General features: G+C 38.9%; 2 protein-coding genes across 6 annotated transcripts in view; both read left to right on the top strand.

The window, feature by feature from the left end:
* Positions 1-38,430, top strand: part of CNOT2 (CCR4-NOT transcription complex subunit 2) — a gene marked incomplete at its 5' end in the record, with an annotated part of 63,542 nt that extends 25,112 nt beyond the window's left edge. For 2 of the 5 annotated variants that reach the window (XM_080705239.1, XM_080705236.1), the window contains 13 exons: positions 4,013-4,079; positions 14,106-14,253; positions 14,943-15,125; positions 17,399-17,478; positions 19,911-20,036; positions 22,308-22,432; positions 23,363-23,483; positions 23,580-23,736; positions 27,159-27,220; positions 27,310-27,359; positions 29,136-29,236; positions 30,781-30,925; positions 38,290-38,430. In XM_080705239.1, coding sequence (XP_080561365.1) covers positions 4,013-4,079; positions 14,106-14,253; positions 14,943-15,125; positions 17,399-17,478; positions 19,911-20,036; positions 22,308-22,432; positions 23,363-23,483; positions 23,580-23,736; positions 27,159-27,220; positions 27,310-27,359; positions 29,136-29,236; positions 30,781-30,925; positions 38,290-38,376 — 1,452 coding nt within the window. In that variant the 3' untranslated portion in view covers positions 38,377-38,430. The remainder of the gene's footprint in view (positions 1-4,012; positions 4,080-14,105; positions 14,254-14,942; positions 15,126-17,398; positions 17,479-19,910; positions 20,037-22,307; positions 22,433-23,362; positions 23,484-23,579; positions 23,737-27,158; positions 27,221-27,309; positions 27,360-29,135; positions 29,237-30,780; positions 30,926-38,289) is intronic. The other 3 variants (XM_080705238.1, XM_080705237.1, XM_080705240.1) reach the window with 3 other exon arrangements.
* A 16,562-nt stretch (positions 38,431-54,992) lies between these two features.
* KCNMB4 (potassium calcium-activated channel subfamily M regulatory beta subunit 4) lies at positions 54,993-140,679 on the top strand (the record flags this gene model as incomplete). Its single annotated transcript, XM_080705644.1, has 3 exons — positions 54,993-55,328; positions 98,468-98,595; positions 140,511-140,679. 3 exons carry the CDS (start codon positions 54,993-54,995, stop codon positions 140,677-140,679), a joined length of 633 nt encoding a protein of 210 aa, XP_080561770.1.
* Positions 140,680-144,179: the final 3,500 nt, after the last annotated feature.

Raw genomic sequence — 144,179 nt, 5'->3', positions numbered from 1 at the left:
ATGCCATACATAGTTTGTTTTCAAAAACATACTAAGAACTTTCCAAGATTTTCTAATAGTACTTTTTGCTTTATTCTTTACCTTTAGTTTATGTCCTTTAGAAATGTATTTTGGTGTAAGATGTGAATTGTAAGATATCAGATTATTTTTTTCTCCAGTGGTTATCCAGTTGTCCAACATCCTTTTGCTTTATGTCATAAATCAGAAAACTTACTTTCTCTCTCTCTCTTTTTTCTTTTCTTTTTTTTTGGGGGGGGGTACTGGGGATGGTACCTAGGGGCATTCTACCACTAAGCTACATCCCCAGCCCTATTTTTTATTCTTTATTTTGAAACAGCATCTCACTGAGTTACTAAGTAGTAGCTGAGCTGTCTGCGAACCATAATTCTCCTGTCTCAAAATGCTGTCAGCATTCTGTCTCACAATGCTGGGATTACAAGCTTGTGCCACCACACCCTGCTGAAAACTTTCTCTTGTTAGACCAGATTGTAAATAGGCTTTATGGATTATGAAATAAAATTCTGTGAACCACATTCTTCCTGTCTCAGCCTCCCAAATGCTGTGATTACAAGTGTAAGCTACAATGCCTGCATAAATGATCCTTTTTTCAATTTTAAAATCTTCTTGAGATTCTGTCTAGATCTAGAATTTTGTGTGTGTGCACATCTGCTTGCACATGCTTTCTTCTTCGTCTCTTTTTCTTTGTGTACTTAAAATATGGTCAAAATTGTAATTTTTATTTTTTCCCTTTGAGTAGTAATCATAGGTTCTATGTTATCACCATACTTTTGACTTTATTGTATATTGAGATTTTTAAAAGATCAATTTGAAAACCCAAAATTATTTTATTTAAAATTTTTTGTCAGAATTTTTATTTAGCAAAATTTTCTTGTGTTTTCAAGTTCCAATAAAATAGCTTTTTGACCCAACCATTTTTCATATTCATTAAAATAAATTTCACGAGTGGGGATATTTTTATGGGAGTAATTTTGAGCAGTGGTCACTGTTAGGAAGAAAGTAAAAGACTTTAATATTTCTGAGTTGTGTTATGAAGAGCTGGCAGGAGTTAAATTTGCCTTTTACTAAATTTTCAAATACACTTTTTTTTTTTTTGGTGGTGGTGGTACTGGTACTAGGGATGGAACCCTTCTCCGGGCTTCACTCCCAGACCTATTTTATATTTTTTTATTTGGAAACAGGGTCTCTTAAGCCAGCAAGGCTTGCTTCGAACCTGCGCGATCCTCCTGTCTCCACCTCCCAGGTGTGGGGATTACAAGCATGCGCCACCATGCCCGGCCAAATACACATTTTTTAAAACAACATATTAGGTTGTTTCATTGGTCATAAATTTCATATGTACCTGTTAGCAAAAATACTTTTCCAAATAGGTTGAGGTAATTTTCCAAATGTAGTTCGAAGGGGCTCTTTGATAGATCTGGAAAATAACTACAATCATCATACTATTTCTTCTTGTTGCTTCTAGGTTTTTATTTTCTTGTTTGACTATAGTGTATATTGTGTATTTCTTGAGGGTTATGATAGACATAATTATTATAATTTAAATTTGAAACAGGATAATTTGTTGTGTTCATAATCCTGATAATGTGGCCATCTTTTTTCTACATTTTTCCCTTTTGTTTACTTTTTGTACTTTTATTGATGCACTGTAGTCTCACAGTGGAGTTCAAAGTGAGTCACCTTTAATCATTAACATTCAGCATTTAAAAATAAATACAAGTTTTCTGTAGTCTTTTTTTTTTTTTTTTGGTGGTACTGGGGTTCCTGGAAACCCTTCTACCTCCGGGCTATACTCCAAGACACTTATTTTTATACTTTTATTTTTATTTGGAAACAGGGTATCTTAAGCCAGCATGGCTGGCTACAAACCTGCGCGATTTGCGCGATCCTCCTGTCTCCGCCTCCCAAGCGCGGGGATTACAAGCGTGCGCCACCACGCCCGGCGTCTGTAGTCTTTTAATAGCAGTCATTACTCTGTCAGGGTACATTTCCTGTGTATTTTCTTTACTCTCATAAATAGTATTTCTGTCCCTTTCACATTTCTTTATTCCTTCCATTTTAATACTGATTTGTTTCAGGAAATATTTCAGAAATTAAAATTATGTATCATTAGAAAGAGGTTTATGAAAAAGTACATATCTTCACTTTTGATACATTATAAGGCAGTAATTTCAACATGTTTCTATAGGTAACTTAATGTTTATTTTACACGGATACTCTTAAATTTTATTTTGAATTTCATATGTCTGTAATGCACTTTTTACTGGCTTCATTTACTAGCAGAAGAGAAAATGATACTTAATATTGTGCCCTATGGCAAATGGATCACCATCCTACTCCTGGTCTCAAGTACTCCTGGCCCCAAGTATTTGGCCTTGGGAGCCACAGCTTCTCTACCTTCAAAACTATTGTTCCCCTCTCTATATTCTCACACCTTCTATGCTGAGAGGCTGATACCTGGGCACAGTTGTGCACTTAAAATTTTTGTGAGGAAAATAATATAAAATCTATATTTGTAAATTGCCATTGTTTAAATGTTTCTCCTCTAGGTTTTCTTAATTATGGTCAATATCAGCATGATTTTTTTCCCTGGAAACCCAAGATCAGCCTTTAATAGTTTTCTGTTTTATACTTTCTCTACTCACTCTCTCTGCTCTATACCCTAATTAGTTCCTTAAGACAGAAACTAGTTATTTTTATCATCAGTATGCCTTCTGTATAGTCTTCTGTTCCAGTTTGGTAATTCACCATTTCCATTACTATCCATTTCTGCTCTTAGAATTACCATTTCAGTGCATTTTTATTGTCTACTTCCTTGCTTTTATTGTTATCTTTTTTCTTTATTGCCACAGTTGGTAAACATCTTCATGAGACATTCAAGAAGACCCTTCATAGTTTGGCCCCAACATGCTCTTAAATATCTTCTACTAGGAATGAGCTTTATCCCCTTTCATGTAAACCCCATTATCTAGCTACTACTACTATCTTATTTTCTCTCATTCTGTGACTAAGCTTATACTCACCTTATATTCTTGGCCTGGGAGATCCCTCATTTGTACTCTTTTAAATGCCACTGCCCTACAATGTTTTATTGATACTTTACCCTTGTAAATAATTATCTTCCTCCAGTGATACTTTATATTTCCTTTAATATTTGTCACAGTATGTGTTATAATATATCTGTATAATTCATCTCTCTTTCCCCTCTAGATTTTAAGCCTTTGGATGATGCAGACCATGTCTTATTTAAAGTGTTTATTGGTTGCTTTAATATACACCTACACAGCTAGATTTTCAAGTACTCAAATACCTGTTTTGTTTCATAGCACTGTGACATACCTATTCTGAAAAAATGTAAAAATGAACATAGCATGTTCCATGAGTATGGTATACCATCAAAGAAAAAAAAAGACATTAATGCAGTCAATTTAAAGGCATTATACCAATATCATGAAATTCACATAATTCACTAACCATATAAGTAATATCCCATGTCTGTATTTTATATGTATTTTTACATCTTTTGCTCTTGTATCAGCAGCTCTTTCTTTGTATGGCTATGTGTTTTTAAGCTTCTCCCCGTTATTCATTTATATATCTATAAATAAGGAAACATTCTTATAAGTTTCTTACATAAATTTAATGTATCTAGGAATTAAGTATTTTCACTCATGCATTTATAGAGCTATCTGAGATAATATCTTGGTGTTTTTGTTAGCTCAGTTAGCCTATTTTTTAAGTGAAGTAATAGTGCTCATATGTTTTAGTTTAGTGTAACTTTAAAAAACTTTTAGTATTAAAAATGATTTCCATTTGCACAACCTAGTTTCATACAGTTGCTTTAAGAAACATGAGATTTGTTACATATATTTATGTGTATGAAAAATGAGAATATGAGTTAGATTTTTGCTTGTGGCATTTGATATACAAGATTGTAAAATGTAAATGCAGTGCTCGTGTTCTTTATGCTCTAATATAATTAATTTGTTTCTAGATGCTGGCATCACCATCTACATCAGGTCAGCTGTCTCAGTTTGGGGCAAGTTTATACGGGCAACAAAGTAAGAATTTTGTATTTATTCTGGGATATTTATTTAAAAAGAAAAAGAGCTACCACATAAAGAACAACTCATGCTGCCCATGTGGATATTATAGGGTTTAACATAAAAGATACTTAATTTTCAGAATTTATTTTACTTACATAGCAAAACATCATTATTTCAGACCTTACTAATTCTAAATTTTTTATTACTTGGACAATAGTATAGATGGAAATTTATTTTGACATCTTCTTTGTCTATATTTTCTCTGCGGTATTGTTGAACACTTTGCTAAGCAAACTAAAAAGTATTCCCTGTTTTTTCCATTAGGGGAAGTTAAAGGATATTTTTGTTTGGTGGGTTTAGTAGCTTGTTTTATTTGTGCCTTTTGGCCTGTTTATTATTATAAGCCCAATACTTAGCAGTAGTTTGTGAAATGTGTTTTGTTTAGTAAATGTTTCTTTTGCTTTAGTTCTTTCTGGTTATAGATTCTAGATTTTTTGACTCACAGTTTAGTTCATCTTTTCTTTATACAATATTTTGCTTGTTTAAAAGTATAAATACTTTAAAAGCGCTTAGCACAGTGCCTGGCGCATAGTAAGTGCTCAATAAATGTTAGCTATTATCGCATAAAAATTTTTATAAAACAAAATTATAAAATATCTTTGTTTTTTCAAATTAATTTTCCAAAATGTTACATATTAATATGATTTTTAACAATTTTGTTAATGTCAAAGGTCTATTGATTTCTTATTCCTGTTAATATCATCTCTGTAATGAAAGAGGGGAGTTAAAAGTGTTATAACTTCCTATCAAAGTTTATAAGATAATTGGGTAACTGGAAGAGATATCTGTTGACTATCTTAAACTAGCTTCAAATAAAAATTTATTATTTGACTTGAAACTCTCCCTGCATAAAGAGAAGCAAAGTTTTGATGTCAGAATAGCTTGTCATACCACTTTACCCTTCACATTGATTTTAAAGTTTAGTGACAGGATGAAACTTCTTTTGTATACAAATATTATTTCCCTCTAATTTTTCTATCTTTTGGTATTTTTTCTCATTTTTTTTTGCTACAAAACAAAATTTTGCTAATACAGAGTTAGTACACAGAATTTATCAACTCCTTATATTAGTTTTCCTTTAAACAAAAACATTTAAAAAGCATTATCTAAAAATATATTGCTTATTTATCCACAGATGTTTGTCCTCGCTATTGAAGCAATATTAATAGCTAGTAATGTGCTTTATTTATCCTATATTTAGTATGATTTCCAGCCTTCTCATAAGCCTTACCATAGAAAGAGTTAGCTATTTTAAAGCTGTCTTTTACTTCAGTAGAGCAACTACAAAGACCTTACTTTTCTGTCTTCACAAAGCCCACAGATGATCATTGTAAAGAGCAGATATATAATGGAGAAAAATACTTGAGAAACTAAAGCTTATAAAGGGAAATAGCAGTGATTATAATCAGCTATCTAAACTTTAAAAAAAACCTGATCTAAGTTTTTTAACCTGCAAATGTGAAATAGCAGTTGGATTTAAGATACAGAATGGATTTGGTTTGAAATACAGTAATATCTTTAATATGATAAACATCGACTTCAGATTTGTTTAAAGCATTGTGTTTTTTGCTAAGAACATAAAAAGAACAGTAAATGAGCAAATTTATTTTCCTTAGGAGTTATTTTTAAGGTGCTAGTTTTCAGATGAGATTGGGTGCATTCAGGGTGGTATGGCTATAGACAAGTTTCTAACTTTCAAAGAAGCTATATATAACAAGTGTTTCCTACTGGATTTCAATGTACTAAGTAGCAGTATTCCTATAACATTGGTGAAGCAACATTTTAAATATGTAGCTTACTCTTTTAGTATTTTAGGTATTGGTTTATTAGAACCAGAACCTTAAATCAACAGTTACTAAACTGTTTTGGGTCAGGGTGCAGTTATATTCCAGGATACAGATGGATGAGTACAACTTAGTGAAAAAAGACAGCTTAGTTCCAGTTTCTTTTATGAGAGACCTTAGAGAGCCAAGTAGGTCATAGAACTGGTAGGTAGTGTGAACAAACACTTTGTGAGACAGAAACCAAAGTTCCCATGTGGAACTTGAAAGTAAACATTTTCATAGTTTAAGAATGATAAAATTTGAGGGACTCACCTTAATGAAGGATGGAGAGATAAGAAATTAGAAGGTCAGAATAGATTTAATGATGTTAATTCTTATGTCAACTTATTGTTAATTGAACACTGAGATGTATAGAACTTAGAATTTTTTCTTCTTCCAAGTGCATTTAGTACCACCATTAACTATTCATATAGGCATGGTTCAGGTGGAATTTATGCCTTTCAAATATGAGGTCTGCTATCTGTATTCTTGATGGTTAGAAAACTTAGGGGAGGTAGAGAAGAAAGAGTACGCTCTCTAGAACTAAGACTGACTGATTTAACAAGGAAGGGAATTGCTCTTGGAATGGATAAGAATGCTCAAACCTATGTTTTACCACAATCAGGTGGAAGTGATTGTATAGTACATGTAGTACATGAAGTACCCAGAAAATACTGGACTCTGGGAGGTTGCATATCTCAGGTTCAAGTGTAGAATGATTGTATCCAAATGTGTGACTTGCCATTTAAAGGTTCATGTGAATACTCTTCACTAGGTAACTATAGAAACCTGTGAACAAACGGTTAAGTTTGTCTTTGAATGAGTGCATAAGATTGAAGGTATATCTTACAGGTTTAATGATCTGTGGGCTCTCTGGAAGTGTCTCCTAGATTGGAATGAACAAAGGATCAGGAATTAATTTATCCTGGATGTTAAATGCTTTGAAATTAAGTAATAGTATAGTGGGAGACCTTTTTTTTTTATGAATAGAGTTGAGAGCCTTGTCGGATTAGAGAAAAAGAAAACTACCATTTATTGAATCCCTCCTCTGTGAATATTATCTTAAAATCACCTAAGGTAACTAGCTATTTGGATGAGTCCATTATATTCATTTGTATCTGAATTCTCAAAAGAACCCAGGCCTCTCATTGGGAGAAGAAATAAATCATATTTTTCTGGGATATGAACTCCTGGCTTGACAGTGGTGTCATAGTTTCGTGTTTCCAACATGTACTTATATTTTGAAGAACTCCTCTGTGAAAGCTACTTGCATTGTGGAGAACCAGAACAAGATTGGAGTGATTCATAAGTGATGTTATTGGCAATTTGCTTCAGGATATTGTAGGACCATTTAACAGAAATTTATTACTGAACACTCTGGGAAGGTTTCTGTCAAACACAAGGCATTTTTATATGTATTATTATGCCTATGAAATATTTTGTAGAATGATATGGGCAGTATTGATTTGGGGCGAAGAGTGTAATAAACTTCAGTGGTATGCGAAAGCTCCAAAAAAGAAGTGGGATTAAATTTGACAAATACTTATTGTAACTTGCCATGCTAGATGCTGCAGATAGGTATAAAAGAGACCATTTTTTATTCCATCTCTGTATAATTACATAGGACTGTAGCATTACTGTGTTTATTTTTTCATGTCTTTATTGTTTGTATTATATCCTTATACTCTACATGACAAGCACTCTATAAACAGTTGTTGGGTGCTAATAGTATAAGTACACAGATGCTTTTTCTTCAAAGTAAAGTAAGAAACTGAAGAGTTGCTGGGTGTGGTGACACGCGCCTATAATCCCAGTACTTGGGAGGCTGAGACTGGAGGGTCACAGGTTCACAGCCAACCTCAGCAACCTCATGTGGGCCTTGGCAACTTAGTGAGACTCTGTTTTAAAAAAAAAAAAAATAGGTCTGAGGGTATAGCTTAGAGGTAAGATGCCTCTGGATTCAGTCCCCAGCACCACAAAAATAAATGAACTAATAAGCAAACAAACAAAAGACTTAAAAGCAAAAAAACTAAGAAGTTTCCTGGATATTTCAAAGGAAGAAATAATCACCTATCTTTGAGAACATTAGGAAACAAGTCACAGATGAGGTCATGTTTGTGATTGGCTTTGAAGGGACTATGAATAAAGTCATTGTAGGAATGGAAACAACATCCACAGCATGGGATAGATTAGGAATGGTCCACTTTATGAAGGTAAGGGAAACCTATTAGCCCGTTAAACTGATTTCAGCCAAGAAGCACAGTCTTTACTTTGCTATGGGCTATATCTCAGAATCTAAGCTACTTTCCAAATTCAGGACCACAGCTATAGCATAGTCCATACACACCATAAGACATCTATTTTCTGTTGAAAACCATCACTTTACCCAGGTTATTTCACTTTTATCGTTATTAGGACCACATGTTGGACTTCTTTCCATATGTGTTTTGCCAAAAATATTTATTGACTATTTACTGTGTAATACATGCTATTTTAAGTACTTTCTATGAACTAATAGTCACAATTTCCGGAGAGGTTAAGGAACTTGCCCAAGGTTAAATAAATAGTAAGTAGTAGAGCCAGAATTGCATTACTTTGTAATGTAACAACCTAGAAGCTACATACTGCTTATTGAATGTCACCACCCTACAGGGCCATTTGCACATGGTAGAAGTTACCAGTGTTAAATCCACGTGTGTCAAAGAATCTACTGGAATGGCCTCTGAAGACATTGTGAAAGGATTTAGTCCTTCATTATGTATTTTGAGTGCCTACTCTGAGTATGATAGTATTCTAAGAATTAAGGATATTGCAGATGGCTAAGTTCCTGCCTTAATGGGGGGGAGACTGACAATAAACTTGTAGGCAAGTAAGTGAAGTAATAATATTGTTACTAAATACCATTAAAATTAAGTTAGGTTAATGGGGTGAGTGTATGAAATTAATATGCTACATAGAACAGGCGAAGAGACTGTCTCTGAGGAAGTAACACTTGAATGGAAACCTGAATGTTGAGGAGGGGAATTCCCTGGAATAATCCAGAAAACAGCTTTTCAGGTACAGACTACAAGTATTATAGTGCTAAATCACGCGAATTAAAGGAAGAATGAGAGAAGATTAATGAGTAGAATTATTTTTAATCACCACTTTGCTGTGTAGAAAGTGGACAGGAAAGGGGAGGAACAGGAGACGAGGCCACCGCTATGCTGCAACAGGCTGGCTGGTGAGAAGCGGTCAGACTTGAGATATTTTGGAGAGAAAGTTAATGTGACTTCATGATGTGGAATATGGAAAATAGGGATTAAGAATAATTTCTAAAGTTTGAGACCTGCATTACTTTGTGAATGAGTTATAATTTATAATAAAAATCTATGTTGAAAAAGAATATAAAATATACTTGTGAGTTGCATATAGCTATTGTGCTATTCCCGTAGAACTCTGAAGATACTGGCACGTTGTTTAGTACTTAGTTGGTTTAATATAGGAGCAGCCTCTCAGAGTTGGAGATGCAGAAGCCAGTTAGCGCCATCTGTGTTGCTTGTCTCTCATATCCTTAGCATGTAGAAGGCAAGCTTACTCCTCCACATGTATAAATAGCCCTCCCCCTTTGGATGGGGTCTTCCAGCCTGGGTTTGAACTGTTGGGCTCAATTAATCTTGCCTCTGCCTTTTGAATAGCTGGGATTATAGGCAGTATTGCTGCTTTGACTGTCTTCTCATCCTCTCAAGATGAACTGTTAAGCATTTATACTCAACTGACTCCCCAACAACTACCACCACAAAATACATGGGTAAATCTTTTTTGTTACATTTCATACACTGTTTCCTCCACAAAACCTTTTGATCCAGACCTACTCTATTCAGAGTTAGCAGTTCTTCCTACATGTAGATTGAGCACACTACTGAACTGTATGGCACTTATTTATGTAAATAAGTTAATTATAATATGAATATAAATAAGGCTATGAAATGATATGAGTAGTAAAAGTACATGGATAGATTTGAGGAGGGGACTAGGGAAAGAAGGAAGATTATAAATCAGATATTTAGTATGTGAAACAGTAAAATGTTTATTAAGATTGTAAAAAAAATATTGGTCTCAACACAAAGGTTTAATTTTTATTGGATTTAATACTATAGAACAGCTCTCAAATGTGGCTGTACCCCTAGAAACACTTGGATTTAAAAAAATCCTACTGACTATGAATTACCTAGACTCAGGCTAAATCACAATTTCTAGAGAGGAGAACCAGACATTGAAGTTTTCTGAGTAATGCAAAAATTAGCAAGTACCTTAAAAAGTAATCAGTTGATTATAAAAGAGCATTGAAATAGGAGCCAGAAAACTAGATTATTATCTTTATGCCTTTTTGCTTATAACCTTGGGCAAGTAATTTAATGTCTGGTTTTACTTCTTCATCTGCAACTTAGATGGATGAGTTCTGAAGTATTTTCTATTACTAAATTATTTTAATGAAGGAAATTACATAATAAAGTAATTTTACAGGGAAGATTAATCAGCTTAAGTGCAGGACAGGTAGGAGGTATGAAGACATTGAGATAAAGTTCCTTTTATGACTGGTGTCCTTTTCTAAGTGAAGGCTGGATGCTTTGAGAATGGATAGAGGGACCCTTTTGAGTTTTCTTGTCTCAATTAGGGATTCCCCCTATTCCCTTCATAAACATTTCCATGGGCTTCATTTAAGTGAGTATTCAGAGATTTGGTTGCTACAATTGAGTTTCTTCGTGGAACTTATACTATTAATATTATTTATCTCTAGCAAAAGATTGAATTCAGGTGGCACATCTGGTCACAGTACTAAGAACTGTGCTATTAATTGGTTTATGCAACAATTTATGGAAATAATTTCTGGGATCATATTCTTTAGGGTTTCTGAAAAATAATTAATAAAGAATTCACTCTTTAATTCTTTAGCACCCTGCCAAATAAAATAATATATTTAGAATGTGTTTACATAATCTTTCTAAAAGAAAAAATTCATTCAGAATTATAACACATTAAACTTAGTTTTAAATGAATGAAAAAGTTTTTGTTTACTTTCTGTTCCTTGTCATAACAAAGGAGTGGATAAATACCTTCTTTATAAGACTTAAAAATAAGGAGATAAGATATAGTAGTAGCTAACAGTTGATGTTTAAATATTCAATAAACTTGAATTCTGTTCTCCCACTTACTCAGACCTAAGCTCATATATACATAATTGCATTTTTCCCTGTTATAGTTCTTTTATGTCCTTCAAATCTTTTTGTTCTTTTTCATTTTTTGTTTGTATGTCCTATCCTTCGCCTAATATTTTGGAGGTGATTTTGTGTGATTCTTTTATTTTAGCTTTTGTGTATGTGTGTGGCAGGTGGTTCCAGGAATTGAACCCCAAGCCCTAATTTTTATTTTAAACCAGGGATTTACTGAATTGTGGAGGGCCTCACAAAATTGCTGAGGCAGGCTGGCTTCCAACCTGTCATCCTCCTGTTTCACCCTCTCAAATACTAGGATCCAGAGACCTTTTGGCACCACATCCTGCTTGTGTGATTATTTCTAATTTTACTAGTAAATGATTAAATTACTCCATCCTGGAACTATTCAATTCTAACAGTTTAATTCAAGTAGCTCAAATTTGATGACTTAGTGTACTTTATTCCCTAAAAGTTTTCATAGGTTTCTATTTATTGCTATTACTACTTTTTTAGAGAATTACAAGCGCGCACCACCACACCCTGCTCTATCAATTTTTAAAAAGGGGCCAAAAGTACATTTGACTTGGGGGAAGTGTGTTTTTACAGGGTGAATGTGTGGAGAAAGGTGAAAAAAGGAAAATTGGAGGAAAGAAGTTTGACAGATATTAAGATTAGAGAAAGAAAATGAAGGAAAGAGCAAAGATGGAAATGAGGACAAAATTTGAAGAGAAAGAAATATTTGAAAGAGAAAGGCAGATGTAAAAATAGATGAGAGATAATGCAGATCAGTTTCCTTCATGGTGCTTGTACAAGGGCTGTCTTCAGAGCCCGTGGTGCTGCCATTTATAGAGCGGTAGCAGCTAAGAGATCTCCCTTGTAGTCCTGGTTCTCTATGTTACCTTGGGGAATTCAGATAACATTTCTGAGGTTCAGATTCTTGGCCTGTAAAATGCAAATTTTAGACTTTTTTTTGGTGACAAGTAACTGGGAAGTACACTTCTATGGGAAATTTGGGGCCATAGCTGACTTCAGGGCAGCATGTTTGAGGAGTAGGATTGAAACTTTCTGAAATGAGGAACCTTTCTATCTTGTTCACTACCATTTCTCCATCAGCTAGCACTGCTTATCACATAGTAGGCACTCAGAAAATGCTCATTGAATAAGTGATGTGAAAGGTATGATTTTGGTGGTTCATTACTGGATTAGCTGGAGAGTCTAAAAACCGGTGTACTTGAGGGAGGGAAAAAACTAATTTCTTCTGATGAAATCATAAGCAGGCTGACATTTAATCTCATACTTCCTTTTTTGGTCATAACTTCAGAGAAAGTAGTTCCAGCTAGTGGCATTCTCATGGTCACAAAGCTTTGAGTGACCAAACATATTAATAGTGATTAAGCCAACATATAATCTAGTCCAGTTCCCTTTGATTTTCTTGAAGAAATTTTGAGGTTTCCCAATTCTAGACAGCTATAAGCCAAAATCCTTGTGATCACTTTGAAAGTGATGCATTGTTATGTGAAAAAATAATTTTTGCAAAGATGTTTGGAAGAAAATATTCATGGTACAAGTAGTACTTCATTTATTTAAGAGTGATTGTTTCAAAATCATCAGATATTTGAAATTCTTGGAACCCAAGTTAGACAATAAAAGGGGAAAGGGAGTCTTATATACCTAGAACCTAGTCATCTACCTGCTGACTAGATCTCACTCTGTCTTACTACTTTTATTTAACTTTCAGTTCAAATCAGTTTGGTTGACCAGTGTACCATTCTTAAGCAGACTAGAAACTGAAAGCCCAAATAATGTGGATCAGAAAGAGGAAAAGAGACATGCATAGACAGATAGGATGACAATATAAATGAGAGCTATATATCCTTACTTTGAGAGATAAAGGGGAATAAAATATATATAAGACAAACTATCCATGATAGTTATTTCAGATCATTATAACTTTATTTCATATCATCTAAATAAAAGTTCATAAATATGCCATACATTTTAAAAATAAGTTTGTCCAAGGCAGGTGTGGTGGCACACGCTTATAATCCCAGTACTTGGGAGGCTGAGACTGGAGGATTGCAGGTTCATGGCCAGCCTCAGCTACTTAGTGAGGCCCCCTGCAACTTAGTGACTTAGGGGGCAACTTAGTGGCCCCCTGTTTCAAAGTAAAGAATAGAAATTGGGCTGAGGGTGTAGGTTGGAGGTAGAGTGCCCCTGGGTTCAATCCCCAGCACCACAAAAAAGTTTGTCCAAATTGGTTAATTTTTATGTTTTATATATGAAAGGTAAGCTCATAATAGTCTTAAAAATGACACCTGTGGAACATGTACATCCTGCATTTGCCCTCAGGAGTACTAGATTAATAGTCATTATAGTTTGAAATAATCTTAAATGTCTGAATTTTTTGTCTGTGTATCAAGTTGAGTTTTTTAAACAGTTGCTGGCATTTATGTTGGTTTTGTAAAAATTGCAATATTGAAAAAAATAAGAGACTTCCTCTAAATTGCATCTAAAAAAGGATTATTAAAATTAAGTCTGCCTCAGTAAAGAGGGAATGAATGCCGTTCTGTGTACATCAATTGTGAATTAAAAACATATAAGACTATAAAATTACTTAAAGGCATATTTGTAAACAAGTTTTGCGAATATGCCTTTAAAATTTTTGAAATCAATCTCCATCCATTTATTGTAGCATCCTGTCACATCTTGGTCTTTTGACTAAGATCAAGCATAGTATAGTATTGTAACATTTATAGACAAAGTTTACTTAAAATAGAAATATGAAAATGATACTCAAAATATTAAATTTTAGACTTTTTGTTAAAATAAGAGCCCACTTGGAGTGAGTTGAATATATCCATTTAGGTTATTTAAAAATGTTTTAAATTTCTGGCTCCAGAAGATGGATAACAATTTCATTCCTGATGGCAATGAATTTCCTTCTTCTGAATTTTTTTTATTAGGTGCACTAGGCCTTCCAATGAGGGGGATGAGCAACAATACCCCTCAGTTAAATCGCAGCTTATCACAAGGCACTCAATTACCGAGCCACGTCACGCCAACAACAGGGGTACCAACAATGTCACTTCACACGCCTCCATCTCCAAGCAGGTATTTATTGATGGACCAGAATATTTCTCAAATGTATCTTTGTAGAGTAAGAAAGCTTTTACTTTTTTAATGAGGTAATTAATTGATTTTCTGGTTCAGTGCCTTTCACCGAGAAAAAAAAACCTGTGCTTATTTTATTTCATTGCTAATTGATAAGTATAGAGCCAGATGTTTTTCTCCTACAGCTAGCCTACTAGTTGTCAAGTAGGTGGATATTGAGGATTATTCACCTCCTGGGGAGCCTTTTCAAAATCTCTCTTTCTTCCTTAAAGATATATGATTCATACCACTCCTCAAATAATTCTGATCCTTGCTCCCTCACTACACATTTATTGCTTTAGTGAGTAAAACAAATGACACAGTTTGTGCATAATATAGAAAAGTTAGAATAACATGAATTTGGAGTGAAATTATTCTAAACATATGTGTGAAATACATTTGTAATTTATATCAGTTACACCAGTAGTTCTCTCGTCTTAAATACCTACCACCTTAGTTCCACTATAATTTTCCTTTTTTATTTGTTTACTTTGATTTTTCCCCCAAAAGATCTAGAAGGACTAGACAAAAGAACTTAAAAAGTTTAGGAATACAATTTGAAGGTATTCTAGGATTACACCAATTGATTATTTATAATTTTATTGAGTGATTATAGAGAGCTTATTTAGTATAATGGACTTCTTTTTCAGGGGTATTTTGCCTATGAATCCTAGGAATATGATGAACCACTCCCAGGTTGGTCAGGGCATTGGAATTCCTAGCAGGACAAATAGCATGAGCAGTTCAGGGTTAGGTAGCCCCAACAGAAGCTCGCCAAGCATAATATGTATGCCAAAGCAGCAACCTTCTCGACAGCCTTTTACTGTGAACAGGTAAGATGTTTATTGATACTGTGTATAATTGTCTTTTGGGGGTATCCTCAGATTTGCCTTTTCACATTTCAACGCTCTGTTCTTGAGTCTTGGCTTCTGTCTCATAAGTGTGTTTCATCATATTTTTATGAGCGAGGATTCTGTTACACATCTCACCTTTAACCAACTCTCAAAACTAAAGAAGCATTCTTTGAAACAATTTTCATTTTAGAAAGCTCATTGAATCTTTGTATTGTTGTTTTTGTTGCTGTTATTGTTAGGAAAAGGCTTGTTCTTTGGTTGCCATTTGGCAAAATTTTATTGATATATACTTTCTTTATTAACTGAGGTTGGACTCCTGTGTGGTAAGAGTTTCAGGTTCATGAATTGGCACTGGAGACATGTTTGACTATTATTAACTTGCTTTGGTTATACTTTGGTTAAATACATTCTCAACTAAGATTCAGTGTTGTCCTTTGGAGAATTGTTGACCAAAGACTTAAAGATTATGTCTGGTGTATTTAAAAGCAGTATTATGTCTGGGGACTTATAAAGATAAAATGTTGTGCCTTTTAATTCCTTTTCATTCTGTCAATTTGCACATAATATGCAAATAATAAGAATTATATAAGAGTTATATCTAAATCATAAGGCTTTCTTGCAAAAATAGACTCAAGCTTAATTTCATTTATAATATAGGCATATATACATATACATAGGTATATACAACACACACATATAAATATATAAAAAATATATATATATATATTTCAAACAGGGTTCTGGGGATGGAATAGGTTCCTTGAACTAGTTGTTATCATCATGCCCACTTAATTTATTTTCTTCTATCTAGTACTTGCAATACCTGGATTAAAATAGATTATTAGCACATTTCCTGTCTACTCTTCATCCCATAAGCTTCAATTCTTTTATGTAGACTCATGAGTATTTCTTCTGTAATTTCACTACTCTTATTTTTTTAAGTTATTATTTGTAAAGGGTTATCAAATTCTCATCTGATAGTTTCTAACTGTATAATTATTTCCTAGGCTTTATAACATCTTTCTGCATTCTTGTAGTTTGGTTCATTGAATGTATTTTTAAATTTTTGCCTTTCCCTATTTTTTTGTTGTCTTCAAAAAGCACTTTGCTTATAAACTATTCATGTAATGAGTCTCTAAATCTCTGCTTATTTCTACTATTGATAAATTGTATTTATTATAAAATGTTTTCATCTCTGAACATTTACTTTATGTTCAAGGGTATCTGTATCATCAGCAATTCTAACAGGATTAAACAAATAATTCCATTGACTTACTCTTTTCCAGAGGGTTGTTTCAGCAGCCACATCTTATCAAAAAGTTATTTGGCCATAGTTAGCTTTTCAGATTTAGGTAAAAACAAAACCTGTCATCTTTGAACAGGTTAATCCTGCTCAACACTGATATATCCTGTCTTTTATCATATAATTATTTGTTTGATGTTGAAGATACACAGTCTCCTTGTAGAACCTGCATTAACAATTCTTACTGACATTCTTAATTATTTAGCTTCCATTTTTGTTTCTGTTTTCTTTTTCTTGTCTTGATTAGGCTTGTGCAATTAAGAAAATAAAGTAAGGCATTTGCAGTTATTTATAAGTTGTGCATTAATTCAGAATTGGGGTACTGTATTTTTTTGTTGAGTAGATGAAAGGTAAACTATATTTAGGTAAGAATGATTTGTTTCAGAACACCAAATTCGTTTAAAGAAAAGCACCATTTCATTAAGGTCAGCTAAACATTTGTTGAGTGTGTTGTATCTTCATGTGCACTAAGGGCAGAGGATTCAAGAATGAATACGATATGGACTTTGTCCGTGACAAGTTTATATTCTTGTTGGGGAAACTGTTATGAAAAGTAATAGTAAGCTTCACCAATAAAGGAAGAAAAATGAGTATTCAGGAAGAAAAGTCTTTATCTTATCTACATATTTTTGAGATTAAGCCCTTCCAATATTCAGTAAGTTGACACTCCAAAGGACATATTGGTACCCTTAATCTCTTGTTTTTCTCAATTCTCATACATAAATTGTTTTTTTTAATGAATATACTTAAGGTGTTTTAGTTCTTGTTCATGAAAAGACTTTAGAGAAGTTTCTAAATAAAAATAGATAAAAATCAGAAAAACAAATTAGTATTGGTTGAAACATATTGTTGTTTTGTATGAGGAGATCAAAAGTATACACTTTTGTTTTTCTTCATCTCAAAGTTAGTGTTCTTACTGTATATCTAAAATTATTTTCTATGTACCCAGTATGTCTGGATTTGGAATGAACAGGAATCAGGCATTTGGAATGAATAACTCCTTATCAAGTAACATTTTTAATGGAACAGGTAAGCTTATTCTGGAGCTAGTACCCTACAAAATTATAGTAGATTTCTGAAATATAAAGTAATTCAACACACAGGTCTTTGAATATTATAGGATTTTTTTTATAGTGTCTTAAGTGGTAGAATTTAGTAGAGAGAAATTGTCAGGAAACTTAATCCAGTAAAGAGTAAACAGATATTTAACTACTTTTTCCCCCCCTGTAGTGATTTGTTACAACATCAGGATTGTTTTCTTAATACATACAGAGAGCCTAAACATTAACTTAGTCTATATTTATGCCTCATAATCCTTTTTGCGTCAAAACTTTTCCTGTCCTCAGCCCTGTCACATGAACAGTAATCTAGACCAGGTTGAGTGGTATGACGTTCTGATAATAGAGATCCAGATTGAAGAGAACCTTTATAATTATACGGAGAATGTAGACTTTTTTAAAATAGTTTTGATAGTACTAATTTGGTTATTTAATATTTAAGAATTTTTTATTCAGTTGTATATATAAAATTTAAAATAAACATGGAAAAACCAATTTTGATTTTGACAAATGTTCCTACAATCTTTTGGTTTATGTTTTATCAGCCACTCTGGCCGAAAGAAAACGGGGATCAGTCTTGGTATTTTGTTTCAGGTTTCACCCTCTTTACCCTTGCCTCCAGACCCTTTCCTGAGAAAGAAAATAAAGGATGTTATGATTATAGGACCCAAAATTGAGCAGGGTTATTGGGAGAGAAATTCATGTAAAGGAAGAATTAGGTGAAACAACAAGAAATGGAGCATATGTTAGAAACATGAGAAAAAATTTAATAAGGAAATGTCATTTGTAGCTATGGGCTTTTAATTTTATATCTTAATGTAGTCTTAGCAGCATAAGTTGATCAAACAAAAATTAAAACTTTGGAGAAAACTTCCAAATTTCAGGGTTTGCATGTGGTGTATTGTGTTTAAGATGTTAAAATGTACTTTTTCATATTTTAGTTATTTTATGAAATTAGACTGTGAGTTCAGTAAGGTTCCCCCCACCCAAAAAAGGACATAGAGTAACATATGTCTGAGAGTGCCACCTTAAATTCTGAGTTATGATCCTATACACTGCAATAAAATCTTACTCTTTTAAACATTCCGTTAACAGTATATTTTGTACTTGAAAATTTATTTTCAAGTCTTTCCTTAAAAATATAAATGTAGGGGCTTATTAACCAATAAGGTTAAAATATATTCCCAAATAACAAATGGCAAGTTTAAATTACATTTAGTAGGACCTAAAAATGTGTATTTAAAGTTAATATATATATCCAAAGTTCATGATTAACATGTAATCAAATTCAAGAGCGGTTATTGAAATAGTATATACATTTTTAATTCCTATTATTTTGTTCATATGATATTTTAATTGAAAATTTATATACTATTTAAAAATTTACATACTATATAAAAATTATTCAGGTTTACTCATAATTTTAAATTATCACCTGTCTTGACGTGCTAATGGAATCTATTGTTTTTTTTTTATCTTGAGATAATAGTTTAGATTCTTTTAATTATGAAATTTGTAAAAAGTTATAATTGGGAAACAGCAAAAATTGAAAATGGTCTTAAACAAGATGAAGCAGATTAAAGAAAAACTAGAGCATAAGCTGAATTGGAGGTAAAAATTAGTTCTTCAAAACTTAAGATATAAGGTTGTAAGAGCACTAAAAGTTGAAAAAATTAAGAGATTATTAAAATGGGCAAAATGAAGATGGATTAACTTAATTTTAAAGGAAGCAGACTTGTTTAAAATGAATAAAAATAAATTTTATTTATTCAATATATATTTATTGAGCGCCTACTGTGTAATAGGTAATATAAGCTTCTGAGATTGGTATCATTTTCCTGTATTTCCCAACCACTCACCAAACACGGAAGCTCTATTTATACCTTCATCCTTCAGAACACACATACACATATTTGTACATGAAACCAGTAGGTTTTAGGACAGAAGTCCTGGGGGCTTCTCCTATTACCTGTGCCTCAGTCTTTTTGAAGGAGTAATGTTATTGCCACGTCATGTATATCTGAGATTCCAAGCATTCCAGATAAAACCTCCATTGGATATGGTGAAAATTGCAGTTAGATCATAACAATCTCCCTCTTATTAGCTAACAAGCTATAATTTTTAGGTTTCCATCTTCCATGGGGGAAATAATGTAGAATCTTCTTATTCTCTATTCCAAGTCTCCAGGATTTGGAATTTTTAATATTTTGGTCGCATATGCTTTTCTCAATTGCACATGAAATTCTTTGACAGGAAATCATTTTATAAGCACATACATGTACCTACGATAGTGCTCTGCATTATTTAGGAAGAAAGCACTGTAATTTTATATTGTGGTTGGTTTTTATAATCTCATTTTAAATTTTGTGGAATCAATAACTCCTATTCTTTTTTATTATTTAGATGGAAGTGAAAATGTGACGGGATTGGACCTTTCAGATTTTCCAGCATTAGCAGACCGAAACAGAAGGGAAGGAAGTGGTAACCCAACTCCATTAATAAACCCCTTGGCTGGAAGAGCTCCTTATGGTAATTAAGCTTTTTTTTAAAATGATGGCCAATGGAAACTTTCCATTGCATGTACAACACATGTGTACATATGCATGGGAGTGCATACCACATACCTGGTCGTGTTTTCCAATCAGGTTAATTTTATCAGAATTAATATTTGAAGAATTTTTTTTTCCCCCTCAGCATCCCATGATAACACAGTTTAATGGTAAAACTGTACAAACTCCAAAAGGAAATCCTCATTGATATTTAGAAATTATGTTCTTCTGGTATCTCTTCATTAGTTCACCTTGAGAGATTTTTGTGGTTTGCCTTTTTTTAATTCCACATTTTTCAAAAGAAAATATTTCTCATGATTAATAATAACAATACATGGAAGTTTGTGTAAACCCAGGTTTTTTAATCTTCACAGTATTGACATTGGGCTGGATGTATAACTCTTTGTAAAAAAGGAGATATGAGAGCATTGTCCTGTTTATATAGAATGTTTAGCAACAATTCCTAGGTTAGCCTACTAGCTGCCTACCGTCATTGAGACATGAATGTTTCCAGAAATTAACACACGTGCCCTGAGTGAAAAACCTGTTCCCTATTGAGACCAGTTTATGTAGTTGTTTTTTTTTTTTTTTTTTTTTTTTTTTTTTGTTGGTGGTACTGGGGTTCCTGGAAGCCCTTCTACCTCCGGGCTACACTCCCAGACCTATTTTATATTTTTTTATTTGGAAACAAGGTCTCTTCAGCCAGCAAGGCTGGCTCCGAACCAGCGCGATCCTCCTGTCTCCGCCTCCCAAACGCGAGGATTACAAGCATGCGCCACCACGCCTGGCCTAGTTTATGTAGAGTCTTGATCATCATGAATATCCTTTATCACCCTTTTTTTTTACTGTCACTAATAAATAAGAGATTTGGCCAATAAAGGGAGAACATAAGCAACAACATATAAGGTTTATTTTTCTTACCTTTTTGTATGTGGTACTGAAAATTAAACCCAGGATATTCTACTTCAAAGCTATACCCCCACTCTTAACTTTTTACCTTTTGTCTTGAAGCATGGTTTTGCTAGGTTGCTGAGAGTCTCCATATACTGCTGAGATTGGCCTTGAACTTTTGATCCTCCTGTCTCAGTATCACAAGTCATGAGAGTAGAGGCTTGCACCATCATGCCTGGCTATTATTTCCTTTTAGGAGGATTTCTTAAGTGACTATCAGAAGACAGTACACTTAGAGCAAGCAGTTCATCAATTAAAGTAGGACTAATATTTTTTCTGTAATCAAACAAGTAGGATTTCTATGCCTTTTAGAATATGAATATAAAATTTAAGGAAGGCAAAGTCTTATTTAAATCCTAGTTTCTAAAATAATGTTTCAAAAATAACAAAAAGTAATGTTTGGAAGTTGAGTACTCAGCTACTTGATTCTTGGTTCAGATTCTTTTTTCCCCATCCTTTTAATTATTCTTGCCACTTTGCTTGGAGCATCTCTAGTTTCTCCATATTGTTCCTGAATTATAGAGCCCTAAACTGAATATTGTTCTCCAATAAGGAGTAAGGGCCAGTAAGTAAGTAAGGGCCCAAGGCCAAGTCTAGTAGGATGATTTTCCAGTTCTTTCGTGGTTTACATCTTATAACATGGTGTCCAAGAAAATCTGAAATAATATGGAATTGCTTTATAATTGATTGCAATTTGCTCATTCTGTAAGTTGCTTTCAAGTAGAATACTGACTTTTTTTTTATTAATTTATTATTTTTAAGCCGGGTGTAGTGGCGCACACTTATAATCCCAGCGCTTGAGAGGCTGACAGGAGGATCGCACAAGTTCGGAGTCAGCCTCAGCTATTTAGTGAGGCTCTCAGCAACCTAGTGAGACCCTGTTTATAAACAAGATATAAAATAGGTCTGGTAGTGTAGCTCAGAGGTAGAATATTCACCCCTGGGTTTCATCCCCAGGACTGGGGGAAAAAAATGCTTTGTTGTTAGCCCGAATACTAAGTTTTTAAATTATGCTTTCAAAACGTAAAGAATAATAATAATAACAACAACAACTTTGTAATCCCAGTACTTGGAAGGCAGAGATTGGTGGATTCCAGATTCAAAGCTAGTCTCAGTAATTTAGTGATCCTGTTTGAAAATAAAATTGAAAAAGGGCGATAGCTCAGAGGTAGAATGCCTCTGGTTTTATTCCCCAGTGCCAAAATTTTTTTTTCTTAATATTATCATGAGGAAAATTTTAATCTAGAGTAAAATATCATAGATATCAATTGCAATTCTCTGGATTATTTTTATTACATAGTTGGAATGGTAACAAAACCAGCAAATGAGCAATCCCAGGACTTCTCAATACACAACGAAGATTTTCCAGCATTACCTGGTTCCAGCTATAAAGATCCAACATCAAGTAATGATGACAGTAAATCTGTAAGTAACTGAGAATTGTATATGTGAGTGCTGTAGTTTTCTTCCCTTCAGATTCCTCTTGTATTAACAGTTATTTACTAAATATTACAAAACTGTTTACCTTGAATATAATATTCTAACTTCTGAAGAATGTGGAAAAGCTTTATAACTTAGAAGATAGCCTATTTTTTTCCTATTTCATATAGGTTTGCAAATTTCTGTTGAACTTCTCAGAGTTAATTTAGACTTTTATTGTAGTCCCTGTCAGCTGGATCCCATGAAGTTTGATAATATAGCCTCCTAAGGAGCTGTGTTTTTCTTGAGTAAGTTTTCTCCTTGAAGAATCTTTATACACATTTTTTATACCTGTGTTGATTCAGCCAACTCAGCTTCTTTCTGACTTAACAAATGTATTTATTTCTTCCACATTTCACTGAAAACAGCTTTGTGTGTGTGTATGTGTGATGGGAGTTTGTTTATTAAAATAATAAAGAAGATTATTGGGTAAGAATTCAAATAAGTATGAATTTTAAAAATTCATGTTTCTAGCTTATCCTGGAAGTTGTTTTTGCGATATTTCGTTAATGTATTATATTTAATTCCTCTTTTAAATGAAACTACTGAAAAGTACAACTTTAAGTGTATTATAAAGAATAAAGCCCTATGTGCAAAAGAGAGAAATATTTTCTCTTTGACTTAACATCTGACATAAGTAAGAATATTTCCCCTAGATTTCTTGTCTATTAAATAAACAAATGTGGATGGTATTGGACTTATTTGTATACCATGGGACAATTATGGAAACAAAATTTTCATATAGCACTTGAAAAACAGGTAATAATTTACTATCAATTTAAATACATGAAAGAGAGAATAGCAAGGTATTATTATATAAACATGAATTTATGTACTTACACATGTTAATGTTGCATTTAATTTTTTTCATGCTAGAATTTGAATACATCTGGCAAGACAGCTTCAAGTACAGATGGACCCAAATTCCCTGGAGATAAAAGTTCAACAACACAAAATAATAATCAGCAGAAAAAAGGGATCCAGGTGTTACCTGATGGTGGGACTCTAAATATATAAAAAATATTATAAAATGCATTTTCTCTACTTTTTCTCAAAAATAAAAGTGACCATTTTTTTTTTTTTTTTAATTCAGGTCGGGTTACTAACATTCCTCAAGGAATGGTGACGGACCAATTTGGAATGATTGGCCTGTTAACATTTATCAGGGCAGCAGAAACAGACCCAGGAATGGTACATCTTGCTTTAGGAAGTGACTTAACAACATTAGGCCTCAATCTGAACTCTCCTGAGTAAGTTTTTGTCTTTTCTTCCATATTGATATATAGAACTAATAATATTTCATCTCAGACTTCTAGTTTTTAATCTCATGTCACCAAATTGTATTACCTGCTGACACTCATTGTTGCTTTTACCCATCTCATACTAGCCCCTGGATTGCTATTGTGCTGCAATATTGTAACTCTTACAAGTGGACTTTTTTTTTTTTTTTGGTACTGGGAATTGAATCCAGGGCATTCTACCTTTGAGCTACATTCCTAGCCCTATTTTATTTTATTTATTTATTTATTTTTGGAATGGTCTCGCTAGGTTGATGAATCGTGTCATTACTTGCTAAGGCTGTCCTCAAAACTACAGTCCTCCTTTCTAGGCCTCCCAGGTACTGGGATTACAGACATGCATCACTCTACCCCGCTGCCAATTTTAACATACACATATATCATCCTTTCAAAGTCTTAAAGTCTTGGCCTCTTGAATTTCTTCCCCCCACCCCAAATTTTTTCTTTTGTCATACTTCAACCACACCTGTAGTCATACTCTTGACCTTGGCATTTCTACTAACTGTAGTCTTTCCATATTTGAAGGCCATGTTTGCCATGCTTTCTGACCACTACTTTCTATTTTCTGTCTTTCTTAGACTAGGACTGCTGTGACTCCTTCAGTTATTTGACTCCATTGTGATCTTTAACTACTAATTCTTCTACCTGTCCACTGTTTCTCTTTCTTCTCCTTTGATAACTCCTTTGATAAATTTACTTCCTTCTCACCCATTAGATTCTATGATCGTCTTAATTGCTCATTTATATTTACTCTTGACTGTTTTGCTCCTCTCACTTTTTCTTACTTTCATGGTAAAAACTAAAAACCTTGGTTATATTTCATTCTGTTTCATTCCTGACCTTTGCTACTGCACTTGGCTAAAGAAAAATCTACACCGTCATTACCTGATCTTTTCTTTATATTCATGGCCAGAAACTTCAAAACTAGGTCCTTCATTTTGTCAGGAATTATCATACCTGGCATGACTAATTCATTCACTGTTTTGCTGTTATTTATTTATTTATTTATTTATTTATTTATTTATTTATTTTGGTGATATGGGGGATAGAACCCATGGTCATCTTGGGCAGTCTACCTCCAAGCAGCACCTCCAGCCCTATTTTTCATTCTTTAATTTGAAACAGGGTCTCACTGAATTCGAAAGGGCCTTACTAAGTAGTTAAGGCTGTCCACGAACCGTGATTCTCCTGTCTCAGCCTCCCAAATGCTGGGATTACAAGTGTGCACCACCATCCCTGGCTTTTTGTTTTCCAGTTCTAAATCTTCTACTCATCATTAATCTTTACTAAGAAAGATGGAAACATTCAGAAGAGAATATCAGCACAGTCCTACCACCAAATCTACTTACCTGTTACCATCTGCATCTACCTTATTCTTTTTCTTCTATCCTGTTGATCCATACTTTCTACTTAAAAGCTCTCTTAAAAGACACGTGTATGACTAACAATTATCGCTCTTTGTTGAATCATTTCCATCAGCCTAGAAATATGCTATTCTTCCTTTATCTTAAATCTCTTGATCCAACCTCCTCTGAGTTATTGCTTTATTTCCTTATTCACTTCTCAAAATAATCACCTGTTTCTCCAATTTATCTTCTCCAAATCTCTGCTGAACGTAATTTTAGTCAACATTTTGTCCCCACCAGTTCACTAAAATTATACTTATCTAGGTCACCAAATGACTTCCATCTTAGTACACTCAGTGGTCATTTCTAGGATTGCTTCCTCCTTGAATTTGAGGCACCTGATTTCACAAGTGATCCTTCTTGGTTTCCTTTGTCAGTACCTCCTCATCTTGACTTCTCTAATTAGTTCTCTGGCCTTGACCAATCTCCCAGATCCTAGACATATATTTTTATGTCAGACTTCTCTCCAGAACTTGAGATTTCTAGATAAAATTTTCATTTATATATCTCTCGAATGATCTTGCCCAAACCTACTGTATGTATGTATGTATGTATGTATATATATATATATATATATATATATATATAGCATCCCAATCTGTTTAACATCATCTTTAATTCTCTTTTATACCTCATATCTAGTCTTTTTCCAAAATAAAGAATTTTACCACCTTTTCACTACTATAAATTGCCACCACTTTGGTTTGAATGCTTGAATATACTTTACTTCATTAAACAGCAGGTATCCCTGGTTCTCCCTTTGCTCTCTCCAATATAGTTTTCTTCATGTAACAGCTAAGACAGAATCATCCTTTTTCTTTCCTCTCTTCCCTCCTTTCCCTTAATTTCCCTTCCCTTTCTTCCTTTTTTTCCCTTTTCTTTTATATGGTGTTGGGAGCTGAACCTAGGTACATTATACCTCCAAGCTGCATGCACCCGTCCTCTTTTTTTTTTTCTTTTTTTTTTTTTTTTAACAAGGTCTCTCTCTTAGGATGTTGAGGCTAGTTTCAAACCTGTGATCCTCCTTTCTCAGCCTCTCAAATACTGGGATTACAGGCATGTGCTACCACACCTTGCTAGAACAGTTCTTTTAGCTCTATGGGTCTTATGTGGTCATTGTGTCTCCCTAAACTCCACCTCAAACGTTTGTTCTTTTTTTTTTTTACTGTGTTCCAGCATCACTGTCCCTGCTGCACCTCACCTGTCAGTCATGTTTTTGCCTTAGTCAGTCTAGCCATTCCTTCTAACTAGAAGTCTTTTTACCAAATAATATGGTTATCTTCATATTCTTTCATCTTTATTAATTCTGACTTCCTCACTGAGATTTAAACTGACCACTGTATTTAATTATGCAACCAGTCTCCCCTCCTAGATCTTCTCTAAGATGGATTATGTAATTATATATTATGCTTAGTCACTTCTAATCCTCCATGCTCAACCAAAAATTAAGTTTCATTTTGTCAGCCATTTTTGTTTTATTTACTATGTATTCTGAGCACCTAGAACAGTGCCAGACATATAATAGACACTCAGTAAATATTTGCTGAATTTGAAATTTTGCTCCTAATAATTATTGATTTTTGGTGGGGGGGGATACATAAATAGGAATTTAACTTGGCCTTGTATTGATGAATTTAAAACATTCTTAGTTGAAGTCAAATAAAAATAAAAAGTTTCAGTTGTACACTTTGATATAATACTGTGTTATTTATATTGTATTGCAGGAATATTGAGGAAAGCAGTCTTATTGTGTTTTTAATATATACACACATACGTATGTGTGTTTGTATATCTGTGTATATAAAGTTTCATTTTTCTTTTGTGTAAATCATAGTAAACCCAAGAAAGGGAATTAGAAGTAAAGATGCTCATTTTACATTTGAAGTCTAAAGTTTGTTTCCTGGAATTAATTTAGAAATATATTTTCCTAGTTTGGACTTCAAAGTGTTTTTTTCCCCCCTTATTTAGAAATCTCTACCCCAAATTTGCATCACCCTGGGCATCTTCACCTTGTCGACCTCAAGACATAGGTAGGAGAATCTGTTTGTGTTCAGAACTTTTAAAAAGATATTTATAACTGAGAATCAGTTAATAAGGCTTTTTTCATTTTATTATCCAGACTTCCATGTTCCATCTGAGTACTTAACGAACATTCACATTAGGGATAAGGTGAGTGTAGTTTATTATTTTATTTAGTCAGCATGAATTTTATCTATTTTTCAGGTGCAAACTTTCAGGTTAGACAACATATATTTTTGAAATAATTAGCAGTGGTCTCAGGAAGGGTTGTGCTTTTTGTATGTCCATTCAGTTATATATAACGATTTTATTTCTGTTTTTGTTTATAATATTGATGATGTCCTGAGTTGTATGTAAAGTAAAACAACGTCAGGTAAAATATTACTTACAATAGAGAAAGGTACAACTGTGGCTACAATTGATGGGAATCGAATACTTGGAAAATTTTAAAGGTTCTTCTGATATTCTCATTTGATGCCATTACCTATGAGAAAGACTTTCCTTTATAAATACTATAGACACTGTGTTTTCAGGAGAGCAAGATATATCTTTTAAAACTGTTTATGACTTTGGCTATTTTTGCTATTTTTTCTTTTCTATCGTTTTAATTGCCAACAATTCTAGTTATCATGATTATAACTTTCATCTTTTTTAATCTAAAAAAAGAAATTGATAAACATTTTCTTAAAGTGAAAGAACTAAAATAGTTTATTTCCATTGGGAAAAATGCATAATAGTATCTAAATTTTGGTCTTGTGAAAAGATAGAATTTACGGGAAAACAGTTGTGCAGGCACACTCATACTCTTACATGACATCATTGTCATTTGTGTCCTACAGTTGTGTGGTCAGTGGATGTTGATATTACAGACAGGCAGATATAAAGGCATAATCATCTCATATGTGTCTTAATAACTGAGTGGATGGAAGGAAACAATTATTATTCAGAGTGCTGGTATTTTCCATTTGTGGATTGTGTGATTGTTAACATTACTGTTGAAGAGCTCCTTTGCTCCAGTTATCAAAATGTTTCAGAACCTTTTTTTTATGCCAGTTCAAGAAATACTGGAGAATTACTTACTTTGGCAACTGCCACCTGAATGAGGATAACATGAATGGGGAGTAAATTTGTGTCTAATACTAATAACCAGATAAACATTTAGATGATCAAATAAAAGAGACATATTTCTGTTTGGTTGCTTTTAAGGTTTATTTTAATGTGAGAGTTTAAGACTGTTAAACTCAGTTTATAGTTTGGTGGGTGGTTATTTTTTACCTATTGGAGGAAAATGTAAATTATCATCTTTCAGTCATCCATTTAAAACAGAGAGCCATCCTTATAATTTTGTTCTCATCATCTGTTATTTGCTAAAAACATAGCTGACTTGTGACTCCACTGTTGGGTATAGATTTGTTTAATACTTCTCATCAGCCTTCCATGTATCTGGCACTATACATGGTACTTTTATATGTCCTTACTCGTTTAATTTCATTTACTTTTTAAGTAAATCTCATAAGTGCCACAGTCCAGATTTTACAACTAATCTCATAAATAAATAAATAACTTGGGTATGGTTATATTAATAAGCAGTAAAACTAGGGATTGAATATAAGTACTAAATCTCTGTGTGCAGTGTTCTAGTGTTTCCACGCTGGATATTAATAAATCCTTGGATTTAGTTGATCACCATTTGGTTTTGCCTGGGAGTCTTACCTTTTACCCCCAATTAGTTTATAGAAATAGCAGAAATCATTGAATAGTGTCAAATAAGTAAACCATTTTAGAATTATAACTATCTGAGTAATGTAATAACAGTTGTCTGCTATAAAGTGAAAAGTTGGTGTTTATCTTTCCCTATTTCACTTTAGGGTTAGCAATTATATATTAGGGCTTTACATTTCAGAATAATTTGTTTTTCGTTTCTAGCTCGCTGCAATAAAACTTGGCCGATATGGAGAAGACCTTCTCTTTTATCTCTATTATATGAATGGAGGAGACGTATTACAACTTTTAGCTGCAGTAGAGCTGTATGTTGAAAGTATTTTAATCACTTTTTTATGATTGTCAACCTTGATTATGAAAACTGCTTTTAATGATTCCAAAGCTTTTTTAAGTGAAAAATTTTCTTCATCAAGAAATTTAAGTTATTTTTGCACTTAATAAAATTACTTTAGAGTGAAGCTCTATATTACATAGCTTCATAGCATAAAAAATTCATACCTAATAATGCCAAATTTGTAAAAAGACAAAATCAACTTAACCTATAGATTTGAATCAAATTTTTTAAATGTATGAATTATATGATTGTAGTTCTTCTTACTCCTTGTGGAACCACATATGTTAATGATTAGACACTGGATTTCATCATTTAAGAAACATTACTATATAGGCAGGGTACTACATACTTTTTATGTTTTTGAAGTGCTAATAAAATAAGGATTATATTTATTATTATAGTATTCCTAATAATGTTTTCACAAATGTACTTGGATTAGATACTTTAAAAATGTAAATTTACTCTGCTGCTTATGAATCATGTAACTTATTTCATTTGAGAGGACTTATTTCCTCTCATTTTTATAAAATGGGAATTGTCACTTGTTACTTTTAATTTATTCATAGGTAACTAAATTCGTTCATTTATTTGTAATTGTCAGTTGTCTTATATCTTATTTATGTCTAAAAACATTGTTTTGTTAGGAAAGCATTTATTTATGTGGAAATTTATATTTTGGAACATTTACCTTCTTTGGATATTACTCCCCCAGTTTATAAGTGGCATAAATCCTCCTTGGTTTATGCATGAATTCTAATACTATCCTCTTAGCTTTTGAGGGTTTAAGATCAAGAAAATTTTAGTAAAAAATAAAGCGATACATTCATTAAAAGTTTCAACATAGTTTTAAAATTATGTGAATGAAAAATAGGCAATTGAAATGTACTTTATATTTACTTTCTTTATCAAATAATACAAATAGTTGGGTGTTTTCATTAATAAACATCCCAATTTCTATTGAGTATCCAGAAGAAACACGAAAGTAATGAAGTTCTAGAGCATATTGAGTCTCTTTGTTCTGCCCAGGTTTTTAGCCTATTACTCATAAAACTTTTGAAATCTTATTTTTGTTTGGATAAAAAGATTTTTTAGAACTGGGCGTGGTGGTGCATGCTTGTAATCCCAGCATTCAGGAGGCTGAGACTGGAGGATTGCGGGTCATGGAAAGCCTTAATTACTTAGCAAGGCCCTTTGCAACTTAGTCAGACCGTATTTAAAAAATAAAAGGACTAAAAAATAGGGCTGGGGGTGTAGCCCCTGAGTTCTGTCCCCAGTACCAGGAAAAAAAAAAAAAAAAAAAACTTTCTTTAGTTAAATGAAGGTGTATGTATTATTGCTTTTTGGACAAATTAAAAATATTTTTCTATATTTTCATAGGGTTGGTTTTAATAGCAATAGTCAAGATTTTAAGAATCATCTATTTTATGTATAAATTTTTCTGAGAAAGTTTTGCAGAATGTATAAAATGAGCCACAGGAAAAAAAAATAATTATCTTTTTCTTCTAAAAATTGAAGTTTTAACCGTGATTGGAGATATCACAAAGAAGAACGAGTATGGATTACCAGGGCACCAGGCATGGAGCCAACAATGAAAACCAACACGTATGAGAGGGGAACGTATTACTTCTTTGACTGTCTTAACTGGAGGAAAGTAGCTAAGGTATTTTTTTTTTTTTACATATGCCAATGTATAAATCTAGACTTTTAAAAGAAATGTATTCTTTAACTTTATCGATATCAATACATCTATTTCAGTAATGTTCTAGACATTTGTCAAGCCTTTGTCTCTATTTCCTTGGCTTGATTTTACCTCTAAGAGAGTGTCCAAAAAGAGTTAATTTTGCTAATAGGAAATTAGTAAACTTAGAGATTTGTATACTGGATTGTAAAATAAAGATAACCTATTGTAGCCTCAGTCATATATTTTTATGTTATTGTTACTATAAACCAATGATGAGATTTTCCTAAAAGGAGTATATAAAAGGGTTTTTACTCTTATACTTATTTCAGGGAAGATATCTGAATTTTTATTTACGAGTCATTTAAGAAAATGACAAGCATTAGCTGTTATTATGTTAAATACTGAGGAAAATGGGCTTTGGGCAAAAGTTGATTTTTTTGTTTTATATTGGTTTTGCAATTTAGCCTCACAAAAACAATTCTCTAACTGTCCCATATCCAGTGTCCATTTTTCAGTGTGTATTTCACATGTGCAGTTAGTACATTGTGTGTCAATAGTCTATCTAGTAGAGAATATAGCCCATATTATCTGATTTCATGCAGATTATGTAGTTCTCAATACATTTCTCATTGATTCTTAGGATTGTAAACTCAGAAATTAGTTTTATTTAAATAAATTTAGACAAAAAGTATCTCTGACAATTAGTTATTTTGGTAGTATTTTAGTTACTGATTGGGGCATTGTTTGAATCAGATTTACTAAAATGGTAAAAAGGTTACATTTTAAGAAGACAATGTAAAAGGCTTATCAGATATATCACAAAAATGTTTCACACCACACATACACACACACACACACACACACACACACACACACACACACACACACTAGAAGAGATACTGTATATTTTACCTACTTTTTAAAAAGTATTTAGCAAAAAGTCATAGCCTTTGTGTCAGGGATTTGAATTTAACTCCCAGTTATGATTTGATTTTGTGCAGGTTTCTTTTCCATGCCTTTCCCCGTCTTTTTTAGGTAGATGATATTTTCCTCTAAGTTATGAAGATTAAATGATACTATAATCACCTGGACATGCATGCACACATATCTTGGGTATAGTGCTTGGCACATTTTGGGTATTTGATATATGTTGGTAGTTTGGGTGCTACTGTTTTGGGTTTTTTTTTTTAATGGTACTGGGGATGACCCTTCTACCTTCAGGCTACACTCCTAGACCTATTTTATATTTTAATTTGGAAATAGGGTCTCTAAAGCCAGTGCATCTGGCTTCGAACCTGCGCGATCCTTCTGTCTCCGCCTCCCAAGTGCGGGGATTACAAGCGTGCACCACCATGCCCAGTGTGCTACTGTTATTACCATCATTTTTTAGTTTACTATTCCAAATGTGGGGAAATTTGTTGGTAAGTCATTGGTTCTCAGACTTAAGCTTATATCAGAATTACTTGGAGGACTTGTATGGCCTAGCAAGAACTTGTAAGTCCTAGTAAGGACTTGCTAGGCCATACCTTCACTGTTCTAATCTGGTAAATCTATGGGTTGTGCTAGAGAATTTGCATTTCAAACTAACATCCAAGTTAGGCCAGAAATGATGCAGATTCTATACAGAGCCATACTTAAATGTCTTTGGAAGGGGAAAAAATTCTGTTGATAAATAACAAGTTTTCTTTATTCAGTTTGAAGCTTTTTGCTTAATATCATTGTAAACTCCCAATTTTTTTTTCTCCCCCCCCCCCCCCCGCCCCCGTGGTACTGGGGTTCCTGGAAGCCCTTCTACCTCCGGGCTACACTCCCAGACCTATTCTATACTTTTTAATCTTTGGAAACAGGTTCTCTTAAGCCAGCGCAGCTGGCTTCGAGCCTGCATGATCCTCCTGTCTCTGCCTCCCAAGCGCATTCACCACACACAGCATAAAACTCCTATATATACAAAACAGGAATGAACACTTGCAGTAAACAGCTATATAATTGTAGTTAAATTGTGATTAGACATATGTATGAGGAAATCAACTTATATGAGAAAATCAGTTTTCTATAATTAAGTTCTCCCCATAAATTAAATATTCAGGAACAACTTAAACATTAGTATAAGACCTTCTTACTTTCCCACAAAAGCAGTTTCTCATTCAGATAAATGTTATTTTAAATAAAATTATCTAACATATATATTAATATATTAAGTTAATATATGGTACTTATCTGTGCAATAGTTCTGTCCAATTTTATCTGATTTTATATAGTTAAGCTTTTGTACTTTTTAAAGTTTTAGCCATGAAATGGGAAAATAAAATTTGAGAAATAATATAATTAACTTACTAACAATTGCTAGCCACTTAGATTGATACTCTTAAATTATTTTTATAGTGATAGAATTAACGAGCAACTCACTTATTGAACTTATTTATTGAAGTAAGACTTTATGAGCCAGGCATGGTGACACACACTTGTAATTCCCATGCTTAGGATGCTGAGACAGAAGGATCACACAGGTTCGAAGCCAGCCTCAGCTACTTAGTGAGGTTCTCAGCAACTTAGTGAGACCCTGTTTCCAAATAAAGTATAAAATAGGTCTGGGAGTGTAGCCTGGAGTTAGAAAGGGCCGTGGGTTCTACCCTTACCACAAAAAAGAATAAGTAAAACTTTATGAACTTCAAACTTTAAATGGTATTATATTTTTCACAAAGTTTAATTTTTTTAAGGATGTATTCTACTCAGTACATTTATTAACCGACTATAAAACTGTACAGAATTCATTAGTATGTCTCAAGTTAACTTCAGTGTCACTCATCTGCATAGTGGGTGGAGTTTAATGTTCACTGGTAAAGAAACATTAAATAGCTTTACTCAATTGTAAGAAGCCTGCTGTTTGAATTTGTATTATAACTAATAGCTTGATCTCATACTATCATTGTGAGGTATTGAACAAATCTATAGCATAATTTTTAGTCTTTGTTCACAATACCTTGTATGAGCTACCCCCCCCCTTTTCAAATCACTTAACTCTTTTCAGACAATCATACATAATATTAAGTAAGGGATTAAATTGTTTAAAACAGAAATATTTATTTTCTAAGACTTTTATAACTCCCAAGTTCTAGGGTCTACTCCATTATTTACAGAATTACGTGTAAATCATCTTATGTATATAAAAGTTTTGACATTGCATTTGCTTATTCATTTTATTCATTTTAGATAACCTTAACTTTTTTTTTTTTTTTTTTTTTTTTTTTTTTTTTGGTGGTACTGGGGTTCCTGGAAGCCCTTCTACCTCCGGGCTACACTCCTAGACCTATTTTATATTTTTGAAACAGGGTCTCTTACGCCAGCGCGGCTGGCTTCGAACCTGCTCAATCCTCCTGTCTCCGCCTCCCAAGCGCGGGGATTACAAGCGTGCGCCACCACGCCCGGCGTTAACCTTAACTTTTTAGTATGCCATGTTGTTGTATGTAATTTTGCTAGAGATACTCCTATTTATTAATTTAGAATTTGTGATAATCCATATAGCAAATGTAATTTTGAGGAGTAAAATTGTTAAAATAATTTCTTCCACAGTGAATTTTGAGATGATGGAGGCTTCCCCATTATCAATAGTTTATTCAAATTAAAGACTTGTTTGTGTGTGGGGGTGGGTGTGTGTGTGTGTGTGTGTGGTATTGGGGTTCCTGGAAGCCCTTCTACCTCCGGGCTACACTCCCAAACCTATTTTATATTTTTATTTGGAAACAGGGTCTCTTAAGCCAGCACAGCTGGCTTCAAACCTGCTTGATCCTCCTGTCTCCGCCTCCCAAGCATGGGGATTACAAGCATGCATGTGGCCACCACACCCGGCCAAATTAAATACTTTAAAAATGCGAATTTTTTAGTCTCAGTTCACTTTGTAGATCTAATACAATTTGTAATGCTTAGGATTTTCTTTTTTAATGCGGTACTAGGGATTGAGCCCAGGGGCATTCTACCTCCCGAGTTGCACCCCCATCACTCTTTTATTCTTTATTTTGAAACAGGGTCTCACTAAGTTGCAGAAGGCCTCACCAAGTAGCTGAGGGTGGCTGCAAACCTTCGATCCTCCTGTGTCAGCCTCCCAAGATTACAAGTGTGCCCCACCAGGCCAGGCTATGCTAGTAGTTTTTATGTCACCACTTTACATATGATTTTTTGGTTAATTTTGCGTGTATATATTAGTACATCTTTATATTTTAGTAATATATGCTTTTCTTCAAAAATGTAGTTCCTAGACAGGAGGATCATGGTTCACAAACAGACTCAGCTACTACTTAGGCCCTTTGCAACTCAGTGACACCATGTTTCAAAATAAAGAATAAAATATTGGGCTGAGGGTGTAGCTTGGAGGTAGAATGCCCCTAGGTTTCATTCCCAGTACCACCAATATATATATATATATAATTTATTTATTTATTTATTTATATTTATAAAATTTAAATTAATATGGGTTTATTGTACTTAAGAGAAAGCTATTTTTTAGAAATTCCAAAAAGCATTTCTGCAATTTTTTTTATATTATTAGATCAGTGATGGTATTACTTTTGTAATAATAATTTATTTTTTCATATGAATCCAGTGATTTCAGTTTGGCTTGAATTAAACAAGTAACCTTTTGTGAATACATAACCTAATTTTATTAATAGAAAAACTGAGTCACTAAAAGTTGTTTAAAAAGTATTCTGTTCCTGAGCTGGGTGTGGTGGCACATGTTTGTAATCCCAGCATTCGGGAGGCTGAGACCAGAGGATCACAGTTCGCGGACAGCCTCAGCTACTTAGTGAGTCCCTTTGCAACTTAGTGAGACCCTGTTTCAAAATAAAGAATAAAGCTGGGTGTGATGGCACATGCTTGTAATCCCAGTGCTTGGGAGGCGGAGACAGGAGGATTGCGCAGGTTCTAAGCCAGACACGCGTCTTAAAGAGGCCCTGTTTCCAAAAATTAAAAAAAAAAGTATAAAATAGGTCTGGGAATGTAGCCCAAAGGTAGAAGGGTTTCCAGGAACCCCAGTACCACCAAAAAGAAAAAAAGAGAAGGAAGGAAGGAAGGAAGGAAGGAAGGAAGGGAGGGAGGGAGGGAGGGAGGGGGGGGAGGGCAGGGGCTGTAGCTCAGATGTTGAATGCCCTGCCTGGGTTTCATCCCCATACCTGCAAAAAAAAAAAAAAAAAAAAGTATTCTGTTCCTAAAATAAAGGAAGAAAGCTTGTTTTTATTAGCTTGTTAGATGTTAATTAAATTTCTGCTAGTAATCTAGCACAATCCCAAATATTAGATAGTGGTATACAAAACAGACACTTTTTGCTCCTGTATAACTTTCAAGGATGTGCATGTACATGATTATATGTGCATATAAAACATAAACTTTATTTGTAAAATAGATCTTATCAGTAATCAAGTTACATAAAGGTAGGGAACCAAGATGGACCAGTGTATTGTAGTGTATTTTAAGAGAGATAAAAATACAGACACTGGGCATGGTGGTACATAACTATAATCCCAGTACTTGGGAGGCTGAGACAGGAGGATCTCAGGTTGGAAACCAGCCTCAGCAACTTAGTGAGACATCTTTCAAAATTAAAATAAAAAAGGACTCTAGGTATAGGATAGAGGAAAAATGCACTCTAGGTTTAAATTGATCTTTTTTAGTATTTAGAGAAAAATCTATACATTGATAAATACTGACTTATAAGATACTTACTTTTCCAATTTGGATATTCAGCTCCAGCCAAAAAATAAAGTTGGTTTTAATTCCTAGACAAGGGTTGGGAAGGGCAAGAAGCAGCTACACGATTCATTTGGGGAGATACCCTGGTTGTTGAGCTGATTCTGGTATTAGTTTTTACTGGTAAGGTTAAAACCCTTTTTAAATGTTAGTCATTGTAATGTACCTTTTTTATAAACATTTCATGGGACTTAAATTTTCACTATTGTTAAAAACAATATGTTACATTAGAAAGATACATGCTTTTGTATCACATGGGTCTGGATCTTCATCCAGATTGTGGAACATGGATAAGTTACTTGTGAGCCTCATTTCCTCTGGTGCAAGATGAAAATAATACCACTCACAGTTAATCTCTCGTTTGGGCACACTTTTAGTAAATTATACCTGATATGTCTGTCATTGTTAATGTAATATTCTTTAGTTTTAAGTACTTTATTTGTATCTGAAAGTTTGATCATTGTGACCTAGGTTTTCATTTTAATTTATAATGGAAATTTTCATTTATTTTAATAATGAATACATCTATTATAAAATCAGTTCAAAGCCAAATATAGGTAAAGTATGTTGACCCATGGTTGCTAATGTTTTTTGGTTTAATCATCAATACATAATGCGTATTGAAGTAGATAATTCTTTAAGTGAAATCATTCGGTGACAGTTTGTGCTAATTCAGTTTATACAGTTTGTAATTTAGAATATCTAATTTTTGTGATTATAGAAGTACTTTGGGTTTTTTATTCTGGAGATTGAACCTCGGGTGCTTTACCCCACTGTTCTACTTCCCCAGTCCTTTTTATTTTTTATTTTAAGATGGTCTAAGTTGCCCAGGCTGGACTAGGACTTTGTGATCCTTCTGCCTGAGTCTCCCAAGTAGCTGGTATATAGATGTGTAACACAGATCTCAGCCTCTACATCTCTTTTTTTAAACTTGGGAGGAAAGTATTATGGAAAAATTACCATCTTTAGATATTAAACACATGGAGTTTATATAGTATTTGGAAAGTTTTATTTAAATAAATAGCCTTGTTAATCTTCATATATACCTGTAGCAAAAATACTATTAATTTTTAGGGGCAGTTGAATTATCTTTAAATCAGGGTTTTGAGTTTGCAAAATGGGAATTTCTGGAAGTGTGTCTTATTGTTTTCCTTAGATTTTAATGATGTTAGAATAAGTGGTTTTTAAGGAAAAATAAATGTGATAAGGACAAATTTGAAAATTCCTAATATAAACTTTTTCATGAACCAAAAGTTAAATTTTAGTTTTCCATACTTTGTTGGGGGTTTTATTTTAAATGCCTTATAATTTTGGTGTTGTATGTTAGCTATATAGTAGTTTTCCCTTTTATTTTTAAGTTAAAAAGGGGAAATATTTCGCTAAATAAATGTTCATAAGTCTCTTGATTTGCAAACAAAGTCTGCATTTTTTTCAAGCTGTGTTGTACTTAGAGGGAGAAATTTTATCAGTTACTGTGTTCATTTTTATATGCATTTTAATTGTTCATATAGCAAAATATATTTTGACAAAATTGAAATAAAAAAGAGATGAAATCATGTAAGTTCCTGATTTTTTATTTCCTTTTTTTTTTTTTTTTTTGGTAGGAGTTCCATCTGGAATATGACAAATTAGAAGAACGGCCTCACCTGCCATCCACCTTCAACTACAACCCTGCTCAGCAAGCCTTCTAAAAAGACTTCCCTTTTCTTGGGGTATGGCTGTCTCAGCACAATACTCAACATAACTGCAGAACTGATGTGGCTCAGGCACCCTGGTTTTAATTCCTTGAGGATCTGGCAATTGGCTTACGCAAAGGGTCACCATTTGAGGTCCTGCCTTACTAATTATGTGCTGCCCAACAACTAAATTTGTAATTTGTTTTTCTCTAGTTTGAGCAGGGTCTGAATTTCTCATTTATTTTCTTTTTTGCCAGCAGACAGACTTGGGTCTGTAAAGACAAGCAAGTACACTGACAGAAGTTTACCATTTAGTTTCTTAAATGTAAAAAACAACAACAACAAAAAAAAACCCACAAACAATTCAACCAAATTAGACCACAAAATTTGCATTGTTCATTGTAGCACTATTGGTAATAAAATAACAAATGTTTGTGCATTTTTATGTGAAGATCCTTCTCGTATTTCATTTGGAAAGATGAGCAAGGTCTGCTTCCTTCATTTTACTTCCCCTTCTGTTTTTGAAAGGCAGTTTCGCCAAGCTTAATGCAAGAATATCTGACTGTTTAGAAGAACGATATTGCCACAATCTCTGGATATTCTCCAGGGTTGTGTTATTACTGAGCTTCATCTTTCCAGAATGAGCAAAACACTGTCCAGTCTTTGTTACGATTTTGTAATAAATGTGTACATTTTTTTTAAATTTTTGGACATCACATGAATAAAGGTATGTATGTACGAATGTGTATATATTATATATATGACATCTATTTTGGAAAATGTTTGCCCTGCTGTACCTCATTTTTAGGAGGTGTGCATGGACGCAATATATGAAAATGGGACATTCTGGAACTGCTGGTCAGGGGACTTTGTCGCCCTGTGCACTAAGGGCCAGATTTTCAGCAGCCAAGGACATCCATACCCAAGTGAATGTGATGGGACTTGAAGAAGTGAACTGAGACAATTCACTCTGGCTGTTTGAACAGCAGCGTTTCATAGGAAGAGAATAAAGATCAATCTTGTATTTTCTGACCACATAAAGGCTTCTTCTCTTTGTAATAAAGTAGAAAAGCTCTCCTCACTGTAGTGTTGACTTTGATTTGAAATTGTGAAATTATTTCTTCAACATGAAAAATGGAAGGAAAATTTTACAGATCTGAATGGTGTGACTAAAATTAAAGTGTCTTTTTTTCAGGACAAATAATTTAGTGGAACCTTCATGAACCATTTTGCTTGTAGGTTAAAAATGTAGACATTCTAAATATTAACCAAAGAAAGCTTTTTAAAAATAACTTGTGGCAGCATTAAGAATAAAACACTTGGAACATCCTTGGGGCCCAATCAGAATATTTCTCTTCTGTGGGAAATTCATGAGGAATTCCTTGATAAACCTCTGAAATTTGTCTCTATGAAGTAATACACAAATTAAGGTAAGCCAAAAAGTGAAATGGGGTAGACTTTACCTTCAGTTTGGTGGCCTGAATATTTTATATTTACAGGTTGATGGATTCTTTTCTCATTTAAATACAAATATTATATATAAAAATGTCTGAAGACTGAAGCTACCAAAGCAGAACTAGATGTAGTAGAAAAAAGGCAGTTTTGATTTTTAAAATTTTAGTTTTTAACATATTTTTCTATAAGAGTGGAAGTTTGTTGACATTTACCAAATCATGTTTAAAAATTAAACATGACATAGCTGTGTTTGTGAATCAGGAATATAAAATTACTTAGAATTTATTTTTTTCTGTGTATTTTGAGTTATTAAAAACTGACAAAAATATGAAGTTTTTTTTAACCTTTTAAGAATTAAACCAAAGCATCTCAGCAGGAAAGATGACACGTAATTATAGTTCAAACCATTTTGCAAAAAAATCAGAACACTACCATATTTTACTTAAGCCAGAGTCAAATCCTCTAAATCAATTTCTTAAAAATTACGTCTTTTTACAGTAATTTGCTTTCTAAAATGAATGTAATTTCCCTACAAAAGAAAAAAGGGGATCTTTATTCTGAATGCAAACAATATAAAGTGTCAGCTAAAACATTATGATTGGTACTATATAAGTGACTCAGAAAAACAAGATGATATATCAGGTAATTTCTTGTGTTCTAATTTTTTTTTTCTTTTTAACTGCCATGGACATAAATTTCAGTTGCACACTTTCCAATATTCTGAGTTCTTTTTATCCTAAATCATAAAATTAGGAAACCTATATATTACCAACTTTTATAACTTTTTGATATCTGAAATTACCTCTTCAAGTAGAAATTTTAAAATTCTATTTGAGATTTTTAAAATGCTACATTAAACTGTTTAATAAAACACTTAAATTTCTTGATTTTATAACATGTTTATGTACAAAGGTTGTACATTTACATCATGTAAGGATGTTGGCCTAAAGTAGTTATTTTTACATTTTCTTAGTAAAATATATGTAAATACTGTTAAATAAATTTTGAGGTCACACTATAATTGGCTTTGTGGAAACTAAAGCTATTTAGTTGCAAAAGGAAGTCCTTTAATCCGTTTGGTTGTGAACATCTGTGCTTGAGGCGATATTATAACTTATATGATAAAATTTCATTTCCAGAGGCTTTTTACTACATAAAAGTTTTTCTTGTATATAATAAATTTTAAATAAGAACTGAAAGTTTAAGTTTTTACAGCATATACAAAGCTGATCATTTAGCTGGTCTTTTTTTTGCCACTGAAATTGGGATATAGCAGGTGCTTGATAAATACTTGTTGATTGGTATAATTTGATACTCAATTTGAAAATAAAACATACAAACTAAAGTATTGGACTTTGAAATAAGTTACTACTTTTGCTATAATCTCATTTCCCCAGTCATTTTAAACACTTTCAAAAATTTAAAATTTTGCCCTTCATCCTAAAATTGATCCTCCCTCTAAATTCTCTTTGATTCACAATCCATAGGCTTTTCCTTCTGTTAATATTCATTACTCATAAAGTATGTGGCATTAGCACGGCACTGGAGGATTCACTAATTTCATTAGCATTAGCTAAAAACATAAATGAATGTGTGAAAACAGAGGATGTCTGTATTAAATGTTCTCTTAAACTTGGTTTGTTTGTAGAGAAGACTTAGACATCTGTATCTGCTCAATTCCGTTAAGATGGTGGGGAGGGGTGGAACTGTAGCTCAGGTGTAAAGCCCTGTCAGCATGTGTGAGTCCCTTGTGTTATATCACCAGCACTGGGGAGAGAGGGGACTGTGGCAAATGAAGACTAACCAGCCATTGTAAAGGTAGATCCTAATGCCATGTCACAAGTCTCTCCTTGCCACAGGCAGTACTAGTGAATTCGATGACAGGTCTGAAATGAACTAAATGAACACATTGATAGTCAGAATTGGGATCTAAGTCTAACCTAGTAGTTTGGTTTGTTGACATCAAATCGAGTAATTATTTGAAGCAGAGCCAACTGTGATGGTGCATACCTGGATGCTAGTACTTGGGAGGCTGAGACAGGAGTATCAACTTTGAGGCCACCCTAAGCAACTTAGTAAGACTCTGTTTTGAACTTTAATGGTTGTAATAATAGTAAGAGCTAGGGATGCCATTTAGTAGTAGCCCCTGGATCCAATCCCTAGTATGATACTCACATGAAAGAAATATATTGTATCAGGATAATTATTTAGTTTTGTAGTTTGGAAGGTAAAAGAATCAAGTATGGTAGAATCAAAATAATGATTCTGTTGCCAAAAATAACTAGTATAATGTACTCTTAAGTTACATTTTAAAAAGTGTGCTGGAACAATATACAAATAATTTATGTGTGTGTGGGGGGGTGGGTCTGGGGATGGAACCCAAGGCCGTTTGACCTTGGAGCTACACACCCTGGCCTGTTTTTTTATTCTTTATTTTGAAACAGGGTCTCACTAAGTTGTGGAGGCCCTCAGTAGCTGAGGCTGTCCGTGAACCGTGATTCTCCAGTCTCAGCCTCCCAAATGCTGGGATTACAAGTGCGCATCACCACACCCGGCCCAAGATGGGAATCTTGCTGTCACCACACATCTCATATGTCAGGTCTAGCTTGGATGCTGTATTTTAGGTGATGCCATGTCAGCCAAGGCAGAAGAAGAGGTGGTTGTGACATGCTTTGTAGCTTCCAAGCAAAATCTTGAGGTTTTTTTTTTTCTTGCATACATTCCTGTGTCCCATCCAAAGAACATGTCATGAGGTAGGTTTTAGTATCTTCATTTTGCAGTAATTTTAAAATGTCATCCACTAAACAGGTTAGCAGTGGAGAATAACTTTGGAAAAATGGTATTTGTTTCCAAATTCCAAATTTAGAAGCTATCAATGAAATGTTAGTTTATTTGTATGATGGAGGAGTAGAATAAAGACCAGTAAGAAAGACTCCAATGCAATATTAAAAAGCAACTTATTTTTTTTGTTTTGCGGTGTTCGGGGTCAAACCAAGGGACCTCATGCATGCTTGGCAAACCCTCTGCTACTGGACTGTATCTCTAGTCCCATGATGAAGATTTTGATATTAGTTGATTTGTATGGCTTTAAATTCAACCTTGTACAGCAAAAAGACTGGCTGGACAGTTCCCAGCATAAGGTAAGGAGTTGGACTGAATGGTTTTCTTTCTCTGGTACAGAAATGTTAGAGCAAGCAAGACAATTCACGTATTTCAGCAAATCTAATTGCCAACAATCAAAAAGTACACTGTTTTATATGTAACTACAGAAAAAGTAGCTCAGTTAAATTTAGATAAACCGCCAATTGCACAATGGATCCCAGCAAAAACATGAAGAGAATCTGCAGTTTAGAGCTGGTTCAGATATAGAGAGCATGGAGAAGACAAAGGACAATGGTAACTATCTTCTGATATAGGAGGAACTTTAAAAGGCAAGTCTAAAGATAAAAGGTGTACATTGAGTCTGTGGTTTTATATGAGGGCTCTGTCCTTAGGTACTAGTAAGAATTCTGCCAGCAAAATTGCAGCAGAAACTGGACCACAATCAGAATTTTCAGTGACAAGACTCTCTGAGTAAAGAATTGGGCATGCTAACTTCCTGGCTTCTTTTTAGATGCATAAGATGTTATTTTCTTGATCTGAAGTTGAGGACTAGGGATTGAAAAGTGTTCTACCACTGAGCTATCTCTCTTCCCTTTTTGGTTTTGAGCCAAGGTCTGAATTGTCCACAGTAGCCTCCAACTTGCAGTCCTCCTGCCTCAGCCTCCTGTGTAGCTGTGCACGACCCAGCTCTAAAAGTATACTTTTTAGCCAGGTCTGGTGGCACATGCTTGTAATCCCAGTTCTTGGGAGGCTGAAACTGGAGGATCACAGGTTCCCAGACAGCCTCAGCTACTTAGTGAAGCCCTCCCCAACTTAGTGAGACCCTGTTTCAAAATAAAGGATAAAAAATAGGGCTGGAAATGTAGCTCGGAGGTAGAATGCCCCTGGGTTCCATCCCTGGTAACACAAAAAAGTATATACTTTTATATACACATGCTATTCTGTGAGTCATTGATAGGTTTGCTTAAAACTACTGCTATGGTTTTGGGAAGAAAATTAAATTTAAAACTTACAAAAAGTAAGGTCGGGCGTGGTTGTACACACTTATAATCCCAGCACTTGGGAGGCTGAAACAGGAGGATCGCACAGGTTCGAAGCCAGCCTCAGCTACTTAGGCTCTCAGCAACTTAGTGAGACCGTTTCCAAGTAAATTATAAAATAGGTCTGGGGATGTACCCCAGAGGTAGAAAGCCCCTGGGTTCCATCTCATTACACACACACACACACACACACACACACACACACACACACTACAAAAGGCTGCTTTATTCAACTTAACCTATTTTGCTTTCCCTTTACATTGGTAATAGGAACATAAAACATCAAAAAAGCACAAAAATACTAAATATGTATACATGTGTTCACCAGGTTTACTTATTTTAGTTCTGCATTCAAAGAAAAGTTTGTTAAGTTGGAGGTAAATGTGTAGCTTGAAACATTGCATAGTATACAATCTTTTTCTGTTCCAATAGTGGTCATGTAAGCTAGATTGAACAATACCCCTGTTACTTAAACAGAAGACTGATCTTTAAATATGTATAAAAGGCTCAATTTGGGTTGAGATAACTATAGGAGCTCACCAAAGTTATCCTCTAGTTACATAATACTCAAACTAGTGTGCCTGAGGGTCACCTGGGGAGAGTGTTAATGTCTATTTTAGGCCCCAACTTCAAACGTGATTTTCGAATATTTGGGGGAAAAGCCAAGGACATGGAGTTAAGAAAAAACCACAAATTATTTCTGAAGTTATTGAACTACCAGTCACACTTAAAATATTCTTTGCCTGCCAGGCATGGTGGCACACGCTTGTAATCCCCGCACTTAGGAGGTGGAGACAGGAGGAACACAGGTTTGAGGCCAGCCGCGCTGGTTTAAGAGACCCTGTTTACAAATAAAAAATATAAAATAGGTATGAGAGTGTATCCTGGAGGGAGAAGGGTATCCAGGAACCCCAGTACCACCAAAAATAAAAAAATAAATTATATATATACTTTGCCTACTCTCCCAAGCACTAACTAGAGTAAAATCTTAGGTTTCTTGTTAAATCTCACGAAGTTAACCTTGGGATAATTCCTGTGCATTGGGGACACATTGCTTTTTCCTAGAACATTAACATTTAATGTTCTAAATCAACGACTTATTATAGTAATGTTTACAGTAATAATTACTGTAATGTTATTACAGTACAGGAGGAAAGGTAACTCCATTCCCAAGTATAAAGCAGCAAGGATGCCTGACCTCAGTTATATCTCTAGGAATATTTTTCTAGATATTAGATTTTCACTTCAGTTTGTAAGCAAGAAAACTGCTAATGGCAGTTGCATGCATTAGCTATATATTAATTAACTGAAAGTTTTTAGGATACAGTTTAGTCCTGTATGTATTATGATACGATGACTTAGTGTTTTTCTTTTTTTCTTTTTTCTTTCTTTTTTTTTTTTTTTTTTTTTGGTGGTACTAGGGTTGGAACCCAGAAGCTTTCTACCTCTGGACTATACTCCCAGACCTATTTTATACTTTATTTGGAAACAGGGTCTCACTAAGTTGGACTTAGCAGTATTTTAAAGCTATGTATTTCCTTAGGATAGAACTCAGTATTTATAGGGCTCTGTAAAAATATAATAATTTTATATCAGTTTATGTCATTAAATTTACAAGGGTCAAAATTGTCATAATTCTTACTAGAAATCCAAATTACATAAGTAGTATATGATCACCAATTAACATTAGCTAAGAAGTTACTTCTATACAGCAAAACGAATTTTTCATTCTTCATAAGATTTTTACCTCCAAGACCTGATAGGCACTTGGTATACCACAAATATATTTTGACATCTTGATAGGGTGAAATAAGTGCGGAGTTAGTTGGTGGCACATGCTTGTAATCTTAGTACTTGGGAGGATGAGACAGAACGAATGCAGGTTTGAGAACAGTTTCATTAATTTACTGAGGCTTTCAGCAACTTAGTAAGACCCTGTTTCAAAATAAATCAGTCTGGTGATATAGCTAGGAGGTAGGTAGAATGCCTCTGGGTTCATTTCCCAGTAACCCAGAAAAAAGATAAACTAAGGTTGGCTTTACTTAAGCCGAAAATGTTAGTTCCTTTAAACAACAGTTGAGAGTACTAACGAAAACAAAATGAATTCTTCAGTATGAATCAGAGCTAGTTTCTAATTTGCATAAACATTTCATGAAATGTAATGTTTTGGTAATTTGCATTTGTTTTTGGCCTACATACCATTTTGACTACATATTTAATTTTTAAAACTTATAATAAAGGACTTTTTCCACCAGGACAGTCTTTTCTCTAGTGTATATTAAAGGTGATTTTGATTGAAAACACGTAAGAGTTTTTTAAACATTTTGGAAGAAATGCCTCAAATTTCAAGGGTGGAATGATGTCACAAATTGGTTGGGTCAGCTGGATTCTTTGAGACTTGGCCTGTGGATACTCAATAAAGAAGCTTTTAAATTAAATGTTTTTCAAAATTATCATCTTAAGCCGGGCATGGTGGCGCGGGCTTGTAATCCCAGCATTTAGGAGGCTGAGACAGGAGGATGGTGGTTCGTGGACAGCCTCAGCTACTACTTAGGCCCTTTGCAATTCAGTGAGATCCTGTTTCAAAATAAAGAATAAAAATAGGGCTGGGGGTGTAGCTCAGAGGTAGAATGCCTCTGGATTCTATCTCCAGTACCAAAGGGAAAAAAATTATACATCTCAATAAGAAAGCATTACATGAGGGAATGACATAAATAGTTTCATCTTCTTGTGTATAAAAATAAAGATTTGGGGCAGCCAGAATGTTTCGAAGCTACCTTTAAATCTGTTACATTCTGAACATTTATTTTAAGATATAGTTTTAATTATCATATATAACAGTGCATGGAAAATGGGCTTCCTTTGAGTTGTTAAATATTTCCCTAAAGACATTTTTTATTTGGAATGTTTTAGGTAATTATTACCTTCAAATAATTAGTGTTATTCAAATACAAAATAAGTTTTATACTGCAGACTTTAATTTTTAAATGCAAATTATATTCTTGATTTTTAAATACATGTTATATTACTCTAGGAAAAAAGTTATTTTCAGATTTTTCTTTTTACCTAAAGTTTGCATTTGTTCAGTTTGTTCTGAATTTTTTAATGTAAATCTAAAATTTGAGTATTAGTTGGCTTTGGAATAAAAATTCTCACTAATGAAGATGTGTCAAAATAATTTATTTGGCTTCTTTCTACATTTACAGTGACACTGATGTGAACCCTAAAACCCACTTTCTGAGAAGTTCATAAATTGCATAGCACAAAAAAAAAGTGCAAATTTGTTTCAGAGAAAGAAAATGGGGACTCTTTTTCCAACTTTTAGTTACTATTTTACTTCGCATTTAGGGCTAAGATGTTAGCTAAACAGTACCGAAGAAACAAAGATGGGACATAAGAATGGCTGGTTTCCCATTTGAAATGATCATGCAATGGTTGTTTGTAAAGCTCCATTCTTAAAATTATCTTTATCCTATATAACACCAGAAAGCAGAATAAGGACCATAGGTGGATATGACGACAAGGCAGCCCCCCACCGAAAAAAAAAAAAAAAAGCAAAAAGCCAAAAACCCAACAACCAAATTTAAAAAGGGTAGCATTAGGAGTTGGTAGCTTTGTCATCATTGGAAGTATCCAAACAAAGGTGTTAAAAAAAAACTATTAGGTGATTTGCTGGCATGGTGGCACATACTGGTAATTCCCAGTATTTGGGAGGCTGAGACAGGGTCAAGGCCAATCTGGGCAATTTAGCAAGACCCTGTCTCAAAATAAAAAAGGCCTGGGGAAGTAGATCAGTGGTGGAGTGCCCCTGGATTCAGTCCTCAGTACCACACACACAAGTGACTGATTGCATGAAAAACAGAATTTCCTTCCACCCTATAGTCATTTAATGACTTATTTTTATTCCCTGTATACACCCACTTGAAACCTATCTTGAATTTCTTAATAAACCACTAGAAACCTAACAGTCATTCTGTCTCATTTAAACTACAAGCCGGGTGTGGTGGCTGACACTTGTAATCCCAGCATTTGGGAGGCTGAGTCCGGAGGATCGTGGTTCATCAGCTGCCTCAGCTACTTGGGCCCTCTGCAACTTAGTGAGATCCTGTTTCAAAATAAAGAATAAAAAATAGGGTAGGGGGTGTAGCTCGAAGGTTGAATGCCCCTGGATTCCATCCTCAGACCTGCAGAAATAAATAATAAATAAACTACTACATATTTGCTTTGTCTGAAAAAGCTATTTTCAACACAAATGTGATTCAGAGTAAGATTAGACCCGAACCATCATTCTCTACCTACTGTCCCCTTCATAAGTTGCACAGTAAGGATTTTTTGTGGCGGGGGGCGGGGGGGGGGGTCTGGGGTTGGAACCCAGAGGCATTCGACCTCTGAGCTACACCTCCTGCCCAGTTTTTTATTCTTTATTTTTGAAACAGGGTCTCACTGAGTTGCAGAGGGCCTCACTAAGTAGCTGAGGCTGTCTGCGAACCGCGATCCTCCAATCTCAAATTCACGAATGCTGGAATTACAAGCGTGCGCCACCACACCTTGGCATCAGTAAGGATTTTGATCACCCTAACTGTCCTTCAATATAAGTGTAGACATACATTTGAAATCCATTTGTGGTGCCGAGCATGGTGGCATACACCTGTAATCCCAGTACTTGAGAGGCTGAGACAGGAGAATTGCAGATTCGAAGGCAGCCTCAGCAATATAGGAAGGCTGTCAGCAACTTAGCAAGACTCTTTTCCAATAAAAAATAAATAAATAAATAAATAAAAGAGGGCTGAGGGTGTAGCTTGGAAGCAGAAATGCCCCTGGGTTCAATCCCCAGCACCACCACCAAAAAAAAAAAAAAAATTTATTTTTTTTTTTTACCTGTACTTCAATGACCAAATACAAATTTCTTAACAATGCCATAGTATATATATAAGATTACCCTGGTCCTGTTGCTTAATATGCATGCAACCTCAAATTTTTTAATCTTCTTGCATTTTGTTCCTCATAAAATGGTTAAACTAGGAACTAGGACATTTGTGAATAACCTAGTTTATGTTAGTTAGATGTCCAGTTCTCCTAGACAAACATTTTCTGTTATCCATTATAGAAGAGATGCTTTCTATATTTTGGGATTGCTTTAAAAGATCTTTTAAAATGGTGAGGTGACTTAGCAATACTCAAGTTACTGAAGAGCATGGCGAGAACGAAATCAACTTGGAATTGGATCCTGCAATGATCAGACTCTCTTAGTCCACCCTTTTCATTGAAGTGGAAGAAACCCAGTATCAATTATCTACCTTGTATCAAGTTAGTTACTATTAAAATTGTGACCCAAACCTTTGGGCTTCTTAATTCCAAAGCCAATGTCTCTTTTACTACATATATGTGTACATATCTCCCATAGAAATTCTTTTCAGTGAACATGAAAGACAGTTGGTGAGACCAAAACCTGCCTTACACTACCAGTAGGATATTAAGAATTTACTAATGTAAAGTGTTCATCTGCACTTTTGCTTTCCACAATTGCAAACATAAAGCCTGTATGCAAATATACTTTTGAACTTGTAAAAAAATAATTCTATTATTTCACATAAAATACGAAGTTGGGGAGCTTCGTGGTTAATTTTGAAGTGAGTGATGTTTAAGATCCTTTCTAGCTCTGATAGAGCAGTGAAATTCACAACATCCAAATTATGAGACCAACCTAGGTGTCTGTCAGCAGATGAACGGATACAGAAAATGAGGTATATGCACACAGGAAATCTACTCAGCCATAAAGGACGAGATCATGTAATTTGCAGGAAAATAGATGGAACTGGAGGATATTATGCTAAATTCAATCAGGCAGTCTCAGAAAGTTAAGGGCTGTATGTATTATCTCATATGTAGAAACTAGAAAGAAAATAGGAAATGGCTTTAAATAATGTGAAGAGAGACCAGTAGATAAGTGGAAGGAGATTGGGGAAGGGAAGTAGACAGAGAGGAAAGGAGGACCGAAGAAGGAAACAGTTCAAAGAATACCATGGCATTATGTGAACATCGTTACTCAGATTTCTCTAACATTTGGGGAAGAGGAAAGGGCAGCCAGGTGGGATGGGAAGAAAGTACATCATGAGCTGTATAAGTGTATGTCTGCATCAAGTTGAACCTCACTGTAATGTTCAATACAGTAATAAAAGTATACAAATGAAAAACAAAACCAGCATGGAGGAAATAAGTCACTCAACTCAGATAAAAAATATTTCCACTTAGATCCCATCTAACCCCAATCAGGATGGCAATCATCAAGATGTCGAGTAACAATGAACGTGGGCAAGGGTGTGGGGAAATGAGAACTCTTCTACATTGTTGGTGGAATTGCGAGCGAGTTCAGCCATTATAGAAATCAATGTGGAGATTCCTCAGAAAACTGGGAATGGATCCACCATATGACCTGGCTATACCAATCTTTCAAAGGGTTGAAACCAGAGAACTATAGTAATATATGTATACCCATGTTCATAGAGCACAATTCACAATAGTCAAATTATAGAACAATTATAGGTATTCATCAAAAGGAATAGATTATAAAATTATAATAGATCCACACGATGAAATTCTACTCAGTAGTAAAGAAGAAAATTGTGTCATTTGCAAATAAATGTCCTGGAGAGCATTATGTTAAGTGAGGTTAGCCAGTCACGGAAAGTGGAGGGTCAAATGTTTTCTTTAATAACCACAAGCTAGGGAGTAATAGGAATACCAGAGGGACTCCAGATAATGAAGGAGAACCCTCAGTGGAGCCAGGGAGGAGGTCTAAGGGAAGGGGAAAGAAGACTGAGGTTCATAAATGAAAATGCTACCATTGACTATGGGTACATAAGTGAATTTACCAACATGAATCAGTACTCTGTATGGAGAAGGGGGGAAATGGGAAGGTGGGGGCAGCAAATGCTGTGTGCATGTATGTCACTGTCAACATGACTTATGATGTGAGACTATAATGCACCAATAAAGCCACATTATAAAAATACTATTTTGAAGAAAATGCAAAGTCTTAGCTTCCTGGTTAATTTTGCTTAACGTCCTTTTCAGTTCTATTATGATTATAAAAATCTAGAAATAGTAGTGTTTTAAAAAATAATTGTGTGCTCAATGTAATAGGTGAAGTTTATAGCCAGGAAAAAATAAAGATAGAAAAGGCAGTGTCCACAAGGGAAATTTTTTTTTTATTCTTTAATTTGAAACAGCGTCTCACTAAGTTGCAGAGGGCCTCACTAAATAGCTGAAGCTTTCTGCGAACCGCAATCCTCCAGTCTCAGTCTCCCAAATGCTAGAATTACAAGTATGTGCTACCACGCCTGGCTCAAAGGAAATGTATTTTTAATTTAAAATTATAAAGCTAATAAATATTTAACATCACAATGGATCATGATAAAAAATGTTCAATTTCTTTCTAATAGCAAGTAGAAATAATATAGTAGAAGTGTAAACATTTTAAAGTTAAGGCGAAATAAAAGGAAATTCAATTTCCTTCCATTTATATCTGCTAGGTCAAGAAAGAAAATGTTTCTACATTTGGGGGTGGCATACTGAGGATTGAACCCAGGGTATTATACCTTTGGGCTAAACCACCGGCCCTATTTTGTTTTCTTATTTTGAAGCAGGGTCTCACTAAGTTGCCATACATTCGCCTCGAACCTGTAGTCTTCCTGTCTCAGCCTCCCAAGTTCTGAGATTACAGGTATGCACCACCAGCGTTTTCTTTGTTAGATCTCTCTTACTTCATTATATTTATTCTTATCTAATTATAGTTGCAAAGGTCTAAACCCTATCTAAAATGTGAACTGTGGTGAAAAAGATGATGCAATATTAATTTCCTTATGTATTTTATCTATTCAAGTGTTAAGTAGCAATGTGTTTCTAAAATCTTCACAATGTGTCAATTTTTGAAAAGGTATATAAACACTTTCCAACAAGTTTTGGAATTCCCTTCTCTTCCTAGGATACAAAAGCCCACCACACACTGGTTCTTTTTAGAAATTTTTAATAAAAGGGCACATAGACATGAGATTGGATACTACAATTTTAATGGAAGTCACAGAACTTTTTTTTTTTTTTTTTTGGTGATACTGAGGGTGAAACCCAGAGGCTTTCTACCTCCAGGTTATACTCCCAGACCTATTTTATATTTTATTTAGAAACAGGATCACACTAAGTTGCTGAGAGCCTCACTCAGTAGCTGAGGCTGGCTTTGAACCTGAGTGATCCTCCTGTCTCCACCTCCCAAGCACAGGGATTATTTTTTAAATATTGATCAAGAGAACAACTTGGGGCCCGGCGTGGTGGCTCATGCTTGTAATCCCCATGCTTGGGAGGCAGAGACAGGAGGATCACACAGGTTTGGAGCCAGCCGTGGTGACTTAAGAGATCATGTTTCCAAATTTAAATAAAAGTATAAAATAGGTCTGGGAGTGTAGCCCGGAGGTAGAAGGGTTATGAACATGAGGGTGTAGAGTGTTTCCTACCGTTGAACTATAACCCAGCCCTCTCTTTTTTAAACAGTTTCATAGCAAGGGCTGGCCTCAAACATGCAATCCTCCTGTTTTAGCCGGCCAGGTACTGGGATTACAGGTGTGTGCCACCACATCCAGCTTAACTTCAGTTTTAAAGGACAGGTTTCATTCACAGAACACTTTGAGCTCTGGAATTATTGAAAAATGAATCATATTAATTAAATTATTCCTAGAAATGAATCATATTAATTAAATTATTCCTAGACCCCATCCATGTTTATGGGCATTAATATCAGTTGTATCAAGGTTCAGTTCCTCAGCATAATCAGGTCTTGTTACTTGCTCATCACTGTCTCAAATTTTAGATAAAGCTTTAGCTTTCTTGAAGATTTTTGTAACCTGCAAGAGGAAAATGATTCTGAGTGAAGATTTATGATCCCAGATTACGCTGTTTTAACAAACTGTTTCAGTTAATGTAAACCCTAGTCTTTATGCCAATGGGGGAAAAAAGATATGACCCATAGGTAAAAATAAAAAAGAAATCTCTCCCCAAACTTGAAAGATTAATAAAGAACATAGCATCTTCCAGACTTGTAAGTTTTCCAAACCCTCCATCCTCTTTATTTAGAAAATGCTTAGGATATTCCTGTAAATAAACTTCATCTGCCCATTGCTTGGAAATACTTATTACTTACCACAAAATGAATGTGATACTTCAGAAAAACATATCAAGAACTACAATCAAAAGGTACTCACTACCAGTTAAGTAGCATTTGAAATCCAGGAAAGAGAATTCCCTGGTTCCATGGTTAATAGTCATCAGGAACATAACTCAAGAGTTTGTTCAGTTGGGACTTGCAAACCAAGAAAAAGACAGATTTGTGTATATTTTGAAAAGTGAACATTCTGATCTTAGATTTGTGTATATTTCAAAAAGTGAATATTCTGGTCTTATTCTTCAAAATGTAGCTCGAAATAGTTCTCAAATTTGATTTTATGATAAACGTGTAGTTTTGAATAGAATAATCTTAATTTACAAAAGCAAAGTCACAAAAGGAACGGAACAGGCTGAATGTGTGTGTGTGTGTGTGTGTGTGTGTGTGTGTGTGTGTGTGCGCGCGCGCGCGCGCGTGCACGGGCAGGGCAGGAATGGAGGAAGCAATGGGAAAATTAAAAGGGTCAACTGGGGCTCTAGGGACAGTGTCTCTAGGGACAGTGTCGGTCCCAAAGTGGGTCTCATGCCGCCGTCCCCTTACGCTGGGCTGGAAACCTCATCTACAGCCCCCAGGGCGGGCCGGGGGTGGCAAGACTCCTAAGGAGGGAAAGGACAGAGGATTCTGTTCTGTGGGTCCGGGAAGCAGGAGGGGACGGTCCTGATGGGAAAAGCGGTGTTTCCAGAATGCAAGGTGGTGTTTCCAAATGCAGCCCGCTGCGCCCGTTTGTCCCCTTCAGTTTCTACTCGGCCCCAGTCTGTGTGTGTGTGTGGGGGGTGTAATCAAGCTGTGGATGGGGCTGCCGGAGACCTCTTTTTCCTGAGCGGGCCACCCAGCACCTAGCCAGTTTCCTTGATGTTGATAGTTCTAGAATCCATCTCCCCGGAGTGTCACCTTCTCAGCAAACCCCTCGGGACTCTGCCTGTTTTCGCTCCAATCCCGCAGACCCCGGGACTCGGGGCGGTGTGGGAACCCGCGGCACCCGCCCGGCCTCCCCCTGGCCCGCGCCCTGCGCTCGCCGCCGGCCAATCCGCGCAGGAGTTCAAGATTCCCGCCGCCGTGCTCGCGCTCCGCCCCCCCTTCTTCCTTCTGTTTCTTTCCCCCCTTTTATTTCCTTAAACACACACACACACACACACACACACACACACACACACACACACACACACCTTTCACCAGGTTGAAGCCATATTGCTCCCCAGCGCTGGCCGCACACTCCCCATCCCGGGGAGGCAGCCGAGGATGTAGCTGGGGATAGTGTAACTCGGGATGGTGTAGCCGGGATTGATGTAGCAGGGGATGCAGCCGGAGATGTAGCCGGGTATGGTGTAGCCAGGGAGGCAGCTAGGGGCTCGGCCTGGGATGCAGCCGGGGATGGTGCAGCCGGGGATGCTGTAGCCAGGGATGCAGCCAGGGATGCTGTAGCCGGGATGCTGTAGCCGGGATGCTGTAGCCGGGATGCTGTAGCGGGGGATGCAGCCCGGGATGATGTAGCCCGGGGTGTAGCCGGGGTCCCCAGGGCGGGGCGCGCCGCCCCCGAGCGTGCGGGATGGGGCGCGGGGCGCGGCGGGCGGAGGCGGAGGCGGAGGCGGGGTCGGGGGCGCGGGGCGCGGCGGGCGGAGGCTGGCAGGGGGCGCTGGAGGCGGGAGCGGCGCTGAGCGGCGGCTGGCCGGGTGCGGGGCGTCGCCGGGCGGCCCTTTGTTCGCGCGCCTCGCGGGCCGCCCACTCCCGCTGCCGCCGGCGGCTCCTCCCGCCCGAGGCGGTGGCGCGGGGCGCCGGGGGCGGCCGGGGGCGGGGAGCGCGCCAGCCTCGGGGAGCGGGGGGCGATGGCGAAGCTCCGGGTGGCTTACGAGTACACGGAAGCCGAGGACAAGAGCATCCGGCTGGGCTTGTTCCTCATCATCTCCGGCGTGGTGTCGCTCTTCATCTTCGGCTTCTGCTGGCTGAGCCCCGCGCTGCAGGATCTGCAAGCCACGGCGGCCAACTGCACGGTGCTGTCGGTGCAGCAGATCGGCGAGGTGTTCGAGTGCACCTTCACCTGTGGCGCCGACTGCAGGGGCACCTCGCAGTACCCCTGCGTCCAGGTCTACGTGAACAACTCCGAGTCCAACTCCCGGGCGCTGCTGCACAGCGACGAGCACCAGCTCCTCACCAACCCCAAGGTAAGGGCGCCGCGCGGGGTCCGGGGCCGCGCCGGGTGGGTCCCGGTCAGGCCGGGGGTCCGCAGCAGGAGATGCGCGTCGCGCCCGCATCCCGCCCCGAGGGGCCAGCGCGGCAGGGCTCGGGTCCCTCGCGCGGGTTTTGAGCTCGCAGAGGTGCCGAGGACCTCTCTTTGCACACCTAATTTCATCTGATCTCAGATTCTGAGTTCTCGACCCAGCCAGGTCCGGCGCCTACAGGACAGGGTTTGGAGAAATGCGAAGAGCAGAGAAAGTTAACTTTTCCTTCCAGGAAAGCCCTTGGGCAGCGGGGACCCACCTCCTCCCGCGCACGGTCAGTCCAGGTCCCAGCTTCGCCCGGCCGCCAGAACTCAGGTGGGATGACCTTCCTGCGGAGGCCGAGGGGGTCTCTTGGCCCCTCGAAAGTTCGTAGGGAGTGTCTTGCCTTTTAGCCCTAAAGGTTTCAAACTTGGGGGCCAAAGATGAGCTTAGGGCTGGTGGTGGTGGGGAGGTCAACGACCAGCCTGGAATCGGATGTGAAATTTTGTAATAGGACATTGCAGGGGGTGGGGTGTAAAGGGATGCTAGTGATTTCCTGTGTATCTAAGGACCGGTCTGAGGAAGCAGCAAAACTTACTGAAAATAGAAAGCCCTTAGTGAAATGTACCAAACGGTCCTACCCTGACAACTTCTTTCGGTGTCACAAGCAAAAAGGAAAAAAAGAAAGCGAAAAAAGAGAGAAAATCTGGTTAGGACTCCGCTGGAGAGCTGGAGAGCAGAGAGGGCGGTTCGGAAAACTGTTCCCAGTGGAAAAAAGCACTTTAAAAAGGCACTGCCATCAGCCTCAGAACTAATTGGGCTTTGTAGTGCACCTGCTTGGGCAAGAAAGGTTTTGTTTGTGTCTTCTTTTGGTCTTTCCTACTGTCCATCAAAGTAAGTGTGTGTGTGTGTGTGTGTGTGTGTGTGTGTGTGTGTGTGTGTGTGTGCAATGCTTGAAGACCAAGCAGGAAACCAGTTCAAAAGGAAATAAATCCTGTGTATAAAGGAAAACTTTCTATTCAATGTGACAAAATACATCCGTATTAATTCTAAAAAAATCTGAATGAGTCTTTTTAAAAAGTTTTTTAAAACAAATGTACGATTGCTCTGCAGCAAAATTCATGATCTTGTCTCCTAAATTTGGGGAAATAAAAGTACTTTTCAAAAATATGGCTCTTAGAAAAATGATCTGGACAAATGGGTATTCATTTGTCTCAAAAGATAAAGGTAATACAAAGAAAGTAAACAGAGAAGAATTTAGAATAGAATATTCAAGTTCTTGAAGAAGAGACAATGTCTGAAAGACAAAGTTATAAATTAATCTGCTTCATGCCTATGAATTTAAAAAGAAATATCAGGGTTTTAGAAAGGTTTTTAGGATTAAGTTAACATAAAAGAAGGATGTTAAGCAGTAGTAATTATTTAGAAGTTAAACAGTAGTTTAAATTAGAAGACATTACAGTTAGTGAAACATTGTTAATTATTTTAAGATAGTAGTTCAGTCACTAATAAATATACATGTACAAATAAGTCATTAATAGCAAATCAAGACCTTGACAATTAGAATTTACTACAGGAAAACTGCTTCACAATTACCAGGCAATTTTGCAGGATCTGGCAGAGGAAGTAAATTAGAATCATTAGGATATTGATTTTTATGTCACTTGGAAGCAATCAGAATTTCTTTATGTAATACTAAGGCTCTTTCTCTCTCTTGTTCACTTTCAAATAATCTGTTTTTTCCTCACTGCTAGTTCAGAACTTGGCTATAGTTGTTTTGAAGAAGTACCTGAACAGAATCATGTTTCATAAAGTGAAGTGTTCACTTGTAGTGAATGTAGGAAATGTGTCAACTGGAAAATGCTAATTTTGTGCTAAAGAAAGTGAACAACATCTCCATCAATTTAAGCAGGGTTTCCCGAGACAAACCAAACAGGTTTGGCTTTTTCCAGATTGTGATTTGTTACAGCATCCATGGCACATAAATGTGAACATCATCGTTGAAATCTTGAACATCATCTTTCAAATGTTTGACCAATTAAGCACTTAGTTTGGAAAATTTCATAAGCAAGCTGTGATGGGATAATTCATTGCAACCCCAGTCCTGTGGCCGAGGCAGGCACAGGCGCGTGTTTTCCCACAGTGCCCTTGCCATTCAGCAGGACCCACGGCCCCTTCCTGCCGCATCTTAGCTCTTTTCTTTGCCTCGCCTTACTTTCCTCTCTACTGAAGGCCCAGGTTTCCCACTCATCTCTGCTGTGTTGTGGATCCCAACCACCTTCCACCTTCTCTTCTTCATGACCCATCACCACAAGAAACCACTTCTTAGAAAAATAGAACAAGCACTTTCTCCTCTCCCCTGAGTTTGCTGCCTTAATTACAGTAAAAGGCAGGTAAGGAAAAATAGTACAAATATATAACTTCTTAAACTATAGACTACTAAAGATACTGATAGTTAATTGCTTCTTTAAAATATCTTTAAATCCCATTCAGTTTGCCTATGTTTTTCAATCAAATCTTTATTGTCTAAAGAAATCACTGTATCTGGGCATGCAACAAAATATTCAAGTCAATTAATTGTCCATGGGAAGATGATCTGCTCTGTGGATTAATCATAGAAAAGTCTGAAGTTGGGTCAGCTTTCTCTTACTACTGTTCCCATCCCTCCACGTGACTCATGGCTGTCTGTGCTAAGAGCTTTGGTTCCCAGCTGAGGCGACACTGTGGGATTACCTAGGAACTTTAAATTATTATGCTTGGATTCAGCCCTCAAAGATTTTGATTTGGTCTTAGTGGGGCCTGGGCATTGGTGTTTTTTTTTTTTTTTTCAAAAGTTCTGCTAATGATTCTACTATGTAGACAAGAAATGAAAACTACTGTCGTGGACCATGTCCTCATCCACTGTGAGAAAAAAGCAAGACCAGAAGCAGACAGAATTCACCGTGATCAACGTTTGTGTTTTCAGATTTGCTGATGCCATTGAATACAAGAAGTTGGTATAAAAAGAGAGAAAAAAGGCAATTTTGAAGGAAAGGAAGAGTGCTGTTTAAAATTGGGCGATCATTTAAAATCAGCTCATTTAAGTGAAATGAACTGACATGATCCCAGACATTTGCATTTGCATCCGTGTGTGTGTGTGTGTGTGTGTGTGTGTGTGTGTGTGTATGCACATTGGATGGTTGACAAAATATGAATTTTAAAAACCTCTCTGTTGTATGTGGGACAAGAGAGAGTAGGTGATTAGCAATATATATATATATATACACACACATATATATACACACACATATATATATATATACATATACATATAGTTTTTTTATTCTTTTGATAATAAAAACCCAAAAATAAAGGACAAGTCTGATTCTAAGGAACTAAGGAACCAGTACTCTAAAAATAAGAGAAATGTATTAAAGAGAAGAACTTAGGTGAAGATAAAAAAGCTTTAGGCTTTAAGTATAACCCCCTAAAACGGGGTGTACCTAACCACAAGCATTGTGGCTGCTGGTCACATTCTTAGTATCTTTCAGATGCACACAGGGCGCCCCACCCCCTCCAGGACACTGCATACATGGTGTGGCCTGCTGGGAGTCTTTTCTAAACTCCTTCTTTGATATACTTTATTCTTGAGAGAGGGTCATCATATCGAAACTGTAATGAAAGGCTCTGCTGAGTTGTGGTTTCTCTGCAGTCTTTATTTCTCCATGAAGAAGTGACTTCCCTTGGTTATTTTTCTCTGGTGATTATAGTAAATATATTTGGCACGTATATAAAATTCACTTGATCAAATGCTTCATCCTTATCTATTATGATCTCAGAACTTGGTGAGAAGCCAAAGAACATATAGAAATGTATATTTGACAAATATTTTAGTGCCTACTGTGAGCCATGTGGGCTTCTAGTTTCTAAGACTAGAATAGAAATCAAAAGAGAGTTCATGCCTTCATGTGTCTTACATTTTGATGGAGAATAGAAGACAAGAAATACACTTATAGTGTAATGTCATGCAATGGTAGGTGGGTTAAGAAAATCTAGGCAGGGTAGAGTAGGGCAGTGATGGAGAAGCAGAAGGCTGCTCTTCAGGGAGCTTAGGGAAGGTGGGTCTGATTAAGTGATATCTGAACAGTGATGGTGAAGGGATATGAAAAGGCTGGAGGGACACAAAGAAATGAATCCTGTGGCTATCTAGAAGAAGCAGTTGCTTCATGCAGAGCAAAGAGCAATGCAGAGTCCTTGAGACAAGTGGCTGCCAGGTCTGTGTGGGGCAGCAGGGAGAAAAGAGCGAGGCAGGACCACAGTGAGCAAGATGCGCAACAAAGGAAGATGATGTGGGGATCCCTGGCCTTAGGATGAGGACTTTGGGTTTCATCCCCCCCAAAAAAAAGTATGATTGTGAGCACCTGAAATTGAGGCAGTTTATTAACAGGGAATCCAGGAAAATAGGCATGGTGGTGGTGGGTCAGTGGTTAGCTTTGGGGAAAGTCACCAATGGATTCAAGATGAGGAATGGAAGAGAGATGTCCAGGAGGCCTCCAGAGCTGTGGCAAGCACAGCTAGGTGAATGGGGATGCTCTACTACATGGAGACAACTAGAGGAGAAATAGGTTTGGAGGAGTGCAGATGGAAATCAAGGGTCTGGTTTCACATATGCCCAGCAGACATATAAATGAGAATGAATCCATGAGCCAGCCTTCAAGGACTATATAACAGAAGCCTATCTATCAGAGGAGATAAGAGCAGAGATAATATCATACAAGGCTAATGACCAAGATGGACAGGGAGATACCAATACGTGGTATGAAGACTCAGACCAGAAAGTTAAGGAAAGCTCTGTAGAGAAAGAAACATGAGTCTTTGCAAAGAACATTTTCAGCATGGTGGTGAGGAAAGGGAGGTGGTTAGACTGAAGAGATGTCAAGGTAGGGAAAGTGCCAGAAGCAAAGCTATGCACTGTGCGAGTATGGGGTGTGTTGGGAGACCTGCAGGCGCTCTGGTGTGCCTGGAACACAGGAACATAGAATGTTGGGGAAAAGGCAAGAGAGTAAAGGAGGGCTAGTCTTGTAGAGGTCCTAGACAACCAGGATGAGTCTGGTGGACACTGCGGGACCATGGTAGGAAGAATAATGCACCCCTTCTCAAAGATGTTCACATCTGAGTCCTTAAAACATGTGAACCTCTTTGTGACATAGGAGAGAGAAGTTAAGGTTGCAGGTGGAGCGAAGGCTGCAAATCAGTTGCTCTTAGGATGGGGAGACTGTCCCGAATTATGCTTGTAGGCTCAGTGTAATCACAAAGCTCCTTCACCTTGGAAGACAGAGGCAGAAGAGGTCAGAGTAATGCAATTTGAGAAAGACTCAACCAGCTATGGCTGGTAGCTTTGAGTCCATTAGAGGGCTGTGAGTCAACGCACGCCGGCAGTCTCTTTGTTCCAAGGAAGCTGGGATAGGAACAAAAATAATTAGGCCTCCAAGAAGGAACACAGCCCAACTTAAGTGTTGGTTTTAGCCCAGTGAGACCCATTCTGGACTTCTGACCTCCAGAATTAAAGGGTATACATTCGTGTTGTGTTATTTTATTTATTTATTTTTTATTTTTTGGTGTTACTGGGGTTCCTGGAAGCCCTTCTACCTCTGGGCTACACTCCCAGACCTATTTTTATATTTTTATTTGGAAACAGGGTCTCTTAAGCCAGCACGGCTGGCTTCGATCCTCCTGTCTCTACCTCCCAAGCACGGGGATTACAAACGTGCACCACCATACCCGGAAACATTTATGTTGTTTTAAACCACTAAGTTTGTGTCACAGCAGCAAAATAGATACAGAATCCAAGGAATATTTTTGCTTAGGTAACTAAAATGATTATATAGTTAACAACTTGATCAAACTATATTAATTGTCCATCTCTATTACATATCTATAGGAATAGTCTAATCTGCAGAATGCCACCAGGATCTGTATGTCTGAGATGACTTCATGATCTGTCTCTAACCTCAATTTGTGGATGTCATTTTTAAAGATCTCAATTATATTTGAAAGGTCACCCAAAAATTATGTATTGAAAAATTGGCTCAGAAACCAGAAATCAAAAGACATTGGTGATGTTACCACATATTTTAGTTACAATTTGAGAAAAATGAATTTATCTTATTATAAACTTGTCTCAGAGTTTTAAAGCCTTTAATGACACATTTTGTTTATTTAGAATGTTTTTGGCATGCATTTATGAATGAAGATGTCAAATTTTATTTCTATTGGATTTAAAAAAAATTTTAGTTCTTAGCAGAATTTCAAAATCAGTTGAGTTCCTAGATCAACAGTACATTTGAATTATAATTACCATAATTACTCACAGTAAAATACTGAACAGAATGGTTTTTTAATATTGCATATGTTTCTAACCATTTCCATGCGGTGCCTTAGGTATTCTCTAGGACACATAAATCAATGTGTAAAAACTTGTGCTTTAGAGCTGTCATAATCTCCTCTTCTATTCTTTTAAACTAACCAGTGTTATAATTATAAATCATCATGTTTATCAAATTATTATTATTAGAACATTTTTGCAAATAAACAAATTAAAATAAATTTATTTTATGGTATTTACTTTCTTTTTTCTTTCTCTCTTCTCTTTTGGTGCTGGGTATTGAACCCAGGGGCTTTCTACCTCTGAGCTATATTCATAGCCCTAACCAATTTTTTTATTTGGAAACAAGGTCTTGCAAAGGTTGGCAAGAGCCCTGCTAATTTGCTGAGGCTGGCTGCAATCCTCCTGTCTCAGCCTCCCAAGTGCTGAGATTACAGACATGTGCCCCATGCCCAGTTATTTTTGAGTAGCATTATCCAACAAATTAGGTCACTAGAAGGTTCTTGTATACTGAATCACATGCAAAGAAATATCTAGACTTGCATCTTCATTTGATTGATGCAGAAGACCAAATGAAGTTTGAAACCTTATCCAATGTCCAGTTTACTAGTTCTAATCTAACCATAATGCAGCAGTGTACATTAATGTTATATTTTCCTGGATGAAACCAAATTCTAGGAAGTAGAAGTTTAACCCACTTTTTCTTTGTGACAAATATACTTATGTAGTTATTTTTGTCAAAACAACTTTATTTTAAAATAGATTTAAAGATCTGAAAACCAGATGATAATGCTAGTGAGAGCTAAATTTTCAGTTCTATTATAACTACTTTTTGTTTTTTTCTACTTTGGGGTAGAAATGGCAACAAATTTATCATTATTTCCCCAAAACTTATTTCTCTCCCAGAGTCCTGTGTTTCTATCCATGATATCATTAGTCTTTGGTATTAATACTTAAATTTTTACTTTCACTGCTACTTAGTCAGTACAGATATCTTTTGCCTCGATTATTACAATATAGCTGGACATGGCGGTGCATGCTTATAATATCAGTACTTGAGAGGCTGAGACAGGAAGATTATAGGTTCAGAGACAGCCTCAGCAAGTAATGAGACTCATCAACCTGATGAGACCCTATTTCAAAATAAAAATAAAAAATAGGGCTGGGGGTGTAGCTCAAAGGTAGAATGCCACTGGGTTCAATCCCCAGTAACACACACACACACACACACACACACACACACACACACACACAATTATTATTTATCTTTTTATATTTAGTCTCTTCCAAACTGTTTATCTCAAAGTGTGGTCAGTGAACATCATCTGTGGAATTGTTAGAAATGCATGTTCTCTGATCCTGTCAAGTAAAAAAATTCCTCTCAAAATCTGTTTTAAAGTTCAATAATTTGTACAGTTAAAAAAATGTAAAATTACCAAGCAAGTTGATGGGTTAAATAAAGTAATATAAAGTTAACGGTCATAAAGAAAACAACAAAAGAGAGAAAAGAGAATGGAGGTAAATGGAGTAAATAGAAAAAGTGGATATTAGATTTAAACCCCAAAATATAAGTAATTGGGTTAAATGTAAGTGGACTAATTCCTCCAATTAAAAGACAGAGATTATTAGAGTAGAAAAATTAAACCCAAGTATATTCTGTTTTCCAGAGTACCACATAAAATATAAGGGCACAGAAAGGTTGAAAGTAAAAAAATTGGGAAAATATACACTATACAAATATTAACAAAAAGCTGGAGTACCTATATTTTATGGACTACAATGAAAAAAATGGTCAATTCTAATAATCTCAAAGAAATCAAAGTCAGATGTGGTGTTACAAACTTATAATTGTAGTACTTTGGAGGCTGAAACAGGAGTATCACAGGTTTGAGGCCAACTCAGCAAACCCCTCCACAACTTAGTGAAGCCTTGTTTCAAAATAAAATAGGCCTGGGAGTGTAGCCCAGAGGTATAATGTTCCTGGGTTAAATTCCCAATACCACAAATAAAAAAAGAAATCCAAATGACAAAAATAATTAAACACTATTTAATACTCATCAGGTTGGCAAAATTTACCATGTTTCATAAGAACAAATATTGGTGAGAATTACAGAAAATGATGTTATTTATTGTTGGAAAATTGGGTCAGACATACCAAGTATAACCAAAGCAGTGTGAACTTGACTGCCATTAAGTTCATTTCAGTGTTAATCTAGGAAAAACTCTTAATACATGTCGAAAGATGCATGTTTTATATAGTATGATGACAATGACTTGAAGAAAGCAGGTAATAGTTTTTGGGTTTTTTCCTGTGTAAATGCCCCAGCTTGTAAGCCGTCCACAGGGCTGTACCATTCTGATCCAGGTCACGGAAGACCCAGATGGTCATTCTCTTTGCTCCACCATCTCTTGACACGTTTTTCTTACACCATGCCTGCCTTCTAGGTAGCAGAAAGGGGAAAAAGACAAGCTACAAGGTACCTAATTTTCTTATTTAAAAATTGAGGTAAAGCCAGGTGTGGTGGTACATGCCTATAATCCCAGTACTTGGGAGGATGAGGCAGGAGAATCACAGATTCAAGGCCAGCTTCAGCAACTTATGAGGCCCTCAGCAACTTAATGAGATCCTCTTTCAAAAAAATAAAAATAAAAAAGTAGGACTAGGGGTGTATCTTGGAAATAGAATGCCTCTCAGTTCAATATCTGGTACCACACACATGAATATAAATAAATAAATAAATAATAATTAAGATATAAGTCACATGCAGTGTTTGTTTTTTAAGTATGTAATTTTTAGTGACTTCTAGAGTCATTTAGGTGTTACCACTATCTAATTCCAGAATATTTCCATCAACTATTTTTTATTGGTGCATTATAGTCATACATCTTAATGGAGTACAAGATATTTCCATCAATTTTAAAAGAAATGTGAAACACATTAGTGCTCATTCCCCATTCCGTCAACTTAGTCGTGGTATATAATCGTTTTTATAGGGTATAAGATTTGATTTGCTAAAGTTTTGTTGAGTATTTCCAATTAATATTCATGAGATATGACATGTGGTTTCTTGTGATGTTTTTATCTGATTTTGGTATTGCCATCATAAAACGAGTGGAGAATATTTCCATTTTTTTGTCTTCTTTCTCTATTTCTAGAAAAGTTTGTAATCATATACTATGAACAAGTGGAATTTATTCCCAGGAATGCAAACAATAAATGTAATATAACATTAATAGAATAAAAGAAAAAACATAGTTATCTCTGTATAGGCAGAAAAACCATTTGACAAAATCCAACAATATTCAACTAATGCAGAATAGAAGAGACGTTCTCAACCTGATAAAGGGCATCTGTGAAACAGTGAAAGCTTTCTCCCTAAGACCAGAAAAAAGACAAGGATGTCTACTTTTCTCACTCCTGTTTAACACTAGTGAGGATTCTAGGCAGGCAATGAAGCAAGAAAAAGAAATACAAGGAAACCAGATTGGAAAAGAAGAAATAAGTCTATTTCTATTTGCACAATCATAAGCACATATTCTTGCATTTAGTAACTCTTAAACAATTCCATGCCTCCTCCTGTTACAGTCAGGTTTCAGGTTATAACCTCAGTATACAAAGATAAATTATATTCATGTAGATTAGCAATGACAATATAAAAATGAAATTAAGAATATAATTTCAAGCCAGGCATGGTGGTGCACTCTTGTAATCACAGTACTTGGGAGGGTGAGACAGGAGGATTGCAGGTTTGAGAATAGTCTCAGCCATGTAGTGAGGCTTTCAGCAACATAAAGAGACCGCCTTACCGAACAAAAAAATAAAAGGGCTGGGGATGCAGGTCAGAGGTAAAATGCCTCTGGGTCCAGTCCCCAGTAATACACACACACACACACACACACACACACACGCGTGCGCGCGCATGCACTCATGCACACATGCGCACACACACACACACCATATACAGTACTGTATTTTGGAATATATTTTATGAATTTAGCAGAGGAGTGAGTTTTTTTTCTTTTCTTTTTTTTGTGGGTCTGGGGATGGAATTTGGGGCATTCGACCTCTGAGCTACACCCCTTGGCTTATTTTTTATTCTTTTTTTTGAAACAGGGTCTCACTAAGTTGCAGAGAGCCTCCCTAAGTAGCTGAGGCTGTCCGCGAACCGGGATCCTCCTGTCTCGGTCTCTCAAGTACTGGGATTACAAGAGTATACCACCATGCCCGGCTAAATTTATTTTTCAATAATTAAAAATAAGTTTTGTACTCCAAAAACTACAAAACACCATTAAAGAAAATTTTAAAAGATTTACATGAAAAGAACACCCTTGTGGATTAGAAGATTCATTATTGTTAAGCTGGATATTCCATAAATTGATCTACAAATTCATTACAGTTTCTATCAAAAACCAAGTTGGGTTGTTTTCTTCACAAATTGACAAATTGATGTTAAAACTCATAAGACAATACAAGGGAACTAGAGTAAACAAAAAAATATTGAAAAAGGAGAATAAGGGTAGAAGACTTCAATTTTATTTTAAAACTTAAAGCTGTAGTAATCAAGACTATGTGGTACTGGCATGAAAATAGACATATCCATTTATGAACTAGAATTGAAAGTTCAGAAATAAACTCATACATTTATCGACAACTTAGTTTTGAAAAGAATCTTAGAAGCATTCCACAGGAAAGAAGAGTCTTCAACCAACGGTGCCAGAAAAACAATATCCACATGTAAAAAATGGTTCTGATCTCACACTCCATAGGAAGACTACCTCGAAATGGATCAGAGGCCTAAAGAAAGTGCTAAAACTATAAAAATATTGAAAGAAAACATAGACATAAATCTTTAATACCTTGGATCAAATATAATACATTTTTTCGATATGGTACCAAAAGCACAAGCTACCAAAGTCAAATAAATTGGACTTGAGCAAAAAAAAAAATTTTTTTATTGTGCTTCAGAGCACACCATGAAGGAGGTGAAAAGACAACAGCAGAATAAGAGAAAACATTTGTAAATCATAAATCAAACCAGGCTTGATGGCGCACACCTATAATCCCAGTACTTGGGAGGCTGAGACAGGAAGATCACTGGTTCAGGTCAGCCTCAGAAAGTAGTGAGACTCCTGGCAACTTAGTGTAAACCTGTTTCAAAATAAAAATAAATAATAACAAAGGTTTGGGGTGTAGTTAGGGCGTAGAATGCCCCTGGGCTCAATCACCAGTTCAAAAGGAAAAGAAAAAGAAATATTGCATAAGATTCTAGTACCCAAAATATATGAAGGACTCTTACTTTAAAGGATTTAGGAAGCAAACAATTCAAATAATATTATGGGGACTTCCGGGAAGATGGCGACCGAGAAAAGCGGGGCTTAAGAGCCCCGCTAACAACCAATCTCCATTACCACAAAACCAGCGCCTTTCATAGCCAGAAAACACCATCAACAGAAAAACAAAAAAACCACCAGGCTCCAGAGAGAAAGTGGACTGAGAACAGAGCTCAGGGCCACAGAGGAGACACACGCGCCCGAGGACGCGGTAGCAGCGCCATACTGCCGGCGGCAGCGGCGAACTCAACGGACAGCTACAGCAAGCCGAGGTGAGCCACTGCGGAACAGCCAGGCGGGATCTTTCGGCGCAGACAGCATTTAAAGCTCCCAGTGGCTGAGCTCAGCACACGCTGCAGGGATTCAGAGTGGAAATCAAAACCAGAGAAGAAAAAATACGCCAGCCTCACTGCCGAGGGCGTGGCAGCGGCGCCATATTGCCACCGGGCGGTGGCAGCAGCAGTGAATTCACTGAGTCCAGTACAGCTACATCTGCGTACTCAGAACAGTGAGTCAAATTGCGGGCCACAGAGGAGAAATCCCAGTATTGTGCCTCCTGGGACTTGACCCAGTGAGGGAGTGGTGGTGGCAGAGATATCACACCATAGGAGAACGTGCAACCTGGCACCCCCCATAGTTTAAAGCAGCCTCTATCGACTCCCTGGGTCGGAGACTCTGTGATACAACCCAGTAAAGGAGTAGTGGGGTCTGAGATAATACAGACTCGAGATCCAGAGCATCTTAAGTGAAGCCATAGTGACCCAAGGGAAGAACCCAGAGAAGGCACAAACCTCCGAAATCATGGGAAAGAGGAATAACACTGGAGTAATGAATGCACACAACCCCACAACATCAGAACCTGGTAAAACAGAAAATCAGAGATTTCTAGAAGATCAAATCAGGAAAATAACTGTAGAAATAATAGAGGTGCTTTGAAAAGAACTCAGAGAGAGCCAAAAAGAGATAAAGGATGCAATTAATGAAGTAAAGGCCTCAATTCAAAGCACAAACAACCGATTAGACCACATGGAGAACAGAATCTCGCTCTTAGAAGATGAGCAATCCAAAAATGAACGCATAGTTTCTAATCTAGAAAAAAATATCCAACAGCAGGAATCTGACATTGAAGAAATATGGGCCCATCTTAAGAGAGCTAACCTAAGAAAAATTGGAATAGAGGAGGGAAAAGAAAGTGATACCAAAGGGATCAACAATCTCTTCAAGGAAGTAATAACAGAAAATTTTCCAAATATAGAGCAAGAGGTCGATACACAGATCCAGGAAACTTATAGAACTCCCTTTAGACAGGATCGGAGAAGAGGATCACCACGCCACATAATTGTCAAAATGACCAATGTGGAAGCCAAGCAGAGAATCTTAAAGGCAACAAAAACAAAGGGCCAAGTGACATTCAGAGGCAAACCAATTAGAATCACTCCAGACTTCCCAAACCAAGTCATGAGAGCCAGAAGGGCTTGGAGTAACATATTCCAAACTCTGAAAGAAAACAACTTCCAGCCAAAAATTTCCTATCCAGCAAAACTTTCTATCAAATTAGATGGAGAAATAAGAAGCTTCCATGACAAACAGAAACTGAAGGAATTTATGTCTTCAAAACCAGCGCTAGAGAAAATACTCAAAGAGATTAACTACAAAGAAGAAATAGGTAACACTCACCAGAACCAGAGAAAAAAGATTTTCCATCCAACAGACAACTAAGATTGGTTATCTGTGGAGATTATTTATGTTAGACTTTTACCTATCTCTAAATTGTATTGTTTGCCTTTATTGTTGTTAATTTTTAGGATTTCTAGTTGGAATATTAATATACCTTCAGATATAGCATTTGGAAATATTTTATCCAATTCTATTAGTAACTTTTAACTCTGTTTACATTGTCTTTGGATATACAATATTATCTTTTATTTTTTAGGGAGTTTGTATATTCTTCTGTTGCCTGTGCCATTGAAATCATATCCAAGAAATCACTGCCAATTTCAATGTTGTGAGGTTTTATGACCCAGATTTTCTTCTAAAAGTTTATAGTCTTAAGATTTATATTTAGGTCTTTTATCTATTTTGAGTTAATACTTGTATGTGGGATTAGGTAAGGGTCCAATTTTATTCTTCTCCATGTAATTATTATTTTTCAACAATATTTAGTTAAAAGATTATTATTTCCCCCACCAGATGTTCATGGAAACCTTGTCAAAAATAACTTGACAATATAGGGAAGAATTTAGCTCTAGGCTTGTATTTAACTCCAATGGTCTATATATCTGCCTTTAGAACAGTACTACACTGTTTCAATTATTGTAGCTTTATATGGTTTGAAATCAAAAAATATATATCTGCTAGCTTTGTTCTTTTTCAAGATCGTTTTGGGTATCTAGAATTCATATTCCATATTAGGATAGATTTTTTTCTGAAAAATAAATATATAAATATATGATAGTTTCACCTAAAAAAACAAAAAAATATGCTCTGGTAAGAAAGAAAGCAAAAAGAAATATTGAAATGTTATCTTTAAATCATCAAAAGCTTGGTATCAGACAAATGAAACTGTTATGTGAGATTATCATTTTTAATTTTGGATAAATTGCTATAATACTAGATGTCAACCACTAAGCCAAGCATGGGAAGGAGGAATGGGGAGAGAATGGGGTGGGGATCGGGTGGGGGCTGACTGGGCGATGTGTGCATGTATGTCTACAAAAGTTTGTATCCCACTATGATGTATGAATACAGTGCACCAATAAAATAAAATTAAAAAAAATAATATTATGGAACTGTATGAAAGTATTACTACCAATCTCACCAGCTGGTGTTGGGAGGGAGAGGGGAGCAGGTTGGGATGTAAAGGGAAATATACAAAGAACTGTGTGCCTGCATGTTTTCAACACATTGAATTTCACTGTGATGTGTAATTTCAATGAACCAATAAAATAATTTAAGAAAAGAACTCTGAAAACTCAACAACAAGGTAATTACTCTAATTTAAACATGGACAAAGAATGTGCATAGATATTTTTCCAAAGAAGTTATACGAGCCGCCAATAAGCACGTGAAAATACATTCAGCATAATTAGTCTTAGGGAGGTGTAAATCAAAGCCACAGTGAGATACTGCTTCCAACCCACTAGGCTGGCTATTACAAGGAGACAATACAAAATACCACTGTGGATGTGCATAAACTGGAACCCTCATATTTAACTGGCAAGAATGTAAAAGATATAGCCACTTTGCAAAATAGTTTGGAAGTTTCCCAAAAAGTTAAGCATAGAATTAACCCATGACCCGACAACTCCATTTCTGAGTATGTATATACCTGAGAGAAGTTAAAATAGGTAGCCAAGCAAAACTTGAACATGACTTTTCACAACAACATTATTTATAGTAGCCCAAAAGTGGAAACAACTCAAACATCTGTCAACTAATGAATGGGCCAATAAAATATACTATATCTATGTACTATGAAAATGAATATAGTATTTGTACATGCTACAGCACAGATGAACCTTGAAGACATGCTACATATAAGAAGCCATCCACAAAATACTACATTTTACATGATTCCATTTACATAAAATGTCTAGGATATGGAAATTGATAAAGATTGAAGTCGATTAGTGGCTGCTTGCGGCTAGAGGGCACAGGATAATTGAGTATGATAACTAAAGGGTACAGGATGTCTTTTTGATGTGAAGAAAAGTTCCTAAAATGGATAGTGGCTAGAAGTCACAGAAATGCACACCTCTGTGAATCTACTAAAAGCCATTATGATATGTGAATAACAATAAAGCTGTTGCTTCCCAACTTAAGAACAGATTTGCGTTGCAAAGCTTGTCGTTTCAGATAACTTACAAAGAGATGTCTTATTCAGGATGATGTTAAAATATCCTATTATTTTGAAAATATATTTTCAGATATTAATTTTCCAAATAAAAACTATTTGGAAGCTGGGTGGCGCACGCTTATAATCCCAGCATTTGGGAGGTGGAGATAGGAGGATTGCGGTTTGCAGACAGACTCAGCTATTACTTCGTGAGGCCCTTTGCCACTCAGTGAGACTCTGTTTCAAAATAAAGAATGAAACAAAGGGCTAGGGGGTGTAGCTAGGAGGTAGAATGCCCCTGGCTTCCATCCCTAGTACCGAAAAAAAATAAATTATTTGGAAAATATTAAGAATATTCAAAATTATTGGAAAAAGTAGTGAAAGTATAATATACTTCTAATTAAAATTAAAATTATACTTTTGATAAAATAAACTGTTAAAGGTACAAAACAAATTATGAAATTAAAAATAAAGTTTAGGTAAATAGGTAATGTCAGGGTGAACAAAGTCATTCTCAACATGGCTCCAAGGAAATCCTATAGAGGAGCAAGCAAGACAACCTAAAGGAGGAGAAAGGAGGGGGAAGAGGAAAATCTCTAAAACACACAATGTACTTAAACATATCGAAATCAATCACTAAGCCAAGCAAGGGAGGGAGGGACGGGGAGGGAATGGGGTGGTATTTGGGTAGGGGTTAAATAAGTGATGAGTACATGTTTGTACACACAAGTTTTTTTTTTACCCCAATATGATGTTTGAATATAATGCACCAGTAAAAAAATTTAAAAGAAAAAAAAAGAATAAACTGGGAAAAATATGAAAAAAACCATACTTTTTAAAAAGTTGAAATAGAAAAATGACAAATTATGGAGAATATTTGTATAATGCTAAGGAAATGATTCAAAAGTCAACAAATGAAGAACTCTTGACAATAAAAGATCATCTCTTCCATAGAGAACAAGGCAAGAGCATGCACAGGGAATTAATGACAAATTATAAATACCCAGACACCTGAAAAATATACGTAAGATCACTAGCAAATCACTAACATTAGTAGTGATAATAGTAAAACTGTAATAGTAAACATCACTAATATTCAGAGATGAAATCATAACTCTGAGGTGACAGGTATGATAATTAGCTTGATTATAATAATTTCACAGTGTGTGTGCATATGTACACCTTACACATATCCACTTTTTGTCACATAGACCTCACTGAGACTGAGGAGGACAAAAGAAATATTAATCAGAGCCTGAAGTGTAGCTCCATGATAAAACACATACTTAGAATGAGTGTAGTCCTGAATACAATCCTCAGTACCAAAAACAAGCAAAAATCAATATTATGTTGGGATGCCCTTCCTGCCTGTCAAGTTGGAAAATATTACACTGATAAGAATACAAAGCTGGGTGTGGTGGCGCACGCTTGCAATCCCAGCGCTTGAGAGGCTGAGACAGGAGGATCGCACAGGTTCGAAGCCAGCCTCAGCTGGTTTAAGAGACCCTGCTTCCAAATAAAATATAAAATAGGTCTGGGAGTATAGCCCGGATGTAGAAGACCCCTGGGTTCCATTCCCAGTACCACCACAAAAAGTAAAAAAAAAAAAAAAAAAAAAAGAATACAAGGATGTGATCGGTCTTGTACACTGTCGATGGTAGCATACTGCCAGGGAGCAACTGGAAATGCATATCAGGATCCTCAAAAAACATACCCGACTGTCCTAGTGATGCCGTAACCAAGAATCTCAGCCTGGGTGGCTTAAAACAACAGAAATGTGTTCTTTCACAGTTCAGGAGGCTACCATTCTGTACTCAAGACTCAAGGTTGTCAGCAGGCCACTGTGTCCCCTGAGGCTCTGGAGAAACATCTCTGCAGCTGAGCACGGTGATATATGCTTGTGTCGCGTCCCTAGGGCTCTGACCAGCAGAGCCTAGGGAAGAAACACACGAACGCCGACTCTGTTGATGAAGCTCCTTCCTCTTTAATGCTCTCTCAACGCCCTCTCAGGTAAAAACAACATCAGTCTTCTATCCCCTCCCTCATCACTCCACCAACCCTCCTCGCTTCCCCGCTAGGGCATGCGCATTTTCAACCTTCTCCTGGGCGGGCAGGTGGTAGCACGAGGCGCTGTATCACTAATCATCCGTAAGGCGCCTGATAGGGCTCACTGAGCAGGCTCAGGGCACCGCCAGCCTCGTGAGCCTCGTGACTTGGCTGCAAGCCCAGGCGCCATCTTGAGTCCACGCTGGCAACAAGCCTGGGTGCCACCTCGGTCCAGCCGAGTGGGCTCCGACATCTCCCCCTTTCTGTTTTATTAAAATAAGGCTCGGGATTGTGCCTGTCTTAGGTTGTCAACCCTCAAGGACCATTCTTACCCGTCATTGGGAGAACAATAGCATGATTGTTTCCCTGTCTTAGGTTGATATGGTCCCGGGGACGATCTTACCCGTCACTGACTACCGATCCAGCATACTGAGCCATACATGGGGAGATGAGCCAGCTTCAAGGGCTGCCAGAGCTTGCACCAATATGCGCTGTTGTTGCAGTGTGCATTGTCGAGTTCGCCTGATATATCCAACCATGAAACATCATGCTACCACCAGCAAGAATGCCTAGAATGCCATGCCACCCCAGTCTTTTAAAAAACCCAATGTTCCATGTATCAAGTCCATCCATTGTTGTACTGCGGCGACTTCTACACGGGTAGAATTAATTGCAGCGATGGATGCTCGAAGCTCAATCATGGTGTGTTCAAATTCACGGCTCCAAGTCCCCAGAAGCATCTTGCTTAATTGACAAGACAAATTGCCTGCATGGGAGAAATTTACTGCACATACGTTATATATAATCCAGATAATTGAGCTTGCTGAGCCATGGCAGCAGCCACATGTAAGGATAGAGCATTCATAGTGGCTGCAGTATTTATAGATGCCGCCAAAGCAGCAGCAGCTGTAACTGCCATGACCACAGAGGCCACAATTACAGCAATAAGAGCAGAAATTCCAAAGTCTCCAAAGGTGCATAGAAGCATTCTAGCAGAAAGTCAGAAAACAGGTATCAATAAAACAACCTAGACTATCATTAACCAAGGTAAAGGAAGAGGGAAAGCAAAAATAATTCCCCAAAGATCTTTTTCACCCATTTTAATGTGAAACATTACCAACAGAGTGATTTTAAATTTTAGTCTCAGCGTTTGGGAATTTACATGAAATTTATTGTGAAATTCTTGAGCCTGTAACACTTTGTCCTCATTTGAAAAAATAAGTACAGTTCGAGTATGAAAATCTGCAATAGCATTGCCTTCAGCAAGCGGTCCAGGAAGTCCTGAATGAGCTCGCATGTGGGTTGCATAGAAGGAACATTTTCGGTTCCAAATATATTGTTGTAACTTAGCCAATAATAAAAGAATAGTAGATTGTCCCTTAATATGTCCTACACATTCAAGGCTATTAAGTGCCTATACTACATATAAGCTATCTGAAATTAAATTGAATGGAGTGATGATAAGATCAGGCTGCATCCCAAATGCAGTCAGAGTTGCCTTTAATGCCTTAATAATTATTTGTGCAACACAGACTGGATACCATGGCAACACTTTTTTGGGAGAATGAGGGAGGTGTACCCACATTATAGGACCCTCTTGCCACAACACTCCAGTGGGTGTGAGATCTGTGGCAAGAATACATAAGAGCAGTTTTTTCTGATAATCTATACAATCCACTTGTGCTTCAGCTAATCTTTCCTCTACAAGTTGAATACATGTTTGCGCCTCAGGTGTCTTCCATCTATCAGACCTTCCTTTCTCAGTAAAATATGGTGGCGGATTAGGAGAGGGAGGGGGAGGAGCGGAAGGTTCAGGGTGTTTCTTTTTTCTATCACAAGACATTTGAAATCTGCGCCAAGATTCTAACAGAGCTTCTTCCTTCTTATCTCTTTCTGGTGAAACAGGCCATATCTCCTCCTCAGGGGAGTTAGAGGAGTCGCTTTCAAAGGACTCCTCATCCCTCTGAGAGACTGCCTGTTGACCATTCCCTGAAATCTCCTCTTTCGCTTTCAAATTTTCTAAAATGGCTGCTTTCACTTTAGCAACCTTAGACCCCATGATCCTACAAACCTATCGTCGCAAATTCCTGTGAACCTATCAGTCGCAAATTCCTGCGAACCTATCAGTCGCAAATTCCTGCGAACCTACACAGCGCTGTCCCTCGCTTATCCGCGAGCCCTATCTTATTTTGTCGCTTACCTGCGAATTTTTCTTCTTCTTCTTCCTTTCTTCGTCCCGGGTCTCGGCACCACTTGTCGCGTCCCTAGGCTCTGCTGGTCAGAGCCCTAGGGACGCGACATGCTTGTAATTCCAGTACTTGGGAGACTGAGACAGAAAGATGGCAGGTTTGAGGCCAGCATGCCATAATTTAGCAAGACCCTGTCTCAAAAGAAAAGCAGATCCAGGCATGGTGGCGCACTCTTGTAATCCCTGAGCTTGGGAGGCAGAGACAGGAGGATTGCACAGGTTTGAAGCCAGCCGCGCTGGTATAAGAGACTCTGTTTCCAAATAAAAATATAAAATAGATCTGGGAGTGTAGCCTGGAGGTAGAAGTGTTTCCAGGAACCCCAGTACCACCAAAAAAAAAAAAAAAAAAAAAAGCAGAGCCAGGCGTGGTGACGCAAATTTATAATCCCAGCATTTGGAAGGCTGAGACAGGAGAATTGCAATTCATGGGCAGCCTCAGCTACTACTTACTGAGGCTTTTTGCAATTTAGTGAGACCCTGTTTAAAAATGAAGAATAAAAAATAGGACTGGGGGTATAGCTCAGAGGTAGAATGTCCCTGGGTTCTATTCCCAGTATCAAGAAAGAAAGAAAGAAAGAAAGAAAGAAAGAAAGAAAGAAAGAAAGAAAGAAAGAAAGAAAGAAAGAGGAAAGGAAAGAAAAGAAAGGGAAGGAAGAAAGGAAAGAAAACGAGGACGTAGTTCAGATCAGAAATAAAAATTATTTGTAAGCGGAGCATGGTGGCACATGCTTGTAATCCCAGTACTTGGGAGGCTGAGACAGGGGAATCACAGGTTCACAGCCAGCCTCAGCTACTTAGTGAGGCTCTCTGCAACTTAGTGAGACCCTGTTTCAAAATAAAAATAATAAGAAAAAGTGCTGGGGGTGTAGCTTGGAGGTAGAATGCCCCTGGGTTCCATTACCAGTACTGCAAAAAAATTATTTAGAAAATATTAAGAATTAGAATCCCTGGGTTCCAAAAGAAGAAAGGAAGGGAAGGAGGGAGAGAGGGTGGGAAGGAGAGAAGGAAGGACGGGGAAGGAAAGTGAAGTTGGTCTTTGCTCCTCGCTAGCCCACAGTGGCCTGCAGGCCTTGGTATTCCTTGGCTTGCAGCTGTGTTAATCCAGTTTCTGCCTGTCTCGATATGGCCTCTTCTCTCTGTATGCCTCCTTGGTTTTTACTCCTCTTATGAAGACAGTCATTGGATTTAGGATCTACCCTAATCCACTTTGGCCTCAACTAATTATACCTGCATGGACCCTATTTTCAAATAAGGTTCCAAGTGGACATGAAGTTGAGAAAGAGGGTGACTTTACCCCATGTGTATGCTGTGACCCAGTGATACTTCATCAGGCAGAATATCCTAAGAGGAAAAATCATGGAGTTGTTGAAAGATATAGTACAACATTACACAAAATTTGTAGAATGTCTTAAACAACATAAATATCTAAAAATAAGGTACTATAGGCTGGGCGTGTTGGTGCACGCTTGTAATCCCAGCATTTGGGAGACTGAAACTGGAGGATCATGGTTCTTGGACAGCCTCAGCTATTTAGTGAGGCCCTTTGCAACTCAGTGAGATCCTATTTCAAAATAAAGAATAAAAAGCCGGGCGTGGTGGCGAACACTTGTAATCCCCATGCTTGGGAGGCAGAGACAGGAGGATTGCGCTGGTTTAAGAGACCCTGTTTCCAAATAAAAATATAAAATAGGTCTGGGAGTGTAGCCTGGAGGTAAAAGTGTTTCCAGGAACCCAAGTACCACCAAAAAAAATTAATTAATTAATTAAAAAAAATAAGGTACTATTAGTGTAAATAGTATATGTACTATAAATACATTCTATAAATGTATATCTACTGTTAAATAGATACACATGTACGTGATGAAATATTAGGTACTAAATTTATTGAAGAAATATGTTTTTGCTATAAAAGTATGTTTATGGTATGTTAGTGGTACAAAACTAGGTTACAAAACAGTATGATTCAATATTTGAAAAAATACATTCTTATGTTTATGTATGTATATACACACACCCCTAATTTTTTGTCTTTTTTGTAACTCCTTCCATTTTCAATTTTATATTTTTAATCTACAGATATACATTATTTCTTGGTAAATAATGAGAATACACCTTCAGTTGAAACATGCAAAAGGATGTAAAATTTGACTTGAATGTTCATGTCAGTTTATAGTTTTTATTATGAAAAAAGGCAATATACAAAGAAAAGATAAACGATAAAATGAAAAAATATCACTAATTTTTTTTGTGTGTATGTGGTACTGGGGTTCCTGGAAGCCCATCTACCTCTGGGCTACACTCCCAGACCTATTTTTTTATATTTTTGAAACAGGGTCTCGTAAACCAGCGTGGCTGGCTTTGAACCCGGCTACTAATTTTGTTTTTGACCACAGATAGCTTTCTAAATTTTTTCTGTTAACAATGGTTAATTTTTTATGAGAGATATATTGCTTTAAAATAAATGCTCTGTGAAACACATAAAGACTAATATAACCAAGAGTTTCAGTGTATTGAACGTGAAGCTACCTACTTTAAAAAGCCACAATGTATGGCATTTGCATACCCATCTCACCCATTCCAACTTAAGCCACCACAATAAAGAAGGATCAGCCAGGCGTGGTGGTGCACGCTTGTAATCCCAGCACTTCGGAGGCTGAGACAGGAGGATAATGGTTCACGGCCAGCCTCAGGTACTTAGTGAGGCCCTTTGCAACTCAGTGAGACCCTGTTTCAAAATAAAGAATAAAAATAGGGCAGGGGGTGTAGCTCAGAAGTAGAATGCCCCTGGGTTCCATCCTCAGTACTGAAAAAAAAAAAAAAAGGACCAGAAAGGCCTCTTTCACAATCCCCACTTAAAGACAGCTAAGATGATGTCACTAGCAGTTCCAAAACAGTGCTGGAACCAGGAAGACATCACAGAAGCTGCCTTGTGTACTAGAAAAGGTGAATGCATCTGAATCCAGGTGTTTCTTCCTGGACGTAAACCTGTGGGCCAATCACATCACATCCTGTTCTTCAGTTTCTTCACAAACTAAGGATTGTAGGTTATGTAGATGAATAGAAGAGTATTAATTTATTATTAATGATATTTACTGGCAAATAAATTGTATTATTATTGATAAATCTTGGCATTTGCATTTGGAGAACTTCATAGATGAGAAGAGTTTGGGGACCTTGTTGCCCACTTTGTCTCTGACTATCTCCATTCCTTTATCTTCATGACTGGTGAAGACTATTGTATAGATCATGACAGGTATCTTCTTATTTATTTATTTATTTATTTATTTATTTATTTATTTATTTTTGTGGGTCTGGGGATGGAGCCCAGGGACATTAAACCTCCAAGCTACACCCCTACCCCCCCCTTTGAAAAAATTCTTTCTTTATTTTTTTTAACAATTTTTTTATTGAACATATATAGTATACATATACACTATATTTGGTGCCCTCTCCCCCCCGCCCTCGTTTTCCCTTCCCCCCTCCCACCAATGGTTGTCCAGGTTAACCATGTCTTATTCATAATTTTACACATGTTCAGGTGTAGACCCTCATTAATCAAGATCAGCCTTCCTCCTCTCCTATCTTACCATCCAAACTTAGCTAGTATTTCCCCTTCAATATCTGAAGTCCCACTGGTATCCTTTGTGTTTCCTAGTTTGGGCATATTAGAGGAAACATATGTATCTTCTCCTTCTGTGCTTGGCTGATCTCACTTAACATAATGTTCTCCAGGGCTTTCCATCTTCTTGCAAATGATATAATTTTGTTCTTCTTTATGGCTGAATAGAATTCCATTGTGTGTATTTCCCACCGTTTTGCTATCCATTCATCTGTTGATGATGATCTGGGTTGGTTCCATATTTTGGCTATTACGAATGAATTGTGCTGCTATGAACATAGGTATGCATATGTTGCTGTATTTCTCTGAATTCAACCCCTTTGGAAAGATACCCAGGAGTGGTATAGCTGGATCATATGGTGGATCTATTCCCACCTTTCTTAGGAATCTCCACCCAGATCTCCATAGTGGCTGAACTAGTTTGCACTCCCACCAACAGTGTAAAAGAGTTCCTCTTTCCCCACATCCTTGCCAGCATTTGTTGTTTGATTTCTTTATGCTTGCTACTCTGACTGGGGTTAGATGGAATCTCAGTGTAGTTTTGATTTGCATCTCCCTGATGGCCAGTGATGAAGAACATCTTTTCATGTATCTATTAGCCCTTTGTATCTCTTCTTTTGTGAAGTGTCTATTTAGTTCATTTGCCCATTTCTTGATTGGGTTGTTTGTTTTGCTAGTGTAGAGTCTTTTGAGCTCTTTGTATACTCTGGATATTAGCCCCCTATCAGAATGGTGGCTGGTAAAGATCTTTTCCCATTCTGTAGGCTTCCTCTTTAGGTTATTGATAGTTTCCTTTGATGAGAAGAAACTTTTTAGTTTGATGTTATCCCACTTGTTTATTCTTGCTTTAATTTCCTGAGCTTTGGAGGTTTTGTTGAGAAAGTTACTGCCTGTGCCAATATGTTGTAGTGTTGAACCTATGTTCTCCTCTACTAACTTCACAGTCTCAGGTCTAATTTCTAAGTCTTTGATCCATCTTGAGTTGATTCCTGTGTTTGGTGAGATATAGGGGTTTAGATTCATCTTTTTTACAAATGGTTAGCCAGTTCTCCCAGCACCACTTGTTGAAAAGGCTGTCTTTTCTCCAGCATATGTGTTTGGCCCCTTTGTCAAAGATTAATTGACTAAAGATGTGTGGGTTTGTTTCTGTATCTTCTATTCTCATCCGGTGGTCAGTATATCTGTTTTTGTGCCAGTACCATGCTGTTTTTACTACTATTGCTCTATAGTATAGTTTGAAGTCTGGGATTGTAATGCCTCCTGCATGTTTCTTGTTATTGAGAATTGCTTTGGCTATTCTAGGTCTTTTCTTTCTCCATATGAAGTTCATGATTGATTTTTCTAGGTTTCTGAAGAATGTCACTGGTATTTTAATGGGAATTGCATTGAACCTATAGATTAGTTTTGGCAGAATGGCCATTTTGATGATATTTATTCTGCCTATCCATGAGCATGGGAGATCTTTCCATCTTCCAAGGTCTTCTTCAATTTCTTTCTTTAATGTTTTATAGTTTTTGTTGTAGAGGCCTTTTACATCTTGGGTTAGGTTTATTCCTAGGTATTTTATTGGTTTTGAGGTTATAGTGAATGGAATTGTTGTTTTTGTTTCTTTCGTTGTGGATTCGTTGTTGGCATAAAGAAAGGCCACTGATTTCTTTAGGTTGATTTTGTAACCTGCGACTTTGCTGAATTTGTCAATCAGCTCCAGAAGTCTTTTGGTTGAGTTCTTTGGGTCTTCCAGATAAAGAATCATGTCATCTGCGAATAAGGATAATTTTACTTCCTCTCTTCCTATGTGGATTCCTTTGATTTCCTTCTCTTGTCTGATTGCTGCAGCAAGAGTCTCAAGGACTATATTGAAAAGGAGTGGTGATAGTGGGCATCCTTGTCTTGTTCCTGACTGTAGCGGAAATTCTTGCAGTTTTTCCCCATTCAATATAATGTTGGCTTTGGGTTTGCAGTATATTGCCTTGATGATGTTGAAGTACTTTCCTTCTATCCCAATTTTTGCAGTGTTTTTAACATAAATGGGTGTTGGATTTTGTCGAATGCTTTTTCAGCATCTATTGCTATGATGATGTGGTTTTTGTTCTTGGTTCTATTTATGTGGTGAATAACATGTATTGATTTGCGTATGTTGAACCAGCCTTGTTTTTCTGGGATGAAACCGACTTGGTCATGATGTATTATTCTCTTGATATAGTTTTGAATGCGTATAGCTAGTATTTTGTTTAGAATTTTTGCATCTATGTTCATTAAGGATATTGGTCTGTAGTTTTCCTTTTTTGAGGTATCTTTATTTGGTTTGGGGATTAATGTGATACTGGCCTCATAGAAGGAATTTGGAAGAGTTCCATCTCTTTCAATTTCCCAGAAGATGTTATGAAGTATTGGTATTAGTTGTTCACTGAAGGTTTTGTAGAATTCAGCTGGGAACCCATCTGGGCCTGGGCTTTTCTTTGGTGGAAGAATTTTTATTGCCATTTCTATTTCTTTGGTTGTTATTGGTTGGTTTAGGCTTGCTATGTCCTCTTGGTTGAGTGTAGGAAGGTTAACTGTGCTTAGAAATCTATCAATTTCATCCAGGTTTTCAAGTCTATTGGAGTATAAATTTTTAAAGTAGTTTCTGATAATATTTTGAATTTCTTCACTATCTGTGGTGATATCTCCTTTTTCATTTCTAATTTTGATAATTTGAGTTGATTCTCTTTTTCTTTTGGTTAGGTTGGCCAGGGGTTTATCAATTCTATTAATCTTTTCAAAGAACCAACTTTTTGTTTTATTGATTCTTTGAATTGTTTTTTTGTTCTCTATTTCATTTATTTCTGCTCTAATTTTGATAATTTCTTGTCTTCTGCTGGCTTTGGGAATAGACTGTTGCATAATTTCTAGATCCTTGAGTTGTGTCATTAGGTTCTTTACTTGGTGGTTCTCTGTCCTTTTTATGTGGGCACTCAATGCAATAAACTTTCCTCTTAGAACTGCCTTCATGGTGTCCCATAGGTTTTGGTAGGTTGTGTCTCTGTTTTCCTTTGTTTCCATAAATTTCTTTATTTCTTCCCTAATTTCTGCTCTTACCCATTCGTCATTCAATAGTGTATCATTCATTCTCTATGAATTTGAATACTTTCTTTCGAGTTTCCTGTTGTTGATTTCTACTTTTATTCCGTTGTGGTCTGAAAAGATTCATGGAATTATATTACATTTTTTGAATTTGCTGGTATTTTCTTTGTGTCCCAGGATGTGATCTATTTTGGAGAAGGTTCCATGGGCTGCTGAGAAGAAAGTGTATTCTGTAGTTCTTGGTTGAAATACTCTGTAAACGTCTATTAGGACATTTGGTTTATGGTTTCCTTTAGTTCTAAAGTGTCTTTACTCATCTTTTGCCTTGAAGATCGATCCAGTGGTGTGAGAGGCGTATTAAAGTCTCCCAGAATTATTGTCTTTGGGTCTACTTGGGATCTTATGTCCAGAAGGGTTTGTTTTACAAATGTGGTTGCACCCATATTTGGGGCATAAATATTTGCTATCATTATATCTTCTTGGTGTATTGTTCCTTTTAATAAAAGGAAGTGCCCTGATTTGTCTCTTTTGATGTGTTTTAGTTTAAAGTCTGTTTTGTTGGATATCAGGGTTGCTACCCCTGCTCTTTTTTGGTCACTGGTGGCATGGTATATCTTTTTCCATCCTTTCACGTTCAGCCTGTGAATGTCTTTGGCTGTGAGGTGAGTTTCTTGCAGACAGCATATATTTGGATTATGTTTCCTAATCCACATTGCCAGTCTATGTCTTTTGATTGGTGAGTTAAGTCCTTTGACATTAAGAGATATTATTGAAATATGATTTTTGTTTTCTGCCATTTTGTGTTCTGTCTACTCTTGGGTGGTGTGATCTTTCTTCTTTACTTAAATGGCCCACTTATTAACTTCCTCTCTTCTCTGATTCTGAAGTCTGCTTCTTTTTTCTTCCTTATGGTTTATTTCTTTAAGAATTTTCTCTAGTGTTGGCTTTGAATTCATGAATTTTTTGAGATTCTGTTTATCCTGAAAGACTTTGGTTTCCCCATTGATCTTGAATAGTAGTTTTGCTGGATAGATGAGCCTTGGTTGGAAGTTATTTTCTTCCAGGGTCTGAATCACGTTGTACCAGTCTCTCCTAGCATTCCTGACCTGGGTTGTATAGTCTGGGGTGATTCTTATTGTTTTGCCTCTATATGTCACCCGTCCTTTTGTTCTCACTGCTTTTAAGATTCCTTCCTTGGCCTCTATGTTGGTCAATTTGGTTATTATGTGGCGTGGAGTGGTTTTTCTTTGGTCCTGTCTCAGTGGAGTTCTGTATGCCTCCTGGACTTGAAGATTCAAGTCTCTTTCCATATTTGGAAAATTCTCTGAGATTATTTCCTTGAAGATATTACAGATGCCCTTGGTCTGTACCTCTATCCCTTCCTCAATGCCTATTATCCATAAATTAGGCGCTTCATATTATCCCATAATTGCTGGATGTTTAGGTTTTGTTGCTGTAAAGATTTCTGTATATCGCTGACTGTGTTTTCGGTTTGGGATGTACTGTCTTAAATATTGATATTCTGTTTTCCATTTCATCTAATCTTCCAGAATTTCTTTCTATTGCTGTCTTCATTTCACTTATTGCCTCTTTCATTTCATTCCAGACCTCTTTCTGATTCTTTTTTAGTGTTTCTAATTCACCTTTAACCTCCTCTATACTTGTTTTAAATCCTTTCATCATACTGAACATCAAGATTCTGAACTCCCCTTCTTGCATTTCTAGTAGGTCAGTATTTGTGATTTCTGCTGTCTCTTCATAATTCCTGGTTCTCATATTTATAGCGTTCTCTGTCCTGTTTTTCTGATTTCTACCCATCGTTCGTGAGTATTGTGCTTAGTCAAATCTTAATATTAGGAGTTTAGGGGTATCGGCTAGTCAGCAGAGCCTTTCCAGTGTTGAGGGTGGGTGATGTGGGAGGAGCTGGGGTGATTGGTAAAGGAGTCGGATTAGGTAGAGGATATGTTTAGGTTGAGAGTGACTTTAAGTATGATAAGGTAATAACTTGCTAGGAATGAGAGAGAGTTAACTACTAGGACTCTTGTCATTAGTAGAGTAATTATGGATATAAGAAATACTTTGAGTATTAAACCAGGAGGTATATTATGGGGAAAAGTTTTGGGGGAGAAAAGTATATAGGTTAGTGTGGGAAGGTTTGTAAATAGGGGTGATGGAAGGAGCCGACAGACATAAAAAAAAGAATCCACACAAGATACCAAGACTATTATGTAATCCAAGAAAAAGGAAGGAAAACCAATCAAAGGAGGAGAATGAAAAAAAAAGGAAGGAAAGAGGAAGAAAGAGGAAAAAAGAACAAGAATAAAATAAAAGGAACTAGCAGCTGTGTGAAATAAAAAATAAGGCAAACTATCATATATATATATCAACAAGTTAAAGTAAAAGAAGTGTGGGTTAAAAGAAAAAAAAAATAAAACAGCAATAACCATACCAAAACAAAAGCACTGTAAAAGCAAAATAAAACAAAACATCCACATTAAAAGTAAAACAAACAGTCCTCCTTATTTACGTATATGGGGTCAGGTCCATATAATATGTGCGTATCTGATTGCTTTGGTACCTTTCAGAATACCATCCAATGTCTCTTAGTTTTCTTTGTACTCTATTTTCATCTTCTTAGGTCACTCTGGGTGTTTGGACACCTTTCTCTCCTTTAGCTGCTTTAGGTTTATGTGTCCGGATGTCTGGTTTCACTGTTATTTGATTCTGTACAATTCACAGGTTCTGCGAAATTCTAACCTGTGGTCAGCACCTCTGTACTCACCACCCTAGACTCCAGCCTGTGCTTCCCTACAGCAGGGGTGGAGAATGACCAAAGTATAATTGGAATCTCCCCCTGTGGTCCTGTGCAGATATTGTGGCCCGATGGATTTTCCTGTGTCTCTGGAAATTCCAGCTGGGCTAGCCGGTGTGGTCCCAAGATGTACCCTGGGCAAATGGATGCTGGTTCCTGGATGCCCACACTTACTGCCAGAGCTCTGCCTATTCTGAGAGTGCAGGCTGGGTGCGCTGCTAATACTGGACCCAAGTGTGAGTGGATGCAGCTGTCTATTGCTGCTGGTATGCTCTTCCAAGGTGTATTGAGCTGTGTTCTCGCTTAGAACTAAGCATCTGGCTACCAGGAGGGTGGGAACAACCAGCGGTGGGCCAGGGGTGGAGGGTAGGTGCTCAAGGGTCCAGTGCGCAGTGTCCAGCAATGGTCTCTGCCTCCCGCGGGACATAGAAGCTGGGGGTGCCCCAAGGAGATTTCCAGGTCACACAGGGCTTTCGCAGCCTGGAAGGCAGGCTCTGGCAAGGTGGCAGGGGCAAGACACACAAGCAGGCTCCAATTTAGGGGTGGCAGTGGCAGAGGCACTGACTACTAGCAGGGGACCGTGGCGCAGACAAGGTGCGCGAGGAGAGTGCTCGGTTCTGAGGCTTGGGCCCGTGCTGGGGGGTTGGAGCTGCGCACAAGCTAGGACCCCCACTTCCCTGGGTGCCCTCAGGTACCTGACTTGGTTCAGGATTCCTATGGGAGTCTCTATGCAGATGTGATCTGGTCGCTGGTGAGCACACAGAATTCTGACGTGGGTGCTGCTCACTGCTTAAGATGAGGTCCTAAGTCCGTTTTTTTAGTCCCGGATTATCTTGCCGTAGGCAGCTCCTCAGGCAGCTGCAAAAGCAGCCTGGGGGGAGGGGGAGGAGGGAGCAGTTCATCTCATAACCTTTTCCTTTGCATCTTCCCCTTGCAATATGAGGATGATGGCCTTATCTGTTTTCTTGGCTGATGAGGACAAAAGAGGTTAGTATGTGGAGTGCACCTAGCGCAGCGGTGGGCTGTGATGAATGTTTGCCAGTGTCACTGTGAACACAGTTTGGAAAAAAAATAATACTGCAACTTTATTTGGGGGCGAGTATTTCTACACAAGGCCTATTTTATTTTGTTTCTAGTATTTGCATCCATGATTCTGAAGTTATATACATTTTAGATATTGTTGAGACTTCCATGAAGATTTCATCTTCTCACACCACCTTATTTCATCCCACTTTTTCCTTTCAATTCTTTGAATATGAACAATATAAAGTACCGCTCATTTCCATATCTTTTTATTTCCTCGAGCTTATAAATCACTCCTTTTAATTTTCTTCTCATTTTCCTGTGTACTTTTCTCTTATTTTTCCAAAATCTCTCCAGGGAATTATAAAATACCCTTGTACACTATTTTTCATATGACAATAGTTAATGACAGGTTCAAAACCAGCCTCAGCAATTTAGCAATACTCTCGTTCAAAATAAAAATAAAAAAGGGCTGTGGTGCAGCTCAGAGGTAGAATACCCCTGGGTTCAATCCCCAGGACAAAAGAAAGAAAGAAAGGAAGGAAGGAAGGAAGGAAGAAAGAAAGAAAGAAAGGAAGGAAGAAAGAAAGGAAGGAAGGAAGGAAGGGAAGGAAGAAAGAAAAAGAAAAAACTAGTCATAGGCTTTATAAATTCCCTACTGTACTGCAAAGCACTCCTAGAAGTATGTATCTATTAAAAGCTACATATTAGGACCATTTGGTTAAGATGATAGTACAAAAAGATAAGGTATACTGGGAGTATGTGCTATCTGCTAATAAACTTTACCTTTGGCCGGGCATGGTGGCGCACGCTTGTAATCCCCGCGCTTGGGAGGCAGAGACAGGAGGATCACGCAGGTTAGAAGCCAGCCGCACGCGCTGGCTTAGGAGACCCTGTTTCCAAATAAAAATGTAAAAATAGGTCTAGGAGTGTACCCCAGAGGTAGAAGGGCTTCCAGGAACCCCAGTACCACCAAAAAAAATTTACCTTTTTCAGTCGTTTAAATACCAACTTTATGTTTTAATGAGTTGAATAGCCCAGTATACAGCGGGTGACATGGTAATCTGATGTTCCATGTTCAGACATTCAGACGCTTCTGGGACCCAGTTACAAAACAGTGGCTTCTCGAAGGGGAAATAGCCATTTGTTAGTGGAAGAGTGGGTTGCGTGATACTGTCAGGGCTCTCTGTGGGCTTCCCGTGTCCCCTGCTCTGTCACAGGCCTCTTGTGCACTCTGGGAGGCGCAGGGCCGTGGGGGAGCTGAGACAGCCTCTTGCTCTGTAGCCTGAAGTGGGGCTCCCTGCGCTTGCTGCCGCTGAACACCAGCAGGCTGCTCAGTAAATCCGTTGGGGTGGCAACCCCAAATGTTGACAACGCGTTTTCTCCAAAATATAAAGAAAAACAGAAAATATTGTGGCTCTTCCTTGGTCTTAAGGAGTGAAGGTAGAGTAGTATGTTTTTCATTTCTAAGTACAGTCCAGAAATTGGATAGACCAGTAGGCCCCCAGAAGTATCCCTGAAGGGGCAAGGTTCCTGAATTTCCCTGGACACATTTGTGCTTTTTCAAAGAACCTAGGGCACTTTGTGCTTTCTGCTTCCCAAGCCCAATCAGCGTGATATCATCACCATACAGCCAGTGTGATGTTCTGTGGGATTGTGTGGGGGTCAAGGTCCCTGCAGACTAGAGACTGTCAGAATCAATGCAGTCCTGAGCAAGACCGTAAAGTCCACATCATCTCTGCTGGGTAAAAGCAAATTGCCTCTGGTTCTCCCTGTCCACAAAACAGAGAAAATAGTATTTGCCAGATCATTAGCCATAGGACAGTACCAGAGGTAAGTTTATTTGCTCCAATAAAAACACTGTATTTGACACAGTGGATGAAGTGGAGTCAACCTTGATTCATTTAACAATGTGCTCATTCTCCAAGGCTTGGCTGCCTCCTTCCAGAGCCAAATAGGCAAGTGTAATAGAGATGAGATGGATGGTGACCTGCGTGGCTTCCCGAGGGATGCAGAATTGGCTTATTCACTTTCTACCTGGGAAAGGAAGTGGGTACTTTCAGAGCCATCCACGACATTACTCTTCATTCCCAAAGTAAAGAAGTCAAAGTATGAACTAGGAAGGTCTCTGGGCAGTACATCTCTCTATACATGCATAGCGTCAACCCTTTTCAGGATCCATAGGAATGACCAGAGGGAAGTTCATGAACTCATTGGAACTATCATGACACCAACTTAGGCAAAAACTCATTTTCCTCTGCCTCCTTGTCCTGCCATTCTGAGCATAGTCCTACTGGAATTCCCAGGGATTGGAGTTGTCCCAGAGCCAGTGTCAAAAACCCTCTAAATGTCTGGGTTCAGAGGAGATTGTGCACTCTACTTCACAGTTACTGGTAAATGTCAACACATGCCACTGGAAAAGTTAGAACTACTTGAGGTTCTGTCACAAAACCTTTTTATCCTTTTCTTCAAGGATAAGCAGCCCTCTGCCTCTTCATTCAAGGGGCTTTACCTGGGGTCACATAATATATAAAAATGTCGACCCTGCCTTCTATCACATTGACTCATAAGGTTTCATTTCACCAAAACTTGAATTCTTTCAGGTATGTAGATCAAAGAGAACCTTAGAAGGTTGTCTACTGCTTTTAATCCCAGATATAGTGTAACTTGTTAGCCACTGTCAAAGGCCCTGTAGATCAAATTGGCTTTATTATGTTCACAAATTTTGTAGGTCAGAAATTTAGGCAGAGCACAAGAAAATAGGTTATTTCTGGTCCATGATCTGTGAGGTCCCTAGTTGGAAGATGTGACGGAGGATGTGGGTGTTGGCTGGGAACCACAGTCCCTCTCGACATGCCTCCCCTCCCCATGGAGCATCTCTGCATGGACGCGTTTGGCCATCCTCACAGAATAATGTGATTCCAAGGACAAGCATTCTCTAGAGAGAGGCAAGGAGAACCTTCGTCACCTTTGCTGATCTGGCCTTAGAAGTCATATTGCATTGTTTCTGTTGTGACCACAGTCTCAGCCGTGCTCTGGGGAAAAGGAGATGGACACTTCCTATTACTTACTTACTTACTTAATTAATTTTGTGGTATTGGGGATTAAGCTCAGGAATGTTCTGCCTATGAGCTGTACCCTCATACCTTTTTATTTTGAAACAAGGTCTTGCTAAATTACCACTGGATAGCCTCAAACCTGCAATCGTCCTGTCTCAGTACTCTCATGGACTGAGATTACATGCATGCCCCCAGAAAGCCTGGATGACCCCTTCCCTTAATAGAGGAGTGCCAACATCACATTATAAAAGGGTGTAGGGTGGAGTTTATAAGAATGGAGCCATCTTTAGAAAATATCTGCCACAAAGAGGAGCATCGGTTTTTCATTACTGCCATCCATCCATCCATCCATCCATCCATTCATCCTCATTCTAGAAACTCTGTCATGGGCAAGACTTATTGGTTCCTTCATGTGGAATTGATGGTTGTAATATTTCATTGAATATACATCCTGTACATACACGTGTTACCTTGGTGTCCTTTAGAGTGGGCAATAGAGTACACAAATCATGCCACCAGCGAGGTGCATCTGAATGTGTGCATGAGCATGGAATTAAGTTTTAGTTCATTTCAGTGTTCTTTATGGTCATGAGTATTGGCCTTCTCCTTAAGAATTTTATTTTACTTTTTTTTTTCTATTCTGGTACTGGAGATGGAAACCTAGTTCTTCCTCTTTAGCATTGCCACTAAGCTACACCCCCAGCCTTTCCTCAAGGATTTTTACATTACAAGCACAAGTCACCGAGCAAATTTTTACATGTCCTGTCATGCTTGTTATAAATAATAACTGTTGAGCTTCATCCAGATTAAAATTTCTTGTTTTAGTCTGACTGCTTCTATTTCAGTGCAGCCTCTATTTTTGGCAAAGACAGTGTGTTTTTATTTTCCATCTCTGAAGCAAAATGAACTGTTTTCTCTTGAAGGTGGAATGTCATTCTGAACTTCTTTCAATTGTAATAATATCACCAGTCTTAGCAATCTGCCCGGATCCAAACATTAAATGAATATTATAAAGCTACAAAAAGCAGCTGTGGGCCAAGCGTGGTGGCGCACGCTTGTAACCCCCGTGCTTGGGAGGCTGAGACAGGAGGATCACACAAGTTCGAAGCCAGCCTCAGCTACTTAATGAGGCTCTTAGCAACTTAGTGAGACCCTGTTTCCAAATAAAATAGAAATAGGTCTGGGAGTATAGCCGGGAGGTAGAAAGCCTCTGGGTTTCATCCCCAGTACCACCCAAAATAAATAAATAAATAAATAGCAGCTGTGGTTTCAACACACTTGGTGGGTGGGTGAGGACACTTGGATGGGACTGAGTGACTTTTCACAGAAGCGCTGAAGGAGAGAGGGCATCTCTTCCACGAGTGGTAAGTCAGGTCACTGGACCTTTTCCAGCAGCGTCTCTCTTGCCCCTTCTCCTTCAAGCACATTAGATGACTCAGCCTTTCTGGAACATCCACACGCAGTCTTTGCACATTCCATTTCTTTTTGGAATGTCACCCTCCTGACCCATCCTCTGACAAGCAGATGCTGCCCAACCCTAATGACAAATTAAAGGCAACCTTCTCTCACACCCCCATAGCCAAAATATTCGCATATTTCTGTAGTCCCAAAGCATTGTGTGAATATGCCATGAGTACTATACCGCATGCTCCTGGAAAGGTGGAGAGGGAGAAGGAGTGAGTAATACCTAATCTTTGTATCCTATCCAGTTCTTAGTAACCAAGAATGGTTTGTTGCGTAAATTATCAATTCTAAAAACCCGTCATTCTGAGGCAGAAGGAGGGCTGTTAAAAAAAGCAGATTCTTTGTCTTAATGAATCAGACTTCCAGGAGGGTGGATCTTTTTGATAAGACCCATGAGGTTCTATGGAACATACACTCTGTGGGACAAACACTGTCCCAGGCTGAAACCACTCTTTCTGCCCAGCCTGCTGTTGCCCAAAGGCTCGTTTTTGCTTCTTGTTCTTAGCTTTACTTTTTATATATTCTGTGTCATTTATTTGACCTTCAAATCCTTCCAAAAGATGATTTTCATTTAGCTTTCAGATATAGAAATACGTTCTGGAACCACCTGACATAGACTTTAATTTTTTAGCTGATGTTCAATTTCTCATGAATTTCTTCAATTAACCTACATTCCTAAGGACTCCGTGTGTGGGTGCGTGCATGTGCATGACATTTGAAACATTGTGGAGTTTAGAAATGGCTCAGTTTACCTTTTATTCTGATGAGCTTTTCTGATTGTATGTTTATGCCATCAAAAAACATCATTAGAAGCCAGGAGTGGTGGCGCATGCTTGTAATCCCAGTACTTGGGGGAGAATCTGGGTTTATGGCCAGCCTCAGATACTTAGTGAGGCTCTTTAACACTTAGTGAGAGCCTGTTTCAAAATAAAGAATTAAAAAAATAGGGCTTGGGCTGTAGATCGGAGGTAGAATGCCCCTGTGTTTAATCCCCAGCACCACACACACAAAAAATCACTAGAGTTACAATCATAGTTGACAGATTTCTTCCAGAATTTCAAAAATGTGAGATTGTGATATAAAATGTAATGAAACCTAGATAATGTTCTAGTAGATAATGTGTTAAGAATTCATTTTCTAAACAGATTTATTTCAAAAGTATCTAATCAGCAAAACCTACCCTAGTAATATATTTTCCAATACTACTCTCTCTAATCAAGTAAAGTCATACACACAAAAACAAACAGGAAAAAGAAAACTCTCCATTGTGTTTCTTAAATAATGCCTCACATAGAACCCAGTCCCTGATATTTAGTTAAATAGACCACGTGTTTTATGCAATTTTTTAAAATGACTCAGTAAAGGAAGACAGTGAATTCTGCCTACTTTGCTCACATGATTGAAATGTAATCCTCATGAAACCTATGACAAAGAACCTACTCAAGAAAGGTTCTATTAAAATATAAACCCTTTGTGTAGGCCAAAAAAGAATGCTATTATAAATCTCTTTAAATCCAAAAATAAGATAATGTAAAAATAAGTAATAAGAAGCACGTAATCAAACATTCCACGTAAAGGGATGAAAGTGTCTCCCCTTAATAAACCTACTGGAAGTTTTTATGTTGTTATACTCAGAATAGCTTATTCAATTACATCAACTTTGTTCATGAATGCAAAAGTACAAATTATTTTTTTCTAAAAGACAAGCATTAAGAAAATATATTTAATCATATGCTTCTTTTTTTCCTCCTAACTTTTAAAAGACTGTGATCTCATTCAAGTTCAGGCAGCAAAAACAACAGCTTCCAGTGAAGGTTATTTGAGAGATAATATTTAAAGTGGGGAAATGCTGCCTTTGCAAATGAAAAAAACAAAATAGGTCAGGACAGTATGAAGTTTCTCCAAGGGAATGCACGTTGTCCTCCATGACCAAAGGCATTGTGTCTATAAATTCACATAGGTGAGATTATATCCATGGTACCAAAAACCAGACCCAAAGCCAAATTGAGGCAGGAAGGAGTAAGCAAAAACTTACAATGCATCTCTCTGAGGATGGACCTGGAGAACAAAGAAAGTGAATTCTGCCTACTTTGCCCACATGATTGAAATGGAATCCTCAAGAAACCTATGACAAAGAACCTACTCAAGAAAGGTTCTATTAAAATATAAATCCTTTGTGTAGGATTTCACTTCAGCGTATCAGTCCTCGGGAGAACTATGCCATTTCCATTCCAACAGAAACATGACATTGGTCTCCAAAGAGGGTTGCAGAGGGCAGGGCATCTCCTTAGCCCCCAGTCAGGGAGCTCCAAAGAGAGGAAACTGGGAAGCTGGACAAAGAGAAATGTGGAAGGTAACGTGGGGCAGCGTTAGGAACTTTGTGTTCTGGGTCCTGGATTTTCCGGTATTTCCATCATTTGCCATTGAAGTCTTGGGAAAGTTTTATAAACCTCCTCTGTCTTCAGTTTCTTTATGGATACAGTGGGGGTGATTATAATATTTGCTTATTTTAATGAATGAGAGGCTTGACCTATAATAAATATATGTTGACTGTGATGGTGAGAGTGGTGATGTTAGTGGTAGGGTGTACATCATTGCAATCCCCTCCCCCAGGAGAAATATTCACTGTGGAACTTACAGAGACTAGAAAATTATCACACTTGAATAACCTAAAAAGAAAAGGAGTTTGTAGAGCTACATGTCTTACTTAGTTCTTTTTCTAGAACACTGCTTTGAATTTTCATTTCTAAATTATTTTAAAATGTTGGCAGTCTATGATAATCTATTACATAGAATTGAGAAGAGATCTAGGGAGGATCTGAGATTGGCTTCCCAGAGAATTTAAAGACAAATCAGCTGGAAAAAAAGATTCGAGAAAATGAACATTAATGATTTTTTAAGAACATAAAGTTAAGTCTTTTAAAATTTCAAGACAACGTTTTACAAAGTTGCTAATGTTAGCTATTTAGCCTATGATCCAGTCCATGAAAAAAGACTATTAGAAATTTTGCCTCAAGCTTTCCCCCCCCAATATAAAAAAGTACTTTGCTTTCAAAATCTATCTACACTATCTCCAAGTTTTCAAAGACAGAAAACATTTCCTTCTACCTGAAACCTCAATATACCTAATACACAACTTAACACACTTAGTGAAAATTTTTGTCTGACTTTTTCAGAAATATGTAGGTATGATTCTCCTGGTCAGATCTTAAAGAGTTGGCATTTGATACAGACAATTCTTTTAAACCCTCTTCTCTCCCCAAAACTGAATAGTGGAGAATTCAAACTGAGTTACCTTGCAAAAATTTTCAATGTTTTAATTACATTTGGTTGCTAATTGTTATTTTCTGAAATGCTGAGTCTACATCTTGTTTCATGTACACCCAGTGGCTAAAAGGAATCTGATGAATTTCTGGAGACTCATACCCCATAGCTTCTACCTCCAAAATGGACAGCTCTCCTTCCTGGAAAGAGCAGAACAAGTTGGCACCTACTTTTGTTTTATAAACTAAGATCCTGTGGTCTAGAGGAAGAAAATATTTTATTCAAAGGAAAGGAAATATCTAGTACATTCTAGAAAGTAAAAAATAAATGAAATCATGATTCTCTTGTGAATATTTTTCTAATGCAAAGTACAGGTGTCCAAGGAAGGGCCTAAGCCATTTCCTTTGCTGGCTGGGTGGTGACCTAATCAGGATTTCCAGCAGGTAGGGTCTCTCCTGGGAAAAATACTGCACCGGTGTTTGTAGTCTTGCCTTCTGCTGGGTTCTTTCTTGATGCTCCTCCAAGAATGGAATCATACAATGTGGAGCTAGAAATTATTTTGGAGACCTTATAAATTAAAAAAAAATGAAATCCAGAAAAGAGAAGTAAATTACCCAAGGCCAAAAAACAAATCATAGGACCACAGCTCCATGAAATGGTCTCCATTGCTTCTCAGCACAGCTGTAGCTTTGGAAGAATTTAGAGTCCATAATCTCATGGAAAATGTTAGCTTTATATTACTGTCAGTAGTAGAAGTGAAGCTATATGGGCACAGGATAAATATTCGATGATCTGATCATTAAAATTATCTGTATGCTCACTTTGGCCGCACATACACAAAAATTGGAATGATACTGAGAAGACTGGCATGACACCACCCAAGGATGATGCAGAAATTCATGAAGCTGTCCATATTTTTTCCCGCGCATCGCCCTGGAACACAATGCAAAGCAACAGTTACGATGAAGAAAGGACTCACTGGTTCCTTCTGACCTCCTCTGACTGCATGCCTGTTGTGGCGCTCTCATTATTAAGACTCCAGTGTTTTGGGTTCGCAGATAATGGAGGAAGACCTATGGCAGAGGGAGAAGTGAAGCAGGGAAGAGTGAGACACACCTTGAACTTCCAGACGCCTCTCCTCTTGCACTCAGGACATAGAAATCCTGATCCATACAGGTCCCAGAAACCAGAAGAAAGTCTGAATTTCTCTCATAGTAGGGCAAGAAAAACACAAGAAGGATTAGGATCTTGAGTTCAAGGGACCATTCTAAATTCTAAAGCTTCAGCCAGACTCTGAAGTCCCTGTGGTTTAGAAGAAATGAAAAGGGAGAGAGCTCAGCAGCCTCGGTCATTCCTTAAAGGACGAGGGGCCAGACCTCTTGGGTCATCAGTACAGTCTAGCCTTCCCAACTCTCTTTCCTCCTTTCCGTGGTCCCCAGACCTTATAAACAAAAGCTATGAACTCTTATTCTAACTCTGGGTTGGAAGGAAAGAAAGAAGGAAGGAAGGGAAGGAGGGAAAGAAAGATGATTTGATTAACTAGACGTGTCTTTTTTTTTTTTTTTTTTTTTTTGGTGTGTGGCACTAGGGGTGGAACCCAGAGGCTTTTCTACCTTCTAGCTATACTCTCAGACCTATTTTCTATTTTATTTGGAAACAGGCTCTTACTAAGTTGCTGAGAGCCTCACTAAATAGCTGATGCTGGCTTCGAACCTGTGTGATCCTCCTGTCTCAGCCTCCCAAGCGTGGGGATTACAGACATGCATCACCACGCCTGGCTAACTAGACACATCTTAAAAGCTGACTACTCTTCACTCCTTACCTTGATCCTGTCCCCAGAGAGGTTACCTGCAGAACTCAAAGGACAAGCAGACTGTGACAGCATCCTGAGCAGGCTGTTCAGCTATTCTTTAAAAAAAATTTTTTTTGCCATATATTTGCTTTCTCCTTATACATACTTTATGTGTACTTGTATCCTTTTGAAAGCATGACACTTTGCCCTTAAATACCCCAACACGTAACTCTCAAGTATAAGGATATTTTCCTACATATATATTACCATGTCATATAAAATATTTGTGTAACATATCATGATTTTTTATATAATGGAAAATAGCCACATTTACTAAAATTTAAAGTGTATTTATATGCTGGGTGTGGTGGCACACGCTTGAAATCCCAGTGCTTGGGAGGCTGAGATAGGAGGATCACACGGTTTCGAAGCCAGCCTCAGCTACTTAGTGAAGCTCTCAACAACTTAGTGAGACCCTGTTGCCAAATAAAGTATAAACATAGGTCCAGGAGTATAGCCCGGAGGTAGAAAAGCCTCTGGGTTCCACCCCCAGTATCACACAAAAAAGTGTATTTATATTGTTTACATATTTTTAAAATGTTTAACTGCTGACGATAGCCTTATTGTCTTGAGTAAAAATGTTAACTCATCCAACCAGCATTTTAGAAACTTTACCATCTGTGTAAAGATACAGAAAAAAGAAACAACAGGCCTTTCTCTCAGCTCACCAGCACACTGGTGGAGCGGGGAGGGCTGACATAAACCAAAGTGATTCTGGCTGTGATATCATGGTGCGTGAATTCTCAGGTACACAAGGAGGGGATACTTAGTGTGGAAGAAGAAAGAGAAAACTCCCCAACATATAACAGCAGACCGGACTCTTAAAAGAAAGAAATGAAAGAGCAAGGACATTGAAACTAGATAAGCATGGGCACGGTGGCACATACCTGTAACCCCAGTACATGGGAGGCTGTGAGACCGGAGGACTTCAAGGGTTGGAGGTCAGCCTCAGCCATTCAGCGAGGCCTTCAGCAACTTAGTGAGACCCTGTTTCAAAACAAAAATAAAACAGAGCTGGGGATCTAACTCAGATGTACAACTCTCCCTACCCCCAGGCTCAATCCTAGTACCAAAAAGAAAAAAAAAAAAAAAGTAGATAAGTAGCCTATGCCAAGCAGGCCAATGTTACAGTACACAGATTTGGTGAGCAAGTGCTTCGATCTGGTTGTGTCCTAGGACTAGGGATCAGATCATGCAGAGCTCTCTGCATTGTGCTAAAAAGTTTGAATGTTACCAGATAATAATGAGAAGGTATTGCAAAATTATATGCTGTAAAGAAAACAGCGCGGCTCAAATTATATGGTAGAGCTCATGTTTTTTCCTCGCTTCTTGATTTCGGACACCTTGACAAAACAAGTAGAGAGTATTATGAGAGAGGAATGACAGTAGAACGGTATAAAAATTACCAAAATCTAGCTCCAGCTTCAGACCTGACAAGAGTCTCGATTCCCTCCTCTGTAACGTGGGGGTCGTTAGGGGGTTGTTGTTAAGCAGAATGCGAGTTCTGTCCATTAAGCGTTTGTTACCGTGTCTGGCATATTGAAAACAACAAAGAGAAGCTGGCATCATCTTCGTCATCATAAAAGACTGAGTGGAGGAAATGGCTTAGAATGCGGAGGGTTCGTTTTAACATCTGGAGTTAAGAGCAGTTTTCCAGTGTCGCTGAATCTGTATTGCTTACAGTAATTGAGTCCCTTTGAGGGAACTCCTTTGTCCGCGGCATGGCTAAGAAAAGCCATCAGATAGCAAAATGCATTGATTATATACTTGAGGGGGAATTTTTGTACCGATTACATTGTCCAAGGGAATGTACAAAAATGAAATTGAAGTTTCAGAAGAGTATCTGGAGAAGAGATGCACGTGTGCTTGATTTATTAGTTAAAAGTGAAAAGGAACTGGGTGTGGAGGAACATGCCTGCAATCCCAATACTTGGGAGGCTGAAACAGGAGGATCTCAGATATGAAGCCAGCCTCAACAACTTATCAAGGCCCTCAACACTTTAGTGGGACCCTGTTTCAAAATAAAAAATAAAATAGGCCTGAAAGTGTAGATCAGTGGTAGAATGCCTGTGGATTTTCAACTCCAGCACCACCACCAAAAAAAAAAAAAAAAAAAAAAAAAAAAAAAGAAGGGAAGAAAGATAATAAAGAAGGAAAGGAAAATATTGAAGTCTACAGATAGGAATTAGGGACAAAAATTAACTTTTTACCCCTCTTTCCTGACTGGTATGCCCCTCACCCAAAGAAAGTAGATCGTGCTTTTAATTTGCTATTAGATTATAACTCATTGTTTATAAAATGTTCCTATGTCCTGATGACTGAAGGTCTTTTTGTTACTGTAATATTTTTGTCATTGCGCCAAGTTGGATATTTGAAATAAAATTAAGCCATTTCAATTTGGTTGTATTTAAAAGTCAGGTCTAAATTTGATGTTCTCTCCACGCAATGCTATTTATCTATAGAAAATAGACTAGGAGCCGGGCCATCGAGGGCACAAGCGAGATGCCAGTGGCTGTGGTTTTTACTGACAATGTCAGAGAAGCTGTTTGAGCCATATTAAGATGGGCTTTTAGAGCTGGGCATGGTGGGACACACTTGTAATCCCAGTATTTGAGAGGCTAAGACAGGAGGATCACAGGTTCTCAGCCACCCTCAGCTACTTAGTGAGGCCCCCTGCAACTTAATGAAACCCTGTTTCAAAAATAAAAGAATAAAAAATAGGGCTGGGGGTGTAGCTAGGAGGTAGAAGACCCCTGGGTTCAATCCCTGGTACTGGGGGGGGGGAAAGATGGGCTTTGGAAGGATTTGCTCCATGGGTGTGATGGTTGTAGCTCTCTCTGGCACCTTTTCCTATCTCAGGATTGGAATACTTGGTCAGGAGCTGACAGGTGGCATTGGGCAAACCCTGATGCAGATAGCGACACTTTTGGCACATCCTTGGCCATCAAGATGGGCATCGATGCTCAGCAGGGCAGTGGTTGCTTGCTGTACCACCAGTGGTTGCCCCTTCCCAACAACCCCAAACCATGTACTATAAGACAACAAAGTCTTTGAGGGGGAGAAAAGGACTCTATTTCAACATTCCAGAGAATAATAAGTTTGTTTTTTGTTATGTTTTGCTAGTGCTCCTATATTCCTCCCTGCAAGAGAGAAAATCAGAAGAACTTGGAAAGTGTCATGAATTGGCAACAATACTGGAAAGATGAGATTGGTTCCCAGCCATTTACGTGCTATTTTAATCAATATCAAAGGTAAGTCACTATTTATATGTGTGTATTAATGTTGTTTGCAGCCTGTGCAATTTATTGCACTGATAAATCACAGACTGTGCCCACTTGACAAAATACGCAGCTTGGAGATGGTCTCAGCTTATTCTAGCATGTGGAGACCTCTTTTTGCTCCACAGGATGGATGACATATAAAGAATCTACAGGGAAAATACAGGGAAATGGATGGAACTGGAGAACATTATGCTAAGTGAGATTAGTCAGTCACAGAAAATAAGAAATTGGATGCTCTTCCTAATATGCAAAACCTAGGGAGAAAATGGGTCATAGGAGGAACTCGAGACGAAGAAGGAGATACTGTAGATGAACAAATAATGTGACCTGAGGGGATGGGAGGGGGAAGAGGAAAATTCTCTAATGCACACGATGTACTTTAACAAACATACCAAAGTCAATCACTAAGCCAAACAGGAGAAGGAAGGACGGAATGGGGTGGGAACTGGTAAGGGCTGATTGGGTGACGTGTACATGTAAGCCTCCACCATCTTGTACTCCATTAAGATGTGTAACTACAATGCACCAACAAAAATTAAAAAAAAAAACTGGAAGAACTTGTATCATGGAATTACTCTCTGGAGATACTAAACCTGGCAGTGCCTTTACATGGGAATATTGTAGACTATGTGTGTATTATGAGAATTACAGTTTAGTGCACAGAAGCTGAATACTGCAGATTAGTTAGCATTTTGACTGGTATCAATCTTAACCTTTCTTTCCCTTCCTCTTCTGATGAAGTAGTGGTAAAATGAGTAAAATGAGTTCGTACCATTAAAACCTGATTCAGAGGACACTCAAATTATACCATACAAAATATCAAGATGATTGTACTGCAACACTCTGCCAGTCGCCTAGATTAATTACAGTAATCTGTACATCAAACATTTATTGCCTGGATGTGATGGTACACGCCTGTAATCCCGGTACCTGGGAGGCTGAGACAGGAGGGATCTATATTGGAAGCCACCATGGGATAATCTAGGGAGATCCTGTCTCAAAAGAAAAGAATAAGAAGGGCTGGGAGCATAGCTCTAAGATAGAATGCCCCTGAGTTCAATCCCTGGTACCATCAAAAAACCCCAAAACAAAACCCGTATCTTGACTATTGAAAACTCCTTGCCGTACATCTCCTCTTGATGTTCCACAGCTACCCTAGCCCTTCCCAACCCTCTTAGTGAATGATGTTATCATTCAGTTGTTACCTAACCCAGAAGGCTTTGAGTGATTCTTAATTCATTTCCCCCTTTATTCTTGTAGCCTGCATTCACTGTCCTGTGGATTTTACTTCTGTGATGACTTTTCTGTCTTCTGCTGCCACTGTCTTGGTTCAGTTTTATGCTATTTCGCAGCCCCATTAATGCAGTAGTTTCCTGAAAAATCTTTCCACCTTCATCTAGCCTCACCAAACATTCTCCTTGCTGTTGCCCAGGAGTCTACTCACACTACCTCCCCTAATTTTCAGATTAAGCCTGGATATTTTTGCATGGCCTATGTGTCAGGTACCTACTGTTGCATTGCAAACTATCCTAAAGCCAGAGGTTCACTACAACCACGGTGGCTTGGCCCAGCTCATGGCAGTCGGTGATGGCCCAGAGAGCTGACGATCCAAGTGGCCCCTCGCTCACAGCCCAGCAGGTGGCGCTGGCGTCGGTGGGGGCGGTGCTCCATGGGCCTCTCCTTGAGCAATGGGCCAGCTGGCCTTCAGCTCCAGAACTAGAATAACATTGTGCCTGGCACATTCTACTGGTCAAAGCAAAGCACAAAGCAGCCAGACGCAGGGCATGGCATGTTGGCATAGACTTCCTGTAGGAGGGACTGCAAAGGATTCGTGGCCGTTCTTAACCCGCCATAGCATAGAAGGTTCTTGAAGATCTGGCCACGTCTCCAGTCTCATCTCCCTGTTCGTATGTTTGCAGTAGTCATCTGAACTATGTGTAGCTCCCAGAACATCGCATTATTTTGTATCCACGCCTTTTAATGAGCTGCTCCTGCCTCTCGACGGCCTCGCCCAGGGCTCTCCTCAGGGATCATCTTCTCTGGGATGCTTTCTTGATCCCCGCGTTAGGATTAGTTGTGTATTGTTTGGGATGCCGTCTGCTACAGTAAAGGGAAGTCTTACTCGAGGTAGCATACATGGGAGTGCACAAGTAGACTGACATCATGGTTGTCAGTTGGAATGACCTGGGCCAGCCCGAAGCCAGCGCCTTCCCAGTTCTCAGTGCTGCCTCAAGGTGGCGCTCTTCAAGGTCGTGGTAGGGTTTCTGTAGTTCCAGACTAGCCAGACACAGCATCTTCCAAATGCAGAAACAGTGTATCTTTCCTGCTGTATTTTCCTTGGGATCTGGAAACCCTTTTTCCTGCTTCCCACAGTTACCTTTTTTTTTTTTTTCACCAAGGACTGACATGTACAGAGCTTTTGATTTAAGAAGTAACTGGTATGAGTGTTGAATATATATTAGATGGGGAAGATGAATTAAAGGCAGGAATAGAGAAGAGGATTGGAGAGAAAATTTTTTTTGGTGAGTGGCTACCAAGTGCCAGCCATTGTGAATGACATTTTATTGAGATCACCAAATTTTTTATAGTAGTTATAAGTACTAGAACCATTCAGCAGATGGGGAAGATGAAGAAAGATGTTAAATAGCTTGCTAAAAGTACAGAGTCATTACATTTTAAAAAATGGAACTGTAGCCAGGCATGGTGGTGCACGCTTGTAATCCTAGCATTTGGGAGGCTGAGACTAGAGGGTTGCAGTTCGCGGACAGCCTCAGCTACTTAGTGAGGCCCTCTGCAACTCAGTGAGACCCTGTTTCAAAATAAATAATAAAAAATAGGGCAGGGGGTGTAGCTCTGAGGTCAGATTTCATCCCCAGATGTGCGAAAAAGAAAATGGAATTCTATTAGTCTGATTCCCAACGTTCCTTTAACTAACCATCTGCTAGTCTCAGTGAGGGACTTAGAGGGTAGTGGTAGTGGAAGTAGCGAAACAAATTATTATAACACAAGACATTTAGAATTAGAATCAACAGAGCTTAACGACAGTGTGAATGATGAGGAAAAGGACTGAATGTGAGAAAAAGATAGTCCAATCCAGGTGCGGTGGCCCACGCCTGTAATTCCAATACGTGGGAGGCTGAGACAGGAAGATCGCAGGTTCAAGGCCAGTCTCAGCAACTTAGTAAGATCTTGCTTCAAAATAAAAAGGACTGGCGATGTACTTCAAAGGTAAAGCACCCCAGAATTCAATCTCTAGTGCCACGAAAGAAAAGGAAAGGATAGTTCAGCTTTGAGTATGCTGAATTAGAGGGACTCCTGCGATATCCAGGAGATGCTTTAGCTCAGGAGTGAGAGGTCAGGGCAGTGTTATACAGATCTGGGAATCCTTGGCACACAAGCTATAGCTGAAGCAAAGAGGAAGAACCCAGGTCAGGAACACAGAGAAAGAAGTAAAATGTTCACTGAATCCCATGTGAGTTATAGACAAAGAGAGATGGAGGAAGAGCAGCCAGAGGGTGAGAGGAAGTCAAAACAAAGTGTTGTCTTGGAAGGAGAGTGCTTTGGGAGAAGGAAGTAATCAAGAAGGATGCTGAGAAGCCATTGCTTCTGTCGATTAGCAGTCTGCAGTGATGGTCGTAGCAAGAGTGCAGTGCAGTCTTAAAGCACAGGGCCAGGGACAATGTTATATTAGGCTGAGCTGAGGGTGCATGGACATTATTAAATGTCAGAAGTTTACTATGGGCTGCATCAAACTCAAAAGCTCTGCACAGCAGACACTCGGGAGTGAAAATGGGAGAAAACACCTGATAGAGCGTTAATTTCTAAAAACATATATAAGAACTCCTTCGACTCAATAGTTAAAAAAAACTTAAATAACCTGATTTTAAAAATGCATTCAGGAACCGGGCATGGTGGCACATGCTTGTAATCCCCGAGCTTGGGAGGTGGAGACAGGAGGATCGTGCAGGTTCAAAGCCAGCCGTGTGCACTGGCTTAAGAGACCCTGTTTCCAAATAAAAATATAAAATAGGTCTGGGAGTGTAGCCCGGAGGTAGAAGTTTCCAGGAACCCCAGTACCACCAAAAAAAGAAAAAAATGAATTAAGGAGCCGGGTGTGGGAGTGCATGCTTGTAATCCCAGCATTCGGGAGGCGGAGACCAGAGGATCGCAGTTCGCAGATAGCCTCAGCTACTTAGCGAGGCCCTTTGCAACTCTCTTGAGACCCTGTTTCAAAAGTAAACAGACTACAAAATAGGACTGGGGGTGTATCTCGGAGGTACAATGCCCCTGGGTTCCATCCTCAGTAGTGCAAAAAAAAAAAAAAAAAAGGATTAATGACTTGAATAGACATCTGTCCAAAATAGACATAGAAATGGCGGATATATATATACCATTGCTTAGTATTGCTAATTATCTGAGAAATGAAAATCAAAACCATAAGGAGCTATTGCCTCACAGACGTCAGGATGACTATCTTAACAACAGCAACAAGACAGACTTGATGAGGATGGGGAGACGCAGGAGCCCTGCACACTGTTGAGTATTCAAAGTGGTGCTGCCGTTATGGAAAACAGTGTGGAGGGTCCTCAGATATGTAAAAGAAATACCATAGGACCCAGTAACCCGACTTCTGTGTATTGATTTCAGGATTATCACCTGAAATTAGGCTCTTAAAGAGATATTAGCATTTCTGTGTTCATGGCAGCAATATTCACAGTAGCCAAGACCATGGAGCCCACCTAAATGTCCATGGGAGGATGAATAAATAGAGAAAATATGGTATGTTCCAGGCATGGCGGCACACGCCTGTAGTCCCAGATACTCAGGCTGAAGCCGGAGGATTGCTTGAGCCCAGGAGTGCGAGACCAGCCTGAGAAATACCACAAACCTCATCTCAAAAACAAAGAAAAATATGGTATATGCATACAATGGAATACTATTCAGTTTCTGATACAAAAGAAATTTTGTAATTGTAGTCTATCACAGATGAACCTTGACATTATGTGAATTATAATAAGCCAGTCACAGAAAGGCAAATACTCCAAGATTTTGATTATATGGAGAACTGAAATAAGTTCATAGACTAAAAGAGTAAAACAGCAATAGTTATCAGTGACTGGAGACAGGGGAAAATGGGGAGTTAATAATCAATAGTCATAAAGTTTCAATAAAATAAGATGGATAAGCTCTGGAGATCTGCTATACAACATCAAACTATAGTCAAATAGCAATGTATCATACACTTAAAGTGTGTTAAGACTGATTGAAAGTCTTCTTATCACAATAAAATAAGTTTACCTTCACTGGAAAAAGGTTGGAGGAGGAGAAGAGTGACCGAGAGGGAAATAGGAATGAATACAAAAAAGAGCCTGCAACAGACTAAAATTGTTCAAGAAGAGGAAAAATTAAAAGTATTATATAAAAATTTTATAAAATTATTATGTACTTAATGCTTATATTAGATATAATCATATAATTTACATATAATAATATAACAACATATATACAGACTACAGCAACATATATTATGTTTATATAAAAATATACATTTATATATGCATATATATTTATATATTTCATATAAAACTTATATGAAATTATAAAATTATTATATATTATATAAACTTATTATAAATATATAACAAAAATTGAACATGCCCTGAAGAAAATGAGATAGGATGAAACAAAGAGGTCAAGAACTGGGGAGATTTTTTTCCCTGTGTATGTTGGGAGCCCAGCGACAGCGCAGTTTGATGCTGAGACTATCACTGTTAAAATCAGGTGCTTCCTTGAATCTCCCTGCCCTGGCCCAGGAACTGGTTTCCAGTTACAGGTGACTTGAGCTTGTGTTTGAGAGCCAACAGGGCGCCTCTCCTGCCTGTTGTCTTGACTGCATGGTGCCCCCTTGCTCCCCACTCAGTCCTGGGGTTTGTACAGACTGCCTACTCCAGATGGGGTTGCTGTCTGGAGAGTAATGAGGACTACCCCAAGAGAGCTCAACTTATACACTGAAAAGAAAACTCTTTATCCTCATATGATACCATGTGAGGATACCAAGTGTGTATCCTTTCTGATACCAAGTGTGTGTTTCTACACCAAGCATTTCTTCAGATCTCCAAACACCAGCTGGTAGCCTTCACTTTGGTTCAGTTTGGATATTATCTCTCTAGAGTTAGCATCAGATCCCAGAGGTTAGAGAGCTCAGTCCTACAAGTGTCCCTGCTTCATATAGCAAACGCACGTTCCCCTGCGCCTTTGGCCAGCCTGCACTAAGCTGAGCTTCTCACAACCCTCTTCCTCCCATTGAGAATTTGCTAGAAGGGTACACAGAACTCAGGACACACTTCACTTACTACTCCAGGTTATTATAAAAGATACAACCCAGGAACGGCCAGATGGAAGATAAACGTTGGGCCAGACGCTCTCTCCTGGGGACCACACTTCAGGACCTTGATGGGTTCTCCCCCTCAGACCTTTGAACCCTGTCGCTTAGGTTCTTAAGGAGGAGTCATTCCAGAAGCACAGCTGAGTAAATCACCACGCGCCATTGGTATTAAGTCCATCCCTAGCCTCTTTTCCCCCCTAGAAGTCAGGGAAGGTGATGAACATGATAACTTCATCACATGGTTGGTTTCTCTGGCAACCAGCCCCAATCTCCAAGAGGTACTTAGCACAAACTCAGGTGTGGTTGAAAGGGACTTACTATGAAAGACAAAAGATGCCCCTCTCACCCCTCATAATCAGGAAATTACAAGGGTTTTAGAAGATCTGTACCAGAAACTGAGAATGAGACCAAAGATATGTTTCTGATTACATCACACATACCCCTTGTGTTAATTTTAATCTAGTAAATTTAAGCTCGTTGTATTTCCATCAAAACAGATGCACATCATTCTCTACCCATCATCTCTACGCTTCATTCCCAAAAATTATGGGGGTGCGGAGAGAAGTGGGGGTGATCTGCCACAGCCTGGCAGCACTGGAGACGTGGTTTTTAAGTGCTGGGGAAGCAGGAGTTGAGACTTTGGCTCTGTCTTCGGGACATATGCGAGAGGAAACAGGAGCGCTGTTAGGAGGTGTGAAGCCTGGCAGCTCCTGGTGCCATCTACTCTTAGTACACTTTTTACTACTGCTAAATATGAAATTAAAATAGACTTACTGTATCGACGCCCAGATGCTCTTGATGAGCTGAACTTTATATTTAAAGTAACCTTTAGATTTCATGAAAATGTAAGAAATTAGGGAGAATGGTTACCAAGAAGTTTCTATTTTTCCAGAAGAGGATGTTATTTGAAAAAAAAAATCTAACACAAAGATGATGGAGTCTTAGCTTTCCACTGTTGAAGGCTTATTGAGGCAAGCTGTATTCAGGAGTAGAATCTGTAGTGGCCAGAGCTGAACTGCCCCCAGAAGCCATGTCTTCCATGGAGGTCAGTTCCCAAGTGGTCACTGGGGGTGGCTTCTTGGTCTTTATATTACCTTTTAGGTCTTTGCTTTCCTCAACCTTGGGGCTCACAGTTTCCTTCCAGCATGTGTGAATTTTTTGTTTATACTTTTCAAAAATACAAGTTAAGATCACACTTATGCTCCTTATGTCTCCCCTCCCCATTTTAAACTTTCCCTGGTTTATCTTTTCTTAGAAAAACCCAACTCAGGCCCCCTTTCATTCATGCTCTGAAATATTCTTTCCCTTCTCAGAAAACTTTTCTGCTCAGGTCGCATCAGTCTTTCCAATTGTACTCCTTAACTGACACAATAAAATGTGACCCCATGAAGACAGACATATTTTTCTGGATAATGATTATTCATTTCTCATTGTATCTCAGGGTGAGAGTGATCATTTTATTATTTTGACCTTTTCTCTTAGGGAAAGCATGGCATTTTTCTCTACAAGTTTACTCGTTAATACTTTGTTGTGTACATCTGAGTGGCTAATAGTTTACAGAGCACAATAAGCAGGCCCATGCACATGGACAGAATCCTCTCATAACAAATTTGGCCCTGTCAGCTGTACAGTCTCTTGAGTTCACCCCTCCACCACTGCCTGGCTTAGGCCCTTGTCTAGATTGTCAGCTGGTCTTTTAGCCTTCATCTTTCTCTTGTCCATCATCCACAGTACACTAGGTTTTGTTAGCTTTATTTAAGCCTCTATTTGATCTTGTCAGTATTCCTAATTAAGTCTTTCTGCCTTCTCCTGTCCATAGAATAAAGGCCAGGCTCTTCCAATTCCAGCTTCAACTTCTGCTATTGGGTTCTGTGCCAGTCATGGAGAAACAAAAATAAAAACAAAATCCCACTAGAACAACAATGCAACAGACACGGCTGTAGTCACATCAGTATAATTACAAAGAGGGCAAGGCTATGAGAAAGAGATATGAGCCGGGCGTGGTGGTGCACCCTTGTAATCCCAGCATTTGGGGGGCGGAGACCAGAGGATCCGGTTCGCAGACAGCCTCAGCTACTTAGCGAGGCTCTCTGCAACTCAGTGAGACCCTGTTTCAAAATGAAGAATAAAAAATAGGGCTGGGGGTGTAGCTAGGAGGTACAACGCCCTGATTCCATCCCCAGTACTGCAAAAAGATAAAAATAAAAAATAAAAAAAGAGATATGAGATGTTTTAACATGATGGGACTTTTCAAAGACCTGAGTAAATCATAATAGAGTCAAGATGAGGTGTTCAAGAGTTAGCGAGGTACAAAGTAAAGGGGAGGATACTTCAGAACCAAGCGCCACGGTGCACAGAGGTTCTGAGGCGGCAGAGAGGTGGTGAGTTTTAGGGCCCTAAAGGCCAGCCTGGAAGGAGAGCCTAGAGCCAGATGCTGGAGAGAGAAGGCAGCAGGGTGTGTGCTCATCCTAGACTCAGTCTGGATGGTTTTATGTGGGAGACGGGTGGCATGATCCGATGGCAGTGTGTCAATGTTTCCATGCCCACGCTGGTCGACTCGGGTTTCTGCCCCTTCCCTGTGCACCTGGATGTCTCTGTCCCTGTCACTCCTCCCCCACCTGGGGCGGCTTTGCCTTTACCACTTCTAGAAATCAGCATGGCACAGTGGTTCTAAAAGAACCCTGGAACCCGTCACTCTCTCCTTGTGGCCTTGGGAGTGTTACTTGAGCCTGTCTGCCTCCATTGTTTTTGCAGAAGGGACCTAATTCGGCAACTGTGAGCACCTCCATGAGATGTCAGGTGCTGAATCCATAATGGCTCCCAGAAAGGTGTTTTCTATGGTTCCTTTATTGTTACTCTTAAAACTCACCTCAAATGTTACTGTGTAACCTCTCACCTTGGCAGGCGTGATGAATTGCATTATCTTCTGGGCTCACACATATTCATGCTTTTATCACACTGCTATAGAGTTAGTAGATGTACTTTTCTTACAGAGTAAGGCCTGTTTAAGGGCAGCAGCCGTGTGGCATCAGGCATCTGGGTTTGCATATTTACTGTATCCCTGATTAACTGTATGACTTGGGTAAATCACTCAATTTCTCTGCCTTGGTTTCCTTACCTATAAATTGAGGGTAACACAGGAGCTTTCATAAGTGTTTTTGGTTTTATTTTTGTTTTGATAAGGATTACCTACACAATAGTGCATACTTAACAAATATATGTATATTTTTTCTTTGTCTAATAAATTTCTAACAACTAAGAGACTAGCCAGTGAGCAGCATGGTTATTTTGTGATCAGAGGCTTAGGTGTTGAATGAATAATTGGGATTCTGTTGTTAATATATATATTTTTTTAATGTTGTACTTAAGCCGGGTGTGGTGGCACACACTTGTAATCTCAGCGCTTGGGAGGCTGAGACAGGAGGATCGCATGGGTTCGAAGCCAGCCTCAGCTACTTAGTGAGGCTTTCAGCAACTTAGTGAGACCCTGTTTCCAAATAAAATATACTTCCTCCGGGGGTATAGCCCGGAGGTAGAAAGCCTCTGGGTCCCACCCCTAGTACCACCAAAAAAAAAAAAAAAAAAGGTAAAAAAATGTTGTACTTAAGGCACTGGGTTGAACTGGACATGGTGGTACATGTTTGTAATCCCAGTATTTGGGAGGCTGAATCCCAGTATTTGGGGACTGCAAGTTTGAAGTCAGCCTCATCAACTTAGTGAAACCCTCAGCAACTTACTGAGATCCTGTAGCAACATTTAAATAGTAAATTAAAAGGGCTAGGGCTTCAGGCGGGAGGTAGAATGCCCCTGGGTTCAATTCTTAGTACAAAACAAATAAACAAAGAAAACCACTGGATAACATATCCTAATTCTTAAGTTCATTCATTGAAAGCTTGTTTATCTCGTAGTGTACATCTTTAAGTCAAATTTACCCTTAGCATTTTAAGGAAAGATAGTTGCAATGGCCTGAACTCAAATTGAGTAGAGTGCTCTGTAGGACAGTTTGAAAGCCATTAAGATGGAAAATTAAAAGCAGCCTATTAGAAAAGGACTGCTCACTTAGGGTTTAGTTTTCCTATCGGCTGATAGAGTAAATGATCTCTAAAATTCCTTTGAGCTCTTAAATCCTATGGTTTTATGAGTATCTAATTCTAAGGTTTGTACAATTATTATAACTTAAGATGCTAGATAAAATCCTAATGGTGCAAGAGAGAGAAAATTAGTAAAGAACTAAATGGTTAATAGTCTGGAGCCACTTAATGGAGGAGCAGACAGTCTTCCTACCCCAGCAATAATTGTTTCATAATGATGACACTGAGTCATCAAAAAAGATTACATTTGGTTCAACATACTCTCCTTAAAAGGCAAGGAAATGTGTAATGCATTTTTAGAAATAATTTTACCAATAATATTTTAAACATTTTTATTCTTTTTATTCAATTTAAAAGTGAAGCCTCAGTTATTTTGAAAAGTCACATATGTGAATGCCTGTTTTCTCTCCATGAAACAAGAAATATTCACTACAGGGTCTACAAAGGTCTGCTGACTACAAAAATAGATTATTGTTTTTCTTTCACAGTATTATTCTTTTCAGTTTCCTAGACTTCGCACCTAAAAATGCCACCACTTCAGTCATTACGCTCTCATGTATTCAACAAGCATTTCTTATCCACCTCCCATGTATTGGCATCAGGGGTGTGTGATGCGAAGACTTTGTCCTCAGGAAGTTCACTGCCTCTAGCCAGGTGTGGTGGTGCATGCCTGTAATCCTAGTACTGGGGAGGCTGAGACAGAAGGATCGCAGGTTGGAGGACAGCCTCAGTCAGTAGTGAGATTCTCACCAATCTAGTGAGACCCTGCTTCAAAATAAAAATAAAGCAGGGCTGGAGGTATAGCTTGGTGGTAGAACAACCCTGAGTTTAATTCCTAGCAGCACACATACACACACACACACACACACACACACACACACACACACACACACACGCGTACACACACACACGAACACATACACATTAATGATAATATTAATAATATAAAATAAATAAAAAATGCATTGCCTGCTACAAAAGACAAGTATATAAATTAGTAATTAGGACACATGTCATAAGTGCCTTGATGTTATAGGTACATGTGTGAACCCACACAGTATTAAAAGTGGGGAGAGAAAAACCTTCATAGAATGAAAGTTTGAGTTGAATTTTAAAGACTGAGTAAGAATTCTCCAGATAAAGCTAGGGAAAAGGAGCTGAGGGAAAGTAGTTTCATGTCCAAACATTAGGATTTGGAATTCCTTGGGAAACTGGGAAAAGGGTAAGGAGCTTCATGTATTTGGAGAAAGCGTGGCGACGAGTCTAAAGAGGTCAGATGAGATAATACTCAGGCCATGGTAAGGGCTTCAGACTTGACTCTGTGTGGTGGAGGAGTGGTGGTCACATCTGTCTTAGAAAGACTAGTCTGGAGAAACCACGAACAATTTAGAGATCATTGCGTCAGTCTAGACAAGGAATGGGAAGGACTAGGGCAGAGGAGGGGCCAGGACTCAAGACTTGAAGGAAGCAGAATCCACAGAGTTAGCGAGGGGCGAGCCGCATGATGGGGCATCAGGCTCAGAAGAGGACGCAGGTGGATGACTTGTAGCTTTCTTTCCTGGTTACTCTATCGGAGACATCACCAATGGGAAGGAGAGAGGTTCTGGGAAAACCTTTGCTTTCTTGGTGTAAGTACCACCACTTCCTGCTCCCTCTTTTTTTTTTTTCTTTTTTTTTTTTTTCTCGAAGCCAGCCTTTCTGGCTTAAAAGACCCTTTTTCCAAATAAAAATATAAAATAGGTCTGGGAATGTAGCCTGGAGGTAGAAGGGTTTCCAGGAACCCCAGTACCACCAAAAAAAGAAAGAAGGAAGGAAGGAAGGAAGGAAGGAAGGAAGGAAGGAAGAAAGAAAGAGTCCTAATTTTGTCCAGGCAGAAAAGATGTGTCCTGGTGTCAAGAGTGCAAAGCCAAGGTGCAGCTCTAAGGCGAGGAGCAGAGGACACTTATCTGCAAGTTGGTAAGAGGAGAGTAGAGCCAGGTGTGATGGCACACGCCTGTAATCTCAACTGCTCAGGGAGGCCAAGGCAGGAAGATGCCAAGTTTGAGGCCAACCTGGACAACTTAACCAGATCCTACCTCAAAATGAAATAAAAAGACCCAAGATATAGTTCAGTGGTAGAGCATTTGCCTAGCATACACAAGGCCCTGGGTTCAATTCCCAGTGCTGCAATCAGTAGGAAAGAAAGAAAAGAAGCAGCCGGCGTGGTGGCACATGCCTGTAATCCCCACGCTTGGGAGGCTGAGACAGGAGGATTGCACGGGTTCAAAGCCAGACTCAGCTACTCAATGAGGCTTCCAGCAGCTTAGTGAGACCCTGTTTCCAAATAAAATATTTAAAAAAAAAAAAAGGTCTGGGAGTATAGCCCGGAGGTAGAAAGCCTCTGGGTTCCACCCCAAGTACCACACACAAAAAAAAAAAAAAAAAAAAAAAAAAAGAAAGAAAGAAAAAAGGAAGAAAAGAAGGAAGGGAGGGAGGGAGAAGAGTCAGCCTCCCAGCACCCTGTGTGGGCTGCTGGCAGGTCCTGCCTTCTTTAGAGTTCTTGTTTTGTAAAATGCTCAGATATGTGCACCTGAGTATATTTATAACCAACATAGTGAAAAATAATTGGTCAGCTGTAGTCTGTTTTTACAGTGTCTTTGCATTCTAAAAACAGATTTAGCTCTAAAGCAGATCGAGCCCTAAAAACACATGTAATATATGTATATATTGAATTTAACTGTACCCCTACTGCCTAAGTTTCTTTTTCTATTTTTTTCCAGTTCTCGATAGGGCAGATTACAAAAGAAAAAACTTCATCTGTACTTGTGAACTTCAAATAAGATACAAATCCTAAGAAATAAAATGCACATCAAGAGGGAACCTGAATTTTGAATAAATTGAATAGGGAAATCTTGTTGACTTCAGAATATTATGCTTTTTATGTTTGGTAACAGTTTAATTACCAGCTGGGTGGTGGTGCACACCTGTAATTCTAGTACTTGGGAACTAAGACAGGAGGATCACAGGTTCAGGGACAGCCTCAGTGATGTAGGAAGATGTTCAGCAACCTAGGAAGACACTGTTTCAAAACAAAAAATAAAGTCTGGGAATGTAGCTTGGAAATAGAATGTTCCTGGGTTCAATTCCTAGAATGACACACACATTTTTTTTCAGTTGCTTATTTTTGTTCTCTATTTACTCTGAAATTATGTAACAAGCCTCATTAGAAAAGACTTGTTGCATAGTTTTTGTTGTTTGTTGTTTGTTTTGTTTTGTTTTTGTGAGTCTGGTACTGGGGATTGAGCTCGGGGTGTTCTACTTCTGATCTACACCCCCTACCCTATTTTATTCATTAAATTAATTAATTGATTTATTTTGTGATATTGGGGATGAAACCCAGGGGCATTCTCCCTCCAAGCTACACCCCCCGCCCTATTTTTTATTCTTTATTTTTGAAACAGGGTCTCACTGAGTTACAAAGGCCCTCATTAAGTAGCTGAGGCTATCTGTGAACCATGATCCTCCTGTCTCAGCCTCCCAAATGCTGTGATTACAAGAGTGCCTGGCTTTATTTTTTTATTTTGAAACAAAACAGGGTCTTCTTAAGTTGCCAAGGGCTTCATTAAGTTGCTGAAGCTAGCCTTGAACCTACGATCCTTCTGTCTCAGCTTCCCAAGTACTGGGATTACCAGGCGTGCACCACCACACCCAGTCCTCCTAGTTATATTATTATTATTATTATTATTATTTATTATTATTATTATTATTATTATTATTACTTTTTTGTGGGTCTGGGGATGGAACCCAGGGGCATTCTATCTCAGAGCTACACCCCCTGCCCTATTTTTTATTCTTTATTTTGAAACCAGGTCTCACTGAGTTGCAGAGGGCCTCACTAAGTAGCTGAGGCTGTCCGCGAACCGAGATCCTCCGGGTCTCAGTCTCCCGAATGCTGGGATTACAAGTGTGCGCCACCACACCTGGCCATAGTTATTTTTAAAATGAACACATTATCTTTCTTTATACACATCGAGTTCAATGACATATCCTGAGTCTTTAAAAAACAAAACAGTGAATCTGAAACCTTACCCAAGTTGAGTCTTTTCCATGTACATTTGTGTCTGGTTCCATATTAAGAGAGATTACGTCAGAATTAAAGGCTCTATTTGGTCTCTCAATTTGTACTTTTTTATAATCAGTGTTTGCTGTGACTTCTCCAGAATGCCGTGGAATATGTACGGGACTCACTCCAGCCGTCTCTCTCAGTCTGACATCTACACGCTGTACCTCACTTAGTTCTCAGCAACAAGAACTGTGCAGGAGGGCCGGGCGTGCTGGCGCACGCTTGTAATCCCCGTGCTTGGGAGGCAGAGACAGGATCGTGCAGGTTCGAAGCCAGCCTCACTGGCTTAAGAGATCCTGTTTAAAAAAAAAAAAAAAAAAAAAAAAACCATGCAGGAGGCATCACAATACCTTGACTTCAAACGTACATTACTTAGAATGTGAACGTCAGGTTCTGTTTTCTGATGAGTTAATCAAAGTGGTTTTATGCTTGCAGATTCACCTTCCAACAGCTTTTATCATCATGGTAATAAAGTTAAGAATGGGGTGTCATCAAATCACTTTCCATTTAAGATGCTTTACACAGCCTTCAAACAAAGCCCTGAGGGAATCGGGGAGGAAAAATACAAGAACTGAAGGACAAGTAGGTCACCGAGTGCAGCCCATGGCTGGCGGAATGCAGGACAGGGCTGTGTGTCGGGAGACTTCAGTTCTAAGCATAGCTCTCTCTGTGACTCAGTGAGGGACCTTGGGCTACTTACCGAAGGGCTCTTGCCTCAGTTGCATCTTAGATAAAATGGGGCCAGAGGAGTGCGTGGCAGGTGAGGAGTGCACTGTGGCTTGACAGGTTCACAATACGGACCAGTCGGGGACCCTCTGTAGCTGTCTACTCCAACCCCAAAGAGTCCCCCCCCCCCCGACCCCATAGCTTTCTTAAGGTGTTTCCCACTCCACCTGACAGCTGGAGTCACCTCCCCCTGGGGAAGCCCATCCCATTTTTAAAAAATACTTTGTTGTCAATAAATTCATCTTGGGAAATATCTAGAAGAGGCACTTCCACAGAGGCAGAGAGTAGGTCTGGGTGGGTGGTCAGGGCTGGGGAAGAGGGAAATGGAAACCGTTGGCTCAATGGTCGCGGGCTTTCTGCGAGGTTTTTAAGATAGATAGTGGTGGTGGTAGCAACATTGTGAATCTAACTATGACTCCAAAGGGTACATGTAAACCAGCAAATTTTAATTTAATACAATAAATTTAATTTTAATAAAAACTATTGCATAGTTTTTAACCATAATTTTTATTTTTTAATTTTTTTTGCAGTACTGGGGGTAGAACTCAGGGACATTCTACTTCTGAGCTACACTCCCAGCCCTATATTTTTATTCTTTATTTTTTAAAATTTTTTGGTGGTATTGGAGATGGAACCCAGGGTCTTTCTACCTCTGGGCTACACTCCTTGACATATTTTATATTTTATTTGGAAACAGGGTCTTGCTAAGTTGCTGAGAGCCTCACTCAGTAGCTGAGGCTGGCTTTGAACCTGCGCGATCCTCCTGTCTCAGCCTCTCAAGCGCGGGGATTACAAGCGTGTGCCACCACGCCCAGCATTATTCTCTGTTTTGAAACAGGGTCACACTGAGTTGCAATGGGCCTCACTAAGTAGTAGCTGAGGCTGTCTGCGAACTTGGACTCCTGTCTCAGCCTCCCAAATGCTGGGATTATAAGCATGCACCACCACACCTGGCTTTTTTTTTTTTTTTCTTTTGGTGGTACTGAGGATGAAACCCTTCTACCTCCAGGCTACACTCCCAGACCTACTTTATATTTTATTTGGAAACAGGGTCTCTTAAGCCAGCGAGGCTGGCTTCGAACCTGCACTATCTTCCTGTCTCCACCTCCCAATCAAGCGTGGGGAATTACAAGCGTGCGCCACCATGCCTGGCCACACCTGGCTTTTAACCATAATTTTAAAAACATCATCATACTTTGTGCTGTAGTCTCACAGTGAAGGCAGATGAATTGCCTGCATTTGATAGCAGAAGAACAAAGGCTATGGTCGCAGTCTGGAGGGAAGCAAGGCTGGGGTATGAGCCCCACCCTGGCCCTTCAGCCCTGGTGCCCCGGCCCCTCGCTGGAGGGTCAGATGCCTCCGTCCTTGCTGAGCCCCGAGCGACCTGTGCGGAGGAGGGCAAGATGCTTCCACCACTGTTGTGCATTCCACGGGCTGAAACTGAGTCAATGGGCCAGATCCGACATCACGACATTAGCTTTGTTGGCAGCTGTAACACACTGTTGATTCATACAGGGCTGATAATTAATTAAACGTGCTCCTTCCATGACTCTTTTACACGCGCTGCTCTTAAAGTAAGTTCCCCCCCATTCCTAAACTTGTGACGGTTGTGTTCTAGGTTAAAGTGCAAGAACTTTGTGCTTATCCCTAGATAAATACAAAGTGTTGCTTTTAACTGACTGTTTCAGTCTCTGATTGTTATTTTGAACCTTGATTTTGGTACCTGTCATATTGGCTATTTCATCCTAATCCCATCTTACTAGTAACTCAGAATGACTTTAATTTCTTAACCAAGTTATTGATAAAGATGCTGAAAAAGACTGTTATATAGAGACTTGACTGTTACACTACCTTATCCAGTAATAGCCTGTATCTCAGACTTCCTCTGTATCAGAAATGCTATCATTGCTTTACACATATTAACTCACTCATGGAATCTGCACAACAGTCTTGCAAGGAATTATTGTCACAATCCTCATTCTTTATTTACATATATATTTTTGGTACTAAGATTTGAACACAGGAGCAGCCCACCTCTGAGCTATACTCCCATCCCTTTTTATATCTATTTTGAAACATGTTCTCACTAAGTTGCTGAGGCTGGACATGAACCTGTGATCTTCCTGTCTTAGCCTCCTAAGTACTGGGATTATGGGAGTGTACCACCAAACTGGGAGACAGAAGCCTGAGAGTTAAATAACTTGCCCAAATCACATAGTTGACAAGTAAAAGAGCCAGGATTTAAACTTTTTTTATTTTTTTAAATTGACACATAATGATGCATACTTATGGGGTTGACAGTTGTCATTCAATACATGCATACGTGTAATAATCAAACCAGGATAATTAGAATTTTTGTCTCTTCATTCACTGATCATTTCTTTGAAACCTATGAACTGCTCTCTCCAAGTTCTTCATAAAATATGCAACTCAATGTGTAATACGTATGTTGTAAACTATGGCCACCCTACTGTGTTTTAGCCTCCTAACGACTTGTTTCTCCTCTTTTGCCTGGCTGTATTTTGGTATCCACATTCAACTTCCTCCCTCTCCCTCAATTTCCAGTCTCTGCAATTCACCATTCTGCTCTCAGCTTCTTTGAAACCAACCTCAAACCTCTCTACTCAGCTTTCGAAGTCAGTGCTTTTAACCCCTCTGCAGGACTGCCACTAATACCAGCCACGATTCTAGTCCATATTGGAATAGCTTAACATATGGGGCTCTGGTAAGCCTAATCAATGAAGACCCTACAGTAACAGTTTCAAGGGGTATTGCTGGTGAAAGAATCTGCCATGCCAGACCAGAGTGTTTGTGCCTTTTTTTCCCCCAGTACTGGGGATGGAACCCAGGGACATTCTACCTCCAAGCGACATCCCCTGCCCTATGTTTTATTCTTCCGTTTGAAACAGGGTCTCAGCCCGGCGTGGTGGCGCACGTTTGTAATCCCAGCATTCGGGAGGCTGAGACCCAGAGGATCGCGGTTTGCGGACAGCCTCAGCTACTTAGTGAGGCCCCCTGCAACACAGTAAGACCCGGTTTCAAAATAAATAATAAAAAATAGGGCAGGAGGTGTAGCTCGGAGGTCGAATGCCCCTGGGTTCCATCCCCAGACCCGCAAAAAAAAAAAAAAAAGAAACCGGGTCTCACTGAGTTGCAGAGGGCCTCACTAAGTAGTTGAGGCTGGCTGCGGACCGTGATCTTCCGGTCTCAGCCTCCCGAATGCCGAATGCTGGGATTACAAGCGTGCGCCCCCACGCCCGGGTGTCTGTGCCTTTGTATTGTGCTGCAGCTTCTTTCAAGAAATTCTTTGTCCATTTTTTCCCCCATACTTTTCGCTCCTGTTCTTTTGCTTCTGCTCCCAAGATACTTGGTCTTGGCTTTGCAGGCTCACTTAAGTATCTTGCTCTTTCATCATCTCTGCACCGTGTGTAAATGTCCCTGCACTTTGAAATGGATTTCAGCTGATGTAGACAAGCGGCCACAGGGCACCTGGAGCGATGGCGGCGCTGGGCTGCTGGTGGGGATGTATGCAGGAGGGGAGCGTGCCACCCTCAGAACAGAGAGACCCCACACGAAAGGATGTGGTCCTGCCACATCATACGTATTCTGCAAGTGCTGAACGACTGAATGGGTGATAACTGGGTGCCGTGAAAGTTCTTTAAAAAGCTCAAATATTCATCTATTCACAAAAACAACTGTTGTTGTGCTTTAGATTAAGAGAGGACCAATTCAACCATGTCGATCGTTTACTTGGTGAAATTGCAAGATCGCCAGCCCTCGCCCGTGCGTGCCAATCAGCTTGGGCTTAATCGTGCTGTGATGAAAACTGAAAGGCTCAGGAGCTTATGACGAGAAAAGTTTATTTCTTCTACAGTCTCCATCTGTCTTAGTTCACAGACAGCTTCGCTCATATCGGCACCACTGCAGGATCCTAGATGAAGGAGGGTCCCATTTGAGAAATTAGTGCTAGTCTCAGGGCAAAAGAAAACAAATTCCCTAGGATTACCCTTGGCTATACTTTTTAGTGGTTTTCAAACTCTTTACATTGGTTAGCCCATCCGTTTGATGTTTATTTATCTGGTGGTGGTAGGGATTGGTCCCAGAGGCATTCAACCTCTGATCTATACCCCTAGTTTTATTTTTTTTTTAATTTTTTTTGTTTTGAAATAAGCTCTCTATAAGTGGCTGAGGATCCTGCAGAGGCTGTCCTTGAACATGTGATACTCTTGTCTCAGCCTCCCAAGTCCTGGGATTACAGGCATGCACCACAATGTCTGGCTCAGTCTGATAGTTATTGACACGTGTTTTCTGGAATGTTGTCTTATCAGCTGCTACCAGGATTAAGCTGAGCTGCTGACACATTTCAGAGAAACTCAGATCGCTCGAGTCTTTTGAATTACTCATGTTAAAATTCTCTTATTCCGTGGCAAGTCATTGATTTAATTGTTAGGCATATCTCTCTATCATACTTTTGTTCTCCCAAGATTTTTATAAGCAATTTATCATTTATGAAAAGAGCCTCAAAATTAATTTAGCTACTATGCTGAAGTTATTTCAATTTCTGTTTAATGTGTTTTAACCAAGAGATATAATTGTTCAACAGACTGCAACAAAACCGAATGTAAAGCTGTTATTCATGTGCTCTTTACTATATAATCGAGGGGTTAGGATGAATGACTCATTGCTAGCCTTGGTAGAGGATGGTGGCCTGTTTCTATCTCCCTATTTGCAGAAGCAAAGTTTGTGTACGCCGCTAATTATTTAATTAAAAATAGCGGGTGCACAGTACATTGTAGTGAAACAGACTTTTAAGAATCTTTTTACAGTGACAATATTACAGCCCTTCCTTAGCGGTTTCATGATAAACAAGAAAACACTCAATAGACTTGTCCCCATCTAGGATGTCTTTTCAGATCTTTTCTCCAGAGCTGCCAAAATAATGGTGTGAGACTCATATGAGAGAGATATAATAGGAAAGAAATCGTGGCAACTACCTGATTTTTCTTTACTGAGGATCTAATTGCAGGGAATTGGATGTAAACCAATCAGACATTAATGTGATTTGCTGAGAGAAAATTATGGAATAAATTAGTGTGGGATGAGTTATAGGATCTTTTTCGGAGAAAAAGTAGAATGTCTGTTCACCTGGTGGGCTCTTGGGCTTTGACTCAGCTAGATGCCGGCAGCATCTCCTAGCACGCGGGCTCTCACAGGGCTGTGTGCAGCACTGGAAGCTCCTGGAGGGGAGCGAGGTGCCCGAGTGGGGATGGGCCAGGTGAGCTGAAGGAGTGGGGGTTCCTCATGACGGTTGTTCTGCACACAGTGGGCTGGAAATTGACTTTGAAAACCAAGCAGGGAAGGAAACAGTAAATAAGATCACTTGCTCTTGGAAATTATCTGAAAATATTTGGCACAACCTGTAAAAACACAAGCAGATACACATGACTGTTTATGTAAATACATTCGTGACATTTACAGTTTCAAACAAATACGGGTGGCCTTTTGGGGAAAAAAAAATCCCCTTGAAGTCTAAAATCTTGTTCCCGTGCCTCGCAATTTGCTTAGCTGGTACTCTGTGGCGTAGTTTCCCACTCTTTAAAGCTTTTTCCTATTTTACTAGCATTTACTGAGCTCCCACTTGGAGCTGAGCAGGGTGCGATGCTCTTCTTGGTATGGAAAGCCCTGGAAAGAATCCAGGCTCTACAGAGTCAGGCAGGCCTGCTGTGACCATATGTTTCATGGGGACATTTGAGCTGTGGGTGAGGCCATGAGTCTGCATCGTCCTACCCCCACTTCAGTTTTACTGTTTAAGAGGTCCTTGCCATCTTGATTTTGTATAAAGAAAAATCATAGAGGAAAAAATGTTTCTTGACCTCCTCATATTAACTGCCATATTGCAATGGCACACAATATGCCCAGTTCCGTTCAGATGGTAAGAAGATTCAGTGACATTTGAGGGGATTCCTTACCACCCCATTTCCTTGAGAACCCAAATGCTGAAGCCCTTGCCAGCCTCGCAGCTCCCGATGGAATCCCTGCATATTCTGGGCACATCAGGGTGTTTGTCATCTTCTCCCTGGAAACGGTTTCTCACACCCACGTTGCAAGTGTGCGATCTGTGATTCTCGCGCCTGCTCGCTTTCCGTGTCCTCTTTGCCTGGAGCGAGTGCTGAGAACATGATTCAGCTCAGGGAACTGATACAGAATGTGGCTGTTCAAATAATCTTTCAGAAAGCACCTTTATCTATTTGTTCAGCCAGACACTCTGCTGGAATAACCTGCGGCTTTCTTCACTCCAAACAAGCAGGTTCCAACAAGAGGTGCTTAGAATCATAGTGTTGGACAGATCTAGAAGATGTATACTTTTAGGCCCTTGGATATCATCTTCGTTAATTTCACAGAAGAGCTGCTACACTGTTTTTGACCATATAGAAAATCATGCACAAACCAGGTATAGGAGCACATTCCTGTAATCCCAGTACTTGGCTGAGACAGGAGGATTGCAGGTTGGAGGCCAGCCTCAGCAATCCAGAGAGGTTCTCAGCAACCTAACGAGACTCTGTGTGGAGGTTCACGCTTGTAATCCCAGCATTTGGGAAGTTGAGACAGGAGGATCATGGTTTGAGGACAGCCTCAGCTACTTAGTGAGGCTCTTTGCAACTCAGTGAGACCCTGTTTCAAAATAAAGAATAAAATATAGGGCTGGGGGTGTAGCTCGAAGGCAGAATTTCCCTGGGTTCCATCCCAGTACCACAATAAATAAGTAAATAGATAAATAAATAAGTAAATAATAAAAAGGGCTGGGGGTGTAGCTCTGAGGTAGAATGCCTCTGGGTTTGATCCCCAGTATCACACAAGGAAGGAAGGCAGGAAGTCATACATGAACTTTGCTTAGTGATTGTTTTAGCATTTGCAGCCTGTTCTATAAGGATAATATCTTTCCCCCCCCTTGGATTTGGCTTCACAAAGCAAATAAGGGTCCCAATTGTTTTGTCTTAACCCATGAAGGGCGTATAGGACGCCCCAGGACACCTTCCACTGTTGTTTTGGTTCTTTCCAGCGCTGGCTGGCTCTGGGAGTCCCTTTTCTAGCCCTGCAATCTTAAGACACGCAAGATGACATCATGCTCGCTAAATAAGAAATTGAAAAACAGAAGAGTATTTTGGGCATTCACATCATAAGTCAACATTTCAATTTTCTGAGGATGTTTCTCCAGGAATAGGCATTGCTAGGTGGAAAATGCGTTCCAGGAGAATTTCTTTGGGAGCATAATGGCTTACCCTTATACTTAATTGTTTCTAGCTAAAATCTAATTTAACAGTAACAGTATTGAAAACAAATCATTGTATGGGAGGATGTGGGTTGTTAAAAAGCAGAATGGGTTGGTTAGAAAAATTGCAAAACTGTGTTTTTATAAAATAGAAATGTAAGGCTCAGAAACCAACATTATTAAAACAGCATGATACATTTGTTACCTCTGAATCCCTGTGTGGAAATTCCACCTAAGTCTTAAACTTCAGGAATTTATGAAAGACTTAAAGGATACTTAGTAAGGAAAAAAAAAGTTTAGGAAAATCAAACATATAATGTAGCATAGGATAATGGTCAATATTAAAATGGGGTCTAGAATTACTCGTGGTATTATGTCTTGGAAAATCTAAGGGAAGAAGAACCAAGAACCTAGCCGGGCGTGGTGGCGCACACTTGTAATCCCAGCATTCGGGAGGCTGGACAGCCTCAGCTACTTAGTGAGGCCCTCTGCAACTCAGTGAGACCCTGTTTCAAAATAAAGAATAAAAAATAGGGCAGGGGATGTAACTTGGAGGTAGAAAGCCCCTGGGTTCCATCCTCAGGCCCGCAAAACAAAACAAAACAACAACAACAACAAAAACAACAACAACAACAACAAAAAACCCTGGACACATTTGGTAAAGAATAAAGTTGAAATGGAAATTGCAAAGATGAATCATAATGAAAGAGAGATTTCTAGACAAACAAAGAGGTACTTCTTAAGGAGGATTGTGGAACTGGGCGTGGTGACGCACGCTTGTAATCCCAGCATGTAGGAGGCTGAGACAGGAGGATCGTGGTTCGTGGACAGCCTCAGCTACTTAGTGAGGCCCTTTGCAACTCAGTGAGACCCTGTTTCAAACTAAAGAATAAAAAATAGGGTTGGGGGTGTATCTTGGAGGTAGACTGTCCCTAGGTTCCATCCCCAGTACCTCAAAAACAAAAACAAAAATAAACAAACAAAAAACCACAAGGATTGTCTTGAATCTCCATTATGGGTGTTTTAGAGACCTCCGGTGCACGGGAAGTAGTGGAGCTCGCTAGGCAAAGCCAGATGTGGGAAATGGTGTAGATGAAGCAAAGAGTGGTGTTTGGGGATGTGTATTTCTCTTCAGGCAGCTGTGTTTGGGATGTAAATGCCTGTCATAAAAAGGCAAATGTTAGCCAGGTGTGGTGGTGCATGCCTGTAATTCCCAGTACTTAGGAGGTTGAAACAAAAAGATTATAGGTTTGAAGCCAGCCTCAGCAAAGTAGTGAGACTCTTAGCAACCTAGCAAAACCCCATTTCAAACAACAACAACAACAATAACAACAACAATAACAACAAATAAATAAATAAATAAAACAGGGCTGGGGGACTCACTCAGAGGTAGAATACCTCTGGGTTCAGTCTCTAGAACCATGCATACACAAAAAGACAAATATTGAATAATGAATTTTAAAGGTAATAGTTTTTGTTACTTAGATTGGAATAATAGAAAAGAGCTTGTTCCTAGGGATTTGGCTTTCTTTCTTTCTTTTTTGTTTTTCAGATGTTTCTGTTGAGATTTAATTGTAAATGACTAATCACAGAAAGCAGTAGAAAACTTGTGTAGGACGGGAAAGCAGTTTAGGCCACTGACTGCACAGTGGCCTCCAGAGATGTCTACATCCTAATACTCTGGACTTGGGTTATCTTACCTTATTGCCTGATGAGGTAAAAGGAATTTGCAGATGTGGTTGAGAAATGGTTCTTGAGATGGGGAGATTATTCTGGATTGTCAGGGGGCCTTAAATGTAATCACAGGGTCCTTAGAAGAAGGGGACAAGGTTAGAGAGTGTAGTAGGGGGTGCACCAAGGAAAGCAGGAAGGGGTGATGTGAGAAGGGGCGGAGACCCAAGGAATGAGGACAGCCTATGCAAGTCTTTTCCAAAAGGCGAGGAACCCTCTCCCAGCCGGGGTCAAGAGGAGGAACCCTCTCTAACCTTGTCCCCATTCTGCTTTTTAACAACCCACATCCTCCCCAGCCAGCGCCAGCACACCTTCCTTTTAACCTGGTGGAACAGTTTGCAGACTTCTGACTTCCAGAACCGTAGGAGAATATGCCTCTGTTGGCTTAAGCTGCTAAGTTTGTTACCACAGCAACAGGAAGCAAACACAGGAAGTAATTTTCAGATAGTACTTGTCACTGGGGATTGAAACCAGCGATATTCTACCTCTGAGCTACCCTCCAGCCTGATTTTATTTATTTATTTATGTGGGTCTGGGGATTTAACCCAGGGGCATTCAACCTCCGAGTTACACCCCCAGGCCTATTTTTTATTCTTTATTTTGAAACCAGGTCTCACTGAGTGGCAAAGGGCCTCACTAAGTAGCTGAGGCTGTCCTTGAACCTGTGATCCTCCTGTCTCAGCCTCCAAGAACTAGGAGTACAGCGTGCACCACCACACCCGGCTCTGGCTTTGACTTTTACAATGAACAGCTGCGAGCTTGTCTTCAGCTCTGTGCTTTGCAAATGCCACAGATTGTAAAAGGTTCTGTTTCTGTGTCGTTCCACGGGTTGGCAAATTCAGGCCTCCAAGGTTGGCACACTTGGATGTGGACTGGATTCAAGGTCGTCTATGCTGTGAAGGGTTTTGTAGAAAAACACTTTCCACATAAATACCCTCATTCAGTCTTCTTAATAAGAGTTTTATTTTCTAGTTTGAAAGTGAAGAAACTCCAAGGATTTTTTTAAAACGCAGTTCTTCTTCTAGAACATTCATGGTTTGTTTTACACAGTTAAGGTTTTGATCCATTTAGGATTTATGTGTGTGCATGTGGGTATAAGACGGGAAGCCAGTGTGTTTTTCTTCAAATGACTAGCATTGTCCCAATACAACTTAGAAAAGAACCCAAAGAACCCATCTTTCCCACATTGATTTAAAGTGGACTCGGATTTCCACTTTAACGTTAGAGCTACGAAGTACGTATCCAAGGTGAGAACTCTTATAAGAATAATCTATATCACCAATGTAGATACCTTTTGTTTTCCAGTTTATTTCTCCTTGAAACTTAAGTTTAAACATTTGGGCTAGAAAACGTTTCCCATCCCCCTGTGAAAGAAGTAACTTCGTAATATAGAGAAACCACAGACAAAATTACTCTAAAGAAGAACAGGAATATTCTTCTTACAAAAAGCCCACAGGAATTTCTGGAATGAACCTGTGAACTAGTTTACAATGGCGTGCATCTCTGATGAAATCAGCGAACTGAAGCCCTGTCCCAGCAGCATGGACGCCTGCAACCGCACGGGCTCGAACGCAAATTCAAAGCAGTCTATCGAGTTCCGATTTTACCTCTCTGATCTGAGCATATCGAACTAGTTTTAAAATTCTCTTTCCATTGTTTTTCATTGGAAGAACAACAAAGGACTTTAAGCTAATAAAACTTTCTTATGCCCAGCCAACTTTAGGATAAAATAGATGCATTGATTTTTTTTTTTTTCTTTAAAGACAGAAATGTGTGTGAGTATCCTTCTGGTTTGGTCTTTGAGAACTCAAGGGCCATCTCAGGCAAGGTGTGTGTGTGTGTGTGTGTGTGTGTGTGTGTGTGTGTGTGTGTGTGTTACTGGAGATTGAGTACAGGGGCATTCTACCTTTGAGGTACACTCCCAGTGCCCCCACCCTGTTTTAAATTTTGAAACAGGATCTTGCTAACTTGCCAAGGCTAGCTGAAACCTGTGATCTCCTGTGTCAGCCTCTCAAGTACCATCGTGCCCTGTTTATCTCTAATAGGTCTCTGATTTCAGACTTTCAAGAATCATGTTTTAAAAAATAGACCCATGAGATAGGCATGATGGCATATGCCTACACTCCTAGTGTGCTTGGGATGCTACGACAGGAGGATCACAGGTTCAAGGACCACCTCGGCAATGTAGCAAGACTCTCAGCAATCTAGGGAGACCCTATTTAAAAACAAGAAAATAAGAAGGGTTGGGGGTATAGCTTAGAGAAAGAATACCTCTGGGTTCAATCCCCAGTGAGAGAGAGAGAGAGAGAGAGAGAGAGAGAGAGCGCACAAATGTATAAAAATTAACCACACTGTATGAATTATGAGTAGTGAACTGTGTTACTCTGTAAGTACAGAGCTACAACGGTCTCCCCAGGCCTCTCCTCTAGAAGATCTGGTTGAGATCGATGCTTGAGACAATCATCTTAACTAGCAGGAAGGGTTTGTCAAGCCTAACAACTGGAGTAATCTAGTGCTGTTAAAAAAATGGCTTATGGGGTAATTTTTGCGGGTCTGGGAATGGAACCCAGGGGCCTTCTACCTCCAGGCTATACTCTCAGACCTATTTTATATTTTATTTGGAAACAGGGTTTCTTATGCCAGCTGAGGCTGGCTTCGAACCTGCGCAATCCTCCTGTCTCAGCCTCCCAAGTGCGGGGATTACAAGCGTGCGCCACCACACCTGGTTATTCTTTATTTTTGATACAGGTTCTCACTAAGTTGCTGAGGACCTCACTAAATAGCTGAGGCTGTCCGCAAACCGCGATCCTCTGGTCTCAGCCTCCTGAATGCTGGGATTACAAGCATGCGCCACTATGCCCGGCTTTTCAGCATCATTTGAATCTTAGATATCTTTAGCTTAAAATTATCTTTAACACCAACTGGGATTCCATATGGGTCCCATCGTAGAGCAACTCAACGTGGAGAGTACTGTGCGGGATCCCTGGGTTCTGTTCCTTGAATCCACACTGTTTTTAAATGAGCTGTCCAAGTGCCTTCCTGTGGTCACAGAGGGACAAGCACACTTTTCTCTTCTCTTGTCAGGGTCTCAGGATTGCTTCCAACATAAACTAGATATGTTGGCTAATTACTCTCAATAAATCTAGCTCATTTATGCCAAAACCAAATTCAGTTGTGGGAGGTCAGGCAGGGTACTGGAGATCAAACTGAAACCTTCAAGCATGCTAGGTATATGCCCTACCACTGAACCATACCTCCAGTCCCAGCATTTTTATTTGCTAATCTCTAGTAACTGTTAGAAAATAATTGAAACCTTCAAAAGGAAATCAAACAATAGATCAAATCATCAGATATTTTCGTGTGGTGTATTTTAATTCAGTCTCCTGGAAAATGTGTAACATACAGACTTGCTAAAAACCAAAACATTTAAAATTACTCTGCAACAGTTTGAGTTTGAATGTCTCCCAAAAACCTGTGTTTTAAAGGCTTCATCCATAGAGTGGTACTTCTGGGGGTTAGAGGTGAGAGGTCATTAGGTCATGGGGGGCATGGCCTTGAAGGGGATTGTGGAACCCATTTGCTTCTTCTTCCTCTCCTTTGCTTTCTGGCCATGGGGTGAGCAGTTTTGCCCTCACCTTCTCCATGAGGTGCTATCTCACCTCAGGCCCAAAGTAATGGAGCCAACTATGGACTGGAACCTCCAAATCTATGAACCAAATAAACCTTTCCTCTTGAGTCAATCACCTCAGGTATTTTGTTATATTTTGTGGTGGAAGGCTGACTAATGCATACCACATCAAGGTTTTCTAGATTAGATTTCAATAATTAGTCATTTCCACCTGGAAATCTATGTCACAGGGACCTCTTTCACAAGGAGCATTCATTTAAATATGTGTTTATACACTTGAGATTTTAGTAGAGAACTTTCTGAAGCTGTCTATAACCCAAGCTCTAAACAGATAAAGTTATCTGGGAAAGAACACACACCAGAGTCTTTGGTTTTCATTACAAAATTTTATTTTGTCACATCCATGTCAGGACTCTAACTTGATAGAGGACACAAAGTACGCACACTCCAGGCTCCTTATTGGTTTTAGTCTGGAACAATTTGCTCTTCAGCTGTTGTCAAAAACTAGACTGTTGCATTTGACATTTTAAAAGCATTGTTCTGGAGACAGTTTAAGATGGTGGCGACCGTGGTCGCACTGGTGATCACGGCTGCTGAAAAGGATAAGCTTTCCTCGGGGAAAGTCTGGATACCAGATTTTGGTTTAATATCGACTGGGACAACTTAAGGAGACACTTCCAGCTGCGACTTCCTATCTAGAATACAGGAGAGAGAGTGGATAATGGCGGAATTAGAAGCAAGATGACAAGGAGGCACCAGCCATGCAAGAAAAGCGATTTTTGGAAGATTATCCCATAAGGTAATAGAGAAAAGACCATTCCAGCCGTGCATGCTGGGGACTCCTAACATCATACCTTGTAAGAAGAATTACCTGGGCATAGTGGAGGGAGCCAAGCAGTGCCAGATGGGAGCCCAGCTGCGCATCCCAGGAACTCAGTGCCCGGGCCGCCATGCTCCTATACTGCGCCGGGGGCCGCGGTGCACCCAAAACAGCAGATCCTGCTCTTTGTGGTGAGGCTGTGGGCCTCTGCTCTTGGAAGGGAGATAAAATTCATTGCTGGTGAGTGCTCGATCTCACAACCTCTTAAAAAAAAAATGGAGAGCAGCCAAGAGTGCGATGGTGGCAACCAGGACTCAGGAGATGCAGACAAACTCTATCCAATTCACCTGGAACTTTTGGGGAAAAAAATCCCCGTGAAGGGGGACTTCCCCTGCTGCACAGGCTTAAGAATTCTGGACATCATATCATGTAAGGAAGGAGCTCAGCAGAGAACCAGGAGGAAGGCAGCCTTGTGGTAGCGCCGATGACACAGCAGTGCCAGTGGAGTGGTGGAGTGGCGGCAGAGTGGCACCTGTGGAGCAGTGGTGCGGGAGCATAGCAGCCCCGGCGCTGGTACCAGTGTCAGAGGTGGAGGCTATTATTTTGGAGAGGCAGACATCTGATCCAACCCAACTTGATCTTTTGAAGAAATTGCCCCAAAGGTAGAATTTGGAGGGGCAGACAGATCCAGCCCAGTCCTCCTTGAGCTTTCAAAGAAATCTCCCCAAAAGTAGACTGGCTGCTTCTGCCACACATGCTCCAGAAGACTGGACAACATGCTAAGTGGCAAAAGGGTTTGGGGGATATCAGAGGGAGCCCTGCATAGCCAGGATGGGCCTACATGCTGTGTGTTTTGGGAGTCATCAGCCTTCATGGCCACTGCTCATCTATGCAGAGTGAGAGGCCAGGGTGCACGTGGAGCAGCAGAGCCTGCTTTCCAAAGAGAAGCTGTGGACCTTTGCCTTTGGAGGAAAGACAAAATTTATTGCCACTAGGTATTTGGGGTCTCAGCTTTTGAAAAAGACATGCTCTGTTTTCTCATATTAAAAAAAAAAAAAATGGAAGAATGCCAGGCGTGGTGGCACACGCTTGTAATCCTAGCACTTGGGAGGCAAAAACAGGAGGATCGCGCTGGTTCCAGGCCAGACTCGCTGTTCCAAAGAAAAATAGATTAAAAAAAAAAGAGTCAGGTCTCCGGGAGTGTAGCCCAGAGGTAGAGGGGTTTCCAGGAACCCCGGTACCACCAAAAACAAAACAAAAAAACAAAAAAAGAAAAGAGAAAAAAGGGAACATCTGTAGACAACCTGCTCATAGTGACAGAGACCAGAGCCTGATGCACAGCAAGGCCGGTGCCGGGGCCTCTGAGGCCAGGAGAGGAGCCTGCCAGGCAACTAGGCCGGCATCGGGGCCATGGAGGCTGGGATTGAAGACTTCTGTGAGGCAAGGCCGGTACCAGGGTCTCCATCTAAGACTGGGATTAGAGCCCGCCAAGGGGTGAGGCCGATGCTAGGGCCAGCCTGGCTGGGATTGGGGCTCGCCATGAGACAAGGCCAGTGCTGGGGCCTCCAAGGCTGGGATTGGAGACTGCTGAGGGGTGAGGCCAGGGCCAGGGCCAGCAAGGCCGGGATCAGAGCCTGCCGTGAAGCAAGGCCGGTGCTGGGGCCTCCAAGGCCGGGCTCGGAGTCTGCCAAGGGTTTAGGCCAGTGCTGGGACCAGTGAGGCTGGGATCGGAGCGTGCTGTGAGGCAAAGCCGGTGCTGGGGCCTCCGAGGCTGGGATCGGAGCCTGCCTTGAGGCAAAGCCGGTGTTGAAGCCAGCGAGGCCGGGATCAGAGTCTGCCAGGTGGCCAGGCCAGTGCCGGGGCCTTCAAGAGTGTGATTGGAACTTGCAATGTGGCATACATAGAGAAATATCACAGAAAATAAAAAAAAGATGCTTTTCCTTATATGCAAAATCTAGGAAGAAATAGGTATTAGGAGGAGATCTAGTTGAAGAAAGGGCCCTATAGAGGAGCAATTAAGGTGACCAATCAGAGGAGATGGGATGGGGGAAGTTGGAATCTGTTTAAAACTCATGATGTATGTAAACAAATATATCAAAGTTAATCACCAAATCAAGCATGGGATCAAGGGAGGGGGAGGGAATGGGATGGGGATTGGATAAAGGATAATTGGATGATGTGTGCTTGTATATCCTCACAAGTCTTGTATTCCATAGTGATGTATGACTAATGCACCAATAAAACTATGTATGTGTATATATATATGCATTGTTCTTCAAGTTAGTTGTTTCCAGATGTAACTGTCAGCCGTTTTGGGGAAGCTGTTTGAATCCTGAGTCTGATTCAGCAGATCTGAGGCCTTGGAATCAGTATAGTAAAAAAAATTCAAATGAGTCCAACTAACTTGTAAAACTACTATTCAGGGCCTTTTATTGTGTTATAGGACCAGGTGTGGTAATGTTTGCCTTTGATCTCAATACCCGGGACCTTGAGACAGGAGGATTGCAGGTTCAAAGACAGTCTCAGCAGTGTAGTGAGATTCTCAGCACCCTAGTGAGACCCTGTTACGAAAAATATATATATATTAAAAAGGGTTGGGTATGTAGCTCAGAAGTAGAATGCCATACCAGACAAAAAATTGTTGTGTCAGTTACTTTATGTAAAAATATACACAAAATCATATTCATGTTTCTTCTAGTTTAGCCCTAGTAAAAAGTTTGTTCTAACAAACTATTATGTTTCCTTTTCTTGTTTATGGCAGTTGGGCATCTGACGTTGTTTACCCCTGCCTTGGATGCCAGGGGGGTCAGAGATAAGTTTTATTTAAGCCAAATGCAATAGTTTTTCTTAGCCTAGGTTTTTCTTTCTTTTCCTATTTTAAGACTGACATTAAGACTTTTATAGTGTCTGAATCTTTTGATTTCCTGGATGTTGTGGAACATTCCTGTAATCCCAGCTACTAACAAGGTAGAGGCAGGAGATCAGAAGTGTAGGATCAATCTGGGCAACAGAGACCTCACCTTAAAAAAAAAAAAAAAAACACTTAAAAAATTTTAAAAAATCGCCAGGAGTGGTGGTGCACGCTTGTAATCCCCGTGCTTGGGAGGCTGAGACAGGAGGTTCGCACAGGTTTGAAGCCAGCCTCAGTTACTTTGGGAGGCTCTCAGCAACTTAGTGAGATCCTGTTTCCAAATAAAATATAAATTAGGTCTGGGAGTATAGCACGGAAGTAGAAAGCCTCTGGGTTCCACCCCCAGTATCACCAAAAAAAAAAAAAAAAAAAAAAAAATTAAAAAAATCTTTTGATTTTATTATCTTTTTCATATTCTTTTTGAAAGTAGGTCAGAGTTATAAATAATAAGATTTAAAGCAGGTGTAGATAGCACCTGTTCAAAAGGCCTGCAGGATGAAATCACAGTTTTGGTGTCTTGGCTATGCTACTCTGCCAGAGGCCTGGCACACGGTACTGAAGTTATGTCTGTAGACTTATTTTGATTGAAATTATAATGAAGCACTTTTAGACTTTAAAGTAAGATTTCATCAGAATGCACCAGTGCAAATTCCTGTAATAATGTAGTGCTTTGTTTCTCATAGAATTATGACTAAAACGTAACAACTAAAAATATCCATGGTGCAGGCTTGTAATCCCAGCCTTCAGGAGGCTGAGACAGGAGGAGTGCAGTTCACCAACAGCCTCAGCTACTACTTAGTGGCACTTTACAACTCAGTGAGATCCTGTTTTAAAATAAAGAATAAAAAATAGGGCCGGGGGTGTAGCTCAGAGGTAGAATGCCCTTGGGTTCCATTCTCGGTACCGCAAATAATAATAAATAATAATAATAATAATAATAATAATAACAACAATAAACCTGGTATGTAAATGTAGGTATGTGATAGAGATTTGTACATAAGTCTTTTTTTTGTTTTGTTTTGATTTTTTGTTTTTGGATTTTTTTTTTATTTTCGGTATTGGGGATTGAACCCAGGGCATTCTACCTCTGAGCTATAATCCCAGCCTTATTTTATTTTTTTCCTTTAAAAATGATCTCACAAAGTTGTGGAGGGCCTTTCTAAGTTTCTGAGGCTGGTTGCACCAATGCAAGGCCCTGGGTTCAATTTCCAGTGTGTGCGCATGCGCACACGCGTGCACACACACACACACACACACACACACACACACAATTTTGAGAGGATTTAGCAAGATAAATTAGAAATGTGTGAGAAAGAAAATGCAAGGTGATAGGACTGTGGTTGGCATAAGACCGCAATCTTGTCTTGGTGAGATGGACCAAATTTTCACTTTCTAGCAGCCAACGTAAAAAGAAAAGCTCCCTGCTCAGAGAAGCCAGAAGGACTTGTGATAACACATCAAGAAAGATTTCTATTTCCTATAAGAGCTCACGGAGAAAAAACTTTGAACTGGGGCATTGTGTCTCTTGGTTGGTACAGTTTCCATCCTGTAATACTAGTATAGCACAATTCAGACTTTTATATGAACTGGATAATTTTAGGAAATTTTTATCCTATTTTTATAAAGAAGGGATCACCATTTTTTTTTTCTCCCCATTAGCCAAGAGAACAAGCATTGTGGGATGGAAGGACCCACATTGGGCGAGACAGTTAAAGGGAATGTATTTTCTATAATTAGGGCGATGTACGCTAGGTCTTTGTCATTTTACCTCATTTGGCCAGTGTGTGGGGCATCTTTCTGCCAGTGAGAACAAAGGGCTTTCTCTGGGCAAATTCAGCATCCTGGTCTGTATTTACGTTCCTTAATCCTCCTGCCCCTCCCTGTACCTGTCCCCTACTGTTTATTTATTAGTTGCAGTGCGGGGAATAGAACCCAGAACCTTGCATATGCTATCAAATGGTCTACCATTGAGCCACATCCCTAGCACCTCAGCACTTTTTTGTCTTATCCTTGAATACCTTTATTATGTATGTATTCACTTTTTTTTTTTTTCAGTACTGGGGATGGAACTAAGAGACATTCTACTGCTGAGTTACACCCCTGGTTCCTATTTTTTAGCCTTTAGATTTTTTTTTTTTTTTTTTTTTTGCGGGTCTGGGGATGGAACCCAGGGGCATTTGACCTCTGAGCTATACCCCCTGCCCTATTTTTTATTCTTTATTTTGAAACCAGGTCTCACTGAGTTGCAGAGGGCCTCACTAAGTAGCTGAGGCTGTCTGCGAACCGCGATCCTCCAGGTCCCTGCCTCCCGAATGCTGGGATTACAAGCGTGCGCCACCACGCCAGGTTTAGCCTTTAGATTTTTTGAAACAGGGTCTCACTGAGTTGTGAAGGGCCTCATTAAGTAGCTGAGGCTATCTGCAAACCATGATTCCTCCGGTCTCCACCTATTGAATGCTGGGATTACAAGCGTGCACCACCATGCCCGGCCCTCCTTGAATACCTTTACACAGCAAATATTATGCATAAAAGTATGTGGTGACTGTGAAAATTACCTAGACAAAAGTGTCAATAAGGCAGATTGGGAAATAGCCAGAGAAGTACCTGCATGAATCAGACTATATGTATATATATTAGGTATTAGAACTTTACACAATATTTCTTAAGCTTAAGTATACATAGAATCAACCCAGAGTTTCTTAAAAATGCAAGCTTCCAGAGTCTACAACCTCATATGCTAATATAGTAAGTTAGAAAACTGTTTTAACAAGTACCATAGGTAAATCTCACTTGAGAATAGCTGACTTGCAGGTAAATAATATAGGTTTTTAAATCATACACATAGATTTTCAAATTACCTTGTTATTATTTTATTTATTTACTTTTGTGTCTGGAGATGGAACTCAGGAGCATTTGGCCTTATTTTTTATTCTTTATTTTTGAAACCAGGTCTCACTAAGTTGCGGAGGACTCACTAAGTAGCTGAGGCTGTCCATGAACCACGATCCTCCAGTCTCAGCCTCCCGAATGCTGGGATTACAAGCGTGCGCCACCAATCCCGCTCATGTCATTATTTTAAACTGAGCAATCTTGGGCAAACTAATTAATCTTCTTTCCCCTCGATTTCTTCTCTTTTGAAGTGAAAATTAAAACCTTTTCAAGCACAGGACCATTATTAGGATCAAGTAAAATAAAATGGCCATGCGTGGTTTTTCACACCTGTAACCCCAGCACTTGGGAGGCTGAGACAGGAGGATCACAGGTTCCAGGCCAGCCTCAGCGACTTAGCAAGACCCTGCTTCGAAACCAAAAAATAAAAAGACCTGGGATGTAGCATGGAGGTAAATGCCCCTCGGTTCAATCCCCAGTAACACACACACACACACACACACACACACACACACACACACTCACACACACATTCACACACACACACACACACGACAGACTGTCCTTCTACAGCACTTGTGCAATAAACATTCAATTAGTGCTGATTCTAAGAAAAACAAACAACAAGCAAGAATTCTGAATATTTTTATTGTCTTGATTTACTTTTAAAGGTGGAAAGCTCTGAAGTTACCTGCAGCATTTCTTCTTTTATGGTATTTGTACATCCTCCACCCACAGTTTAAACGTGTTTTCAATTAGAGTTCCTACACTCTCCAAAAGAAACCTCTTGTTAATACAGACTCGTCATCCTTTTTTGCCTTGTTGTCTCTTATTCTTTAAAGTTCCTCTGCATTCCTCAACATATAATTATGGTAAACTGGATTCTAAGCTCAAATCCCTTCGCAAATACTTTTTGGCTAACCAGTCTGAAAGCTTGCCTGCCTGATAAAATTGGAAGACCCTGAGGCAGGGGGATGCCTTCTATTAAGACACTATAGGTCCCATTTATATGAGCCAAACTTAGAGCACAGGGAGTAATTTAGAGATAATCAGTCATAATGAACTTAAGCAGTGTGTGTGTGTGTGTGTGTGTGTGTGTGTGTGTGTGTGTTTTGTGTTTTATTGAAGATTGAAGCCAGGAGCATTCTATTTCCAAACTACACCCCCAGCCCTTTTTATTTTTAATTTTGAAACAGATCTCACTAATTTGCTGAGGCTGGCCTCTGCGATCCTCTCGTCTCAGCCTCTAAGTACAGAGATTACCAATATGTATCACCATGGCCATCTTGAGCATTATTATTTAGAGGAATAAGTTTCCTCTATTGAAAGACACTGTAGGGTATCTTGGAGCTACATGAAATGAAAAAAGGCACCAATTATTTTTAAAGAAATGCATACATTTATACTTAATATTTATACCTCAAAGGATTTTGAAACAATTACGGAGTCAACATGGATCCCTGTAAGTGAATGATGTTGTTTTATTCTTTGAAATATTCAATAGGTGCTACTCCAAGGACTCTTGAAGGTGGTAGCATTCCAAGATGCTTCTGAACAAAACAAGTATCTGGGTCCAGCATTTTCCAGTTATTATTTTCTCTGTTCCTCTTCTTTTTACACACACCACTTTTTTGTTTTGGTTTTTTGTTTTGGTGGTGCTGGGGTTCCTGGAAGCCCTTCTACCTCCGGGCTACACTCCCAGACCTATTTTTTATATTTTATTTGGAAACAGGGTCTCTTTTTTTTTTTCAAGGTTTCTAATATTTTATTTTTTATTTTTATTTTTTTTTCTTTTAACAATTTTTTATTGAACATAAATAGTATACATTTAAACTATATTTGGTGCCCTCTCACCCCCACCCCCTTTTTTCCCTTCCCCCTCCCATCAATGGTTGTCCAGGTTAACCATGTCATATTCAAAATTTTACACATGTTCAGATGTAGACCCTCATTAATCAAGATCAGCCTTCCTCCTCTCCTATCTTTCCATTCAAACTTGGCTGGTATTTCCCCTCCATTATCTGGAGTCCCACTGGTATCCTCTGTGTTTCCTAGTTTGGGCATATTAGAGGAAACATAGGTACCTTCTCCTTCTGTGTTTGGCTGATCTCACTTAACATAATGTTCTCCAGGGCTTTCCATCTTCTTGCAAATGATATAATTTTGTTCTTCTTTATGGCTGAATAGAATTCCATTGTGTGTATTTCCCACAGTTTTGCTATTCATTCATCTGTTGATGGTGGTCTGGGTTGGTTCCATATTTTGGCTATTACAAATTGTGCTGCTATGAACATAGGTATGCATATGTTGTTTTATTTCTCTGAATTCAACCCCTTTGGAAAGATACCCAGGAGTGGTATAGCTGGATCATATGGTGGATCTATTCCCACCTTTCTTAGGAATCTCCACACAGATCTCCATAGTGGCTGGACTAGTTTGCATTCCCACCAACAGTGTAAGCGAGTTCCTCTTTCCTCTCTTAAGCCAGCGCGGCTGGCTTCGAACCTGCCCGATCCTCCTGTCTCCGCCTCCCAAGCGCGGGGATTACAAGCGTGCGCCACTACGCCCGGCCCCACACACCCCTTTTTTGTACATGTTCTTCAAACTGTGTTTCAGAAAATATGTATAACTGCAACCACTCCCCTCTGGGTTGTTTTTCAGGCTCAGATGTACAACATTGTGGTGAAAGATTCAACATTAGTGAAAACTGGAGAAGGAACACAAGATAGTGTACGCAGAGAAATACTTCACCTGATGATTCGTTGTGAATGTGTGCATGGGCGTTCCTGTCACTGAATTTCACTATGATGAGCGATTGCAATGCACCAATAAAAGTGTATTTTAGCCGGGCGTTGTGGTGCACGCTTGTAATTCCCGCGCTTGGGAGGTGGAGACAGGGGGATCGCAGCTCACCGACAGCCCCAGCTACTTAGTGATGCCCTTTGCAAATCAGTGAGACCCCGTTTTAAAAAATAAAAAGGCCGGGCGTGGTGGCGCACGCTTGTAATCCCCGTGCTTGGGAGGCAGAGACAGGAGGAGCGCGCTGGCTTAGGAGACCCTGTTTCCAAATAAAAATGTAAAAATAGGTCTGGGAGTGTAGCCCGAAGGTAGAAGGGCTTCCAGGAACCCCAGTACCACCACCACTAATAATAATAATAATAATAATAGAAAATAAAAAGACTAAAAAATAGGACTGGAGGTGTAGCTTGGAGGTACAATGCCTCTAGGTTCCATCCCCAGTACCACAAAAACATTTAAAAAGTGTATTTTTTTAAAAAAAATTACAGGCTGAGACAGGAGGATCACTGTTCATGGACAGCCTCAGCTACTTAATGAGGCCCTTTGCAACTCAGTGAGACCCTGTTTCAAAATAAAGAATAAAAAAAAAATAGGGCTGGAGGTATAGCTCAGAGGTAGAATGCCCCTGGGTTCCATCCCCGGTACCTCAAAAAAAAAAAAAAAAAAAAAAAAGAAGTTACTTATGGAAATGACAAGCACATTTACTAAAAACTTGTTAGAAATCAAAGTCGTCTCCCCATTTTTATTTTTACTTTTCATCTTCTTTAATGCTTTAACCATTTGTAACCATTTCAGTGGTATTAAATACACTATCCCTTAATCCCTTTTGGTGAGGATCTAGGACTCATCTTTGTAGCAATAGATTCTGAAGAAGTAGAACATTCCTTCCCAGGAGAAAGAAAGATTCCTGAGAAACAGCCTTCACCTTCCCTTGCACACTTAGGTAGAGGAATCTGATGTCTGTCTGCACTTGTAATGGGAACAGATCATGTCAACGTGTGATGTGGATAACTTTTGCTTTTTGTTGTTGTTTGTTTGTTTTGTTTTTTTGGTGGTAGTGATACTGGGGATGGGACCCTCCGAACTACACTCTCAGCCATATTTTAATTCTGTAACAAGGTCTCTCCAGGTTGATGAGACTCTCACTGCTTGCTGAGGCTGTCCATGAGCCGGCCGTCTTCCTGTCTCAGCCTCCCAGGGACTGAGATTACAGGCATCTGCCACCTCTGTCTGTCCTGTGCCTTGACTATTTTTGGACTTTGGCCTCTACATTTTCAGGCCGGAAACATAAAGTTTCTTTAAAATTTGCATGGATATTGCGGCTGCAGCTGCAGCACCGCCAGGTGCTTCTTCGTCAGTTGCAAGCAGCTGTTTTAGCAACAGCTACATGGAGAACAACAGTGACAAAGTTACAGCCCTGCTGAGCCTTTCAGGAGAGAAGGGCCCTGGACACCGACGTGTAAACGTGAGTTAGTGGTCCTCCGAGTCTTGAAGGCTCTGTGTGGCTACAGGACTATAGAAATCAAAGGAACTTCAGGAGATTGGGGATGACTTTTGCCTAACTGGATTCATTTAGTGTAAATTTGCATTTAAATAATATGAAATAAAATGTCAATAAAAACTTCACCTCATGTGCAAAATTTGAACATACGCCACAAAGAGAAAAAAGTGCAAAGATTAAGTAATTTCAAAACCAGTTGGTGGCCGGGCGTGGTGGCGCACGCTTGTAATCCCCGCGCTTGGGAGGCTGAGACAGGAGGATTGCGCAGTTTCGAAGTTAGCCCTGCTGGCTTTAGAGTCCCTGTTTCCAAATAAAAAGTATAAAATAGGTCTGGGAGTGTAGCCCAGAGGTAGAAGGGTTTCCAGGAACCCCAGTACCACACACACACACACACACACACACACACACACACACACACACAAAACAGTTGGTAACCGGGGCATGGTGGCACATGCTTATAATCCCAGCATTTGGGAGGTTGAGACAGGAGGATCAGCCTCAGCTACTAAGTGAGGCCCTCTGCAACTCAGTGAGACCCTGTTTCTAAATAAAGAATAAAAAATAGGGGTGTAGCTCGGAGGTAGAATACCCTTGGGTTCCATCCCCAGTACCACACACACACACACACACACACACACACACACACACACACACACGGTACAACTGTCCCTGTTATTGCCACATGACAGCTTCAGTCTAGGTAAAAGAGGAATAGCTGACCGCCTGTGTCTGTCTTCTGGGAACTGGGTTCTGAAGGATGACAGCGATGGCTCGTGCGTGGGCCTCAGGAACGCGCTTTTCCGTTAGATGCATTGCTCTTCTGGTCAGAAGCCTCTGATGTTCTTGAGGGCAGCCGGATGAACTACCCTGCATTATTTGCTTTTTTTTTTTCTGGAGGAAGCACAATGACTCTAACATAACGCAACAGACCTTCAAATGAAAATGTTATAAAATTGTGAACCTGTGTGTGAAAAAGCTGAGTTCCCCAAATCTCTCTAGTGGCCAGAAAGGAGAGACCACGGATTGTAGAGCATATCCCTTATCTGAACTTCCTACCAGTACAGAAATTAAAAATAGAGTCCCATATGGATAAAATAGAAATCTACTGAGCCGGGCGTGGTGGCGCATGCTTGTAATCCCCGCGCTTGGGAGGCTGAGACAGGAGGATCGTGCAGGTTCGAAGCCAGCCTCAGCTACTGAGTGAGGCTCTCAGCAACTCAGTGGGACCCTGTTTCCAAATAAAATATAAAATAGGGCTGGGAATATATCCCAGAGGTAGAAAAACCCCTGGGTTTCACCTCTAGTACCACAAAAAAGGACTAAAAGATAGGGCTTGGGGAATGTAGCTCTGAGGTAGAATGCCCCTGGGTTCCATCCCCAGTACCAGGAAAAAAAAAAAAAAATATATATATATATATATATATATATATATATATATAAATAATATATAAAAAAAATATATATATATATATATACTGTTAAGACTTTGTAGGATTTGTCAAGACAGTGGTCAGGGATGGGGATGTAGCTCAGTGATGGAGGACTTGTCTAGAGTGACTAGGGCCTGGGTTCTATCCCTAGTACCACAAAAAGGAGAAGGGCATCAGTTTTTCCAAATGATGGCTGGCTGGACATGGTAGCAAACTCCTGTAACACTAGTACTTGGGAGACTGAAACAGGAGGATCACTGTGAGTTTCTGTTTCAAAATAAAAAATAAAGGGCTGGGATGTAGCTCAGTGGTAAAGTGGCCCTGGGTTTAATCTCCAGTGCTAATGGAGAGAGAAGGGAGAGAGGGGGGGGAGGGGAGGGGGGGAGGGGAGAGAGAACAACCTACCCAGGAGCATGGAAACATGATTTTAATTCAACCATTGTCTCTTTATTAATGAAACCCAGTAATTCACATAGTAAAGCTGAGTTGACCCGAGGGCTACTTTTTTTTTTTTTTGTACTGAGGATTGAACCCAAAAGAATTCCATTTCTGAGCTAGAACCCCAGCCCTCTATTTTTTTTTTTTTTATTTTAAAACAGGTTCTCACTAAATTACTGAGACTGGCCTTGAACCTACTGTCTCAGCCTCCCATGTACTGGGATTACAGCCATGCGCCACCATTCTCAGCTAACATCTGTCTTTCTGAGTAATTAAAACAGTGGTTTTAACATTTTTTTCTGAATTAAGATCATTAGGGCACCTCCTAACCTCTGAGGTTAGTTTTAGTTTGTTGGAGAATGCCCAGCCATCAGTGAATGTTTAGATTGATTCAAGTTCCTGGACCTCTGGATATTCGAAAAAGAGAGTATGTCAAGCAACTTAGAATGGAAGAACATGGTAGCCTGAGTGATTGCCATACTTTGATGGGTTGCAACACGTAAATCATATTATAAATAATGTACGAATATGCAACATTTACTTGATTCAAGAGGTCACAACTTTCCTACAAGGGTTTGAAGCACAAATTGTAATATGTATAGTCAGTGTGAGGTCTTCATTTGTTTGGTAAATTTTAATATCTTTTTATCATTATTATTATTAAATTTGAAGTATCAGAAATTGAACCCATGGGCATTCTACCACTGAGCTACACCCCCAGCTCCTTTATTATTATTTTCTAAATATTTGAAACAGGGTCTTGCTAAGTTCTTGTGTACTGGCCTCGGATTTGTTATCTTCCTGCCTCAGCCTACGAAGCACTAAGTTTACCGGTGTGCACCACCGTTCTGGGGTATTTCATTTTTTACAGTTTTATTGGTGCACTGTAGTTCTATATCATGCTGAGTCTCAAAACGACGCGCTTATATAAGCACACATCATTTTTGTGTTTTCCTCCAGACCCCACCCTGCTGTCCCTCCTCCCTCCCCCATAGGCTTTAGTGAGATTGGTAGCAATGCTTTCGTACATGAATATAACATTATTTCAAGGACTATTTTCCCGTTGGGTTGAAAAGCGAGCTTGTCTGCAGGTTGCAGAGTTTCCCACACAATATGCTAAAGCCTTTGACTTCTCTCTCTTTCCTGTTCCCCACTGTCTTGCAGACCAGAGGATGTGCTCCTGCACCGCACGCACGATGAGATTGTCCTCCTGCACTGCTTCCTCTGGCCCCTGGTGACATTTGTGGTGGGCGTTCTCATTGTGGTCCTGACCATCTGCGCCAAGAGCCTGGCGGTCAAGGCAGAAGCCATGAAGAAGCGCAAGTTCTCTTAAAGGGGCTCAGCCTTGTGGGAAGCCAAGCACAGAAGCTGCTCGCATTGGGCGCCTCCACCTGCAGAGCCCGCTTCCTGGCGCGGGAGATGGAAGGGCCACGACAGGTCTCCGAGAGGCTCCTCCCTCAGTGGCAGCAGATACAGGCACAACCGGAAGACTTGAAACCTTATAGCTTATATTTCATGTGCTGTAGCGTTGGCTAAAGGGTCAAGCTCTTAGTGGTATGGAGTAACTGTTTCAGAAAACCCTCTAAGAAGTGGATTTTCTTTGGAAAGTAACAGTAGATTACCTGTATAGTGTAGTATACAAACCATTATGACTTATGCTACTTAACAATATTAAAATAGACTGGTCTGTGTTCTTTTCTATTTCTTTTCTGGTTTTCATTTGATTCTTGCTAGATTTAACTTCTACTTGACGATAAGGATTCCTGAAGAACTCTTGACCTTACTCTTTAACCTTCAGTTTCCACAATTAAAGAGTATCTTTTGACTCCTGCTTGGAAAAGACATTTCTGCATTGTTAACTCGGTTTCCAGTTACTCCAGTGTCTCTTTCCCCACCAAGTTGGGGAAACGTATCTAATACCTGCCTTTGCCTGTCCATTTTTCCCCCCTCCAGATTCCTTGTTAAGGGAGGGAAATGACTCTATAGAAGGCCTGCCTGAACTTTAAGAGCACAGGACTCCTTTATTCACCTGTTCATGTTATTTTTAATGGATTTTTATCTCTGCACTAGAATATACATGATGTGAAGGGCAGTTTTCCACTTATACTTAAAGACTGTCTTCATTTTTATTTTTTAGGTCAGAAAACAATTCACAGTCAGTTCAAGCATTTCCTCTTTCTTTTCTTTGTTCTTGCCTTGATGTTCTGGGTATTGAGACAGGGAGATTGCTGCAGTTGTTCATTTGCTTAGGCCAAGCTGGAGATGTGACCCGGTGAACACTGCCACTGCTGCGAAGCTTTCTGTGCCTTGATTCAAAGTCCATCAGGGAGACCACACTTATTTTCACCTGTCTATAAACTCAAGTTTCAAATATCAATCACATCTCAGCAAATATCAAACCTACTCTGTTGACCACCTAGAACCAAATGTTCGTTTAGATGAGATACCCATTTTTAGCAGAGGAACAGCTGTCAACAATGACAGTTCATTTTGCCTTTTTTCATATTCTGCAGACATGCTTTTCTTTCTTTCTTTCTTTTTAGAATAAAGGCAAATTGAACTGGGCGTGGCAGTGCGCACTCTAGAGGTTGAGCAGGAGGATTACAAGTTAGAGGGCTCAAAATTACAAAATTAAATAAAAGAAAGGGCTGGGGGTGTAGCTCAGTGGTAGAGCACCCCTTGGTTCAGGCTCCAGTACTGAAGGGAAAAGGATAAAGACAAGCTGGAATTTAAGGACAAAGCCCCCTCAGTCATTCCCACAGGGTTCTAAAAAAGCTATATATCCACAGGAATGGCGATTTCCTGATTTTTAGTCTACATGCCAATGTTTTCTTAATTTCCAAATGCAAGTTATTGAGAACATCCTGGTCCTCTGTGGAAGAATGTTGGATGACTACAATCATTTTTTTTTCTAATTCAAGTATTACAGGTTTCACTGTGAAAGGCCTTGAACTCACTATTTATGACATCCTTTGAGGTAGCTACAGTGCCTTGACTTCAATCCCAGTTTTCTGTTGCAGTCTCCCTGTTGTCTTAGCAACACAGTGACTATTCTGAAGCTGAGTAACATGAAACTGGGCATCAGAGAAAATCATCATTTTTGCATCCCATGGTGGGAGATAAAGTCTACTTTAATTTATCTTGACCGAATTATCTATCATTAATTGATTACAGTGAGTAGATAAAATTTAATAATGTATGAACATGTGTCTGTGTTGGGAAGAAAAAGAGAGGTTGATATACATCAGTCTGAGTTTTCATTTATTCAGCTTGATGCTCATGGTTTATATTAACTAAATGCTTCCATTTGGGCCCAGAGTATACATAACTATATTTTGTAGGTTTATTTTTTTCCCTGGGTCTTTGCTCTTTGATGGATATTTTTGTAGGTTGAGTTTTGAAAAAGAGGAGAAGCACACTGAATTCATAAGGTCACATGTAGTTTTAGGGTCTTACTTGCTTACAGCCAGTTAAATTTGAGGCTCCTTATTTATACTTGTTAAAGGTAAAACCTAAAGGAACAAGGAAAGGGCATTTTAAGGTAAAAAATGGAAAAGAAGCCTAACTCCTTAATATTTTCATTCTCTTTTGCTATAGCTAAAAAAGTGGATTGAGCTCTATAACAGAGACTGCAAAATATGGTGGCTCACATAAGATAGAAGTTTATTTCTTCCTCACATTGTAATTCAGAGTAGTTGATAAGTCAGAAACAGGTGGGCCGGCTCTGTTTCAAAGGTAATTCAGAAATCCAGGATTCATCTACCTTGTTCTCTTATTACCAAAGGGGCTGTTCATTCCATGGTCAACTTGTCTCAGAGAAAAACATCCACCGTCCAGCGTGGTAAAGAAGAAGATATTTCCTTCTAAGAATGTGTTACCTACTGTATATTCATCTGGACTTATTACACAGCTAAACCTAGCTTCGAGGAAGGCTAGGGCATATTATCTGCAGCTAGACATGTACTCTACTAAAACTCCAAGAGCAACGGGGAGAATGAGTGCCAGGGTAAAAGACATCAATGATGGGCAGCAGTCAGTGGCCCCTGCCATGATAAAAATCTGCTGAGCAAGCCTGGCAAAGATCCTTAGCTCTGACCAGAAGTAAGGTCCTATTTGGCTAAACCATGAATCTACTCTCTGAGAAAAACTCCCTTGTTCATTAGCTGTAGTTTGAACTATTGTAGGTTGTAGCTAATCAACCCCCCCCCCACGGTCACACCTGACACTTTTGAGGGGCATTACAACCTTAGAAGCTCCCTTTCTGCTGGTGCAGATCTATAGACCTAGATTGCCTTAGGAATTAAACATGCCGGCTCTCCTAGGCCAGGGTTATATAGTTCATTGGAGCATATAAAGACTTCAACTTCATTTTTGATGTGCCACGACCACTGTCAAGCTTTACCATCCCCCTTCCCTTGTGCTCTACATTTGGACTGAAGAAAGCCTGGGTGGCTCTTCCTTCAGGCCAAGTGAGAAGTTCACAATCACACAAACCCTGGCCTGCCTGCAGGAGCCTTTACCCCAGCCTCACACCTCAAGAACAGTAAGAGCTGAGCCAGTTGAACCATGTCTGGACCCACTTTGGAGGCTTGCTCTGTCTCCCTGGAAAATCTCTGTAGATGAGTAATAAACCTTTTCACACCCTCTTTCTATCTCTCTCTCTCTCTGTGCGTGTGTGTGTGTGTTAAATCTAAACTGAATTCAGAACACCTTACTATGAATTTGGGGGTGAGTACCTGGCATTTTAAGGGTGATTCCATTAAAAAATAGTAGTTTCTGGTCCATTAGTTGTCAGTCATTCCATGTGAAAACAGTTGTAGTCAAAAGAGCTGC

This window comes from Muscardinus avellanarius, assembly GCF_963383645.1.
Source record: "Muscardinus avellanarius genome assembly, chromosome: 11".
Lineage (NCBI taxonomy): Eukaryota > Metazoa > Chordata > Mammalia > Rodentia > Gliridae > Muscardinus > Muscardinus avellanarius.
This window is presented reverse-complemented; position numbering and strand designations above follow the sequence as displayed.